The sequence below is a fragment of the Scardinius erythrophthalmus genome (assembly GCF_964197995.2).
Source record: "Scardinius erythrophthalmus genome assembly, chromosome: 3".
NCBI lineage: Eukaryota > Metazoa > Chordata > Actinopteri > Cypriniformes > Leuciscidae > Scardinius > Scardinius erythrophthalmus.
Window position 1 is genome coordinate 4,476,956 of NC_138223.1, and position 144,179 is coordinate 4,621,134.

Here is a 144,179-nt window from a genome sequence, read left to right on the forward strand (position 1 = left end):
GTTTGGTTGCATGTGTTTTAGCTGATTATGATGTATTTAGTTAAAACATATGTAAGGGATGACAGTGTTGATGATTTACCTTGGATGCGAGCGTAAAGAGTGAGCCTGCAGTGTATTCGCGCATAGCGCATTGAATCAGAGCAACACATGAATGGAAATCCACTGTCTCCTCAAGAGTGTGTCTGCAATCAGCAGAAAGCCAAACGCGACACACAGTAAACCTGTGTTGTTCACTCAGCTGCACATAATAGCACCAAATTAATAAAAAAACATAATATATTGAACCGCGTTCTGCTTTCTAGCATGCGCCGTGCACGTTTGCGATGCACCTGAGCAAGTAAGATGCACTAGAGTTCGATAGAATCAAGTTGAGTGTGAAACCAGACCAACGCTGTGGGGGGCGCCGGGAACAATCGCGCTCGGGCTCGGACCGCATCAAACGAGTCCAGTGTGAAAGCACCCTGAGGCCCTGTTTACACGAGACCGCTCGCGGGTGAAAACGTAAAAACATTTTATCAGATGTGCCTTTCGTTTAGACGGCCATGGCGTTTTTGGGGCTTAAAAATGTGGTTTCATGTGGGCGGAGTCACATCGCAGTCACACATACACAAGTGAGCAGGTTTCATTTTAGGCTCTCCAACATTTTATTTCTCCATTTAATAAACAAACTATTCAGTCAGATAGTTATTTGTTGTGAAAGAAAAATTAAGCACTTTTCAAACCTTGAAAACGCAACATCAAAATTCAAGCATTTTCAAGGATTTCAAGCACCTGTACGAACCCTGTCAAACATCTAAATATGAATTTCAGGTACTTTCAAGAAAGGTTATTGCAGTGTAGGAATATCCTTGGATCATGAAACTTTAGAGAGTGTCAGAGGGTAAGTGTGAAATTAACATACTGAATTGTTAGCCTTCTAACACACTGGGAAGGTGTTTATAAAGGTAAATACAACTGCTGTAGACATCTGCAAAATATGCATGTTTGTTTTATTTTAAGGGGGTCAGTGAGGTGTAGAGATGTTCCAGGATCGTACAACTTTAGAGAATGTCAGAAGGCTGATCTCAGGTGAACATTTCAAAATTTCTTCCTTGCTGGAAAGGCTTTTCAAAAAATAAAACTCCAAAACAAAGTATGCATCGTCATTTTTAGATCCAATGGGCTTCTTAAAAACACTTTCAAGTATGAAAGGGAAATGCATCATATCAGTGCTTGAGTGTGAAACGAACCAAAAGGAAAAGGAAAATTATGTCATTCTTTACTCACCTGTGTTGTTCCAAACCTGTTGAAATCAAATGTTGACTGAAAATATTACCCTGTGCCAAAGCTCACATCTAGACCATTTTTTTGGATCCAGAATTCAAATATGGTGTATTTAAAATGGCATAAGGGTGAGTAAATGTTGCCAGAAAAGTCTTTTTTTGGGTGAACTACTCCTTTAAAAAGAAAATAAATCTCCTTTGGATGACATAAGCTTGGTTTCCCACATCCAGAACTTATTAGTAATTTAAGGGGAATCACATCAACTTGAAAGGTCAACCTCTACTGACAGTTAATGTTTCCCCCAAAAGTTTCTATATCAGCGAGGATACATATAATGAATTAATTTTCTCCACCGAGAACTCCATATCTCTCAACATTATGCGCAAATTGATACGCACAAGCTCTTGACAAAGATCTAAAGACTACTGGCATATCAAAGAAGACTTGCAACCGATCAGCTATATCTCAATTTTATTGCTCCATCTTACTTTCCAATGCAGAAGCGAATAAGCAGAAATATGAGAATGACATCACCCAGCTACTGTATGAATAATTAGATGTAATCTAATTGTGCTTTTTTTTTCACACCCAAGAGAAATGGAGTGTCAGTGCATTTCACAATTGCGATGATAATTGCATTTCCCATGACTGCTTTTGTTTGATAGGGGCAGCCCTCACTTTAGGGGTGAAGCTGGTGATGGAAACGACTCTGTAATTATACGGGAGCTCTAACGAAGAGTATGTTGGGGAAATATAATGTCTGCTTTGCTGCTAGTGTGGTGTTGACCTATATTTGAACCTGTTATTTTAAATGCCATTATGGAACGTTAAAACGTTAAATTAAAAAATTAGATTATTCTCCAAGATATTATGAGGAGGTCATTTGACAATGCTTGATATATTTGATACTGCATAATCCAATAAATAAATAAATAAATAAATGCTGGTAGGCCGTATACATAGCCAATGAAACCATGGTCATAGTACTAATAATTAAATCTTTATCATCAAAAAGAAAGAAATCGTTATCATCAAATTCACTTTCAGTGACACAGCTCACTGTGAAAAAAATTAAAATAAAACATGCTCTATTTTTTTAAAGGTCTGTATGTAAGAATGTTTTACTGCCGATGTGTAACAGCTTGAAAAAAAAAAAACGTAAAAAAAATAGATCTTCCCCGACTCCCAAGGTTGTCGATGAAAGCCTATAGACTGATTTTTATTTGATGGACTCGGGGATGTTTTTGCCAGGAAAATCAAAAGGATGTGACGCTCCCGAGAGCGTCTCTTTCGTTCTATGACACTTGAAACTACTGCTTATACAATGTTCAGGATAATGCCAAAAGAGCTATTCTGTACTGTAATGTCATGCAAAGAAAAGGGATTAATTCAAACTATAGTCTCACATAGTCAGATCTATATAGTCTATAATCTCAAATTTACTTTATAATCAAACCATCATAACAGTGTCATTGATATTACCTCATCTGTCGACATGATGCCGGTGAACTACAGAGCTTGTGCAAACATATTCCCATCACTATGATCAGATGCTTTCTTAACTACTGTTTTCTTACTGCTGTCATTTTTGTTGAGCTTATTTTGTTATTGAGGAAAGCATGCAGCACATATTCACATATTCATCTAAATGTCGCTCTCAGCAGCATGGACGGTGTCTGGATTTCCATCAACTGTAAAGGACATCAAATGTCTTTCTTTTTTTTTTTTTTTTTTTAAACTTCAACTTCATTGAAATGATTATAATGATATCATGACCTGCATACTTGATAATCCAAATTCATCAAAATCTAGAATATGCATGGACTAAAATTTGACTGTTTAATGTTATTTAGTATTATTATTATTCATTTTCATAATAATTTCATAATGTATTTTATGAGTCAGAGTATGTTGCAAATGTGTGCTGATGAGAGCTGGGAGAGTTATATATTTTGCTTAGAGGTATGTGTGCAATGCAACGTTCACTGAGTAGAGATGTTCCAATGATGATGATACATCAAATGTGTACAATGGCATGTTCTTTACAAGGAAAGGAATGTTTCAACTGATGCAAATGTACCACTAATGTATACACAGGGCATGAGGTGTACATTTCATTTTTAAACATAAGCAACATGTTTTGCTACCTTACAAGGTAGTTGTAAGACCCAAAGTGGTGTATATAAGCTCAATCTTACTGTACCACCTCAAAGAAACATAAAGGCATGACGGGGTGAGAGGAAGGAGAAACATAGAGGCATGACGGGATGAGAAGAATGAGAAACATAGAGGCATGACGGGATGAGAAGAATGAGAAACATAGAGGCATGAGGGGGTGAGAAGAATGAGAAACATAGAGGCATGAGGGGGGTGAGAAGAATGAGAAACATAGAGGCATGAGGGGGTGAGGGAGGAGAAACACAGAGAAACCATTTACAGCTGGCATGATGGGGTGAGGGAATAGAGAAATGGGGAACAAAGAGATCTGGAATGAAGACCTCCTCATAGCCTTATTCTGCTATTATCTCTGTCTGATACATGTATACAAATAAGAAATAAGAAATCTCTTGGCAAAATATCTAGTGTAGCTTCTGTGATTCAAGAATAATGGGGAAAAGCATGATTTTCATATCTACAACGCACATGAATGATGTCAGGTGTCTTTTGTTATTTAGAAAAGAAAGAAAGGACATGTTAGACTGGAGTCTGCTGAATGCTGATTTTCATAAAAAAACACCAGTCGTTTCTCTTCCTATCTGCCTCTCTTGCCATCAGCATCATGAATGGAAATCAATGAAATGATGATAATGATAATAATGATGAAGACAGTAACATAATTTGCTATTTTATATAATAGCAGTATGCACGGCAGACTTTAATTCAGCATCACGACGCATTGTGCATTCTGCATCATCTGCAATGTCAAAACGCAGCTAATCGGAACCAGACTAAATTGTCCTTGATAGTCCAGATTTCAACACATGGTTTTAACACATTAAAGCTGCAGTCGGCAAGTCTGGCAGATTGGTTGACTTAGCCAAAATTTTGAATGTTTACAACTCTCATGCCCCTCCCCCACTACCAACGAGCACCTCCCATAGACATCGTGTTCGTCAGTGCGTGTGTACCTGATTTTCTGTGAACGCGTCCGTCTCTTCAGCATCGATTAACACCATGGACTCGGAGGTAGGCTGCCCTGGCTAATCTACCCATAGATAGCAATAACAGAGGAATTGGAAGCTTGTTAGTAGATTTTCTCTCCGCCATCACGCTTCGTACAATCTCAGGCGAACTTCAGGCGTGTCGTGTGCATGTGATATTGTAACGTGCGCGCCGCGAGCCACGATGAAGAAAGCATGTTATGTGGAGCAATTTATGGTGATTTGCATCCTTTTTGAGGCTTGACATCTTCAGCCCTTATTTACTGTGATTGTGTTGCAAAGAGTGATCAGCGTGTCCTTCAGAAGTTCTCCTTTTGTGTTCTACAAGAGAAAGAAAGTACTGCAAATGATGCCATTTTTGGCTGAACTGCTTTTAGGTGAACTACCTAGCTAACACATAAGAAACCACTAGTGTCTGTGACAGGGTGATGCATTTTTGATGTTTTAAAAGACTTGTTTGTTAGGGTTAGTTTCCGCCATCACGCTTCGTACAATCTCAGGCGAACTTCAGGCGTGTCGTGTGCATGTGATATTGTAACGTGCGCGCCGCGAGCCACGAGGGAGAGGGGATCTGTGACTGTGGCGTGTGCACGACATGTGATTGACAGTCAGATCTCACACCCCCCTGCGCTGATTGGACCTGATGATCCAGAAGCGGTGGATTTTTGCAAAACAGATAACACGCTCCAGGTGGAGTTAGAAGCTCAGGTTTTTTTCTAAAACCACTTTATTTATGTTGTTCTGTCGGATTATAGTGTCGATTTCACTGAATATGATCAAAAAAATGTTGCCGACGGCAGCTTTAAGTGCACATGCTAGCAGTTTGAGAAATGCATAATAATGATGATGATGGGTGTCTTTTGTTATCTATAAATGGAAAAAGGGAAAATAAATCTGAGATAAAATAGTTTATGAAAGTGCAGAAAAAAGTAATGGGATCATGTAAAAATAGATCCTTTATATAAATATGTAGGTCCATAAATGAGTCAATGGCTTTTGCAGTTGCTTGAAATTAGTGAATATATATAATTTAAAAATTTGACTTAAAAATATATTTAAAATTTTAAATATATATATATATATAGTTGTATACAGTATATTAAAAAGAGAACTGCTCCTAAAAGTCATTCCTGATTTTCCAGGATTTTAGGATTTTCTCCTCCTTCACTTTCGCATTCTCTTTCCCGCTGTCCCTCTGCATCTGTCTCTCTGTCATATCTATTCTTAGAGTAGCATTGTCTGTTTGGCAACGGTACAATGAGATATAGATCTCGTTAATTCCTGCCTCGCAGCATCTTTTAAAACAGCCCATCACTGGCCTCCCATTGCTCATGCCTTATTCTGTTTTATATGCACAAACACTAAATAATTAGACTCTGCCATCATCAATAAGAATAAAATGAAGCAAAATCTATTGAGAGACTCAATGTGACAAACAACAACATAGGCTATTGGATTTTTGTATGCAATACGAGTGCGATGTCAGAGTATACAGTCAACTCTCTTTCAGATATGTTGCAATAAAGTAGCTTGACAAGCTCAAATTATATAAAAAAAATATAATATTTGAGAGCATGCATATTGAAAGTATGTCTTTAAGCTAAGTCTGTGAGCAAATATTGTCCATAACAATTGTAATAGTTAATAGCAAGACATTTGCAGATATTGCACTGTGCGTTCTCTTGTCAAGTTCACAAATAAAGTGTTTGTCTTTGTCAGTCTTTTCTTCAATATTGTAAAGAGCGAAACAGCTTCTCGAACAAGGAAAATGTGGGGGGGATTTGATTTCTGTCCATTAGGAATTGACTGAATGATTAAATGGTTGTGGTTTGCTATTGATGGATCTCATGTGAGTGACATGTTGCCCCGCCCTCGCGTCGGTAAACACATCATCAGAGAAGAGAAGAGATGTCACTGCAAGAGGGAGGGGAAGTTACATTGATTCAAAGTCAAAGTCATCATATGACTTCAGAAGACTTGAGATGAAGAAAGCATGTTATGTGGAGCAATTTATGGTGATTTGCATCCTTTTTGAGGCTTGACATCTTCAGCCCTTATTTACTGTGATTGTGTTGCAAAGAGTGATCAGCGTGTCCTTCAGAAGTTCTCCTTTTGTGTTCTACAAGAGAAAGAAAGTACTGCAAATGATGCCATTTTTGGCTGAACTGCTTTTAGGTGAACTACCTAGCTAACACATAAGAAACCACTAGTGTCTGTGACAGGGTGATGCATTTTTGATGTTTTAAAAGACTTGTTTGTTAGGGTTAGTTTCAGGGGAAATAAATTATGCATTGCATATTCCACAAACTAACATTTTTATATCAACCCTTATGAATTCTTCCACTACTGATTTTTTAAACATACGTATGAGACATGAACACACGCAGGAGCAATAACATCTGCTGTCTGTAAATTAGCAAAGGCAAGTTAAGGCTAATTAACATTTATTTTTGCTGGCCTTTGGCTTATTTCCCAGTGTCGACGCTACAGCAGGAGCATGGGAGGGGGTCGTCATAAGAACTTAACTTTACATTGGAGTGCATTCTGACCAGCATATTTCTCTGGCATACTGTAGTTTTGGCACCGGGTTTGTATGCTGACAACAGGAATTACAGAGCTATACTGGCACAGCACGACTCCGCTAGTAGAGCAGCGTCTGCCAACAAGCAGTCACACTATAAAGGTATATTGATAATAGAGTTAAGGGCGACAGCTAAGGATTTTTACCCCAAATATTAGCTTTACTGAGCTCAAGAGTTTAGATGTAGCAAGCAAACAAATGTCAATCAATTTTGATATTAGGGAATCAACAAAAATGTTAATTCTAAAACATTTACTCAGGTCGTTCTAAACGTGCATGACTTTCCTTCTTTTGTGGACCACACAATAAGATATGTATGTTTTTGTCCATTCAGTGAAAGTAAATGGGGTCCAAAACACATTAGACCTCAGTGACTTTCATTTTATGCTACCATTCAAAAGTTTAGGGTTAATAAATATTCAACATCTCGAAAGCGTCGTAAGCCAACTATGGTCGTAAGATCTGTGTTATCAGCATAGTTCAATAGAGTCTGTGTTTCACGAAATGTGATTGGTCAACCGCTTTGAGATTGTTTGGGAAATACCCTGCCCCTTACAAAACTGCCAGTTTCAACACACTAGTAACTACAGTTTTTTACAATCACTTTGTTACTATTGTAGCAGAGCGGGCGCGGGTTGGCTCAAATTGATATAATTTCCGACTACGCCACCTGAGGAATTTCACCCCAAGAATTTAACACAACCTCTAAACACAGGCACACACAGGTTCTTAACACTGTTGGAATCAGAGACATAGGTAATGAACAAGATTTTTTTAATTATTAAAAGACAATGATTATAAAAGGCGTTGACCAGCAATCACTCTCATCTATTTGCTTAATTCTATCGTTGGCAGCAGAGGAACCTGGGCTTACCCGCAGAGGCAGTCTCAAGATATCACCCTTATGAAAATTACTCTATTTACAGTGCACACACACTAATACACACTCAACGACTCATGTCAGAGAAGACCACGACACACAGTGAGGACGTCACCACCTAAATGGTCACTCGTCTGCCCCCGGGTGCCCAGGCCCTGCCAACAAACAAAAGAAAAAAAAAAGACAAACAGTGATATGCAAAAAGAACAAAATGATATAACCATAAGTCACTAATACAATAATCAAACCAAAACAAACATACAAATCCAAAAAGATAATCAATTAAAGAAAGAAACAGGAAAAAGCAAACAAAATAAACTCAAAGCATATCACGTAGAACAGAATTCACAGAAAACAGTGCACTGGAACAGTTCGCTCGAGTCAGTTCACTCGAGACGGTTCCCTCGAGATGGCTCACTCGAGACGGTTCCCTCGAGACGGCTCACTCGAAACAGAACACTCAAAACAGTTCACTCGAGACAGTTCATTTGAGACAGTTCACTCGAGTCAGTTCACTCGAAACAGAACACAAAACAGAACACAAAACAGAACATCAGCCGATGAGGAGCAGAGCAAACAGCACTTTATGATGAAGCAACGGGGCAGATAATTCTCATGCAGGACGCTGCTATTGTCCTTATCGCGTGCAACAAAACGTGCTGTCCCGGGATTACTATCCCCGAACTATGCGGTGGATGGAGCCAGATGTCTCCGACAAAACTCGTTGGCAGAAAGCGCAGATAGATCTTACACTGTCTCAAATGTCCATACTGAACTCTCCAGAAAGCACACAGACTGGCAAACAGCACCGACAGTGAATAAGCAGCTTCAGCGATCTTTTACGAGCAACACCTGACACTGCACTCCAGCAAAAAGCAGCAGAGCGCCTGGGTGACGTCACGGCCCCGGATAGTGAAGCACACTAAGGAACCGGTAACCCATGCTCTTATACGCACCGGGTGCCAGGCCATTGGCCAAACCATAACAAGTAGGAGGGGTCATAACCCTTCCTGCTACACTATGTTACTAGAACCTTGATGTCATTTTTCACAACTCTAGACACAAAACTCACAACCAATGATCAAAATGCACATTTTTCAAAACTCAAACCCTTTTCTCAATTGCTTGGATACAATACACATACAACTTAGATCATTTGTTCATTCAACAAAAATCACCTGTTCAATATGACACAACTTAACATCAAAGTAGGCTACTACTATTTCAAAAGGCAATTCACACATTACATTTCAAATGAGTGTCTATTCATTTCCTTACAATGATCTAACTATCAATTGATACAACTGCTCAAAATGATAAGTAACTGTTGCCTTACTCTTAATGCATAGTTGTATGGAAACAGACAAACAATCTTCCATGTTTAAATCATGAAAGTTTCAAGATAACGAGATTCATTGTCACCAATTAGCTAATATTTTATTAATAATAATATTTTTAATATGCTATTTTTGCTTTGATTCAAATAAACCTATGTTGTGATTGTACTGTTTTTCATCAATATATTACAAACTTTGTTGAATGATTTCACTGTGTCTGTAGTATTCTCTCTACTACGGCAGTCCTTTTACAGAGATGTATTTACTGTACATGTAGTACCATAATGAAACCTGTGTCACCTATTTTGTTCTACAATATCTAATGATTGTACGAACAATGACACAGTGAAACTATCGGTTGCTTGTGTGTGGGTGATCTATAGTTCCCTTTCGTAAAGGGAACTCCCGCTGCATCGATACTCGATACTTTGGGGAATGCCTTCGGCATGAAGCGTCTGAAGTCAACTATGGAACTATTCCAATCTTGATTGGTGCAACGTCACCCGTGACGTCGCATGTGACGGTGATCCAGAAGCTACAAAAGGGTCACAGGAACCAGGAAATGTTAGCTTCTGGTCTTCAGCAAGCGCTCTATGTCATCTTGTCTGTTCTATTTGGTGTTGTTTGTCCCGTGAAAAGAGTATTATTTATGGCGAAAAAAGAGAAGCTATTCAGGCAGTGTGCGTCCCCTTGCCCACGTTATTTAAGCGAGGATGACACACACACGCTTTGTGTAGTTTGTCTGGGAGTGGAGCATGCACGGGCGGTGCTCGAGGGCGCTGTCTGTGCAAACTGTTTTCAATGAAAAAGCTCCGCTCCCGTTTGAGCCTGTTCGATCAGTTAGATCAGGCTCGCGTTTCCAGTGCGTCAGGTCCCGCGTCTGTTGAGGCAGCGCGCCGCTTGTATGCATGTGATTCGCACGTGGGGCTGGCATATGATACTGAGACGGTTGTGACCCTTTCTCAGTGTTTATTAACCAGCTCCACTGGTCTCGCGCACGGTTCGGAAGCCCGCGCTGCGGCTTCTTCCGACCGTGTTAAAGACACAGCGTTTGATTTATCTGTCTCCGAGGAGTTAGATATTATCTATTAACACTAAATCACGTGGATATGGGGATTCGCCACCCCATATTTCCGTTAGTGAGGAGTTGCTGGAGGTTGTAATCAGGGCAGTGGTTAAATTAAATGTTAAATGGCCATATAATAAGCAGGAAGCGACTAAGAAAAATAAAATGAATGAGCGCTTCCTGCAGACCCAGTCACAATCTCCGTGTCAGAGCCTTCCCTTTTTCACTGATCTCCATACTGAGGTATCAAGATCGTGGAAAAATCCATTTTCATCTCAATTATTTTCCCCATGTATATATTTACTCATCCATTAGGGAATCTAATGAAAATGGTTATTAGGTGATGGCTCGGGTTGAGGAATATTTTGCGAAATATTTTCTCCCCGACATTGCGTCACCCCTGATAGCTCAGACACTTCCCTCCAAATCTCGTACATCGAATTTGTTAATATATATATGTTAATATATTATATATGGCGGTGGTCGAGCTGGTGCATGCCCACACACGATGGGGTTATTACAGGCATACCCGGCTGACCTCCTCAAGCAGGTGGACTATAACTGGGAGGTCTCACTCTATATAACTGAATTTCGTAGAGTAGCTGACTTATCTCTCCATATTATTAAAGAGACGGCCCGTGCTATTGGCCGTGGCAGCACTAGTCGTCTCAGAGAGACATTTATGGCTTAATCGCTTGTGGATCGGGGAGAAAGACAGGGCTTTCCTTCTCGATGCTCCACTTTCACCTTCTGGCCTCTTTGGTGACGCGGCAAGAACCGTTGTCGAGAGGCTTCAGGAGACAGAGCGACAATCAGCTATCCCCAGTTGTCAGTCCAGGTCTCATGGGGTTGCTGCCAGGGGGTAGCCTCATGGGACAGCCGCCAGCTCCTCATATTTTGAGAGGGTTCCCTCTTGTGCCCCCCCGTATAAGGCTTGGGGCCAGAGGAAACATTCTCGCACGAAGCTCTCCATACCGAAGACAGGTCTGAGGACTGTCTCTCGGCCTAAGACGGCTTCAACTAAGAGGTCTTGTCGTAACACGCAGACCCTTATGGGCGTTCCCCCAGGAGAGCGAGTACAGGAGTCTAGCCCCCTTATGCAGCCCTTAGGAAATCGATGTTCGCTTCCCGCCGCCGATGGCGCTTCGGGACACATCGGCTTCCAGCGAACACAAATCGCAGTATCTGCCCGAAGACGTTGCGGCACTGTCGTGTTCGCCGCCTCTCAGGAGGTCTGTAGAGAGCATATTTCGGTTAGTTCCTGCCAGTTAGCTGCTTCAGGTCACCGAAGCCATTTGGAAATTTATAGCCGAGGCCAGTCTCGAGGGACTGGTCCCCATAATGGCATATTTAGACACCCCGAGGGGTCTTCAAAATATAGCCTAGGGGGTCCTGCTTACAGTGGAGTTAATATACAAATATTATCTACTAAGGGTGGTTCACATGTCGGCCAGCCCAGAGCAGGGTCGGTTTTTGGAACAGGAAGTCTAGTCCCTCTTAACACAGGAAACCTCAAAGTGGGCTCTTCCTTGGTTTACGGGAGCCCAGGTTCTACAGCTGGCACTTCATAGTTCCTATGAGGGGGGGAGTTAGGCCTTATTTTGGATCTCAGGGTACTGGATCAACCTCCGAGGGGGTTCAGATTCAAGTTACCGACTGTCAGTCAGACCAGCTCCGAGGACTGGTCTGTCTTGATAGATCCACAAGCTCCTTAACTCCTCTTTCCCTTCTAACCCCATCACAGGAAGTTTCCGAGATCCGCTTTTGGGGGGAAAAGCGCATCAGTTCTGGACTCTTCCAGTCGGCCTAGCCTTATCCCCTCGCACCTTCACTAAATGTATGGACACGGCCCTTGCTCCATTGAGACTTCAGGGGGTCCGTATCTTATAGATGACTGGCTCATTTTGGCTCAGTCAAAAAGAACTAGCAATTCAACATCGAGATGTTGTTTTGCGCCATCTGAGGTGCGTGGGGTTGAGACTCAATGTGAAGAAAAGTTCCTTAACTCCTCTTCAGAGGACTACGTCCCTGGGAGTAGAGTGGGACTTAGTCAATGCGGGCACAATTGTCTCCTGCTTGTATAAATACTATCTTAAACACAATGAAGAGTATTAGGTTAGGCCAGGCTATCACTGTCAAACACTTTCAAAGAGTTTTGGGTCTTATGGCTGCAGCTTCCACGGTAGTACCCTTTGGTCTGCTCCATATGAGGGCTTTGCAGTGGTGGCTCAGGAACAAGGGATTTTCTCCTCTGGGAAACCCTTTTCGTACGATCAGAGTTACGCGCAGATGCCTTCGTTCTCTTGTCGTATGGAAGAAACCATGGTTCCTGTCTCAGGGCCCGGTTTTGGGAGCACCATGTGAGAGAAAAACTCTGACCACGGATGCGTCCCTCACGGGCTGGGGTGCGGTTATGGAGGGCCGTTACACCCGAGGTACTTGGAAGGACCATCATCTTACATTGTATATTAATCGCTTGGAGATGTTGGCTGTATTTTTTTGCCCTGAGGCACTTCCTTGTAGACCTCAGAGGCCATCATGTTCTTGTTAGGACAGACAATATGTCAGTGGTCTCTTATATCAACCGCCAAGGAGGTTTGAGATCTCGCCCTCTTTGTAGACTGGCGCATCAAATTCTTCTTTGGTCCCAGGACAAATTTCTCTCTATCAGATCTATTTATATTCCTGGGGTTGAAAATATGGGAGCAGACATCCTGTCGAGGCAGGGGCCGAGGCCCGGGGAATGGCGGCTCCACCCTGAAGTGGTTGAGCTTATATGGAGAGAGTTTGGCCGGGCGGAGGTTGACCTGTTCGCTTCTCATGAGAACTCTCATTGCCCGCTCTGGTACTCTCTCTCACATCCAGCTCCTTTGGGCTTGGATGCCACGGTACAGATGTGGCTGAGGTCACATCTGTACACTTTTCCCCCGATCGCTCTGCTCCCTGGGGTTCTAGAAAGGGTCAGGAGGTACGGAGTGAGACTACTCCTTGTAGCTCCGTACTGGCCGGCCCAAATTTGGTTTTCGGACCTTATTAGTCTCTTGGAGAGTCCTCCATGGAAAATTCCTATTAGGAGAGATCTTCTGTCTCAGGCTGATGGTATATTATTTCATCCCCAACCAGAGTTATGGAGACTATGGGTCTGGCCCCTGAGGGGGTCCCACCCATAATTAGGTTGCCCTTTCCACCGAGGTGGTCAGGACATCCATACTAGAACCCCACTCTACTAGGAACTAAACAATTAAGTTAGGGAGGGCATTGAACCCAGTTTATTACTGCCCACTGGCTTCAGTACTGGTGTTCCATCCCGCTCTCTAACGGGATCTCCTGTTCATGCTTAGGGCCTCTGTGGCGGCCTCAGTGCCCTCCGCAAGCCTCTAAGGGTGTTCTCGAAAGGACGTTCCCACTGAAACTCCATGTTCCTGTAGATTGGAGGATGAATCCTTTTCATCCAGCCTATTGGCATCAGGCTGATGGGTTATCCCTGGCACCCATCATGTCCTGTGGGTGAGGTATACGAATATATATTTGAGATATATAAGTATATATAGGAGAATCTATTGAGTCTGCTTCCTGCTCGTCTTACTCCCTGGAAGAGTGGTGGTCGTGCCCCCTCTTACTTGCTAGCGTGGGAGCCACTCAACGTTATTTTTGCCCTGTACTGAGGTACTTGTAGGCAATGTTAAGATTCTTCAGGTATTCCATCCTCCATCGCATGTGTCGGATGGTCAAGGTCATAGCCTTTGAGGTTCCTACATTAGGACTCAGGCTGAGAGGAGTCAGTCCATCTAGTTATGCATCAAGGGTTAGGAGCTATTCCCTTTATTAAGAGTACAGTTGGTTATCTAAAACCACTCATATTTGAAGTACAAGGTGCGCTTCTGCCTTCACCTCTCATCTAATATTTTCTACTGTCTGGGGCTCCCAGCCATGAGGTCAGTCGAGCCTCCGGCTCCAGACCTCCCCTTCTTGCACCAAATCTTATGACAAGCTAGTTTGGATCTGCCCTCTACTCATTCTATCGTCCGTGAGTGTACCAGATGCTTTATACCAGGGCGTTTTTACTCTCAGTGTGGCGGCGTGGGTATTCGTTCCCCAAAGTATCGAGTATCGATGCAGCGGGAGTTCCCTTTACGAAAGGGAACGTCTCGGGTTACGTATGTAACCCTCGTTCCCTGAGTAGGGAACGAGACGCTGCATCCCTCGGCCACACTTTTCGCGCCCCTGAGAACGACTTGCTTTGACCAATTAGAAGCTAACATTTCCTGGTTCCTGTGACCCTTTTGTAGCTTCCGGATCACCGTCACATGCGACGTCACGGGTGACGTTGCACCAATCAAGATTGGAATAGTTCCATAGTTGACTTCAGACGCTTCATGCCGAAGGCATTCCCCAAAGTATCGAGTATCGATGCAGCGTCTCGTTCCCTACTCAGGGAACGAGGGTTACATACGTAACCCGAGACGTTATGTTTCAATGGTATTTCACAGTAAATTAGTTTTTTGAACCAATGATTGTGCAAGTGCAAGATTTCTTTAAAGATGTGAATGCACAATGCAATGTTTTGAACATTAGATAGTCTGTGTTACATGAGATAACCGTTTTGAATTGTGTGTCTAAAGTTTTGACATCAAGGATCTGAAAATAGTAGCAAAGTGATTGTAAAAAACTGTAAGTTAACCAGGCCCTGCCTCTTTATTTTGCATATCGTTGCTGTCAGGCGGATTCCTCGCATCTCCAAAACCATTATTTTAAAAAAAAAAAAAAAAAAAAAACAGCATATTTTTAGTTATTAAACATTGTATCGTTAAAGTTATACCTTATATTGCTATCATATACTGTTGCGTACCAACATTAACACACCATTTCCAAAAAAAAATCATGTTTAATTGGAGATACGAGATTTACAGTATGACTTGGGAGCAGGGAGATACGAGATTATGCTGTCATTGATAAGAATGGAACGGACACAGACGTCGCTGCTGCCAGCAGTGTTCATCAAAGTCTGCGGTCGCGTTGAGTTCAATGCACTCAAAATTCAATGCACATGTATAATAAGCCTAGTAATAATAAGCCTAGTAATAAGTAGATATTTAAAAATACATTAATAACTGATATCATAGTTTAAAACAGATACAATCATAGTTAAGGCTTGCTTTATGTGTTGCTCGATGAGGATTTTTAAGTCATTGCGACTTTCAATCTTGAGGAGACAAAATGCCTCAAGAAGAGGTGGAGTTACGAGGATTCTCAGACAGTTGAAGTGTCCAATGGAGTTAAGAGATTTGCTCTCAAGCTATTTTCAACCCTTTAGATTGGTTAATAATTAGTAAAAATAACAGACCCACGTGGGACTGACCAATAGTATCGATTTGTGAAAAAATATGAAATTGACTAAATTTGGACATAGGGGGTTTCCGCCCGACAGCGACGATATGCCTTGAATTATTTAAATGAGGAATATTGTGACATGTTTGTTCCCAAAAGAAAACTACAATGGAGGCGTTTCAGGGAATTCAGAAACAGTGCACACTGATATAGAGAATAAATAGATTCTCGTTCAAACAGCAATGCTACACACTAAAGTCGAAAATGTAGACAAGTTGAAAATATAAAAAAAAGCATAATAGGTCGCTAAAACTTTACTTGAAGACAACAGTGCGTCTTTGACGGCACAAAATAAACTTAAAATAAAATAAAGATGTCAAAATAAACAATCAAGTTGAAAACATACTGGCTCAGTCTTCACCAGCAAACTCTTTTATCCCCATTCTTGTGGCCTGTGTATTCTATTCTTTGCACAGAGATCTCTAATATCAGTCCGCCGTGACACGGCGCTCTTCTAAAACCCTGTCTCGTCACTCGAGCGTAAGGCCGTCTGTAGAGCTCCAGGATTTCATTTCCGATGCTTGGCTATGCAGCTCTGCCCTCCACACTCCTGCTAACTTGGGCGAATTCCCCACGAGGGCTCGATCAAGTCCACAATCTAAGTCTGTAATGCAGTCCTGGGCTCATGATGATAGCTGTTATTACATATGGGACTGTATTGTTTGCTCTGATGATAAGCCAGTGGAAGTGGAGACACAGTGAGTGTATCTGTCAGCGTAAAAGAGAGAAAGAGAGAGAGAGAGAAAGAGAGAGAGAGAGAGACGAAAAAAAAAAACAAGGGTTTGTTTCACCCTCTGGATTTTTTGGTGTGTATATGTGAGGGACGTGTTTGTTTTGTGTCTCTATAGCCAGACACACACAGAAAAAGTGTTTTTGCTTCTGGGAATCTTGAGTCATCCACATTTTCTATGAGTCACGTCTAAATAATCACCCAATACTAGAATGTAAATACCAGAATATTGCCAGAAGAAGTTTTGGCCGTATTCTCCATGACAACTTATCATATTTGAATATACTCCACAAGAGGCTAGATAAAAGAGCCTATGTGTAATTTATTACAGCTGACATGTTACAAATATTTGCTTGTAATATTTTCAAATACTGTGTTCAACCCTGGTTTATTTTTTAATTAAGCTCCAGATATAACTCTTCTATTCTATTCTACTCTATTCGATTCAGTCGCTTCATCAACAGATGTTCCTGGTTTCTTTGCATCATCCTCAAAAATGCTCCGATCTGACCATTTAAAATGGTGCGACTTACTGTGGTCAGGTTGATTCAGCCAATGAAATAATATTTTGACTTGCATAAAACCAGTTAATTTAGATGTTACCACATAAAGATCCTTCTTTGGGCCTCATTAGAATCAAGATTATATGAGAGCACATCTCCAGTATGTTTGCTTCAACAAGAATAGAATAGAATAGAATAGAATAGAATAGAATAGAATAGAATAGAATAGAATAGAATAGAATAGAATAGAATAGAATAGAATAGAATAGAATAGAATAGAATAGAATAGAATAGAATGTTTGCAGTTAAAATCCTGCAAACAAACAATTCCAGATGAGCAATGGTCCCCATGCAGAGAACTCCCACATAGAGTCATAGTGCATTCGCCGTCCTTAAAGGACTGAAAAACAACCATAAAAGATGCTAAATGTTACCAAGTGACAACCCACGATGGATCAGTGAAGTACCTTGACTGTGACTAACATGGGATCCATTGCATTGTACACTTCAGCAGGAATCTCCCAGGAGAAATCACTTTCTTTTTCATGATACCGCTTTTAATGACAGGCTATGTTCATGACGCCTGGTTGCTCATGTTTCGAACGAGTCTTTCATGAATATGTTGCCCACAGCGGGGGAATGTCTGTAATTACATGTTTCTGCTGTGACAGTTTAGATATATCCTTTTGAAAGACGTAGCTGACTGATGAGCGCGTGATTAAATCCTGTCCATAATTTATTTGACTGTCAGATGCATTTAATTATGATGGCTCATGGGAGAAAAAAAAGATCTAGAGGTGACTTACCACAATCCACGACACACTTCTAGTTTAACACTTGTAGACTTTCAGCTTCTCTGCAGTCTCTCTATCTCCTGACTTTCACCCTGCGAACAAGAAAGTTAATATTTTTGAGTTCTCAAAACAACTGTCTCACTTATCGTTTCCATTTGTTCAGCCAGTTTAAATTAGTTTGTTCATGAAATGCAAAATGTCTCATTCAACCAAATAACTATTTCTAAGGCAATACAGGTATCTTGTGGACAATTACTATTATAATTATTATTAAGTGCTCCAAAATGTTATATTAAATAGTTAAAATAAGAGGTTTCAACTTTCAACCAAAGCAACAAATCAAACTGGTAAACAGTACTCAACAATAATTACAGTATATAATAACATAAAAAAAATGAAAAAAAAAAATATGTATATCTTAACAAAGAAAGCATAAATTTTTTTTTTTTCATGAAATATGCAACAAGAGCAAAAGGGAAAGAACATAATAAATAATTGAATGAATTAATAAATTAATTAATAAAAGTAACTTAAATAGTTGCAAACAAATAGTTGCAACAGATAAATAGTTGCAAACTTCCAGCGTCACACATTGAGATGCATGAGAATGCTAATGGATAACTCTCTCTGGGTATCGTTGTTCAGTTTCAAATATTTGGCAGAATATTGTCATCAAGAATGTGTATGAAATGTAATTCATTTTTTGTTATCTGTTGAAAAAAAAAAAAACAGCAATAATGGATGCAATGTAATTGCTTATGACAGAGCACTATTCCATAACAGAATATTTTGTTTGATGTGAGACAAACAGAACCGGCTTTGCTGTGTTGCTCTCAGCACTATATTTTTAAGTCTAATTTCAATAATCGACAATTATCACCTAATTTCCTTCACTACAAGAGTGGCCCTTTGGATTTACAGCACGTTAAACCGCCTCATCATTGCACCTAATGTTGTACGGCAGAGTGCTAATGAATACGTTGAAAACAATTTAAATCACACAACATTCCAATTATTATCTCCTCACAATAGTTGAGCATGCACGGCATATTTCAGTGAGCTATGTTCCGCACCGCCTCTCCTCCAGACGCCTCCCACCCGACGCGCACACATCGCCGGGCCACGTTGTAACGATGTGAATCTCATTTGCTAACACAAAGTCACACATTATTTCTGAAACATCCTGCAAGATAAAATTCGTAGTGAAAACAGAGGCCGCTGTTCATTGTCTCCCCGGTTGCCGAGAGACAGCAGCGGATGCCGCCATATGGCGGGACCCTCATTTGCATGTTTGCCTCATCAGAGCTTCATCTGAGGCGCACTGAAATCAGAACGAAACTACTATGATCATTGCCTCAGAACAACAATATTCCATCATTACACTAATGGCTTCCGTTGCAGGCCACACAGCGGTTCTTCTGTCATCAAGGGGAAATCATATTGTTGTTGATATTGCATGATAATGCATTTTGCATTATAATTTTGAAATAATCAAAATAACGTAATAGTGATAACTACTAATAATTAGTTTGCCCTCAAAAGTCTCCAACTTGAAAAAAAAATGCATTTGAAGCTGTAACACAATTCTGCATTGGAGGAAGTCTGGCTAAAGTCTAAAATTTCATTGCTTAAATGGGTCATTTCATACATTTTTAATTATTATTTTTTTCTCTGAGGTCCACTTATAATGTTTTGCACCAAAAACAAACAAATTAGTTTTACACTAACATTTTTCTCTCTCTTTCATGCCACTTCAAATTTCAAAAAGGTTTTTTTTTGTTTTTTTTTTTTTTGCACGCTGTGGTACTTTTAAAACTTGAATGCAAGCAAAATTAGAAACAGTACAAAAGAGGTGATAATAATAATAATAACAAAATCCAGTTGCTGAGATACACATATGTCTCTGAGATAGCAGAAATAATCACATATCATTCACATCAATGACCAGCAATCATCCACTCACTTCTTGATGCTCAAAGTTATTTCTGACTTGTCTAACCTACTTTTGGAAACAAACTTACTTTTGACCTGATTTAGCCTTGCTCTGATTTTCATTTCAGGCATAACTTGTTAGATCCTTTGGCTTATCTATTGGGCTTGACAGATGTCTTTTGAGAAAGAAAGAAAGAAAAAGAGACACAAATGAGAGTTCATATGGATATATCTGCTTTATAATTTCTGATTTTAGTATCTAAGCAATTTGGAGCACAGTTTGAGACACTGTTGAGATTGCAACAAAAAAAAAGTTTAGACACTGAAGGCCAAAGTATGGAATAATAATTGTGACTTTTTATCTCACAATTGTGACTTTTTTTTCTCAGAATTGTGAGATATGAAGTCAGAATTGTGAGAAATAAAGTCGCAATTCTGAGAAATAAAGTCACAATTGTGAGATATAAAGTTGCAATTGCGAGATATAAAGTTGCAATTCTGAGAAATAAAGTTACAATTGGGAGATATAAAGTCAGAATTGCATGATATAAAGTCGCAATTGCGTGTTATAAAGTCAGAAATGTGAGATATAAACTATTCTGAGGTAAAAAAAAAAAAGTATTTTTTTTCCTTAGAATTGGACTTTATATCTCACAATTGTGTTTATATCTCACAATTATGTTATAAAGTGAGAATTGCATGATATACAGTTGCAATTGTGAGAAAAAAGTCTTTATAAGACGCAATCGCGACTTTATTTCACGCAATTCTGACTTTATATCTCGCAATTCTGACTTTATAACACGCAATTGCGACTTTATTTCACACAATTCTGACTTTATATCTGTATATATATGATGTAGGTAGATGTAAACTCGCAATTGTGAGATAAAAAGTCGCAATTATCTTTTAAAATGTTTTATTTTGTGGCGGAAACAAGCTTCCATACCAAAGCTAAATGATCGTCCTTCACTTTGCTGAAACAACACACTCAGTGTTTCTGAATTTAGGTGAACTGGGGAATTATTTATACAACAATTGTAGTGTGACTTTGTGCATTCTGTTCAATGCAAAGACTTGCATAATGGTGTTTTACAAACGATTTAAAAAGCATTGTTTCCTGCTCATGTTTTATGAATATCCCTAGAGGCTAAATTATCACCCTACACCTTACTTTTACTTTCTTTACATTTACACTCAATGAATCTCATTGCTGTCTAGGAAAAACAACTTACAGACTTTAAAGTTACAGATTTTTGTATTATAGACGTGTTATTCTTATTTATGTTGTTCCACTCACAGCATTTCTCCACCTTTTGCTTAAAGCTACACTGTGTGATTTTTACCCCCATCTAGCGGTGAAATTGTATATGACCACCCAGTGAATATTAGTTTCTGTTCCTCTCAATTCCGAGGGCGTTTTAACTCCTACGGTGGCCGTATTATTCCAACATTAACATGGCTTCCAGTTATCACTTCGTCCATGACAATAATAAACAATACGTCTAAAATGAATAAAACTACAGGACAGATGTCAGGAGGTAAACGTCACCCTTGGAATCGGCTATCCCAGCATAATCAGATTAGGCTAACGTTACAATGTGTACAAAGTAAAAGCAATTAAAAATAACAAAAATTGACAGTGTCCTTTTTTTATATATAGCTTAAAAAATTGCGCCCTTAAAACTATTCATCACCTGTGATCCGTCGCAGCACAGATTTATGTTACAAGGTAAACAATACTTTTTCACCATTGACGCGAGGATGAAGTTATACTAGAGGTCGTTCTGGCGTTATGCACAACCATGGTTAGACAAGCAACTATAAAACTTCGAATTTACACAAATGAATTACAACAGGCTGAATTACCTTTCGAGAAGAAAGCAGGCAACCTCGGCGTCCGTTTTAAAATCTTTTCTCCTCATGAGCTCTTTCCATCTGGGAAAAGTTACTCCAATATTGACTATGGTCTTGCTGATTTGTCTGTCGTGTTGACGTTTTATTCTCTCTTTCAAATGTGAGGACGCACACACACACACACCACACTATCTTTCAAATCTGCCGGCACTCGCGAGCTCGCGAGTAATCTCACCCTCGCATTCGTCACGGTGTCACTGAGTGAAAAACGCAAAAGGCGAAGCTTGAATTTACAGGCATGTCCCTCTTTGGCTAATGTAGTTTCAAGATGGAGGGGCAACATGGCGACCGGCATTCGAACCCTTCACCCGTATGTACTTTCAATGGCAGATTATAAACTTAAGAGAATACTTTATTACTTGAAAGAAGTAAATATACATTAATGAGCACATATATTTTTGAAAGAACTAAGTGTTTTTTTGCTAAGAATCAACTAAAAAAGTTACACAGTGTAGCTTTAAAACTCATAAAGTGATAATTAAAAGCTTACATCACACAAGCAATCACTATAAAATGTTATAAGAATAAGAAGAACCTCCAAATATATTTTGGCCCTTCCCGAATTGGATGTGCCACATCACATGAGTGAATAAAAAATGTCAACTAAATGAATATTGGGCAAGAATGAACCAGACACTTTTCCCCCCCTGCAACCAACCTCAGGCTAAAATACAGACACACACAGTCATTCCCCATGCTGTTCAATTAGCAAACAGTAGATTAGTATCGATCCCTGTGTTTTTCACACTGTGTGAGAAGTTTTGCTCAGCTCATTAAAAAGTTAGCTGTTCTTACTGAAAATTTAATAGTCAACACATTTCCACCTAATGAAAGCATTACCGACACATGCTGTATGAGAGGGCCTATGAGGGACACATTTTGGAGCTATAACATGAGTCTGTGCACACAATAATCATTGTATAAACAATTTACGGTTGCACTCTAATTCAATGTTAGACATTCTACTAACTATAAGTTACTTTGCAACATGTCCACTAAATCTCATTAGATTATTATAGTATACTGTTAGTTTGAGTTTGGGTGCTAGGGTTCGGGTTAGCAGAATAAGTTAGCATCAAAGTTACTTACAGTCAGTAGAATGTCTTTTGGGGATTTTAAGCAGACAGTCAAATGATTGAAAAATAATTAATTGGTTTGAGTATAGGGTAAACTTCAACAAATTAGTTTAATCAAATTAACTTATATGAGTATTTAGAACTTTATTTTTCTTTTGAGATCACCAATCTGACGCATCTTAAGTAATCTGAATTGTTTTGAGTTTTATGAACTTACAAACTTAAATTTAACTGAAAGTGTGCTGGAATTTCTATTTCCCCAGCAAGCTTTGCCATGACACTATAAAGGGGGAGCAAATACTATATATGGGTGTTTCTGCAACTACGGGCACTTTTAAGTCCCAGGAGTGAAATTTTAGATTTATGTTAAAATTTGTCATTTGATGTTTCATAAATATAAACGCAGTGTCAATACACACCTTGACAAAAAAATAATGAATAAATAATATGATTTAATGTAAAAATATGAAGCATTTATAGGTCCAAACACCATTTTTGCTCATGTCCCACACCCGTGGTTTCAATGTTGAGATACTTAAAATTAGCTCATTCTTTTACAATATGACATTATTTCAAATGGAATTGTTTAATATAAAGATTCATTTACAGCATCTTAAAATTCAATTTTTATGATTTTTTTAACTAAATGTACCTGTCCCACACTTTTGAGTCCTTACCGCAACAATGAAAAAAAGCTTTTATTATGAAATTTTATCGAACACAAACAAGTCTAGTTTCTATGGAAACAGAAATTATCACTTGAGCACATTGCTGACAGACTGGGCCACCACACTACCTCACTCACAAGATACCAAAAAAATAAGGTAAACATCATCTTTTCTGCTCTAGTATTTATTGTGCGTCCTTACCATTCAGCTTAATAATTGTGTATTTTTGAACTACATTTTAAAAATAAATGTATATTACTGTTGAATTCATGTATATTAAGATGCTAAGAGTCAAAACTAATGTGGTAGGCCTTGCTAGCTGTCAATTAGCTAAAATATTAGCAAAAAATGTCATTTCTGCAACATGTCTTTACCGCAGCAAATTTAGGTGTTGCGGTAAAGACCTTGTGTTGCGGTAGAGACAAATTCAAGGTTTACTGTATATTAAATGACAAATATGCAGTATATTATTAGTACTGAAGTATATATTAGTATATATATATATATATATATATATATATATATATATATATATATATATATATATATATATATATATATATATATATATATATATATATATTAGCATATATATAAACATGCCATTTTTTACATAAAAAAATATATTTTGTCCTTACCGACACAAGATGTCATTACCGCAGCACTGCTCTATTTTCATTTTTTTCACATTTTCATTTGCAAAAAAATATTTTTACACTTAAGTTGAGATGATTAACACATTGAAATTGCAACATCTGTCATAAAAAGTTAATTATGTTGTCTTTTGTGTGTATGGAAACAACTGGCATCTAAGGTTACTGTACATTTTTTACATGGCATAGAAAAACATGAAATTCCCTATTTTGTATTTTTTTTTTATATATATCAGTATTTACAAAACTGCATCAAATTTGAAAAAAGCTATTTAAATATATAATTTTTTTTATAGAAATTACTAAAGAAAAATGTATAAAATGAACGTTATTGTAACATTGCGGTAAGGACACTTTTTAAGAAGATGACCCGAAAAACATAAAAAATAAACATGTTCCAGATTAAAATCTTAACGACTACATTGTATTTTGTGTACATTTGTATATGTATTATAGACTGTGATGGTTAAAATTGAAATTCATAGAGGTTGATTTTTTTTTTTTATTGGAATAGTCAAAAGTGCCCGTAGTTGCATATATATAGAGCTCGGTTTGACAAAAGGTAAGGTAAATATTCTACATTGTCATTTAGCAGTTGCTGTGCTATACTAATGCTATCAAAGTATTGTGTTACTAATTAACATTAGCATTCACTGAATTAGCTAGTTAAAGATAGCCAAGTTTCCAGTTTCAAAAATGTTTAAGTTGACATTCCATGAAAATGTTAAGTTAAAAGTATAAATTAGCTTACTCAAATATTTCAAGTTAAGAGCAATCAAATTGTATGAGTACAAAATAAAAATCTGCCAGTTCTAAACTTTGAATATCACAACTTGAAAACTGTGATGTAATTGATTACCTGATTTTATTTTATTTTTTCATTGACCAATACTCTAATGACTGCTAGTTGACATGTAGTTGCAAAGTTAGTTATAGTCAATAGGATTTCTAAAGTGGAGGATCAAAATCAAGTGTTACCTGATTTACCAATGCACCTGAATTCAGAAACACGGTAGTGTGTTGTTCCAGTAAAGTGACTTTCCTTCTCTACTTTAGTGTCTAAACTTTTAGGATATGCAAGTAGACAGCTAAGGTTAGTATTTTGCAATTTAAATTTTGCCCTCTCACAAATGTGCCAAAGTTTCAGGTCAGATTCTGGACATCGCCAGACAACAAGGACACACCAATAAAACTGCTTGTAAATTTCTCCCCGACCCGTGGAAACAGCGTGTATTATTATTTGAATCCTTGCGTAGTATTCAGCCAGTCCTGTGATGATGATGCTCAGTTTCAAAGTACTAACCAAAGTCAAACACATCAGGCTGATGAAATCTGCGCTTACGGCACCACAACAGTAGTTCGTGACCTCACTCTCCACATTCAGATGCTTTTTGTATGATGACACTAAATGAACTTGAAAAAAAGTCTTGTTTTGTATCCAGGGATTAGAGAACCGTCCCTGCACCAGCATTTACAGATTGTCCTGTATGATTTACTAGAACCCGCGTTCTGCGATCACCCTGAGGATAGCTTGTTTGAACACAGTCAGACACAGACACTCTTTCGGGAAAGCTCATGAGAGCTCCCATCATGAGTCTTTCTATCCTTAGTCATGCGGCCCTGTGTGTTAAGAACTACTCTCAAGTTTCATGTGGCCCTGGAGGAGGGAAGATGAAATGGACTTATTTCTGGTTTCCATATTCAAATGCTCTTACCATTGCAGCAAAAGTTCACCCAAAAATGAAAGTTCTGTCATTTACTCACCCTCATGTCATTCCAGATGTGTATGACTTTCTTTCTTCTGTGGAAAACAAAAATAATAGTTTAACAAAATGTTTGCAGGCTCTTTTTAAAAGAATGAAAGTGAATAGACTGTCAAGTTCCAGAATAACAAAAAAACATCATTAATGTAGTCAATGTGAATTGTGTAATGGAACTTGAACATACATAATGTATAGGGATATCAATTTTATATGAATTTAGACTGATTTATAATGATTATTGATATTTTTTCTGTTATCACTTTACTAAGGTTTCAATTGTTAACATTAGTTAACGAGTTAACATGAACTAATAATGAACAATATTGTACAGCATTTTTTAATCTTAGTATAGTTTAATTTAATCATTTACTTATACATTTTTAAGATCAAATGTTGTATCTGTAAACATTAGGTACTGCACTGTGAACTAACATACATTTTTATTAACTAAAATTAACAAATGTTGCTCACTGTTAGTTCAAGTTAGTTAATGAACTAACGTTAACAAATGACACCTTTTTGTATGGTTATATTATATCATATGATAATATAAATGTACAAAGTAATTTATATTATTAATTGTACAAGTTATATACAGTATTTATATTAATAATTTAACTTATAATGTACAATAATTATAATGCATTTGATTAACCATGGTACTGTATATCAGCAAATAATGATATGTGCAATTAATTTGATTAATCAGTCATATACCATGACACCAAAAAAGGTGTGCTGCATTTTTCCAGGATTGAATAAAATAATTTAACAATGTAAAAGAAAAAATGACTAAAGGCCTGTTCACACTGGGACGAATTTCGCACACGATATTCGCCGACGTTTAACGCCTCGTGACTAAACAAAGGGCGCCAATGTGAGTGTGCACACCGACGCGAAAAACGCCACGCGTAAAAGCGTCATTTTTTAAAAAACGCCTCGGGTTTGTTTTTTTGGTTTGACGCGCCGCGTCAAAAACTATCCGACCAATGAGATTGGCGCTTTTGCTCACGTGTCTGGAGCTTCTGAAGTTACAGTAAAACACAACTTGGGGGCGCTCAAACACAAAACGGTCTTGCCGAGCACACATACGTAATGGCGAAGAAGATATATGCCGAGTAGCATCTAAACACTGCCGGGAAGAAATAAGACGAGGAAGATGCAAGGCAAGATGAATGTAGAGCTGCAGCTCTCGTTGGTGTCGGAACATAAAGAACTATGACAAACGCGACAGCGACTACAAAAATCTTGATAAAAGAGAACTGTTATGGAGTGGTATTAAGCGCCATCTAATGTCAGGGAAAGAATTTGCATGTTCACTCGGCTCATCGTCAGCGAAAATCGCTTGGGTGTGAACACAAAAAACGCGTTGAAAAACGCTGGCGAATAACGCGCGCCAATATTCGTCCCGGTGTGTATGGGCCTTAACCCCGGACTTGTGAGGGTTAGTGTATAAGCCAGCTTTTAATATTCAACCATATATTCAATGCTCTTGTATCCCCTCACAAATGGAATATGTTTGTCCACTAAGACTTGTTTAAGCAAGCACTCATTGTTCTAACCTCTCAGCTGGAACAATCTCCAGAAGAATAAATATTTCAGAGCTACCCCTCTGTTCTTAGAGTCCCATCAGGAGCACACTGGAATTAAAGCCTCTAATTTGCACGGAGCTTTTCATTTATTAATGCGAAAATAGAGTTCCAGTGTTGGAACATTAATTTGAGGGAGGATTCTTGTTTTCATTATGATTGTGTGCCGATCCTGCGTTACCTTTCTTTTAATTAACTTCTGCATGGACCTCCCACAACTCAGCAGCTGCACTTTAATTATCTCGCACAGCCTTATCGTTCCCACATAATCTGTGTTAACAGCAACTTTACAGAACTGTTTAAGAGGCGCTCTTGTCCTGCACACAGACGCCGTAATTTACTTCACAAAGTTGGAAGTTTCAGAACTTCCCCTTTTTATGTCTTTTATCCTCAGCAGCCTATAATAATAAATAACAAAAAAGTTACAACTTTCAAATTAAAAGTTTTTTGTTCAGTATACAATAGAAAACTATCTTCTTTTTTTTCTTTTCTTTTAGCTGTAGGCTACTGCTTTGAAATGGTTCCCGGATTCTCCATCAGTGGACTGTTTCCTTCTCTCCTGCTGTTGCAGTGACACTGGGCTCTATCCTGCTGCTGCGCATGCATCTCGGTGACGTTGATGCCCGTACGCCCTACAAAACAGAATCTTTCTTGTTCTTACACTGCTAAAAGGCCACATTTTTGAATTTTCATATCCCTATAGAGCCATCCCCATTGACGTCGGCGGCGAATATTAAAGTCACACCACTAATGTTGATATTTGGATCAGTGCGTGCACATTTTGATTAGTTTTGCATTAGCAGTGGATTTAAATGAATTAGGTCTGCAACTAACAATTATTTTGATAATCAATTCATCTGTTGAATTTTTTTTGATCAGTTGGATTTAAAAAATAATAAATATATATATATATATATATATATATATATATATATATATATATATATATATATATATATATATATATTATACGTTAAAAATGTATTCTAATCCATTATTTTAAACAAGGTTATTCCACATGCTGTCCAATGCTATTCTCCAAACAATTTGTAATATAAAGTCTATGATAGTGAATGTATCAATGTAGGCTATGTTGTACATTATAAGCAAAAAAGGGTTCAAATACAAATATAATATTCTAAACCAAAAATCAACTGATATCACAAAATAGAAAAAAAAATCACAAAATGTCTCTTGTTAATTCATTATATTAGGCCTACAACAATGGCCTACTCAAATTCTACATTTAACACAATTAATCATATGTATGCAAGCAGAAACAGTAAAGCCACTATTGTTGGAATAGCCCATTGTTTATATAAGATTTTATCAAAATGTGCTCTCTGTCTGTTTGACGCGCATGCGTTTGAGACTGAAGGTCAACAAGACTTGCTTGCTTGTTGTCATAATATGCTAAATGGAAATGTTTGTGGGACATTCTAACATTTACAGATCAGGATATAACCATAAAATGTAAGTTATGCGCTAAGGAAACGTGTCAGAGGAATTAAACATCACATGCATCTGTCAATGCAGGAGAGGGTAAAGCTTTTGTTTGAATCGCTTTTAAATACAAAGCATTCTCGTGTTTCGGACAACTTGAATCATGTATACCTTTCCCGCAGCAGCTCACTCTGTGTCCTCCTGTTTTTCATCTTTTGTCCGCATAAATTAGTTATTCACTACTGTAAAGCACCGTGGCAGGCTGAGGCTGATGGTTTCCCGGGCACAGAGTGCAGACGAGGCGATAATCAGATTCGTTGCCGATTATTTTAATTATCGATAATAATCTATTTTATGGAATAGTTGTTGCAGCCCTAAATTAAGATAGACAACAAACCAAAAATGTATATCATAACTTACCTTGGTGTCCTTAAAAATCCATAAGATGTTCTCTGTTAAACAGTGTGTTTTGTTCTTGAATCTGTTGATCGAATGATTCATTGGCTCACTCAGTTCTCATACTTGTTTCGTTTTGACTGAAGCAGTGTTTTAGAACGAATTGGTTTATTAATTATATGGTTTTAGTATAAGGTAGTGACTCATAAAGACAGTCGCATCACCTGTTTCATTCCTGAATAAATAATTGCTCTGTAAACAAACCGGTTGAGTGAGTGAACGATTCATCACTTCAAAATAGTCATTAGTGTCCTTTCTGAATGATTCTGTGTATTTAAACGAATCTGTTTAGCGAATCAATCACGTGGTTGCATCCAAATATCCATACTTCCCTATTATATGACAATGACAACATGACGAATACAGTGTGTCTGGATTACTTATTCACATCAATTTTGTTACTTAATATTTAAACAAATCAATTGATTTAATTTTTCCGTAACTCATGAATGAATCCGTGTTTTAAATCAAATCAGATATGAATAATTACTCATTAAAAAGACACATCGTAGTATTACAGTTCAGTCATACTTTATTCCCATACCATATTCATGGATGTGGCATACAACATTTATTATCCATCATAGTTATGTTTGTTCCTCACATTAAATCTATAACTTCAAAAGACTGGAAACCGATTCTCTTTGACTACTTTTATGTTGCTTTTTGGTCATTTTGGAGGTCGAAATTCAAGCCCCTTAGTTCATACGCTTTTGAAACAACATGAGGCTGAGATAGAAAGTTTTTTTTTTTTTTAATTAATCTGAGCTGTTCCTTAAAGTAGATGGCTGGATTTTGGTTGACTGGTCAAGTCTTTTATCACCTTTGTTCTTCATGGTTCCATGGTCTCCTGACAGGGGACAAGTGACATCCAGTGTACACCTGCGAGGTCATCCTGAAAAACATATGGTGAAGCACGTAAAACAGAAGCAGGAAGCAGTTGTTGTTGTTCTTAAGTGTTAATGTTGTTGGTCAGTGACAGAGGATATGTAAAATAGGGACAGGTTAGGGCAAGGGGATGTGATGTTTTTGTAGCTTGATGGGGACAGTGTTGAAAGGGACTGCTTAAGATATGAGTCATGCATATGCAATGTGTTTGTTTCTTTGAACCCATAAGCAGGGAAGTTGAGACTCCTCTCTGATGTGTCAGAAGTTCTTGTAAAACTGTTTTATCAGAAGATAACCATAAACACAAACTGCCAAGAAAATATATATAGAAATAGCATTTCTCCTCAAGATATAGCCAGACGATGCAATATGATGACAATATTTTGTCAGAGTTTATAAGGTTTATTAATGTCCCCCTCCCATTTACTTTGATTCTTAATATTCCAACAGTGTTGTTGTTGTTGTTGTTGTTGTTAATGTTGGTGTTACATCATATGCCTTTTATTTCCCCTTTCGTCTTTGCACCACATGCTTTATTTTGACAGAATTCACCGGCATATTGTTTGAAGAGAGAGACAGACTGAGAAATACAACAAGATGTTAGTAAAAGTAAATATGATATTTTGATGGCAGGTATATGATTTATAATTTTGCATAAGGGGTCACCTTCATGTGCACAAACTGCCAGAAAATATTGCATCTATCTATCTATCTATCTATCTATCTATCTATCTATCTATCTATCTATCTATCTATCTATCTATCTATCTATCTATCTATCTGTCTATCTGTCTATCTGTCTGTCTATCTGTCTGTCTGTCTGTCTGTCTGTCTATCTATCTATCTATTTGCCTGTTTGTCTATCTATCTATCTATCTATCTATCTATCTATCTATCTATCTATCTATACAAATATGATTTAAGTTGAAAAAACAAAACATTGCAGTACAGATAAATGTAATATATAACAGTATTACTATGTTTTTTTTTTTTTATCAAATTGAATTATATTTAATTGTATATGTGTATTTGTTATTAAAGTAAGTATTAGGCTAGCATTATTCAATAGCGAGTGACTCGGGCTCATAGGGAGTTTTATGTTACAGTCACGGCTCTTTCTAAAGGTTGTTTTCACACACGGTTTGAAATGCTTTCCTTGTAATAAATATTTCATGTTGTTTGTAAATTGTACACCTCTTTCGCTGAACAGACTCTGTCCCTGGCCCCACTAAACCAGGCAACCTCCATTCACAATAAAATAAATGAATAATAGATTCATAGTGATGCATTGTGGACTCCAGGGCCCAAGGCATTGAGGTGTTCAGAGGTAAGCACATTTAAATGAAAACCTGCGAGCTCATAATTAACTCGAGCTGCAACGACCAAATCAGGGTGAATATAATTTCTCTGTGAACTTTAAGATATTAACTTAGTTTGTGGAGAACTGCTTCAGCTACGTGAGGTTGATGAATCCAACTGCTTTAAAGTGCCGTCTCACAATTGAAATAGCTTAAGTTATAATTAACAACTAATGGTATGTATAGTCTTTTAGAGTGTTTATTAATGATTATGATTATATTATTGAAGTGACCACTGTGAAAGACATACCATACGTGTATTTGTTACCATATTTAGCTTGAAACTGGTTGTTTTATAAAGGGTTTGTAAAAAAGCAAAAAGCCACTTGTCGATTATTGCATGCTTAGAGTATTCTCTTTCCTCCATGTGTAACAACTGACCCAGCTAAACTGACATTTTTCATGTAGAATATGTTTAATTTCATGCTGAACATGTTCGATAACTCTTGTCATTTCAATAATTTAATAACTCTTGTCATTTTAAATGGAACAAAGGCCTTTATAACAATGCTACATCATCAAAGATCGAGTCAATCTAATATTCCGCTGATGGGTAGACATGCTTTTCAAAATCACAAATTGCATTTTTTTTTTTTTTTTTTTTTTTTTTCAGCAGTGTATTGGCGAATATCATGAAAGGCAATTGGGCAGTCCAGTGGCCTACAACACATTACAATTCTTGGATAAAACTTAAGCAAATTCGCTGCCGCCTCCGTTAAGATGTTGCAACCTTGGTGATGATTGAATTTAATAAGTCTTGACTTCATATGCCTCCAAGGACACAAGGTTGTCCACTAGTCCTAGTCTTTCAGTATTGTGTAAGTATGCAATTGTGAAAGCAAACATTTGAGCAGGTGTGCACACTAGGGTATAAATATATATATGTTTTTTTTAATGTCATTTTGACAAGAGCATGACCTCCAGACTACAGAAGAGCATAAAATTATAACCAAATGTTTACTTGAAACTTTGAAGGGATAATTAAATATTTTAAAATTGGAAATGTATTTTCTTAAGTTTTAGTTGTAATACATTTTCAGTCTGAAACAATATATTGTTTACAACATATATTGGAATTATATTGTAGCAAGGAAAAAAAAAATGTGTGTCAGCAGTATTTGTAAGCTTGTTTCCATTATGGAATTAATAAATAAATAAAATAAAAATGTAATTGTGTCTCTTTTTTATGTCACCATTCTGACCTTAATCTCTCAATTTCAAGTTTATGAGTTTATATCTTGCAATTCGGACTTTATAACTTGCAATTAGATATTTGTTCTTGCAATTCTGAGTTCCAATGTTTTTTTCTTGAGGTTTTCTTGTCCATTCTCATGGATTTTCATCCCCCCCAAAAAGCAATAAAGAGCACCTCCACTTACTGTATGCACCAGTGCCACTGCAAAACCCACCAGACATGCAGTTTATTTGCACATTACACAACAGTTTACTTGGTCAGTGGGTTGTGCGGCTAGTTCAACAACATAGTGCGGTTCGGTTGAAGTGTTTAACTTCTACACAGCACATAACTAAATAAAACGGGTAGTTTGACCTGTGTATTGACATTAAAATAAATTAACACATTTAATAGGAATCTCTCTCAAAATCTTTTTTCATGAGTTTGGCTGATTTGTAGAGAGCAAGCATGCCTACGCAAGTAAACCAATCTACTTCCTGCTTTGCTTTCATCTTGGAGGAATCCAATCTCAATTTTGTTCCTGCCTCTGGCAGAGTGCTTTCCTGTTCTGACTAATGCTGTTGGATTCAGTGTACAGCATTAACCTAATGTTTGACACAATGTGAGTATTTTGCTATCCAGCCAATGGTAGCATAGCATGAGAAATAGACTACACCATAAAGTTTTATTTCCATGTTCATGAGTGAAACTCGGATCTCCACATCAAGACTGATATGATAATACTCATCATAAGGGCATAACTCAAAACTTCCACAACAATATTTGGGTGTAATTTGGCGCATCTGAATCTCAAAGGCAAAAGTTCAAATGGCTGCAAAATTGCACATAGTATTACAACAAAGTTATAACTTTGTATCACATTGTAAATGGCCACAGTCCTTAAGTATGATGAAACCCAGATGATGTTTCTTGGTAAGCTCTAACCTCAAACATTTGCATACATTTGCAAAAAAAAAAAAAAAAGAATGCTTTGGACTAGCTTAATTTCAGCAATAATGTGAAGCTCCTTCTGTTAGCCATTGTTTACTTTGTTTACTTACTATAAATTAAGACAACTCTGAAAGTTTATTGTGAAGCCTTTTCAAAATATGCAGCATATAAAAAATTAAAAATGAATTAAACACACACACACACACACACACACAGTTTTAATAAAATTAATAAACCCACAAAAATGTACGCAGTCAGTCCCGGCTGCTTAACTCTACAATACATGACCGGATCTCCGTAAAATCAATTTGAATACATCTGAATGAAAGTTTATCATTATCCAAAATACCATGACAAGTACAAGTTTTGATATTAAACTAGTTTTGTTCCCTCAATAGTGCGCATTGTAATCTGTGAAGAGCTAAAACAAAATAAAAAACCCCTCTACATTGGAGTTAGTAAACTGTTGCTTTATATCTGCAAACACTTTATTTTGATGCTACCCAACAGACATTCTACTGACTAGAAGTCATTTTGCAACTTTTTCTACTAACCCTGACACTAACCTAACTGTCTACTAGCATTCTAATGAGAGTTAGCTGACATGTAGTTGCAAAGTTACTTATAGTTAGTAGAATGTCTAAAGCGGACCATCGAATTAAAGTTTAACCTCATCGGTAACTTCAACTCCCATGCAGCATCAAATCAACTGCTATTTGAATGTTACGGGATGTTTAATTCATATTACACATCTGACATGAATGAACATTTGGCGAGAGCAATGACCCCATGTAAACAACCGTTCCAGACACAGACTCACCTTCAACGTGCAGAGGTCAAACCCCTCAAGCTGCTGATCTCTGAACAATTCAAAGTTGATTTGTTATGATAATAGCTGGACACATGTTCTACCTACAGCTTAAAAGACATACATTTGGCCCACATTGCAGCTTATTTAGACAATCTGTCAATCCTAAACCGGTGATCATGAAGCAAAAGTGTTTCCTCTACCTCAGTTTTTATGTTTGGCCACACGGTGACCTGGTCAAATATGAGCTAGAGCACATTTGATCCTAGATCAGACAATGCGGTGCTCACCGGGCCTGGTTATAAATGAACATGTCTACATCTAGATTTCTATTTTCTCTCCAAATGGATTGATGCTCATTTAAATCACATCGGAGGCACACAGGCGGTAAACTGGAGACCTACTCCAATTAACTTCAACACCCCAATGACACCCGCTCAAGTACACATATCAGAACTGAGCTATCAAGCACACTGTCTATTTTTCTCTCTCTCTGTCAAATCTCTTCTATTAATACTGTGGCCTAATTACACCAGCTCACACTGACTGACAAAACCAATAACCCAAAAATGCTATTTGACAAAACAATATGCAGCCACGGCACGTCGTGAAGCAATGCAACTGTCAGCTGAAATAATGGTAGATTAAAAAATCAGTGAAGTTGAGTTTTTAAAGTGATTGTTTTACATGCAATATATAAAAAGAAGATTCAAAAAGCAAATCCATGTCATGTTTTTCTTGGAAAAGCTGAAAGTGTTTAGCATGGTGTATATCATTACATATAAATCATTACATATATAATTGGATAGGCACTTACAGCTTTGGATGAAGTGATATTGATTAGCTCTTCTATATGGGAAGATAAATGCATTTATTTGTTCGTTTGAAAACTGAAAGCGAATAAAAACAGCACGGTGGGGGTTCGTCAGCGACAATCATTTTAATGAATGTTTTTTGGTTGAAGTGTTTGTTTAATGAGTATTGAAATGTTAATTGCAGTACAAAAAGCATAATCATGTTTTCCATTAAAACTGCTGAAAAGATAAACAATAACAATAAGCCTAAATTGTCTGCAAAGTGTGATTAGAGATCCTAAATATTTGCCATCGCTGTTCACTGTATAGTACTTAATGTCTTTCTGCTTTATGACTTTGAACATCTTTAATAACTGCTTCTCATGCTGAATCAAAAATGATTAGTATTCATTGTGAAAATATATTTGTGAGCTCTTGTCAGGCCTATATGTTCGACTCAGTGTGCGATGTTGGCAGATTGTCAGCCTGGGGGAAAATTTATGCATTAGGAATTTGCCTCATTAGACATATTCTGAACGGCTACAGACCATTCAAAAGATAAATTTAGCGCTGCTTTCATCTTAGTCGCGCAGTGCTTGTGTTTCTCGGAAGCTTTTGCATGGAGTAATTGGCATCCTTAACACAATAAAACATTTGCATTAGAAGTTACACTGGTCTCAAATTGCAAAGACATTACAAAAAGTTTGATGATGGTGGATGATCATGTGACAGTGTGGCTGACCACCTAAAATCACCTATTTATAATAAAAGAAAGTGTCATTATTCAGATAAATTCACTTCAGTGTTGATTCAATTCAGTGAGTGTCAATGTTGCAGTTCAATTGTGAAAAAAATTCAAATACAGCAGATCTGGAAAATCCAACGTCCTTTTTTTCTTTTTCTTTTTATTAACAAACTTTAAAAAATGAATTAATACATCATCAATTCTTCTTCCAAAACGTGTTTTTGTCTTCACAATTTTTTTGTGATTCACTATGGTAAGCCTATTATAAGTGTTTAAATTTTAGACCTGACTGGATAGTTTTCAGTGTAAACTGCGTACATCACTGCATGTTTTTACATTGTGGGGGAAACGCAGAGAGATATTTAACTTTGGTTTGCGCTGTTTTTAAAGCAAAACTCATCGACGCCACATTGAACTTTTTGCCTGTATGTTGATTCGATTAGTTTCGGACTGCCGGCTTGAACTTGAGAACGTGACACGCTTCGCAACTTATAGCCTTTACGAAATTGAGTCACTGTGTGAGTTAACATTATATATTTCGCTCCATTAACAGAGAGTTAATTAGACAAGATAAAGACAAAATAAGATAGTTCCAAATTGATCCTACATTATGTTTATATCTGTGCTAGTAATACACGCAGTGGAGTCAGTGTCATTCTTGCAAGTATAGAAAGGTTTAGTTAATGTGGGGTGATATGAAGAAACCCTTTTGGACAACACTATCTGCAACACTGAAGAAATACAAAGTTATTTTATTAAACTCTTGATGGCGCAGGCTGATAGGTCCATAACTCAATCTGCTTGTAATTACACCATTCACTATAGGGCACAACTGATTGGTTCCTGCTGTATCAGTATCCAATGAGCTCGCTGCTCAACCTTCAAATGCTTGGTTAGCATTTGTAGCAGTGCAGCATTTTTAGAAACCCTCCTCCTTCCCCAGCTCCACCTGTATAGATCTGCTACAGGTAATTCATGTTAGCTATATCAATGCTATCTCACGACCAATTCGTGCGAGTGAGTAAAAGGTGGAAAATTTGTACGACCTCACTCGTACAAATTTGTACGATTTGTCTAAACCCACGTGATGGGTAGGTTTAGGGGCGGGGTCAGGGGTAGGTCCAATTCATACAAATTGGGCAACACGTAAAATATGTAGGACTTACCAAAAGTCGTACGAATTCGCATGAATTAGCCACCTCGTAAAATTTGAATTGCCGTGAGATCAGGTTGGCTATATTGTACAGCAGCAGCGTGTCTTACTTGCTCACGTGTCGTGTGTTTATTGCCAGTAAGTCCCGTTCTCGCTCTACAGCAGCAGCAGCGAAGCATATCTATTCTGCCAAGACCAAACATATCAACATAGTCCAGCCCGTTCTCATCCTAGGGCGTCATATATTGACGCTTTTGACATTTCGTCTACATCGAACGCACATGGCACCCTTTAGCATCAATATGAGACACAGATAGAAATGGCCCAGAATGCGCCTCCTTGCGGTCTAACCCTTACCCTACCCCAGACCTAAACCTACCCATAACCGAACAAAGCTCTGTGCGTCTCATATTGACGCTAAAGGGTGCTATGTGCGTGCGATGTAGACGAAATGTCAAAAGCGTCAGTATATGACGCCCAAGGATGAGAATGCGTTGACATTGTCATACCCATTACAACCCCAAACACTCATATCTAATTATTTATTCATGCTTTTTGATGCCAGGTTAGGATTACACACTCATTTTCTTCCATGGTCTATGGACCCCCTGAAGTAGCTTTGGCCACCACCTGTTCAGCCAATGAATAAACCTCAAGTTTATATAAATATAAAATAAATATATATATAAATGAGTCATGGGCCGATGTTCTGCGTCCTCCTGCGAGAAAACACATTCAGGTCGTCCTCTCAGTGTCCGGGGGAGTGTAGAGCTTTTCACCTTTTAACATGCATTTGCTCAGAGTATGATAAAAATAATACTCCTCGTCACGCTACCTGCAGAGAGCCACATTGTTTGAAGTGTAAATCCTTCTTCAGAGGAGGTGGAGGTGGGCTACAATGCTCTGTGATTCACTGGTAAACATTACAGGCAGCATGGGAAATAGCCAAAGAACAAACGTACATTGAAACATTTTCCTCTCAGATATGGAATATTAATGCGTCGACTCACATACACATTCTATTTGTAGTAAGTTCTATCAGCAGAATTATTTAGGAAGCTATCAGTGAGTTACATAAGCCGCACATACTCGGAAGCTTTTCCCTATCAAATGTTTTAGCTCTAAATATGTGCACGTTTTGTTTAAATTGAATGGGGAGGAAATACTATAATTGCATTCATACTGAATTACTTGAAAAGGGCAGTGATTTGAAAAGAATGGAGAGTCACGGAGAGAGAAAGCAAGGGCACTTTCATGCTGGAATATTACATTGTAAATCAGAGACATTTATATGTCCCTTTCGCATAATGTAGTCGGTTTTGTGGACTTTTTCAAGCTCTGCTTTGCACAAAGTTCTGGCAAGTTCAACACCTGCACTGCATTGCATTGCAAATTAATACAATTAAAAAAATCTAAATAAAGGTTGAATTTAATTAAATGTATACCCATATAAAATTATAATGTACATTTATCTGCTATTTAATGTAGTTTATGGGCTATACAGTCTTCAAGTAAAGTTCTTGGCCATAAAGTCACCTTTCTTTTCCTTCGCTGGTGGGAGAGAATCAGTAGGAGGTCTTCATTCGTAACCGGCTCGAGAGCTGACTGGAGCTGTGAACCCTGGTTCAGGAGGCAGATGGTTGTAAAGTCAGTGGGTGTAAATTAAGGAGGTGCAATTGAAGCGAAGAACACTATCTTTAGACAAGCCCCTCCCACTGCAGTCTCATGTTTATGTATATGGCATGAACAATAGCGAAATCACTGCTTTGATTGACCCAAACTCTGTCATTAAAGCAGGAATGGTCGACAAAGTTTGGAGGGTGTGACTTAAAAGAGTAAAAATTTAGTCGGAAGTCTAAAGGTTGGACAGTGAAGGTGCTTCAATGTTCAGCACAGCTGCTATTGAATGAAAGATTCCTTAGAAATGATGGGTGAGATAAAAAAATAATCCCACAGACTGAGCATCTGATGCATATTTCACACTGAAATGGCAAGAGATGTCTTGAAATGACAAGTATCTTTTGTTATTGGTTGATATTACAAAATTAGTGTTCGGTGAGTTAGTGTGTACCTTTTTTCATGTTTTTGTCATGTTTACAAGTATATATATATATATATATATATATATATATATATATATACATTATTTTGCGTTTGTTTCATTGCCTTTAATTTGAAGATTAATGCTAAATTTAATTATATAAAATTTTATAAATTGTATATAATTACTATATTATATCTAATTAGGAGTCATTTAAATTAGACACAAAAATAAAATGTCATGAATTTAAGGTCACTATTAAAAATGGTTCTTAATGATCCTAAAAATATAGGCAAATTTCAGTTTCTTTGAGCAATGCAATTATTATTATTATATATTTTTTTTGTTCCACTTTATTTTCATATAACCTTCAGAGCAAAACAGTCCATTTTAGACATTTTGTTGTCTATAAGCAGCATTGCATACATGTCAACTAACTCTAAGTTGAGTATTAGTAGACTGTCTGCTTAATATCTGTTAACACTTTATTTTGATGCTCCCCAAAAGACATTGTACTGACTATAAGTCATCAGGTAGGTTTAATGTTGACAGGTAGGTGCAAAGTTGCTTAAAGTCAACACAATTTTGCTCTGAAGGTTATATGAAAATCACACAAAAGAGCAATTATGGCTGGCCACTTCCAGATAGTTCGGGTCAGATTCTTTCTGTCTAAATTGTCTAAAATCAGTTCTAGGCTAGAAATATTGTGCAATGTGAACTGACAACATGAAACTAGGTGGATAAAAGTCAATGCACTGATATGAGATGCACTTAAATTCATGCATGTTTATATAAACAGCTTGTTTGTCAACAGCGAGCGTCACACTTAAGAATTACGCAGTTCTCTTCATCAGAAAGTCAATGAAATATCACAAACTCATGCATGATGAATCTGCTGTTCTTCCGCTTCACATTAACTGGCAGTAAAGCAGGCTGGAGGAACACAGGGAATCTGTGATGAGACATACGAACAGGTGCTTGATGAGTTGATCTTACAGCTTCTCGCTGGGTGTCAGCTGCTGGATCACACTGATCAGCCCAGGCCTCTGAACTTTCATTTAATGGGAATCTGCTCTGCGCATTTGGGTTCCCTGCAAAGATGCTGGTGGAAAACACTCACATGCTCAAAGGCCTCGCTTGAGGATGTGGAACATGCTAATAAACTTCAAATAAATTGTTTATGGTATTGCAACAGAGTTTTTGAAGAATACCCTGGCCACTCTTTAGAACAAACTTATAATTATTTTTGTGTTATGTTTTTTTTTTTTTTTTTTAAACGTCTCTTATGTTCATCAAAAATAATAATAATAAAAACAATAATATTGTAAAATATTACAATTTAAAATAACTGTTTAAATGTCATTTATCCCTGTGATCAAAGCTGAATTTTCAGCATCATTACTCAGTCTTCAGTGTAACATGATCCTTCAGAAATCATTATAATATGATGATTTGCTGCTCAAGAAATATTTCTGATTATTACCTATGTTAAAAACAGTTGTGATGCTTAATATGCATGGAAAGTTAATAATGCATGTCGAATTATAAATGTTTTTACTGTCATTTGTGATCAGTTGAATGTGTCCTTGTTGAATATAGGTATTTCAAAAACTTTTAAACGATACTAAAAATGTAGTAAAAGCATAAAAGTGTTCCATATGACTATATTTTACAAAAGAAGTAGCGATGGGCAATTTTTGAACGAACCATTGATTTGAATTGATCTATTCAGGTAGGACAGGTCTATCATCAAAAAATATTCTAAAACGACATGAGGCTGAGTAAACAAGTACATAAAATCAAGGCCTACAACAAGAACAGTGGCGCAGAAATTGATCTTAGGCCTGTATTTATGCTTCTCTTCATGCTTTTTTGAATTATAATCTTGTATTCCTCATTAGGGCATGTTTTCACCGATCGTAAACATGGGTTGGTTGATAAATGCTTTCCATTTGTTCCACTAATGGCTTACAATCCAAACTTGCCCATGCAACACTTCGCTGGTCAGTTGCTTCTGGCTAAACTACATTTTGATTATTTATTTCTAAGCTTACTTTCTTTTCTTTTCTTTTTTTGTACGTAAGAACATTATTTGTATACAAATACACCATGTGCATTTAATAGACTACATAAGATGAAATGGGTCTCTTAAAACCTACCAAGACCAATACTTAGCAATTCTCGCCAAGGCACTAGCACAACTGTATTTATGTTTATGCCTGATATAATTAACTATTGATTTAGCTTTTCAAGTCCTTCTCTTTTTCCTGATGAAATGTACCCGAGTGGAGCAAAGCCAATACGCATAACATTATTTTCTGTTTCTTTGGTGCCAGTAGAGTTATTGCTCCCTTTTTGCTGCATTTTACAAAGGTCCATAGGGCAATTGATTACTCTTGCCGTGGGGAGAAGCCGTCGGGGTCCACATGACCTTGATTGACTGGTGTTCACAATCCCACAGCTCCAGCTCAACCCTTGCCATCCTGCACATAGATAGAGGCGGCATTTTTTGGACGCAGTTACATTTATAAGCGGCAACTGGGAATGTGTGCCTCTTAATGGATTCTCCTTTGATTGGTTGAACTTGCAGAGTTATTTTAGGCTTGCAGTGGGGTTCAAATCTCCAGGAATCTGAGGCAGATTGAAAGAATGGCCCGAGTGATGTGCGGTGGCACATTTTAAGTGGGTGACGATGACATATTTTGCATAATTTTACATTCTTACGATGTGATTCATACTTAGATATTTTGAATTGTCTGGCCAGCCAGAAAGCAGAAAGCCATAAAGAGCACAGATATGTGCTATGCTGTAATCCGGTCAGTATATATTTTTTTATTTTTTTTATATAGTTTTTTTCATCAAGGATGCATTAAATGGATCAATAGTGACATTTGGGTAACAATTTACAATAAGGTTCCATTTGTTTACATTAATTAACTACTTTAACATCGAAGAGCAATTCTAAAGCATTTATTAATATTAGTTACTGTTAATTTCAACATTTACTAATACATTATTATTATAAAATCAAAAGCTGCATCTGTTAACATTATTCATTGGACCCAAGCTGACATGAACTGGCAATGAACAGTTGCATTTTTTACTACCATTAACAAAGATTATTACATATTAACAAACAGATTGTTCATTGTAAATAGTCAATGTATTAAATAACATTAACGAACAGGACCTCATTGTAAAGTGTTACCGACATTTATAATATTACAAAAGATTTCTATCTCAAATAAATACTTTTCTTGAACTTTCTATTTATCAAAGAATCATAAAAAAAAAATAATAATAATAATAAAATAAAAAAAAAGATCAGGGTTTCCACAAAAATATGAAGCAGTATATTTTCTGAAGGATCATGTGACACTGAAGACTGGAGTAATGATGCTGAAAATTCAGCTTTGATCACAGGAATAAATTACATTTTAAAATATTTTTAAATAGAAAACAGTTATTTTAAATTGTAATAATATTTCACAGTATCACTGTTTTTACTTGATTTATTTTTAATCAAATGTAGCATAAGAGACTTATGTCTCTTATGAAAAAAAAAATGTAAATAAAAAAAAAATTAAATAATTATTAATAATATTTATATATATAATAATTAAAAACAAAACATGCACAACAAGAACATGCCGGGAAATGAATTAAGAAAATATATTTTGGTTACGTTTGACATTAAATAAAGCCAGCAGAACAACCTTTTGCTTTTCCTATTCACCCGAACAATAACGATTAGAAGCATTCGCCATCACTGGATGTTTTCTAACATCTGTTCTCATTCCCTCCCATTGCATGATTAATGGAGCTCTCCTCTGTAGTCTGCATGCATGCAGTGAGCAATGCAGGGATCATATTCATTTGACAACCATATAATGCAATATTTATCATTACCTCTCGCCTATATGCTCCCATATACAGTATATATATATATATATATATATACCTTTGCTCTCAGAGTGTAGCTCCTGCATTTTATGGTGTCACTCCCATGACAGGGAGTAAGAGCTCGCTCTGAGAAGTGGAACCATTTAAAACCACCATTAGAGATGCAATCTGCAAAAAAAAATTGATTTCAAAATGCAGGGGTCTCATTTGTTATGTGACTTACAATAAAAATGGAGCCTGGCTATATGCCAGTGGAATGGCGAAAAAAAAAAAGAAACTCTATAGAAAAAGACTTTCTGGCATATACTGTATTGCAGTGCCACTTTTAAAAGGCTACACAATAAGATATAAGACAATGGATGGTTGAGGTTTTTAAATTTGATTGGATGAGCCGCACATTGACCGAATTCTATTTCAACACACCAAAAGTATAAAACTATATCACTGTTTATTTTGATGAAGTTAATAAAATTATGAATGCATTTTGTTTAAAAAAATATTTATTTGTTTGCATCTCAAAAAAAAAAAAAATGCTAACATTGTTCTTCAAAAAGGAAAACCATATATATTTTTATATTATTATAGAAATTTTTTGTATATATTTTTTTTCTTTATTACTTTACTATTATTAATAGTCATGAAAATTATAGTCTATAATTGTATCTGTCATGAAAATAATGTCACAATAAAAAAAAATGTGGTGCTAAAAATGTATTATTATTATTATTATTATTATTATTATTATTATTATTATTAATAATAATAATAATAATAATAATAATATAAATTTATTTAGCTTTTGGGAAGATATATGATATGGACAGGTTTCATGAGATTGTCTTTTATCATATTGCTGTTGCCACTGCTTTATAAAAACAATAAGCCTCTAGAGGCTGTGTTATGTGTAGTGCCTAAATGCCCTTTTTATTGTAAAATCACTGCAACACACAGCCTAATGTGGCTTTTTGTTTTCATATGCCATTTTTCTATAGGAATGGGAGTGGCATGCAGCTCTCTGAATTACATTGAATATAACAATGGAAGCCAATAAACTTAAGCTGGGTCACTTTTGCAGTTTTCAGCAGTAATATTTAGTACTTTCACCCTTTTATTTGGCTTCACTGCTATTTTTTGCCTCCTCAAATGAGTTCTTGGTTTAATGTGCCTACCCTAATGGTAGCCTGACAGAGGAGACATTTGTATAGTGAGTTTTATAACCAGTAATTGTCTGTTTAGACTGACTCAGTTAACTTGGAATGCTTGGATGAAGTAAATCTGAAGTAACAGAAAAAGTTATCCACTTTACACTGAGATACTTGTTTAAGATTCCTTGAATTTCTCTGTAAATTTATATAATAAAGTCACACATTCTTAATGAGATGAGGTGGGAGAGAATCAGAAAGATATACATTCACAGGCCACTTTTTTAGGTTCATCTTGCTAGTACTGGGTTGAACCCCTTTTGCCTTCAGAACTGCCCTAAATCTTCATGGCAGAGATTCAACAAGGTGCTGGAAACATTCCTCAGAGATTTTGCTCCATATAGACATGATAGCATCACACAATTGCAGCAGATTTATCGATTGATAATTTGAGCTTTGTGATATGGACATTATCCTGCTGGATAATGGATAATCCATGGACAAAATTCCAGTCTGGGTTTAAGCCCCGGCACAGTACCGAAGCTGCTCTTTTAAGAGTTTTTAACGCTCTTATTCTAGCTGTTGACTCGGGTAAATCTGCTGTCTCAGTGCTTTTGGATGTGCCTGCTGCCTTTGACACGGTCAACCACTCCATTCTTTTATCCCGACTTGAACAGTGTGCTGGCATAAAGGGTACAGCCCTTAAATGGTTCCAATCGTACTTGACAGATAGGAGTTTTTCTGTTCACCTTGGAGAATTTTCATCATCCACTGCTCCTTTTACTTGTGGTGTTCCCCAAGGGTCCATATTGGGACCCATACTGTTTTCGTTGTACATGCTGCCTTTTGGGTCCATTTAAAAAAAAAAAAAAAACACAATATCTCCTATCATTGTTATGCGGATGATGTTCAAATCTATTTTCCCGCCAAAACAAATTATAAAGTTTCTATTCAGTGTCTGCTTAACTGCCCGAGAGACTTAAAAATATGGTTAGAACAGAATTGTCTCTGTCTTAACGACAATAAGACTGAGGTTGTTGTGTTTGGTCGTCCTTGTGTAGATGCTATTGGCTCATTAGGATAAAATGTAATGTAAGAGCCAGTTTCTGTCGACTGAGATTGTTGGCTAAAGTCAAGTCCTACCTGCCACTCAAGGATTTTGCTTTTCCATTTTTCATATTCCATGCTTTTATTATGTCTAGGCTAGATTACTGTAATTATTTATATGTTGGACTGGATCAGTTATCTCTTCACCGTTTACAGTTAGTCCAGAATGCAGCAGCTCGGCTCCTAACTGGGACTAAAAAGCGTGAGCACATTACTCCGGTTTTAGCCTCGGTCCACTGGCTTCCTGTCCGTTTCAGGATTGATTTTAAGATTTTATTGCTTGTTTTTAAGAGTTTTAATGGGTTGGCGCCTTCTTATTTATCAGAACTTTTACACGTCCGCACTCCTGTCAAAGCACTGATGTCGTCTAATCAGATGTTCCGAGATGTTCCGAGATCCAGGTTGAAAAATAAAGGTGACCGAGCCTCCGCAGTGGCTGGTCCTAATCTCTGGAATAGTTTACCAGTTCATATAAGAGCATCAAGGACTCCTGAAATGTTTAAGTCATTGCTTAAGACCCACCTGTATTCTTTAGCTTTTATTTTGAGTTGAGTTTTGCGACTGAGACATTTTTTTTCTGTTTGTTCATTGTTAAGCACTTTGGTCAACTGGTTGTTTTTTAAATGTGCTATATAAATAGATTTCAACTTGAACTTTAAGATGGAAACACTGTGGTCATAAAAGGATTGGACATGGTCAGCAACAATACTCAGGTCGGCTGTGGCGTTTAAATGATGCTTGATTGGTACTAAGAGGACGAAAGTGTGCCAAGAAAATATCCAACACACCTTTACAGCACCAGCAGCCTGAACCGCTGATACAAGACATGATGGATCCATGCTTTAGTGTTGTTTACACCAAACTCTGACCCTACAATCTCAATGTTGCAGCAGGAATCAAGACTCATCAGACCAGGCAATGTTTTTTTTTTCCCAATCTTCTATTGTCTATCTTCTATTGTGTTGTTGTAAACTAGTACATTCATTACATGGGACAAATCGAATGCAGAGAAGGTGGCAGAGATATTGTATAGATTGAAATCTCCAAGCCTTCCATGCTGACATACACAGCTCAATAATGTTGAAGTTCATGCGTAGAATAAGTAGTAGTAAACACAGAGAAAATTACAGTTTGGAGGTCGAAAAATAGTTCACCCAAAAAGGAAAGTTTTGTCATAATTTACTCCCCCTCATGTCATTCCAAATGCTCATGGTTTTCTTTCTTCTTTAATAGTTGCAGAGTCAGGCAAATGACTCTTTGCCTCTTAATATATGACACATAAATCACTTTTCAGCATCTTACAAAATAATGGACCAATTGGATTAACTTCAGAGGGTGGCAAAAAAGATGAGTAGACTGAAAAGATTGTTTTCCTTCTCAATAAGTGAACAGTGAAAGTAGGTTCATCCATTCAATGAGTCTGGCAATTTATGACTATTTGAGCTTTGCTGACTCCACTAAATACAGTTTTAAACCCTTCATTCTAGAAATTAATATTAGACTTTATTTTAAGGTGACATAGTTACATTGTTCTTACTCAAATTAGTACTGAGTAATAATAATTAATTATACATAGACTTACTATAGAGTTACGGTAAGTGTTTGGTTAAGGGTTAGTTACTTGTAATTATGCATAGGTTACCATTATTACTGTAGTAAGTACACGTAGTTGCATGTAACTACATCACCTTAAAATAAAGTTGTTGTTTTTTTGTTTGTTTTTTTACCATAACTTGGTGAATGGATAAGCTTGATAAGAATCGATCTCATTGGTCGGCTGGATCAGTGTGTTATGATTGGTCAACCACTTTAAGTGTGTTTGGGAAGTGCCTCGCCCCTTACCATAACCATGAGTTTCAACACACTAATTTTAATGAGGAATATTGTGATGTGTTCGTTTCCAGAAGAAAACGCAAGACTAGAATATAAGCATTTCAGTTCAGAAACAGTGACACTGATATAGAGAAGAACTCCTGCTGGAGGGACTTTGTGAATTTGCAGAGCTTTTTCACGCTCAAAGAGCATCATTACACACAAAATAAATTTGAAAATGTAAAAAAAAAACACAATAGGTCATCTTAAAAAAAAATTAAAAAAAATAAGCATAATTAACTGAATAACATAGAAATAGAAAATAGCAATAAAGACAAATATAACAAAAGCTACTTTTCATACTTTTCATTTACAAACGAAGCCAAAGCAGAATCAACCACACAACTTCATGCAACACATGTTAGTGGTGCCTTGTTCCTGAATTAATGAATGTTTTTGAACAAATTAAATTAATGACAAAGACTTTATGAAAAAACTGAGAAAATACAGCACAAAACAGCCAAGCATTACACAATAATAGATAATAGTTTATGTAACAATATAACTTTTAATTATAACAACAAAATACATTGGATTTGTCCATCTAACACAATGAGAGAAAAAGAAACAGCACCCTGATGTGGCAAGAGTCTTATACTAATCTATAAAATAAGTGCAGCTTTGATGGGAGACGCATTCTAGCAGATGAAAATGAAAAGTCTGGCATGGAAAAGCATGGTAGCTGCAAGGCATCACTTGCTGTTCACACTTGACAAAACATTTTCAGACCTGGTGTCTGGAATACAGTTTAAGGGCCGGGGGGAGTTCGGGGAAACACTCTCGCGCTCTTCCAGGGCTGGAAAAGCTCACAGGGCATATCAGACAAATGCTTAGTGACACACGTGGGGCGGTGTGTGTTACGTGATCCAGACAGCTCAAAGCTCTTGGTTTGTAGAATTTAAAAGTAAGTGACTTTTTAGTGAGTGTGCCCATGCTAATGCATTGCAAATTTATGTTGCAATCAGATACTAGGATAATTAATTTAAACGCATGTCCATTAGATCATATGGAAGTGTCATTTTGCACAACCCAACAGCAGATTCTTTGTGGGTTTGGGTGAGAAGTTCCACAGGGCATGTGGCGACACAAGCGTTGAACTTTCTAGAAATGATTCAAGGGTGATATTCTTAGATCACTAACAAGAACAAATTGCCACATATGAATCATACTTTTAGACCAGAATTTCTTACAGGCAATAACCAATTAAACATGTTATAAAAAAAAAAAAAAAAAAAAGCATAGATGCAATTTTAGCACATTACTGTGATGACCCCGATGCAACTAAGCCAATATTTGAGTCAAGCATTGAAAAAAAAAAGGCATTTTCAACAGCATCAATAACCAGACTATTCTCCCAAATCCCTTAAGACCCATTTGAATTCAATTTAGAATCAATTAAAGGCTTGAATGACTAAATAAATGAACAAATAGTCCATTTAGACCTCTGACAGTTTAAGTACAGGCATTAGCTTTAACAAATATTGAGAAACAGACAAATAAATAAACTTTTCAAAGAACAGTGGTTACATGTCTGTGAGATGCTGAATCACAAAACCAGTCATAAGTTGCACGGGTATATTTAAGGCAATAACAAACAATACATTATATGGGTCAAAATTATCGATTTTTCTTTTATGCCAACAATCATTAAAATCGTAAAGATCATGTTCCATGAAGATATTTAGTAAATTGCATACAGTAAATAAATAAAACATTTATTTGTGTGAGTGATTGCAGCACAATCACGTACATAAATGCACAACTTTAAAGGCGATTTTCTCAATGTTTCGATTTTTTTGCACCCTCAGATTCTAGATTTTAGTTGTATCTCGGGTAAATATTGTCATATCCTAACAAACCATACATCAACGGAAAGCTTATTTATTCAGCTTTCAGATAATGTATAAATCTCAATTTAAAAAAATGTACTCATGTGACTGGTTTTTTGGTCCAGGGTCACATATGTGCGCACAGATGAACAGATTTTTCATTAATATGTTCAATTATTATAATTTATAATCAAAATTTCCTCATATATAAAAAATGAGCATCTGCTTGGTAATATTATATATTTTAGGGTAGACTTGCACTTTGAAGCCCGTTTTTATTTATTTTATTTATTTTATGTAAATGAATGGCCCGAAAACATACAAATAGTTTTTTTTTTTTTTTTTTTTTTTTTTTTACCGCAAAAGACCAAAAGTAAGCCAGACTGACATACTGATCAATAGGTAGGCAAATTATTATTATTATTTCAGGAACATCAAGAACTGGGACTTTGCAAGGACTTGCCATGATACAATTTTTTTTTTTTTTTTTTTTGGAATACACTGGTGAATCATGCACAATAAAGCCAGAAAAACATAAGAAAATAAATAGGATCCATTCTGATTTCATGTTGACTTTAAATCAGCACAATATACATACCATATGCACGCTGCATTGCTGATTCATTATATATATATAATATAATGAGCAATTTGCACATCATGCCATTCAATACTCTGATGTCTGTGAGCCATTTACCGGAACAACAGGATGTATTGACACAGGATGCTTTGTTAAAAACATTAAATATTAATCTGTACTTCAGTTTATAAATGTATGAACTCAATAGTGTAGGTTGAACATGGCAAACTGAGCTGAAAAGTTTAATTTTAAAGGGGTCCTATTACGCTTTTCCACTTTTTCATCTTACATCCACTTTTTAGTTAGTGTGTAATGTTGCTGTTTGAGCATAAAAAAGATCTGCAAGGTTACTAAAGCTCAAAGTCCACTCCAAAGGGAGATATTTTTTAACAGAATCCCCTTTTCAAGAACGACAACAAACGGCTCGTTTGGTCTACAACACGATTTATCCGGATCTTATGAAGTCATAATTTTACTCATTTAAATAATCCGCACCCACAGAATACGCAAAAAAGGGACGTGTCCTGCTTTAGCTGCATTAGAGAAGACAGTGTTTTTTCTCAAAACTCATTTTTTGACCTTCCTAAGGCTGACGAACTTAGAGTAGTTAAAATTTATTTTAAACACTGTTCCTGAACATTAAAACCCAAATGTTTATCTGTGTGCTGCACATTTGATGGAGAACAGCTTGTAGCTTTTGTAAGCTCTCACTTTTGTAAGAGGTTTCACTGCTCCTTAGCCATGATTTTATGATCGATTACTGTTTGTATTACCTTAGTTTTCCTACAAATATCACAATTACATGGTGGATAACATTGTATCTACAATGAATAAGAAAATTACAAAAATACCACTCTGAAACGTCCTGAGAAATCCGTGCTTGCAAAGTCTCTGCATGAAATCCGTTCAGCACAATCCTCTTGTTCGTTAACATTGTCAGGGTCTGAATCAGGCTCAAATTGGTTTGAAATTCACGGCATCCTTTTCATATTTACACTAGAGAAGAACTCGCAGTAATGGAGAGGCGGGACATTTCCCAAACACACGCTAAGCGGTGCCAATCACAACAAACTGGGCCAGCTAACCAATCACAGCACATTTTGTATTTCAGAAGGAGGGGCTTCATCGAAATTGGCGTGTTGTAGCCAGACTGGGGAGAGAGGTTAATAATGTAAAATATGTCAAACATGTTTTGAACAATCAAGCATGAAAACATATTCTAGTACACCCCAAAAACAAAATCAAGACTTCAAAAAAGGGCATAATAGGAACCCTTTAATGCAGTGATGTAAAGTTAATAGGTACATTTTTTTTTCTTTAGATTCTGAATGACAATACACACAACCCCCCCCCCCCAAAAAAAAAAACAAAACAAAACAGTAAAGCATTCATTTTCATGCACAAAAAGAGACATCAACAGCAATGCCTGAAATCATCCCATTAAGACGATGACTCATCCCATGCAAAAGCTATCTGACAAAGCTGAAATTCACGCTGTCCCAGCCAGCAGTTCCGCACTAACATATGTTTACACAGTGTTGGATATTTAGGACACCCACACACAAGTGTGTGCTGCGTCAGAGAACGCTCTGAATCTATTTTCAATGCTGTTGATGCATCACAGTGACATAGTGAACAAATACAAGTGTTACCTAAAGTGACACTGTCATTAGACCAAAAGTTGAGAATCCCTTTAAAAGACTAGGCGATGTTTTTCATAAACACTTTTTGTTATACTAGTTGAAACACTCTTCACATGATAGCAATCAATGATAGAAATGGTCTAAATATTAAAGCCACATTTTACAGTTCCTCCTGAACCAAAACAACAAGCTTATTCTGTGTTCATGCCATGTCTTAATTACCATAATTGCTAGATGGCAACCCGTGACGTTCTACTAAACTGTTTAAGTCCTCAGATTTGGATGCATTTTTATGACAACACTATCAACTGTCATTAACTGGTGACTCCCAGCTCACCCCTGCTCACACGCCCCGTTTCCTTGGTTAAAATTGCAATTTTCTCACAATTTAAAAATAGTTGGAAACATTTGGGATATTGTAAGTAATCAACTTAACAAAATATATAACACTGGGCTTGTGATTTTGGGATATTTTAATGCAAAAATCTTACATATTGTACCTTTAACACAGTCAAATAAATGTAAAGTTGAACCACTAATAATTTGCTGGCTAAATTAGTTATCTTTACAAGTTTGTTCTTATTAGTGACTGAAAGCATATGAAAAAAAAAAAAAAAAAAAAAAAAAACCGATGGCACCATAAATAAGAACTGGTTCAATTATGTTATGACACAGAAGTAGTTGAAGTGTTTTGATTTCCAGATAACTGTCAGTCTCTGTTGAAAATGCTTATAAATATCCAAAGTATGCTAAGTTAAGATCTTAGTGTAATGCCAATATCTGAAGTAATTCACCATTTCAACCTTCTCTCCTCTGATGGCAATACCAGAAGGATGGATCTGCAATGTAGGGGAGTTAAAATAAAAGCAGTTCTTTAGTTGTTGAGATTTTAAGGTGGAGAAAATTCTCACACCATGTACAAAAAAGGATACAAAGCAGTTTTAGGCGTAAAGGAGTCATGCAGCTAATGAGCAGTGCAAGAATAGCTGTTTCATCTGCATAGTTAAAATAATAGGTAGTAGGAAGTGGACTCTGACAATCATTTGTATGGAAAGTATAGAGAAATGGACTAAGTACAGGTAGGCGATACTAAATGATCAGCCCTTACCACTTACAGTCTATTAGAAAGGAAATTATAGACCCAGTGTATTAATAGAGATGGAGCTTGTGAATGCTGCAATTTCTAGATTAGCTGATTACCTGAAATGAATCTGCAGCAGTCAGGTGGTACAAGTCAGAGTTGTTTACGTTCATTATTATTGTAATGTTATGTGCTTTGAGGCATGAGGTTATTTATGTTAACGCCGTCTCTCGTGGCGCTTTGCAGACCCTGCTCTGGCTGTGTGCGTTCATTTGCTTTGGAGATGCTCTGAAGGGTGGGTGTGATCTTATGCTTTTAAAGCTAGCTTGCTATTGCTAGCTCCACTGTAATTGCCTTATTTAGCTTTAAAATAGATCTTATACAGTATTGGGAGTTTTTTAGCGCAATTTTCCACCGGACAAAATTGCGATTGTTAACTCATGATTTCTGTTCTGTCTGTGCGCACCAATCTTGCACTTCTATCTACTCCTCAACCAGACCACCTATAGACTTCGGGTTTTCGGCATTATGTTAAGGAAGGTCTAATCTCGGGAACGCACAAAAAAAAAAAAATCCAGGAAAAGATTTACTATCTCTTAGTGTTGTGATCCCATGACGTCAGAAAATTGCGCTAAAACACTCACTGAGTTTTTATTATTTGTATATGATTGTGGGTGTTTTTTTTTTTTTTTTTTTTTTTACATCAAAATAGTTGATAAAAGACAGTTGCCAACAGAACAGCATGCATCACCGAAATGTCCAAAAACTTTCCCTTGTTTTGTAGTGCAGTGTTTCTACATGTCATATTCATTAAAGCCATCTGATCTGTGTTAGATCATAATGCCAGAACACTGTCAAACCGACACTTGAGTGATGGAATCTGTTGACAGCTTGTCCCATGGCCAGCACTGCCTCCGCTGAAGAGACAAACAGACCTCAGCCTATTTGTGTCATGATCAATACTTTGTCATAGTACATTACTCAAGATGCTTTTACAAGCCACCTATATTCAAGTCAACAAGGCTCTCCATTTACTCAATCAAATAAATGAACAGAAACAGCAGTGCGTGAGTGAAATTAGGAAGCATAGCTGGCCATTTGGAGTTTTTATTAAAATCATGAGTGTTAAAGGTCTCTTACAGAGCTTCCAGTCTGAATTAAACAGCTCTCAAAAGTGTTTAAAGATTTATTAGCTCTGAAAGTTGATGTTATTTTGGTGCTCTACTTTCGTATTGGAAATATGTCGGTCATGAAATAAAACTTTTAAATAAAACAATGTTGAAATAATGGCAATGTTGCAATGATCTGTGTATCAGTATGGATCAAGTGTGCTTGATAACACTATTGACACTTGCCAAGTTTACATTTCTTTGAGTCTCTTAAAGAAACAGTACACCCACAAATCTTTAATTACTCACCATCACATAATTCACAAAACCTTTGGCTATTATTTTATATGTGGAACACGAAACGACAGGTTTTCAAGAATCTTCATACAGCCCATGATGCACAATGACAATTTCACTGTGACCCAGCTACAGGGAACTTTCTTAGAACTTTCTGGTAAGTTTCTCTCAAAGTAATGAACAGAAGTAATGTTCTTCCAGTAGTAAAAAAACGTTAGTTCATAGTTGTCTGGTCTTTAATAATGTTCTCAAAACATTAGTACAAAGACATTAATGATACATCATTAATGGAACTTTAGTTTTGTTTGTTGAACACTTTTAAATGTTTCAGAATGTCCAAAGAATGTTCAAAAGTAACGCTCACATAATGTTTGCAAAATGATACAATTAAATGTTCCCTTAACATTCAGATAACCAATAACGTAAAAACAACAACAACAAAAAAAAAAAAAAAAAAAAAAAAAATTAAACATTCACAGAGCATTCAGAAATAATGTATTTTATAACTAGAAAAATAAATTGCATTTGACATGAGTTTTGGTCAAGATAAACAGCAGGGGAGTGCTGTAAATACGACTTCTACTGTAGTTTTTGGTTGAAGGATTTTTTATTTTTTTTTTATACTATTTGAAATTGGATTCATATGCTGCACACCTGAACTAAAGCACAGCTGTTCTGCAAAGTAGAACTGGAAATTTCATTCCATGTTTGTAAAAGTTTCCTACTTGTATCTATTCGTTAAAGGGGGAGCATGAGCTTTTGACCCAGCAGTGAGCTGTCAATGAGTCAGTGGTATAAGCAGTCTTGCCAATAGCAGAAAATTGGGCTCTACCAGACTGGCAAAGACTTACCGTTCACGCAGGCTCCCAATCTCGTACATCTAGTTAAACTGAGCTCAACAGGGCATATTTTAATACCCCGAGCCACTGCGAAAAATTCAGTGTAGCTATAAACCGTGTGCTGCTGAAGCATCCACTATTCATAGGACAGAATTTTCTTTATCTCAGCTCTGCACTGGCTTGCATGACAAACACCATTCGCCTCCAGTACAGATGACACGGGCGTCTGGGTGGTGATAAGTCCCTCTGAAACCAATGATCAATTATGTGGAACTAATCAGGAACCACACAAGCACTCTCCATATGGTGTGCTTCCCTGCGTTACATTCTCAGATTCAATCTCCTCAGTCTTGAGACACAAGGATTTCGAGTTGCGGAGGATTTCCGGTCTCTGTGGACACACATACATCCGTTTCCAACAAGGTCCCTGAATATGTTGTCCTTTTGTTTGCTATGCGCTTTGATGGAGTGCCTCTTTTTTAGCAACTGCCTGAAAATATTGAATGGGAAAACAAGGTCAACATGAAATCCTGTCAATCCTCCTTAAGGACGGCATATATGTAGTCACTCACACACACGCACACACACACACACACACACACACACACACACACACACACACACACACACACACACACACACACACACACACACACACACACACACACACACACACACACACACACACACACACACACACACACACACACACACACACACACACACACACGCACACCAACCACCGTTTGCTATTGGAACAGTTCTGGAGTGCTGCCATATGAGTCCAAAACTGTGTGTGTGTGTGTGTGTGTGTGTGTGTGTGTGTGTGTGTGTGTGTGTGTGTGTGTGTGGAATATTATGTTATGCCATTCTTCAAGAAAAGCCTCCAGTTCTTTGAAGGATGAAGGAGGAGGAAATCTACTTTGCACTCTTGGCTTCAGAATTACCCATAACGCTTCAGTGATGTTCAGATGGTGACTGGGGAAGATGTGCAAGACATTTGACTTGTGACGACGCTGACATGCAATCATTGAACTTAGCTCCCCCAATTGGATGTTTCTGGTCTAATCTGACCTGCAGCCATGTTGTAGGAGTTAAGGATGTGCTGACTCGGGAATAATTTCATTGGAATATTATTGGCTCTTTCCTGCCACATTTATATCTTTGTATAAAACATTATTGTAGCCCAAACAGTAAAACGCACAGGGCTGCCAATGCAAAATGAATGGGTTTGATTTCCAGGGAATGCACGCACTGATAAACTGCACATCTTCAATCCATAAAAGCATCTGCCGAGTGCATACATGTAAAACCTACTATTTATAAAATTATCATTGTGTGACAAAACTGTTTAGTGCCACTGCATAGTGCACTTGCCATAAAACCTAAATGCAGATCACAAAAATCAACAGTTTGTTGAGCATTTTTTCTACCATTATTATTATTATTTTTAAAAGACACTTGGACACATAACGAATTAGCAACAAAATACTATCCTTTCATAAGCCTAATGATTCTGCATTATAATGGGAACATTGCTTCTCAGCAGGTGATTTCGAGTCCAGCAGCCAGTGATTGTCTAAACAAACTGTAGCAGCTTTCAATGAGTTGAATTATTTTTTTTAGAAGAACAAAAAAATAAAAACTTATTTTATAAGGATTTTCTGTGCTGAATGTTAATACACTAAAGAACATCATGCTAAATTCTTGATTTGCAAAGGAAATGCAGTGGATGCATTTGATTTATATTATTACTGTATTATGACAATGCAGTTTTTTTTTTCTCTCTGGTTATTTCCAGATATTTTTATTGCCTGTTTTATTGTTAATTCCAAACATTTTATTTTATTTTATTTTATTTTATTTTATTTTATTTTATTTTATTTTATTTTATTTTATTTTATTTTATTTTATTTTATTTTATTTTATTTTATTTTATTTTATTTTATTTTATTTTATTTTATTTTATTTTATTTTATTTTATTTTATTTTATTTTATTTTATTTTATTTTATTTTATTTTATTGGGTGCACCAGTTTTCATTGGTTTGGCCTGGGATGCATAAAAAAAAAAAAAAAAAAAAAAAAATGCCTCTGACGAAGTGTAACACAAAAATATGATGAATGATTAAGCGATTGTTCTCTACATAATAGCCGTGATTGGTATTCAAAGTACAGAAATGGGCTCTTTTATGCAGTTATTTACTTATCACAGCTCTAGCAAACCTGCTTTCTCCAAATGCAGCAGATGACAAATTAATTTCACATAAGCCGTCAATATGGATGAAGTATATCCCTTTGTTTTTATGTTTGATTGTATCACATCTTTGCATGGTAGATATTAATGTGTAATATCTGAGTATGAGTCCAGAATATGAGTCCAGAACGACTGCAGAGAAATGAATGCAAAAGAAAAGTGTGAAAAACAGTTCCACCAAAAGAGGCTATGTATTGTAGAAACATGTTGCTAGAAGTGAATACGTGAAGATGTAAATAAACACAAGGCGGCCAACGTCTCAAGACTTGGCTCCCAATTTTTAATAAGTGGGTGTCGGGAGCAACTCTTGCTTTCCAAGAGATAAAAAGAGTTTATAAGAAGAATTCAAAGTGGTAAAAACATTACTCTTCATAAGAAATACTGCAAAACATTATGATGTATATTTTATTTTTTTCCCGCTCAGTCTTAAAAGTTTCATTATGACTACTTATCCCATAAACCATATATATGCATATACTTCATTCATATTGACAGCTTATGTGAAATTAATTTGTCATCTGCTGCATTTGGATATATATATATAGTATATGGTAAGTCGTCAAAATGGAACCTGCTAATATATTAGAGACTGAGCGGGAAAAATACAAATTAAAAGCAAATAATGTAAAGGTAACATACACATATACAACACATTCTCATACCTAAGGCGTCACTTTTTGTCACTTTCAACCATGCTTCAATATCTGACGCTCAAAGCACCCTTTAGCGTCCATATGTGACGCTTCGGTTATGGGTAGGTTTAGGCATCATGTAACTGACGCTTTCGGAAGCGTCAATATCTGACGCTCAAAGCACCCTTTAGCGTCAATATGTGACGCTTCGGTTGGGTAGGTTTAGGTCTGTGGTAGGGTCATGCGTCTCATATGGACGCTAAAGGGTGCTTTGAGCGTCAGATATTGAAGCATGGTTGAAAGTGACGCCATGGGTATGAGAACGGGTTGACATATATCAAACCATTGTTTTGGCCAACAGGAATTTAATGCAACCAATTAAGGTTTCACTTTATTTTAATGGTCCCTTTAAAACATCATGTTGACTATAAGTAACGCTGCACATACATGTCTACTTACTCTCATTAGAGTGTTAGTAGAGTATTAGACTGGTAGGGTTAGTAGAATAAGTGGACATGTAGTTGCAAAGTTACTTCTAGTCAGTAGAATGTCTGTTGGAGGATCAACACAATGAAGAATTAGCATATATTGAGCAGACAGTCTACTAATACTCTAATGAGAGTTAGTTGACATGTAGTTGCAAAGTTACTTATAGTCAACATAATGTTCAAAAGGGACCATCAAAATAAATGACTATGTTTGCATAGTCATTGTACTTCTTTTTTTTTTCTTTTTTTGTATTTAGTTTTTTTTTTTTTTGTTGGTGATTTTCCTTTTATTGTTACAGGACAGTAGAGAGATGACAGGAAACGAGGTGGGAGAGAGACGGGGGATGGGATCGGGAAAGGTCCAAGCGCCGGGACTCAAACTCGGGCCACCCGAGCGCAAAGGCGCTACACGTCGGCGCACTGACCACGAGGCCATTGGTGCCGACAAAGTCATTGTACTTCTGACCAGGCAACAAATAGGGGCAACAAAATAATACCAGAGGGGAAAAAGTCTAGGAAAACACTTTGTCTTTAGTTTCTGCCAGTCGCTGTATCTGCAAAAAAAAAAAAAAAAAAGATACAAGCGTCAAAGCAATCTGCAAACCCCACCAAATGTGTCAAGTCAATCCATCATTAAAGGCTAAAAGGCTGTGTGAAAATTTGAATATGACTCACAATTGTCCCTCTGGTCCTCGTATCATGTCAGACTTCTTCCTGGTGGTTCAATGGCTGAATCAGACTTCTGCCCTTTGAACTGCTGCCGTATCACATCCTGAATCTCCAGGAGGTCGGTTCACCCCCTACAGTTCAAAGAGCACATGCACACAGTGAGTCCAGTCCTAATCTACAGTAGTGGCCAGCCTTAATGATTGATTGCATACTGGGAAGTGAAGGCACCTCTGCTGAGAAAAAGAGTGCAAGAAATGCTCATCAAGAAACCGACAGAGGAACTGAGAATAGCTTGATTTGTGGTAGACTGGTTAACTCGGAGAGCTAATTGTTTTCTAGAAATTTGTGCAACCATTAACCAAAGGATTTTTATGTGAATTTTATGAATTTTATCTGTTCATAAAAGAATCCTGAAATAATGTATCACTGTTTAAACAAAAATATAAAGCAGCTCAAATTTTTTCAACATTGATGACAATAAGAAATGTTTATTGAGCAGCAAATCCGTATATTAGAATCATGTGACACTGAAGACTGGAATAATGATGCTGAAAATTCAGCTTTGCATCACAGGAATAAATTACATTTTAAAATATTTTCAAAGCTGTTCATTTTAAATTGTATATTTGAAATATTACTATTTTACCGTATTTTTTTTTTTAAATAAATGTAGCCTTGGTGAGTATTAGAGACTTATTTTAAAAAAAAATTAAACAAACATTGTTAAGCTCAAAAGGTGACAAAATAGCACAATAAAAGCAGTGTTTATGACTCTTTCAATACATATCATGTCTTTTCAAGCCATTCAATAGGAACAGACAGTTATTCACTGAGAATATTCCCTTCATACTGATGAAGGAAATTATGCATTTTCAAGTATTCAAATGGCACACAAAGGTGCAATGCACTTGGCGTTAATGAAGTCATTTGCTACTGTTTTTTGTTCAATGTGAGCAAGAGTAATACTAGATTAGCAGAGGAAAACCTTTTTTTTTTCACACAAAGCTATCGCATTGCTTCAGAAGACGACTTATGTGTGAACATGCTGTCTATCAGCTCTTTTTGTGTTTGAACACTTTTAATGACTTGAGACTGAGTAAATTATGACAAAATTCCTGGATCTCTCAAAACTTGTTCTTTATATACTGGTGAACACAGTGTGTTTTAGATCTCTGGACTACACACACATACATGTAAACTTGCCGTGAAATGTTTGTGAGTATGGTGCAAAGTACTTCCTATTTATCATCGATGTGGTCTGTCATGTCCAGTTGAGTAGCCCGTCCTTTACGGTAGTAATTTGGCCAAAGCATTATTGGGACAATACAGCTGTCAAACCATTTAAAAGTCTCTTGAGCTTCACAATAACATCCACAAGCTACAAGCTCATTGTAACCCTCTGAATTATTCACGCTGTCATGCTGACCTTGTTTTAGGTGGTGTTAAGATAAATAATTAGCTCTATTATTGATTAGAAAGGCTGCGGTAAACTAGTCAATATCAGATCTGAATGTATAATGCACCCAGTAGGCGACTCAATACATGAACGCTTGAGAGCTCATATAGTGTATGCAGTAAGTAACAATAAGGCAGATCAATCTTCTGATGTTTTCTACAACAGAAAACGAGATATAGACCGGGGAGAAAAGACGGGAGAGGATATTAGACAGATAGAAAGATAGATATGGACAGCGAGTGAAAGAAATCCAAAAGAACAATGGCTTTGTTTAGATGTGAGTGGGCAGGAGAGGTGAGTAGTGTGCACATTTCTTTGCCACATGGGTATTTATGAATCTGACGATAATTGCATTATTATCTACATAGGTTATATCCTTAAAAAAATACTATTGAGAAGGGAAACAATAGGTCATCCGAGAATGAATCATATTGATGATATTCCATACTATGCATACTATGTTTCATTTTAGCAAGAAGCAATTAAACATACACAAACTGAATTCACCTTATATAAAAGACGACAAGGCTGCTGCGATAATGACGTTGCCTTTTAATGACGTGGCCAAATTTGGTGTGTGTCTTCTGTGTTTTGTATTGTTAACTAAAACTATGAAATTATTGTATTTACTAAATGAAGTAAAGCTGAAATAAAATAAAATAGAAATATTAGATGGAAACCAATAAAAATGGCAGTAACACTTTATTTTAATAGTCATCTTTAGATATTTGCAACTACATGTCAACTAACTCTCATTAGAGTATTAAAAGTTAGTTTAGGGTTCGGGTTAGTAGAATAAGTTGACAAGTTTAGTCTTTAATTTCTGCTGGGGGGGAGCATACAAATAAAGTGTAATCAAATATTAAGCATACAGTCTACTAATAGTCTAATGACTACTAGTTTACATGTAGTTGCAAATAGTTAGTAGAATTTTTAAAATGGACCATCAAAATAAAGTGTTGCCAAAATGACAAAGCACATAACATAATAACTAAAACTTAAACTACAATAAAAACTGAAAATAGTAGTACATGTATTGTATTATATATTTTGACTGGATAATTTGATTAACTCATTTTGCAGTATTGGCATGAATTGTGAATCAAGAGAGTATCAATTGAGCAGTGCTATTTATAGGAGTTGCTTTCTTATAGTTTTACAAATTGGTCTCTTATGCGGTTGTGATTCACTCAAGAATGCTGTCTAAGTACTGTATGTATGCATTACAGTAAGGCAGCTTATTAGGTTTTGGAACAGAGCCCTTATGTAACACGCACATAAAACGGGATTCCTTCTCCATATCATTATCTTAAAAATACCTCTAATTACAAGGTATTGTAGCCGTCAATACTTCTTTGATTTGTCTGGTTCTTTATACACTGCAATGCAATTCAACCCGCCCCCTGTCCTTTATCTGTAATAGAGCCCAACAGCTACAAATCAATATAGTGCTACAAGATAACAATGGATGAACTTGCAGTGTTGACCATCTCTTAAAAAGACCTGCACTTTCAGGCAGTGTTCATAGAAAAGCTTTAGTTGCTGCATTGTTACCTGAGTTGTTTGGTAATGCCACAAGGCTATAATTGCATCTCAATCAGTAACTTCATCATTGTTCTGAACTTTGGAAGAAATGCACAAAAATATCTAGCATCAGTGAACTTGTGAAACTACAGAGAAGCACATACTGAGCACTAAGTGGTTCATCCCTTTGAACTTTGAAATTGCGCTCTAAAAATGTCAACGGCGTGCCGAAAATGCATTGCGCACACTGACGTAGAATATAGTCTTGAGAGTATTGTGTTAAGAGCTCTAACCTTTTCCACAACCGCATCAACCCTCTGACTTCATCTCTCTCTAACTCTCCCCTCCGGAAAGTCTTGTAATGCATGCCGGATAAGTATACTATAAGTTTCAAACAATTTTGTCGACGTTTACTTTATGACACTATCCAAAAATAGTCTAGATTTACGCTATCATACACAATCAAGAAGGTGACAACAGGTAATATACATTCATTTATGGCTTGGCCTGATAGCGCTCTGCCAAAGCTGGAGATGTGCACTTGGGAGTAACTGCCTTTTCTGCATGGGTGAGCATCCATAATCCCACTTGACAAGCATATATCGCTGTCTTCACATCAGGCCAGGCGAAGCAATCGGGTTAGAGCAGGTTTGTTCCTGTGACCTTGGCTGTCAGAGCATGCATGCTGAAGTCGGCCCCACTGGGGTGAACATTGTGTCGAGGTGGACTTGACCGCTTTGGGTCATACATTATGTAGACATAAGATGTGCTTTAATTATCATTTAGAGCGGTCTACCTCAGACAATGCTAAAGGCTTTTATGCCTATGATACACAAGTTAAGTTGCCAGCCGCACATGTTTTTGGCCAATGTCTAATGTCCTGTATGCCAAACGATGAGTAAATGACACAATTATGCTACATGCAATGATTATGGTCGCCAATCGTCCTGTAGTACCAGGGGCATCTTGTTTTTTAATCAGCGAAAATGCCCATATGCCAAACTCAATAAACGGTACTACACGAAAAACAATCATGCTTTTATTTCTTACAATTAGGGTGGACAAACATCCTGCATTAGCCAGGATGTCATGTTTATGGTCAATAAAAATGCCTCATATGCCAAACTTATCTAAATTGAATTGTATGTGAACTTCCCTTAAGAACAACATAATTATTTCACTATATATATATATATATATATATATATATATATATATATATATATATATATATATATATATATATATATATATATGAATAAATATTTGCAGTAACTTTGCAACCATATAACTTTTAAAAACTGAACAAGATATGTAGATATACAGTATACTGTATACTAATGTGCCACAAACAGGACTTTAATATCACCAACCATTCCAATGTTATTACGGTGTATCCATATAAATGGCCCACCCTGTATATAGAGACATATAGATATAGATATATATTTATTAATACTGTGATTGTCAACCAATTTTAAAGGTGTAATAGTGTGCATGACATGCTGTTTTCGTCATTGCGATTATTGTGCAAACATACGTTGTGGTGCAATAAAAAGTGTTTAGATGTATCTTTATAACTATACTATAATGAGATGTAAAGCATTAATTCCATAAACAGTAATGATGTCACATGACTAGCTACTTTAATTAAGAGTAAGGCAGTACATTAGAATTATGAAATCGTATGTAAAAATGCATACTTCATCTTATACATCTTATGCATATCCAATTTGCAAACATCTTTGTAATTTCCGATACGTTTCATATACAAATGCATTAGCCAGGTGTCACAGTGTCTGGTTTATGTTCCTTGGGTCACCACTAGATGTCCTCCTTCCCCACGGTGTCCATCACACTCTTGAACTACATCCCCCATGATCCTTGTCTTTTCATTGCACTCAGCTGCCCCTTATCACTGATCATTGCACTCAGCCTGTTCCCCATTAGCATTGTTATTTCCCTGTGTATATATACCCTGTCTGTTTTAGTATGTGTCACGGAGTCCTTGTTTGTATCACACCACTTCCAAGTTCTGTTCTTGCTGTTGTCTTGTACCTGTTTTTGTTGGATTGCTCTATTGGATATTGACCTCTGCCTGGACTGGATACGATTTTGGATTTGCCCAATAAAATATACTACTGCATATTGGATCTCTCTGTTTCCCTGTGTGGATCGTGACAGAAGGACTCCGTCACATCTTGATCCAGCGGTATGTATTCAAACCTCTCTTCCCCAGCCACTGAACAGGAGAGGAGAAGATTATTTGAGGGAACCCGACTGGTGATTTTTCGTGGGACCCGGGGAGGTCGCAGAGGAGTGGATGGGCGAGAGGGTGTTCAACACCACTCTCCACCATGGCCCCCCTTCGACTCTGGGTTGATGAGGTCCAGCCCAGAGCCCCATCCGCCACTGATTCCGCCCAGCTCAGAACCGGCACATTGCCATCAGAAACAGAGGAGGAGAAGGAAGACCTCCTCCATGATTGTTCCGGTGGTCCCAGTTCCGGTGGTCCCAGTTCCGGTGGTCCCAGTTCCGGTGGTCCCAGTCTCGGAGGTCCCCGTGCAGTCTGAGATAGACAGAGCAGCTGAAACTCTGTTGGATTACTTCGAAAGACTACATCAGATCCTGGAGAGTGCCAAGACTGTCCATGGCACGTCTGCCGAGCCTGTGTCTTCGGACAAGATGGCCACCGCCGAGCCTGTTCACGTCACGCCTGCCGAGCCTGTGTCTTCGGACAAGATGGCCGCCGCCGAGCCTGTTCACGTCACGCCTGCCGAGCCTGTGTCTTCGGACAAGATGGCCGCCACAGAGACTGTTCACGTCACGTCTGCCGAGCCTGTGTCTTCAGACAAGATTGCCGACGTCGAGCCTGTGTCTGAACTTGAGCCGGTAGTGTCTGTTCCTGAGCCGGAGCCAGTGTCTGTTCCTGAGCCGGAGCCAGTGTCTGTTCCTGAGCCGGAGCCAGTGTCTGTTCCTGAGCCGGAGCCAGTGTCTGTTCCTGAGCCGGAGCCAGTGTCTGTTCCTGAGCCGGAGCCAGTGTCTGTTCCTGAGCCGGAGCCAGTGTCTGTTCCTGAGCCGGAGCCAGTGTCTGTTCCTGAGCCGGAGCCAGTGTCTGTTCCTGAGCCGGAGCCAGTGTCTGTTCCTGAGCCGGAGCCAGTGTCTGTTCCTGAGCCGGAGCCAGTGTCTGTTCCTGAGCCGGAGCCAGTGTCTGTTCCTGAGCCGGAGCCAGTGTCTGTTCCTGAGCCGGAGCCAGTGTCTGTTCCTGAGCCGGAGCCAGTGTCTGTTCCTGAGCCGGAGCCAGTGTCTGTTCCTGAGCCGGAGCCAGTGTCTGTTCCTGAGCCGGAGCCGGTGGTGTCTGTTCCTGAGCCGGAGCCGGTGGTGTCTGTTCCTGAGCCGGAGCCGGTGGTGTCTGTTCCTGAGCCGGAGCCGGTGGTGTCTGTTCCTGAGCCGGAGCCGGTGGTGTCTGTTCCTGAGCCGGAGCCGGTGGTGTCTGTTCCTGAGCCGGAGCCGGTGGTGTCTGTTCCTGAGCCGGAGCCGGTGGTGTCTGTTCCTGAGCCGGAGCCGGTGGTGTCTGTTCCTGAGCCGGAGCCGGTGGTGTCTGTTCCTGAGCCGGAGCCGGTGGTGTCTGTTCCTGAGCCGGAGCCGGTGGTGTCTGTTCCTGAGCCGGAGCCGGTGGTGTCTGTTCCTGAGCCGGAGCCGGTGGTGTCTGTTCCTGAGCCGGAGCCGGTGGTGTCTGTTCCTGAGCCGGAGCCGGTGGTGTCTGTTCCTGAGCCGGAGCCGGTGGTGCCAGTTCCAGTGCCTGAGCCGGTGGTGCCAGTTCCAGTGCCTGAGCCGGTGGTGCCAGTTCCAGTGCCTGAGCCGGTGGTGCCAGTTCCAGTGCCTGAGTCGGTGGTGCCTGTTCCTGAGTTGGTGGTGCCAGTTCCTGTTCCTGAGCCGGAGCCAGTGTCTGTTCCTGAGCCGGAGCCAGTGTCTGTTCCTGAGCCGGAGCCAGTGTCTGTTCCTGAGCCGGAGCCAGTGTCTGTTCCTGAGCCGGAGCCAGTGTCTGTTCCTGAGCCGGAGCCAGTGTCTGTTCCTGAGCCGGAGCCAGTGTCTGTTCCTGAGCCGGAGCCAGTGTCTGTTCCTGAGCCGGAGCCAGTGTCTGTTCCTGAGCCGGAGCCAGTGTCTGTTCCTGAGCCGGAGCCAGTGTCTGTTCCTGAGCCGGAGCCAGTGTCTGTTCCTGAGCCGGAGCCAGTGTCTGTTCCTGAGCCGGAGCCAGTGTCTGTTCCTGAGCCGGAGCCGGTGGTGTCTGTTCCTGAGCCGGAGCCGGTGGTGTCTGTTCCTGAGCCGGAGCCGGTGGTGTCTGTTCCTGAGCCGGAGCCGGTGGTGTCTGTTCCTGAGCCGGAGCCGGTGGTGTCTGTTCCTGAGCCGGAGCCGGTGGTGTCTGTTCCTGAGCCGGAGCCGGTGGTGTCTGTTCCTGAGCCGGAGCCGGTGGTGTCTGTTCCTGAGCCGGAGCCGGTGGTGTCTGTTCCTGAGCCGGAGCCGGTGGTGCCAGTTCCAGTGCCTGAGCCGGTGGTGCCAGTTCCAGTGCCTGAGCCGGTGGTGCCAGTTCCAGTGCCTGAGCCGGTGGTGCCAGTTCCAGTGCCTGAGTCGGTGGTGCCTGTTCCTGAGTTGGTGGTGCCAGTTCCTGTTCCTGAGTTGGTGGTGCCAGTTCCAGTTCCAGTGCCTGAGCCGTTGGTGCCAGTTCCAGTGCCTGAGCCGTTGGTGCCAGTTCCAGTTCCTGAGCCGGTGGTGTCTGTTCCAGTTCCTGAGCCATGGCCGCCCGAGGGGTCGTCTCCGCCGTGGCCGCCCGATGGACTGTCTTCTGCTCCGCCGTGGCCGCCCGATGGACTGTCTTCTGCTCCGCCGTGGCCGCCCGATGGACTGTCTTCTGCTCCGACGTGGCCGCCTGAGGGGTCGTCTCTGCCCTGGCCGCCCGAGGGAGAGTCTCCGCCCTGGCCGCCCGAGGGAGAGTCTCCGCCCTGGCCGCCCGAGGGAGAGTCTCCGCCCTGGCCGCCCGAGGGAAAGTCTCCGCCCTGGCCGCCCGAGGGAAAGTCTCCGCCCTGGCCGCCCGAGGGAAAGTCTCCGCCCTGGCCGCCCGAGGGAAAGTCTCCGCCCTGGCCGCCCGAGGGAAAGTCTCCGCCCTGGCCGCCCGAGGGAAAGTCTCCGCCCTGGCCGCCCGAGGGAAAGTCTCCGCCCTGGCCGCCCGAGGGAAAGTCTCCGCCCTGGCCGCCCGAGGGAAAGTCTCCGCCCTGGCCGCCCGAGGGAAAGTCTCCGCCCTGGCTGCCCGAGGGAAAGTCTCCTCCCTGGCCGCCCGAGGGAAAGTCTCCTCCCTGGCCGCCCGAGGGAAAGTCTCCTCCCTGGCCGCCCGAGGGAAAGTCTCCTCCCTGGCCGCCCGAGGGAAAGTCTCCGCCCTGGCCGCCCGAGGGAAAGTCTCCTCTGTCCTGGCCGCCCGAGGGACTGTCTGCTCTGCCCTGGCCGCCCGATGGACTGATGTTTCTGCCCTGGCCGTCTGCACAGCCTGCTCCGCCCAGGCCACCCGATGGACTGTCGTCTGCTTCACCCTGGCCGGCCGATGAACTGTCTGCTTCGCCCTGGCCGCCGGCTAAGCCATCACCCCCTGTTCCTGTTCCCCTCCATGGACCTGGCCCCCCATCCCACCCCCTGATCCTCCACCGTTCCACCTCCCTCCTTGACTCTGGTTTTGTTTGTGTTTCTGGGTCTTGGAGCGTCTGGTAGCCGCTCCGTAGAGGGGGGGTTATGTCACAGTGTCTGGTTTATGTTCCTTGGGTCACCACTAGATGTCCTCCTTCCCCACGGTGTCCATCACACTCTTGAACTACATCCCCCATGATCCTTGTCTTTTCATTGCACTCAGCTGCCCCTTATCACTGATCATTGCACTCAGCCTGTTCCCCATTAGCATTGTTATTTCCCTGTGTATATATACCCTGTCTGTTTTAGTATGTGTCACGGAGTCCTTGTTTGTATCACACCACTTCCAAGTTCTGTTCTTGCTGTTGTCTTGTACCTGTTTTTGTTGGATTGCTCTATTGGATATTGACCTCTGCCTGGACTGGATACGATTTTGGATTTGCCCAATAAAATATACTACTGCATATTGGATCTCTCTGTTTCCCTGTGTGGATCGTGACAGAAGGACTCCGTCACATCTTGATCCAGCGGTATGTATTCAAACCTCTCTTCCCCAGCCACTGAACAGGAGAGGAGAAGATTATTTGAGGGAACCCGACTGGTGATTTTTCGTGGGACCCGGGGAGGTCGCAGAGGAGTGGATGGGCGAGAGGGTGTTCAACACCACTCTCCACCATGGCCCCCCTTCGACTCTGGGTTGATGAGGTCCAGCCCAGAGCCCCATCCGCCACTGATTCCGCCCAGCTCAGAACCGGCACATTGCCATCAGAAACAGAGGAGGAGAAGGAAGACCTCCTCCATGATTGTTCCGGTGGTCCCAGTTCCGGTGGTCCCAGTTCCGGTGGTCCCAGTTCCGGTGGTCCCAGTCTCGGAGGTCCCCGTGCAGTCTGAGATAGACAGAGCAGCTGAAACTCTGTTGGATTACTTCGAAAGACTACATCAGATCCTGGAGAGTGCCAAGACTGTCCATGGCACGTCTGCCGAGCCTGTGTCTTCGGACAAGATGGCCACCGCCGAGCCTGTTCACGTCACGCCTGCCGAGCCTGTGTCTTCGGACAAGATGGCCGCCGCCGAGCCTGTTCACGTCACGCCTGCCGAGCCTGTGTCTTCGGACAAGATGGCCGCCACAGAGACTGTTCACGTCACGTCTGCCGAGCCTGTGTCTTCAGACAAGATTGCCGACGTCGAGCCTGTGTCTGAACTTGAGCCGGTAGTGTCTGTTCCTGAGCCGGAGCCAGTGTCTGTTCCTGAGCCGGAGCCAGTGTCTGTTCCTGAGCCGGAGCCAGTGTCTGTTCCTGAGCCGGAGCCAGTGTCTGTTCCTGAGCCGGAGCCAGTGTCTGTTCCTGAGCCGGAGCCAGTGTCTGTTCCTGAGCCGGAGCCAGTGTCTGTTCCTGAGCCGGAGCCAGTGTCTGTTCCTGAGCCGGAGCCAGTGTCTGTTCCTGAGCCGGAGCCAGTGTCTGTTCCTGAGCCGGAGCCAGTGTCTGTTCCTGAGCCGGAGCCAGTGTCTGTTCCTGAGCCGGAGCCAGTGTCTGTTCCTGAGCCGGAGCCAGTGTCTGTTCCTGAGCCGGAGCCAGTGTCTGTTCCTGAGCCGGAGCCAGTGTCTGTTCCTGAGCCGGAGCCAGTGTCTGTTCCTGAGCCGGAGCCAGTGTCTGTTCCTGAGCCGGAGCCGGTGGTGTCTGTTCCTGAGCCGGAGCCGGTGGTGTCTGTTCCTGAGCCGGAGCCGGTGGTGTCTGTTCCTGAGCCGGAGCCGGTGGTGTCTGTTCCTGAGCCGGAGCCGGTGGTGTCTGTTCCTGAGCCGGAGCCGGTGGTGTCTGTTCCTGAGCCGGAGCCGGTGGTGTCTGTTCCTGAGCCGGAGCCGGTGGTGTCTGTTCCTGAGCCGGAGCCGGTGGTGTCTGTTCCTGAGCCGGAGCCGGTGGTGCCAGTTCCAGTGCCTGAGCCGGTGGTGCCAGTTCCAGTGCCTGAGCCGGTGGTGCCAGTTCCAGTGCCTGAGCCGGTGGTGCCAGTTCCAGTGCCTGAGTCGGTGGTGCCTGTTCCTGAGTTGGTGGTGCCAGTGTCTGTTCCTGAGCCGGAGCCAGTGTCTGTTCCTGAGCCGGAGCCAGTGTCTGTTCCTGAGCCGGAGCCAGTGTCTGTTCCTGAGCCGGAGCCAGTGTCTGTTCCTGAGCCGGAGCCAGTGTCTGTTCCTGAGCCGGAGCCAGTGTCTGTTCCTGAGCCGGAGCCAGTGTCTGTTCCTGAGCCGGAGCCAGTGTCTGTTCCTGAGCCGGAGCCAGTGTCTGTTCCTGAGCCGGAGCCAGTGTCTGTTCCTGAGCCGGAGCCAGTGTCTGTTCCTGAGCCGGAGCCAGTGTCTGTTCCTGAGCCGGAGCCAGTGTCTGTTCCTGAGCCGGAGCCGGTGGTGTCTGTTCCTGAGCCGGAGCCGGTGGTGTCTGTTCCTGAGCCGGAGCCGGTGGTGTCTGTTCCTGAGCCGGAGCCGGTGGTGTCTGTTCCTGAGCCGGAGCCGGTGGTGTCTGTTCCTGAGCCGGAGCCGGTGGTGTCTGTTCCTGAGCCGGAGCCGGTGGTGCCAGTTCCAGTGCCTGAGCCGGTGGTGCCAGTTCCAGTGCCTGAGCCGGTGGTGCCAGTTCCAGTGCCTGAGCCGGTGGTGCCAGTTCCAGTGCCTGAGTCGGTGGTGCCTGTTCCTGAGTTGGTGGTGCCAGTTCCTGTTCCTGAGTTGGTGGTGCCAGTTCCAGTTCCAGTGCCTGAGCCGTTGGTGCCAGTTCCAGTGCCTGAGCCGTTGGTGCCAGTTCCAGTTCCTGAGCCGGTGGTGTCTGTTCCAGTTCCTGAGCCATGGCCGCCCGAGGGGTCGTCTCCGCCGTGGCCGCCCGATGGACTGTCTTCTGCTCCGCCGTGGCCGCCCGATGGACTGTCTTCTGCTCCGCCGTGGCCGCCCGATGGACTGTCTTCTGCTCCGACGTGGCCGCCTGAGGGGTCGTCTCTGCCCTGGCCGCCCGAGGGAGAGTCTCCGCCCTGGCCGCCCGAGGGAGAGTCTCCGCCCTGGCCGCCCGAGGGAGAGTCTCCGCCCTGGCCGCCCGAGGGAAAGTCTCCGCCCTGGCCGCCCGAGGGAAAGTCTCCGCCCTGGCCGCCCGAGGGAAAGTCTCCGCCCTGGCCGCCCGAGGGAAAGTCTCCGCCCTGGCCGCCCGAGGGAAAGTCTCCGCCCTGGCCGCCCGAGGGAAAGTCTCCGCCCTGGCCGCCCGAGGGAAAGTCTCCGCCCTGGCCGCCCGAGGGAAAGTCTCCGCCCTGGCCGCCCGAGGGAAAGTCTCCGCCCTGGCCGCCCGAGGGAAAGTCTCCGCCCTGGCCGCCCGAGGGAAAGTCTCCGCCCTGGCTGCCCGAGGGAAAGTCTCCTCCCTGGCCGCCCGAGGGAAAGTCTCCTCCCTGGCCGCCCGAGGGAAAGTCTCCTCCCTGGCCGCCCGAGGGAAAGTCTCCTCCCTGGCCGCCCGAGGGAAAGTCTCCTCTGTCCTGGCCGCCCGAGGGACTGTCTGCTCTGCCCTGGCCGCCCGATGGACTGATGTTTCTGCCCTGGCCGTCTGCACAGCCTGCTCCGCCCAGGCCACCCGATGGACTGTCGTCTGCTTCACCCTGGCCGGCCGATGAACTGTCTGCTTCGCCCTGGCCGCCGGCTAAGCCATCACCCCCTGTTCCTGTTCCCCTCCATGGACCTGGCCCCCCATCCCACCCCCTGATCCTCCACCGTTCCACCTCCCTCCTTGACTCTGGTTTTGTTTGTGTTTCTGGGTCTTGGAGCGTCTGGTAGCCGCTCCGTAGAGGGGGGGTTATGTCACAGTGTCTGGTTTATGTTCCTTGGGTCACCACTAGATGTCCTCCTTCCCCACGGTGTCCATCACACTCTTGAACTACATCCCCCATGATCCTTGTCTTTTCATTGCACTCAGCTGCCCCTTATCACTGATCATTGCACTCAGCCTGTTCCCCATTAGCATTGTTATTTCCCTGTGTATATATACCCTGTCTGTTTTAGTATGTGTCACGGAGTCCTTGTTTGTATCACACCACTTCCAAGTTCTGTTCTTGCTGTTGTCTTGTACCTGTTTTTGTTGGATTGCTCTATTGGATATTGACCTCTGCCTGGACTGGATACGATTTTGGATTTGCCCAATAAAATATACTACTGCATATTGGATCTCTCTGTTTCCCTGTGTGGATCGTGACAGAAGGACTCCGTCACATCTTGATCCAGCGGTATGTATTCAAACCTCTCTTCCCCAGCCACTGAACAGGAGAGGAGAAGATTATTTGAGGGAACCCGACTGGTGATTTTTCGTGGGACCCGGGGAGGTCGCAGAGGAGTGGATGGGCGAGAGGGTGTTCAACACCACTCTCCACCATGGCCCCCCTTCGACTCTGGGTTGATGAGGTCCAGCCCAGAGCCCCATCCGCCACTGATTCCGCCCAGCTCAGAACCGGCACATTGCCATCAGAAACAGAGGAGGAGAAGGAAGACCTCCTCCATGATTGTTCCGGTGGTCCCAGTTCCGGTGGTCCCAGTTCCGGTGGTCCCAGTTCCGGTGGTCCCAGTCTCGGAGGTCCCCGTGCAGTCTGAGATAGACAGAGCAGCTGAAACTCTGTTGGATTACTTCGAAAGACTACATCAGATCCTGGAGAGTGCCAAGACTGTCCATGGCACGTCTGCCGAGCCTGTGTCTTCGGACAAGATGGCCACCGCCGAGCCTGTTCACGTCACGCCTGCCGAGCCTGTGTCTTCGGACAAGATGGCCGCCGCCGAGCCTGTTCACGTCACGCCTGCCGAGCCTGTGTCTTCGGACAAGATGGCCGCCACAGAGACTGTTCACGTCACGTCTGCCGAGCCTGTGTCTTCAGACAAGATTGCCGACGTCGAGCCTGTGTCTGAACTTGAGCCGGTAGTGTCTGTTCCTGAGCCGGAGCCAGTGTCTGTTCCTGAGCCGGAGCCAGTGTCTGTTCCTGAGCCGGAGCCAGTGTCTGTTCCTGAGCCGGAGCCAGTGTCTGTTCCTGAGCCGGAGCCAGTGTCTGTTCCTGAGCCGGAGCCAGTGTCTGTTCCTGAGCCGGAGCCAGTGTCTGTTCCTGAGCCGGAGCCAGTGTCTGTTCCTGAGCCGGAGCCAGTGTCTGTTCCTGAGCCGGAGCCAGTGTCTGTTCCTGAGCCGGAGCCAGTGTCTGTTCCTGAGCCGGAGCCAGTGTCTGTTCCTGAGCCGGAGCCAGTGTCTGTTCCTGAGCCGGAGCCAGTGTCTGTTCCTGAGCCGGAGCCAGTGTCTGTTCCTGAGCCGGAGCCAGTGTCTGTTCCTGAGCCGGAGCCAGTGTCTGTTCCTGAGCCGGAGCCAGTGTCTGTTCCTGAGCCGGAGCCAGTGTCTGTTCCTGAGCCGGAGCCGGTGGTGTCTGTTCCTGAGCCGGAGCCGGTGGTGTCTGTTCCTGAGCCGGAGCCGGTGGTGTCTGTTCCTGAGCCGGAGCCGGTGGTGTCTGTTCCTGAGCCGGAGCCGGTGGTGTCTGTTCCTGAGCCGGAGCCGGTGGTGTCTGTTCCTGAGCCGGAGCCGGTGGTGTCTGTTCCTGAGCCGGAGCCGGTGGTGTCTGTTCCTGAGCCGGAGCCGGTGGTGCCAGTTCCAGTGCCTGAGCCGGTGGTGCCAGTTCCAGTGCCTGAGCCGGTGGTGCCAGTTCCAGTGCCTGAGCCGGTGGTGCCAGTTCCAGTGCCTGAGCCGGTGGTGCCAGTTCCAGTGCCTGAGTCGGTGGTGCCTGTTCCTGAGTTGGTGGTGCCAGTTCCTGTTCCTGAGTTGGTGGTGCCAGTTCCAGTTCCAGTGCCTGAGCCGTTGGTGCCAGTTCCAGTGCCTGAGCCGTTGGTGCCAGTTCCAGTTCCTGAGCCGGTGGTGTCTGTTCCAGTTCCTGAGCCATGGCCGCCCGAGGGGTCGTCTCCGCCGTGGCCGCCCGATGGACTGTCTTCTGCTCCGCCGTGGCCGCCCGATGGACTGTCTTCTGCTCCGCCGTGGCCGCCCGATGGACTGTCTTCTGCTCCGACGTGGCCGCCTGAGGGGTCGTCTCTGCCCTGGCCGCCCGAGGGAGAGTCTCCGCCCTGGCCGCCCGAGGGAGAGTCTCCGCCCTGGCCGCCCGAGGGAGAGTCTCCGCCCTGGCCGCCCGAGGGAAAGTCTCCGCCCTGGCCGCCCGAGGGAAAGTCTCCGCCCTGGCCGCCCGAGGGAAAGTCTCCGCCCTGGCCGCCCGAGGGAAAGTCTCCGCCCTGGCCGCCCGAGGGAAAGTCTCCGCCCTGGCCGCCCGAGGGAAAGTCTCCGCCCTGGCCGCCCGAGGGAAAGTCTCCGCCCTGGCCGCCCGAGGGAAAGTCTCCGCCCTGGCCGCCCGAGGGAAAGTCTCCGCCCTGGCCGCCCGAGGGAAAGTCTCCGCCCTGGCCGCCCGAGGGAAAGTCTCCTCCCTGGCCGCCCGAGGGAAAGTCTCCTCCCTGGCCGCCCGAGGGAAAGTCTCCTCCCTGGCCGCCCGAGGGAAAGTCTCCTCCCTGGCCGCCCGAGGGAAAGTCTCCGCCCTGGCCGCCCGAGGGAAAGTCTCCTCTGTCCTGGCCGCCCGAGGGACTGTCTGCTCTGCCCTGGCCGCCCGATGGACTGATGTTTCTGCCCTGGCCGTCTGCACAGCCTGCTCCGCCCAGGCCACCCGATGGACTGTCGTCTGCTTCACCCTGGCCGGCCGATGAACTGTCTGCTTCGCCCTGGCCGCCGGCTAAGCCATCACCCCCTGTTCCTGTTCCCCTCCATGGACCTGGCCCCCCATCCCACCCCCTGATCCTCCACCGTTCCACCTCCCTCCTTGACTCTGGTTTTGTTTGTGTTTCTGGGTCTTGGAGCGTCTGGTAGCCGCTCCGTAGAGGGGGGGTTATGTCACAGTGTCTGGTTTATGTTCCTTGGGTCACCACTAGATGTCCTCCTTCCCCACGGTGTCCATCACACTCTTGAACTACATCCCCCATGATCCTTGTCTTTTCATTGCACTCAGCTGCCCCTTATCACTGATCATTGCACTCAGCCTGTTCCCCATTAGCATTGTTATTTCCCTGTGTATATATACCCTGTCTGTTTTAGTATGTGTCACGGAGTCCTTGTTTGTATCACACCACTTCCAAGTTCTGTTCTTGCTGTTGTCTTGTACCTGTTTTTGTTGGATTGCTCTATTGGATATTGACCTCTGCCTGGACTGGATACGATTTTGGATTTGCCCAATAAAATATACTACTGCATATTGGATCTCTCTGTTTCCCTGTGTGGATCGTGACACCAGGACGTCAATGTAAATGTCGCTAAACTTACACACTCTGTGCTGCAATAAAAGGTGGTTAGACGCATCTTTACATAAGTAAATCATTAATTTCCATAAATAGTAATGTAACATGACTAAAAATAAGGCAGTATATTCTCATTATGATCATGCGAATATACATATGAAATCAAGGAAAAGTCTAATAGTGCAAACTATAGCATATTATGCCTATGCAATTGTGTTTGTGTAATTTATCGGATGTTTCATAAAATAAGCAACTGCACATTTCTGCTACAACATCTTTATAACCCACTGTCCTGTATTTGGGTGTCGAGACATCAGACACACTTGATACAAGCCAAATATATTATTGCAAGCTTACAGGGTCCAGAGGTGCTTGTAAGGACACAGTGATATTACTAATAAAAGCAGCTGATGAATATAGATGGTACAACAAACAGATAAGTGAGACTGCTCAGAATTTTGTTTGAAATCTGCCAGCTTTGTTCGGAGCCTCACACAGTTGATACGGGTCAATCAGGTGTCCCACAAATATTGCAAGATTGGTCAAGGCCAAGAATTCAATTCTTGGCAAAGACGCAACTCTACAAAGGAAATGATGCAACGTTAGCACTGTGTTGCTCCACAGAAAGAACCTTGACATTGTACTTTCACACCATGTGAAATTCATTACAAAGCTTGTAAAGTTTGCCTCGGCAAGCTGAATGTAGATGCTGCTGAAATCCGCTGATAGTGATTGTGTGAGAAAACAAGCCATATGTGATAAAAACCAGTATTATCACTTTGCAAAAGCTTAGCCTGAGAGTGGAGGTGTTTCTTCTCACACTGGCTGATATGATTCGGTGAACCCAACATTAAATGAAAAACACTAAACATCAGAATTGATAAAATATTAATTTAGCATAATTGCAATAAAGCTATGATGATTATGCCGGATATATATATAACTGCAGTAACTTTGCAACCATATAACTTTTAAAAACTGAACAAGCTTGTGTTTTTAAACATTGCAAATAGAAAGTCAGAATGTAAGATAGCCTATACGTAATGTCGCTATTTTGATACGGGTGCAATTTTGAGAAATGAAGTTGCAATTACGAGATAAAGTCTCAAACCCAGTAAATAATGTAATTTTTCTCCCTCTAAGACCTAAACAGTCTTCCACTTTTCCATAAAAGGGTTTAGCAAACTTTCAGAAATGTATGCTAGTCAAGATTGGGAATTAAGTGTTAATTATAACAAATTTTGTTTCACATTGGGATGAAGATACAGAATTACCAAATACAGAGCTTGTATTCACTCAAACTTTACATGACTATATACAACGTCAACGTACAACATTGTAGAATGTCACCGCTAGGATTAATCGACAACAGGCAGGGCCTATTCACTATGTATTTTTTTAATTATTGTTTATGCTGTTTAAACACATTGTGCTGTTACATATCCTTACAATATTTCAGCTGAATATTAATTATAAATACGTGTTCACTACCTGTCTAGCGATGTGTTTATGCATACATATAATACAAAAAATGTGGTTTGTCTTTTCAAATCTTCTATCGTGGCATTATGTTTATTGAGTTGACTCGTGGGTTTTATGTTTCACACTTCAGAAATGTGACATAGTTTTCGGTAAGGGAGAATAGTGAGCATCTATGCTGTTTTTTGCGTTTTATTGTAGGATTTTTTTTATGGAGCTAACTTTCCAGTGCACTGGAAATTGAGACAGCCCTTGAGGGCTGATTGAGACAGCCCTTAAAATGGCCAACTCCCTGATCAGTGCCCTGACTTCTGAACTAGGGAGCTGATTGAGACGCACCGATACAAACACCATTACTAACACTCACTCATGTTTGTTCTGTTGGTTCCCTTGCTGAAGTCACTTCCTGAATGATGATGTCATTCAGGGAGTGGCTTTTCTTTTGTTAAAATGATTTCAGAAGAAAGGAAAGTGAATTGGGCCAGGAAAAGCCATCAAAAAACACCAACAAAACTTTAGCTTGGAACATTTTGATTAGAGAAAGCAAAAAGGAAATTATAATAAATTGAGTTTTCAGTGCACCGGAGAACATGACAAAAATGACAACATCAACTTCAAACAAAGCAAGTAAGGTAATTTAATATTCTCCCTGTATTCACTTAATTGTGATATTTTAATTAAAATAATACAAATGTAACATTTTATCTATATTAAGATTAGAGGATGAGAAAATGCACTGCATACAAATCAGTTTTCCTTGTTGAACAACATGTCGTGCAATCTTCCTCTGTCGCTACCTTCACACATCCCCATGAGTCTGGAAGGGCGTCTTTCTGATGAAACCGGTGACAGGCAAGACTAAGAAGTATAGCGGCATGGATTCGGCAGTCTAAAGGTCCATGCATATGTATGCCTCATCGCCATATGGACGCAAAGACAAGGGCATCATCAAGGTAGACAAAACCTGGCCACACCATTCTCTCTTCTCTCTTAATATATTCTGTCACCAACTTCCGTGAACATGCGTGTCACTTTGGAACAATAATTAGACATCTGATGCACCGTAAGGGGTCTGGGGAACATGAACTCCGCAAAGTCCCCGGAGGAAAAAGAATGTTCATCATTATGCATTAGATTGTTTCCAAAGGCCTCTTCCAGCGGGAACAATCTCCATTCCGCTCGTAAAAATGATCAGCGCAAGTTCATCCAGCCTGCCGCCTGCCAGTAATGAGAAATGGACACACATAATGGGGCCTGAATGGGTTTAAGTGAGGGCTAGTGAGTCATATTATCAGAGAGCGTCCCGTCGACTGCCAATAACTTGAAGGATTCCTGTGCAGGTATCGATTTGTCTGTTGGCGCGTTCAACTTTTAGCGCACTAAAGTTTTATGTGTTGTACACTCTGCTGATAAATTCTAGGGGGTTTGAAATGACTAAAAATCAAATATGTGCTGAAGAAGCACAGAAGTGTTTTTCGAGACTGTTGTAATGTTAACAAATGTGGCATGAATGTTCACCATCACCACAAAGTGTAAAATCTTCTATATTATTTAATGTTAGAAGATGTGCATTTCCTGTGACTGTAAATAACAAAGCAAGACTGTCTGTTAATTAATGAAAAGGTGAAGTCAAAGGTTTATTGAAGAAAACTATGGAAAGTGACAAATAAACCTAATAAATATTGATCTTATTTAGTCAAACATGAACTGACAAACAGGGAATCATAAACTTTTTCAGGGTTTTAGCCAAAAGCACCATTCTAAATATAATATTATAATGTAAGTAAGGAATAATTAACGACGGGCCGTTTAATTAACAAAACAATGCACACCCAAAGTAGTAATGCAAAGTTTTGTGGCAGCTACAACTCAGGTGTGCATTATTTTCTAATACTATTTTCTAATAATTCAACAGCCCGTCGTCAATTTAGCCGTGCGTTTAACTGAAAATAATTGCACACCTTTGAACGTTCATCAACCAATCAGATTCAAGCATCCTACAGCCCCGTAGTTTACAATACAATACAATTAATATGAATTCCTCTTGAACACATATGCTTCTTCTAAATTATAGCTACCTTGAATGCAGTGTAAGTCACATTTGATGAAAACATCTTCCAAAATGAGTCATTGCGATTCAAAAGAAAACTGCTCCACAATTTCCTACCGTTTTACGCACGCCGATCATTGTCAGTGGTTCTTTTGGGAGACACATTCATCAAAACTGTTGCTCAGAGGTTGAACCAGAGCAGTTGTGGGGAAACTAATTAGAACACCTTGCTATTAATGTGAGGCACTTGGAGCTCAGCTTCTGATTATTCATTATTTGCTTGTGTACATCACCGCACAGCTGCTCGATCAGTGTGTTGTTGTCAGAGTCGCCCATCTGTTTGGGATGTTTAAGACAGAGAGGGCTGTGGAATTGGGGAAGGGCAGGGGTTGCCAACCTGCTTCATATCTCCAAATATGATGGATTGATAGTCTTTCATAATTATTAAGGGAGGAGCACAGGCAAAACCACTGTTTTGAGTCAGTTTTTTTAGATTTTAGGCTATTTTGCTTCTTTCAGACTAGTTGAAACAAAGCATCCAAACTACACATTCAAGTGTTTATTTAATCACACTTTCAGTTGCAATACATATCTTTAAATGATGCATATTTAACAAAGTTCGGGAGGAACATGTTCAGGTAATCCAACCAATCAGCGTGAGAAAAATCCTTTATATAGCTGTCTCTCACCTCTGTCCCTTGATAGTTTTACCGCGTCCCTCTGCCACCCATATGTCATTCACCTGATTTAAAGGGGTGGTTGATTATGATTTCACTTTTTTAACTTTATTTATTGTGTAATGTTGCTGTTTGGGCATAAACAGCAAAGTTACAATGCTCGAAGTTCAAAGCAAGGGGAGATATTTGCTTTTAAGGAAATTGCTTTTTAAGGACAAGACAGAATATGCTAATCAATGACTAGAAGATAACTACACATCAGCTACAACTAATTCATCAACTAACCGTACAGAAATGTCCTGTTGCTTCTACATGTTGTCTCTTCTTCTTGAGTCTCTCCATCATTGACTGAACCCGGTTTGAACATAAAAGGCTAAAAGTTTTTGAAATTTTCAGTGCATGTCTGTGTGAGGTAAAAGGACATGAGCGCTTGAAGCTCCGCCCTCTGTGCCGGTAGCAGCAGCTCATTTACCTTTAAAGGAACAGACACAGAACGGTGCGTTTTTGCTTACCCTCAAAAAGTGACAATTTTAACATGCTATATAAAAATATATGTTGGGTATTTTGAGCTAAAACTTCACATACCCACTCTGGGGACATCAGAGACTTATTTTACATCTTGTGAAAAGGGCATTATACCACCCCTTTAAATAACATTTTATTCCTTTAAAAAGTCTTAAAAAGTCTTTAAAAAGTCTTAAAAAAATGTAAAAATACATTGACATGCATTAAAAAGTAGCTGTCTTATTTTGACATAATTATATAGTAGATGATTTGGCAGTGCATTCTTTTTCAGAGGGCTCTTAATATTGTGAAATGGACTTTGGCTGACAGATTTGACTCTCTGTGGGCACACACACTTTTAAGATGTTAAGTTTTATGCATGAAAACTCAGACATTAACAACTAAGTTACCACCCCCACTGAGGATATTTATAGAAACTTTCAAAATATGACACACAATGGCTGCTTGGTGACACTTAATATTCAATGCTTAGTCTAATGGCCTGACACTGAATTGTCAGAATGACCTCTAGATGAACTTTATTTTTTATGATGCATACTTATGTTATGTTTGCATCATTGATCTAAATTACAAAGACAGTAGCAGACTGATCTAGATCCTCTGTTAGTTTTGCACTAAGGTCATATTCATAGTTTTCACGTGACATCACATGCTATACCCACCTGGAGGGCAAAATAGGGCTTTCCTCCATGGCCCGCCAGTCATTTTTACCAAGTACTAACATAATAAGACAGTGATATTAAAAGACCAAATTCCATATATACACCTTATTGATAATTTACAGGCGAGCAGATGAACCCAGAAAATAAACGTAACGCAGTTTCTCGTCAAGCGTTTTTCCATAGAAAACCATTATATACAAAAGCATAAATAAAAACTCTTTAACCATTTAGCGAGTTGCATTCATATCCTGAGCTCGCCTGTATATGCATCATCAATAAGGTGTGTCAATTTGATGTTTAATAACACTGTTTTAGTACATTAAGTGTTTTTCACATTAAAAGATGTTGAATGTCCTGCTGTTTTTAGTGATTGAAATACTGCAGCAGGTGCTGTATGGATCACGTGTTCAAACTTTCATTTTGGGTTTCACTTTATTTTGATGGTCCCTTTAACACATTCTGTTGACTATAAGTAAAGTTGCACCTACATGTCTACTAACTCTCATTAGAGTGTTAGTTAAGTATTAATAGACTGGAAGGGTTAGGGCTAGATTAAATTGACATGTAGTTGCAAAATAACTTAATAGTCAGTAGAGTGTCTGTTGGAGGACCATCACAATAAAGTGTTTGCAGATATTAAGCAGACAGTCTACTTATACTCCATTGAAAGTTAGTTGACATATAGTTACAAAGTTACTTATAGTCAACAGCACATTCAAAAGGGACCATCAAAATAAAGTGTTACCGCATTTTGTTCACATGTTTTTATTTTTCATCTTTTGAAATGGAAAATTGGCCTTTGCTGCAGTTCTATGGAGGTTTTGTCCTCCAGGTCTCCACACCAGTCATCATGTGACTGAAAACTATGAATTGATCTAAGGAAGCTTTTCATTTGCGCCCTTGAGAACTTCTCAGAAACTAATGTCTATACAGATTATGGTCTCTCATATTTGAAAACTACTCAAGGATTTATGAACCAGGCCACAAATCGTTAATGCTAACCTGTAAAGGGGTTTATTAAATAAAGTCTGGCTACATTCTGACAGTGTCAAAGTGGGCCAATTAGCTTGGATTTACAATATAAAACTATTGACCGGACCTGTGGCCTCAATGGCTAGTGTACTTCGACATTGTATAACATAATTTCCTCTTCACTGTCAAGTCCCATCATATTATAAGTGTAAAAAAGAAAAGATTAAAGAAATTATAATAATTTTTGATAGTAATTTAATCATGAAGAATAATTAGTATAATAATTAGGAATCATTTGTGTTCTTTTTTGTAACTATAATATTAGATAAAATAATTATAATTGAAATAATTTAATATAAAAGTAATTGGAAAAACGTGTTAAAAATGTGTTTTGTTTTTGTAACTATTATATGAATTTTAAATAATTATAGTTGGATTATAATTATTATAATACTAACTGACAAAGCACATTTAGAAATGAATGTATGCACTTTTTGTAACTATAATCTGAGATTTGAAGCCTTATTTGAAACGTACATAAATCCAAATTACATAATTAAACAATTGATTGAATCATGTGACCTTCATATATGCTATGCTCATATGGATTTGTTTGCACTGAAAGATTAATATTGTGGCATTGTCATCAATAAGTATTTAAGCCAATTAGAAAACATAAAAACGATCTTATTTATGATTGGGGGGTTTTATCGTCAGTGATTAAATCTAGCGATTTATGTGACAAATAAAAATATATTAACGTGTCAGTAGGTGCATTTATACCTTTACCTTCGTTCTCTGGAGCAAATCATGGCATATGTGAAGTCACTGGAACAATAAGCAACGGCAAACACTGTCTAATCCATCATTCCACAAGAACACATATGATCTTTTGCCCTGATCGTCTTTGCCACTAATTACCGTTGTTGGCCCTAGCACTTAGCAAACAAACGCAGCGATTTATCTAACCAATCCTGTGAGAACTTTCAGATCTTCTTTCAGTGACAGTAAACATAATATATTTCAGGTCTAGGACCAGCATGTAAAAGTCAAATGGTATCAAATATCAATAAAGAGCCGCAATCAAAAGCTCATGACTAATTAACTGGCAAAAAGGATAGCTGTTTTATTAAGATCATATATCTGCTTGCTCTCATGCTGTGAAACTCGAGGCCTTTACCGTAAAAGAAAAACATAAAATGCATTCATGCAGGGAATCTTGTTAAATTGCATTTTGTGATTAATCTTTATAAGCCAAAACATAAACCTCACTGACCCATATTTATGATATGCACTTTGGACTGTGCAGGATAGTCTGTAAAAAAAATGGCTAACAATACTGTATATATTTGTGAATTAAATGTCTACTAAGGAAAATGTTCAGAAATAGTTTGTACTCATGCCTTCGATATCTGTATTTGCGTAGACGTGCTCGGCTTGTGCTCATTGCTTCCGTAGAGTGTGTGATTGTCAGCGGAGTTTAAACTGACATTTGAAGACAAGCCATGCGAGACGTGATTCATCACAACAGATTGAGGCCTTACATAAGAATGTCCTTCAAAAATGTGTGATGCAAGTTTACCTTATCTTCCCCTGTTTGACAACATGACGTTTAAAGTCAAAAAGAAGAGGCGTACACAACCTGTTTTAGTTTTACAATTTTTTAAGCATACAGTAACTGTAAAAGATTTCCAGTTGGATAAACGAAAGAACGCCCGCTGCCTTTGAAAATGTGAGTAAACTCAACTAAATATGAGTAAAGTCAACTTAAAGATAACCGTTGTTTCTTAATTTTTGAAGGGTTTAAAATCCAAAACTGACAATTGGAGTTAAAGAGAAGAAATAAGTTAAAATAAAAATCACTTTTTTCATATTGTGGACCAGTGTTATTTTAGTATAATTGAGATAATATTACAGTTTTTTTTTTTTTTTTTTGTAAAAGTTTTAGTAATTTTATTGTTTCTATTTTGCCATTTTCACAAGTTTAATATGTCCATTTTTTTTAACCCAAACTCTTTTTATTTTCTTAATTCAAAATATGCATTACAACTATAACAGTATCTCATACTAAAATAACACTGGTACAAAATATGGAAAACAGTAATTCACAACAATTCAGTAACTTTTTATGAAAAAAAAAAGTCATTTTATGTTTAGTTAAATTTGAGTAATTTCTGTTGTTTTTCTTTGCATTTCTTTAAGTTATTTTAGTACATCAAGTTAAACTAAACAAAAAATATAAAATGTTGCCTTTGCAACTAGTTGAAATAACATTTTAAAATCTATATATGATTTATTTTAGTTGATGTTTAGCAAGTAGTAGCAATAAATATACAGCAATAAATATATATATATATATATATATATATATATATATATATATATATATATATTTTTTTTTTTTTTTTTTTTTTTAGTTTGTTTTAGTTAAATATACTGATCCTGTTGTGGACAGTGAGTGGTTAAATATGCATATATAATGTATTGTGAGATTCCTGTAAGTGGCAAACTGTGTACTGTGCTGTAGCTGGGTATGTTGTGGGCCACAGTGGGAGTTGACTGATGTGTTTTGGGAAAAACTGTCATTGAAACTTCTAAGTTGACCCAAGGACTCCACAGGGTTGTATTTGCTGAAGGGGGAAGACAAGGGTGACAGCATGCCGCTGAGTGAGCGATGTATTTATATATGTATACCTGACATAGCAAGTGTATTTTAGAATCTGACATGCACCATAAAAAGCTGACATGCATCAACTTGAGCATCTATTCTATGAATGTGTATACATGCACTGGAGACTCTGGTGCAAACGTTTTTCAGTGCACCTGGCTAGTAGAGATCTCGAGTATTTGACAGATCGTGATGATACGCAGCACATGTATGCCCTCGGAGACAATGATGTGTACACTTGCATATTTGAGCACGCATACTCAGGTGGCAGCAAATCAATTTTGAAGGCCTTTTGAGGTAAAAAAAACAACACCTAAATCTAATTGTTGTTTATATAAGTCACAATCACAGAGGGGAGGTGATTCATTGTCGACAGGAAGCACACACTGTGCTGAATTAAAGGTAGACGGTGTGACTTGATTAATGATTAATTAAGCAAGTGCTTGCATTAATAACATGCCAGCCAAAACACATTTGACAAGGTGTAATCTGCACTCATTATTGTCATCCTTCGTGTGACCCCCCTTTCTCATGCAAACATATTTTATTGTTAAAAAAATCCCAACCCGCATGAAAAACACACACAGAACCTATATATTGTCACAATCATATGTCTATTTGGCTTCATGTTTCATCTCTAAAAGCATTTCTCTCAGATGTTGCAGAACTCAGAATAAGAAAGTGTACAGGATGTCATCATCTGGAAGGGCAGGAGTTATGATCATGTAATATGAATCAGAGAGCCCTCATTCGCTCTAGATCTGTCAATCATAAAACACACGCACCCAGAATAAAACTGTTTTAAGCTCTTCAGATTGCATTATCCAGTGGAGAATGAATATAAATGATACTCTGTATAAAGAAATACGAGGCAAACATGTGAGAATAAATCTGTTCTCAAACACCAATGATAACAAGAACGCAACATCCATTCTCTTCTCTCTTCCGGAATACTTTTATTCGGTATATACACCAATCTCGACAGCAGCGGCTCCGGCCATGTGATCTAAAGCTCAAATGTAATTGGACAGCCCAGTTCATAGGGCAACTGAAAAAAAAAATCTTGCTTTGTCGTGCCGCGATTGAATGTGCCCGGTGTGAATAGCTTCATCCATTGTTTCAATTCAAGTGTTTCATTTCACACAGTTCATTCTTGACAGTCAAGCATTATTATTCAAATATTTTAGCAGTTCTCAAGGACTGGGCTAAACTCTGCCCTGCAGTGCATCCATCTGTTTATTCCACACAACCACAAAATCAAAGAAACAAAGAGGAATACCTTGAAAGCTAGTTATTTATGGTCAATTAGAATTAAATGTTTCCATACTCTGAGAAACAGGCAACAATGATCCAGCGTGTGTAAGGCTTATCCCTGTTACTCTATCCGAATGTATTCAAGTAGAGGATTCAAGCACGGACAGTTTGAGAACCTGAATTACAGCATTTCTGCAAAAGCCGTAAGCTGTTTCTAAGCCCAACCTTTCCAATTCCCCAGCTCACATGTATCAAGACACACAAACCCATCAATGACTATAGTGATCCTTTCAGAGCAGGAAATGGCTTTGCATGCTCCAGACCCGAAAGCACAAGCCATTCTGGTGCAGGAAAATGAAATATTTAAAACTTCCCAATAGCTTTTTCGTAACTGGATTGATGTGGCCAAGCAGTTTCTTCTTATCATCACAAGCCACACTTTATTGCCTGGCCTACCTCAACGAAAATTAAAAGCACCTAGAGCCCTTTGATATTTTCATGGTTGTTTTATGATATATATAGTGCTTAGTAACCGTCTTACGGTTACAAAAAAAAAAAATAAACCACAAAATGCAACATCCCCCCAAAATTTATTTCATGGCAATTGCAAATTTCAAGGCTTAATTCATGGAATTGCGTGGCTTCATATGCCAAATGAATATTCATATTACATGTGATGTATATATTACATGATTAGTTGTATGGAAATAACTGACTATCAATACACTAAATACATTTGATTGATTGATTGATTGATTGAAGTTTATTTTGAGCAATAACACAATATGAAAAACATAGCACAGTTTATCTCCAATATACATACATATGCATGCACACACACACACATATATATATATATATATATATATATATATATATATATATATATATATATATATATATATATATATATATATATATAGTCCCCTCCAAAAGTATTGGAACAGTGAGGCCAATTCCTTTCTTTTTCATGTAGACTGAAAATATATGGGTTTGACATCAAAAGATGAATATGACACAAGAGATCAACATTTCAGCTCTTATTTCCAGGTATTTACATCTGGATCTGATACACAACTTAGAAGATATAACTTTTTGTTTGAACCCACCCATTGCTCATGTGACCAAAAGTATTGGAACAGGTTAACTTAAAATAGATTAAAGTGAATAAGACTTAATATTTAGTTGCAAATCCTTTGCTTGCAATAACTGCATCAAGCCTGTGACCCATTGACATCACCAAACTTCTGCATTCTTCTTTTGTAATGCTTTTCCAGGCTTTCACCGCAGCCTCTTTCAGTTGTTGTTTGTTTTGGGGGGCTACTCCCTTCAGTCTCTTTTTAAGCAGGTAAAATGCATGCTCTATAGAGTTTAAGTCTGGAGATTGACTTGGCCAGTCTAAAACCTTCCACTTCTTGCCCCTGATGAACTCCTTTGTTGTTTTGGGTCGTTGTCTTGCTGCATGATGAAGGATCTCCCAATCAGTTTGGTTTCATCTTTCTGTAAATTGGCAGACAAAATGTTTCTGTACTCTTCTGAGTTCATTTTGCTACTGCCATCATGTGTTACATCATCAATGAAGATAAATGAGCCCGTCCCAGAAGAAGCCATGCAAGCCCAAGCCATGACATTACCTCCACCGTGTTTCACAGATGAGCTGGTGTGTTTAGGGTCATGAGCAGATCCTTTTTTTCTCCAAACTTTAGCCTTTGCATCACTTTGGTAAAGGTTAATCTTTGTCTCATCAGTCCATAAAACTTTGCCCCAGAATGTTTGAGGCTTGTCTCTGTACTGTTTGGGAAAAAATTCCAGCCTGGCCTTCTTATTCTTCTTGCTAATGAGAGGTTTGCATCTTCTGGTGTAGCCTCTGCACTTTTGTTCATGAAGTCTTCTGCGAACAGTAGATTGTGATACCTTCACTCCTGCCCTCTGAAGGTTGTTGCTGATGTCACTAACAGTTTTTTTAGGGTCTTTCTTTACAGCTCTCACAATGTTTCTGTCGTCAACTGCTGATGTTTTCCTTGGTCTACCCATTCAAGGTCTGTTACTTAGTACACCAGTGGTTTCTTTCTTCCTCAAGACATTCCAAATGGTTGTACTGGCTATGGCCAATGTTTGTGCGATGATTGATTTTCCATCTTCTCTCAGCTTCACAATTGCTTGTTTTTCACCCATAGACAGCTCTCTGGTTTTCATGTTGGTTACACGTGTAATTATAAATGCAGTCTGCACAGGCAAAACCAAAATCTGAAACTGAGCGCAGACATTCAGTGCTATTTATTGTTTGAATAATCAATGCAATAGGACACACCAGGGCAACAAAACACACCTGCCAGTCACGTGTTCCAATACTTTTGGTCACATGAGCAATGGGTGGGTTCAAATAAAAGGTTATATCTTCTAAGTTGTGTATCAGATCCAGATGTAAATACCTGGAAATAAAAGCTGAAATGTTGATCTCTTGTCTCATATTCATATTTTGATGTCAAACCCAAATATTTTCAGTCTACAGAAAAAATAAAGGAATTGGCCTCACTGTTCTAATACTTTTGGAGGGGACTGTATACACACACACACACACACACACACACACACACACACACACACACACACACACACACACACACACCTACATACAAACATATACATTACAAATAATAACTATACAAGTATACACACTGTCACAAAGCGACCCCCCCGAAGGTCTGCTTTGGGAAACGTGAGGGTCCGTTTCTGAGAAAATAAATGATGGCTCTACCCACATCAGCACTATTGTGCAAGGTGTAATTTATTGTCAGCACCGACAGATAAATACAAAAAAAAAACTCCAAGAGTGCTGGGGTGAAGATATTTACAGTCTGGCTTCAAACCCCCAAAATACAAAGTAACAAAGAAACAACAAACTGGAAAATAAAGATGAACAAATAAATATATAGATAAAATGTTCAAAAAGGGTATCCTCAATATACTCGCTTCACTGAATCACTCACGGCACCACAGTTGCACGCTTACGTTTGACTTGGTTAACAAGTGCCAAATGTGAGTCTGGCCTCCTCTTTTATAGGCCAGACTCCGCCCCCTCTACGGACATACCATTGTTTTGGTAATTAAACCATCAGTCTTTTAATTAGACTTTAACTATATACATAATATATAGTTTTAAATAAATCCTCATATAAACATAATAAACATATCAAACAAAAATAACAAAACAACAACACATATGTCTGACTCTCTTTCTTATTTGTCAGTCCCCCTACAAACAACAAAATGGTTTAACCGGTCTCAAAGTGGTGTGGGCCGACGCGACGCCAACAGTGACGTCATAAGTGTGCGCCGCTCATTCGATCGGTTTCGCCGGCGCCACCAGTCCGTCCAGCTACAACAAACCCTCGCGACACACGACAAACAAATCACACAATACATGACACATAAACAAGATAAAAGAGTGTGGTGTACTCTGTATGACCGGAAATATTATAACAGCAGGGGATTGTAGTATGTGAAACTGTCCATGGGCTATCGGGCTGCGTGTGCACCCGCACCGCCGACAACAGAGAAACAGAGAGGAGGGGAAAAGCAGTGTGGTGAGTAAAGGCGGGCATACACTGTGCGATTTTCGTCCGATTTTGAGCCGAATTCTGACTCGTGCGACTCTTTTTCGGGTCGGGCCGATTTTCAGCTTTGTCGTGCGTCGTTTGTCGTGCAGTGTTCGTGCAGTGTACAGGGGGAAAAGAGAGGCGATTAACCTTTCACGACCGGCAATCGGATGGTCGGATGAATTTCAGGCATGTTAGAAATTTTGGTCGCTCCTCGTGACTATATCGCACAGTTGAAGCAGAGCTACGAACCGATTGCCCTAAACTCAGTGTTTTTTCCCTCACTGCGCCTGCGCGAAAACAATTTCATCTGCAGCAAAAAAAAAAAAAAAAAAACCTAACCCTAACCCTAACGAAAAAAGGGAGATCTTTAAGTTCTGTAGTTCAAAGCTATTACTGTTGCTTACCTCCAGTTCGTGTTGCAAAATGGATTAACCATTACCCACTTCTTCCAAGCCACCTGCGATGTAGCCTACACTTTGCCTCTTTTATTATTAAAAAAAATGTTTGGAAATAAAGCTGTTTTTAATTTTCATTGATGAATTATTGCAGTGTTCGGACATATTATAGACTGTTAATAATTAATTATATGTATAATTCATTGTAATCGACCTAAATGTTTTAGACAATTTTTAATGAGGAGAAGTAAAGCTTCTATGTAGGCTAATATTTTATTATCCTCACAGCGCGTTAGTTATGCGGTGATGCGCTATGAAATTGTTGCGTGGCTATGTAATTATAATAGCCTATCAGTTTAATAATAAAAGTAGCCTTCCCTAATAATAATAATAATAATACAAGCCTACTAATAATTTAATATATAAATTGGAAATGCTAAATCTTCTTGATATTGATAGCTGATGCTTGTTTTGACAATATCTCTGGATAGGCTACATGATATCGTCCATAGGCGCAACCCGGCACGAGGATTTATCGCGCTGATTCGCGCATATTTCACACGTATAGTGTGAGCAGTCAAGTCGCAGCTCGACGTTCGGACCGTACAGTGTGAGCACATAAATCCTGAGCTTTGGCTTTACATCGCATGCGATCTACTCGTTCAGTGTGAGTAGGTTCCTTGCTGAAATCGCACATACATCGCACAGTGTATGCTCGCCTTAAGTGTGTGCGGTGCGGTAAGGGAGCATGTGTGTACCCAGCGGGACCTCTACTTCATCACACACACACACACACACACACACACACACACACACACACACACACACACACACACACACACACACACACACACACACACATTACAATTTTGATACACATATCCACATACATTATTTATGCATTTACTTGCATACTAAATACTATACATTTTGAGTGATGTGACATAAATGACTCTCCAAAATATGGACCTTGCAAAGTAAATTACAGTAACTTTTCAACTGTGAAATAAACTTTTATGGTTTTCCAACCTAAGGGCATGGGCAGTTGATCGTCACCTTAATTAGCCTTTTCCCAAGAGACTTAGACACATAGAACAAGACTATAAAGTACTTCAGTAAGTGTTTTGAAGTTACAATCAACTAATGACATCATTAATTTTCAGATTTACAACCTTCCTAAAACATTTTCGCTGACAGATTTTACTTTCCTCAGTTTATTGTCTGATGTAGTAAGTGGTGTGGATTCTTTTTGACAGATGTTGAGTTTTGTGAGCCAAAGCAAATGTGTTTCATTTCCAGGTTTCACCCCTCGCTTATGCCATGCCTACCTGCTGCCAGACATAATACATTCAACCTGTCTAGTACATCTGCACACACACACACACACACACACACACACACACACACACACACACACACACACACACACACACACACACACACACACACACACACACACACACACACACACACACACACACACAACACATACAAACACATACAAAGCAGCACATATAAACACATACAAAGCAGCACATATAAACAGAAATTCTAATGATATGATTTATAATAAATCCCAAAACAATCTCTCTCTTGCATGCTTTCTATTTTGTCAAGATCATTATGATGAAATTTGGAGAAACATCAAGCAATTTTCTTGTTTGAGAAGCCGTTTCACTCAGATATATGTCACAATAAGGAAGAAAATGCTATTGCAACTTTTGTTTCATGCCGACTATAATGTATGTACATGTAATGCTATCCTGTCAGACAATGAACATCAACATAACAAGTACAGCATTTGCCTTACAGAAAATATACTCAAATATGTGTACATGTAATGCAAAATAATAATAACAACAGTAATATACATAAATGTGTCTCAGATATTATGACACCATTTGAAACATCATTTAAAGGTAGGGTATGGGATTTGCAAAACGGCCGGGAGATTTTGAAAATACACAACTCAAATGTTCCTACCTTCTTTCCTCCAACGCTGGCCCTGACTCCACCCATTCATGTGGAGGGAGTGGGATGGGGGGAGGGGGGTATGGTACGACCGTTTGATTGACGAACTTACAGTCCAATGATTCTAGGTGGTCTTGGAAATGATTGGCTGGAGTTTTTCGAGTCCTGCCCGTTCCACAGATGATTAAATTGCTTAATTTTCATTTCAGTGCTTCTAACTCAGTGGCTGTAAGTGGGTTAGGAATAGGATTTCAAGTGATTTGAACAAATGGACAAAAAAGAGAATCACATACCCCACCTTTAAGAGATTATGGGGTCAAAAATACATATATATGTCATTATTTTTACCAATGTGTTTCTCAGCCATATTTAACAAAGAAAAGTAATTACAGTCACAAAGTTCACCTACAATTGCAGTAAGCCTTTGATTACAATATGTTTTCCAGAGAGAAATTTAATATATTCTGTGCTGTAGGGACAAGGGGGTTCGAAAATTAGGATTTCATGGTTGATGACTTTGATTCAGATAAGCCTTAATCCCTATTTAAATCCTGCATAATGACTTCACTATTGCATTTTATTGTATTTATAGCTCACCCACCACAAGACTAAGAGTATTTTTATCCTGAAGTTTACAAAAGTTGTATAACATGCAGCAGCACCAGGGGCTTTTGGATCAGTGAACCAAAGCACAGGGACTGACACCGAGACTGTAATGAAGCTCATGGAACTGGTGCATGAATACAGCAGCATCTGATTAATCCCAAATAGAGTTACATGCAGAGTGCAAAGCTTGTTTGTCCGTAAGCATGCGTCTTTTTTGTGTGTGTTTGTCTTCGGGTTCTGGTTCCTGTTGGTCATGGAACAACTTTCATTTCAACCAATCTTTAGGATTAGTTTAGGTTAGAGTTTTCAATTTTTTTTTTTTTTTTTGTCAACACCATTTACTTTTAAAGAGCAATTAATGGTGTGGCCATGGCTTTGCGGTTTGTGTGCATGCTCCAACATTGGTGCTCATGTGGGCCATGCTGATTCGAATCCAGCTTGAATTGTTTTCCAGTTCCAAAAAAAAGTTGGAACTCATTCAACCCCAACACATTATTCATTTTAAAAAGAAACTGTATAGAACACATTGACTCTTGTTTCTTTTGATTGATCTTACAAATGTTCTGATAGTTTCAAAATTTTAAACAAATGATGAAAATGTTTACCAATGTTTATACATTATTTGTTTTTACAAAATGGCGATTCCATGTAAATTGGTACGAAAATGTATGATTTTTAGAAAATGGTAAACAAAGGTACACCCCTAAACCTAAGCATCAGTGGAGCGTAATTCTACTAATTATAAGTAACTTTGTCAACTAACTTCATCTTTGTTTTAAGGCGGACCATTAAAGAACACGACACACATGTCTCCCAGACATCCTGTAGAATTCAACCAATCAGTTGAATCACTTCCAAAATCCTGAAGTGTTTTCAGTTTAAGTGTGCCATATGCCTCAGACGTTCAGCCAGCAGTCCAAGGGCATGACGTGTGAGGCTGAGACTTGGGTTAGTAGAATACGTTGACGTGTACTGTGCTTGCAAAGTTCATTTATAGTCAGTAGAATGTCTGTTGGGGAGCATCAAAATAAAGTGTTAGCTTATATTAAGCAGACGGTCCAACCTGATCTCACAGCAATTTGTACGAATTTCACAAGGTGGCTAATTGGTACCAATTCATACGACCTCACTCGTACAAATTCGTAAGATTTTTGCTAAATCATACATATTTTACGAGTTGCCCTGTTCGTATGAATTCATATGAATGACCTACCTGGCCCCGCCCCTAAACCTCCCCTCACGTGGGTTTAGACAAATCGTACGAATTTTTACGAGTGAGTAAAAGGTGGATAATTCATACGACCTCACTCGTACGAATTGGTCGTGAAATAGCGTCGGACAGTATACTAATACTCTAATGACCGCTAGATGACATGTACTTGCAAATTTACTTAGAGTTGAAATGTTTAAAGTGGACTATCGAAATAAAGTGTTACCAATGTATGAGACTGTATATGAATTAACCACCAATTCTGCAAAATGTAAAAGATTTATGAACTACCATTCAATTGTGCTGCAAAGGTTCAGTGCTAAAGTTCTTGCTGTGAAATCATGCTTGTTTGTTACTCATTTCTTTCAGAGAACAATACGAGGAAAGTGTAATGCTGTGGTCCTAGTTTGTCACAGAGAAACTTGCTGAAAAGGTCCATAAGGTGTTGCAGTCTCTATATATTTTCTGCTGAAGATGGCTATTGGTGTCATCCCGCCTGCAAAATTGAAAGACGAAAACAGATTGCTCATGCCACTCCCACGTATTTGATCATGAGCAATCTCTTCAAAAAAAAAACAAAAAAACAAAAAAAAAAAACGAAAAGAAGCTGCTTTGACAGTTTTGAGGATAACTTTCCCAGACTGTTGTATCTCATCTTTGCAAAGGCTCAACAATGCCTTTCAGGGTTGCTTTACCTCAACAGCTGGGGTTGTGAATTATTCTTCAGACTTACATCATGTACTGGCTTCTCTCCACTTTCTGTGCCCCCTTTTCTCTCTGTGTCTTTCTTTTCTTCCAACAAAACCCTACTCAGCAGCCTGGCAGAGATCACAGGTGGAGGGGTAATGAGATACATTTGCTTTCCTGTGCTCAGCTACCTGGCGAGGAGAGAGATGTAATTCATTATTGAGTCGACCCAGGAGACTGTTGTTGAGGGGGAACCGTGTGAGTGATCGACGGGACAAGAGAGAAAGCGGCATCATAGGTTTGGCAGAGAAGATTGCTAGATAGACAGTCTGACTAGTCAATTTGTGTATTCATTGTCCTTAGTTTTTAAACACAGTACATGTCAGTGATGTCACAGCATTGTATATTCATCTGAGAAAGCTAAACATAGACAATAAGGTGAACACCCACATCCTAGCAAACAGGGAACATTTTCAGAACATTCTGGCAAGGTTCTCTCAAATATATGAACAACCATTACTTTTGGGGTCCTTGAGATGTTCTGACATGCCCTGACATTTGTGCTTTTTTCAGTTGCTTATAAACATATTAATGGCAAAGGTGTAAATTCACTCTATGAAGCACAAACAGGTCTACCATAATATGTGAGCCACGTGTGTGTACATGTTTTCATTTTTGAGAGAATAATGTTTATGCATGGTTATTGAAAAAACTAAAAACTAAAATTTCTGAAATAAGGCCACAAAACACATAGTAAATATGTATCAATAAGACTTTTGACTAATGGATGTCCTCGCCTAGAGTTTTTTCTTCAAAATTATGTGAAAATAGTCTTGCTTTATCGTTCACATAAAACCATACATTGATTTAAATTGATGTAAAACAGGTTTTGCTTGGAAAGCCAATATGCGAGGGGGCGTGAACGAGGAGTGGTTTACACCTTAGAATACAATGTCCCACCAACTCTGCATAATGACTCTGCATAATTAGCCATTGATTCAGGTGTGAAACTGACTGAGCCACAATGCAAGGACAAAAGATATATTTAGAAGAAGACTTATATTGACCATTTAAGATTTTGCTTACATCTATCTTGTAAATATGTTTTGCTATTTTATTAAAAAGGTTACAATTACAACAATAATTACAATTTCAACAATATTTGAAGTGTACTCTTTCTTTGTAAAAAAAAAAAGATTATAGGCCTACATTTTATCTATGTATTCATTACTTTCATATTTCGCCTGACTGTAACGTTGTTTTCATGAAATATTAGGGCATATTGTTAATTTGTAGTTTAATATGTTGCTTATACAAATAGCCTACATTTTATTTCAGCATATTTCAGTCGATTTTTACTCATCTCAGTATAGCAATACAGTTTGCTAAAACATCATAATTCATTCACACACGCGATTTAAATTTAAACTGTCTTTGCCAGCTGTGGTAAACGAAGGGTTACGCAGGTAACCTAGGTTCTGTGAATGAAGTCAACACGCCACAGTATGGGTCAGCCTCGCTAAGGATGAGCTGTCAGGAGACGATATATCAAATTAACCACGCCCCGCTTGCAATCACCTCCTATAAATACAGGTGTTAATCAGCCGGCCCTTTCTCTTTTTCCGACTGGCACGAAGCAGTCCCTGAGTGACCACGCTTCGTGGCGCGTTGACTTCATTCACAGAACCTAGGTTACCTGCGTAACCCTTCGTTCTATTTCATCTCAGTCAACACGCCACAGTATGGGTCATCTGTGTACCAGATAAGGTCATGAGGGGAAATCTAGCGGGGCAATAACCAGGACATGATTAATGCAATCAGAACCTTTATTAGTTCTTCATATAACTTACAACAAAACCACCAGGTAATAATACCTTGACATAACTTAACATAAAGCAGTTTATAACTGTTCCGCTGTTTGCAGAATAGTAGATGAAACTGTCCTTGCAAGATCCAGACGATAGAATTTGGCAAATGTCAAAGAGGACGACCAACCTGCTGCCACACACACTTCTTCCAGAGAGGCCCCCTTAAATAATGCCCAAGAGGCCCCCATTCCTCTTGTAGAGTGGGCCACCACCCCCTTGGGAGGAGGCCTTCCTATGCTGTGGTAGGCTAGTTCTATTAGCCTGACCACCCACCTTGCGAGCCCCTGCTTGGACACCGCCTGGCCTCGCACTGAGTCCCCGAAACAGACAAACAGCTGATCAGTCTGTCTGATCTGTTGAGTGCAAGCAATGTATCTCTTCAGTGCTCTGACTGGGCAGATTAGATGTAATCTGGCTGCTTCTGCTGAATCATGAGGAGGGGGATGAAAGGGTTCTAGTACCAAAGGTCTGGAGACATAAGAACGAGGCAAAACTTTTGGCAGAAATGATGGGTTCGGAAGGAGAGAAATGGATGAATCTTCTCCCCCCAGTCTCAAGCATGCAGGGTGTACTGACAAGGCATGCAATTCGCTTACCCTCCTAATTGAAGCAATAGACAAGAGAAAGGCTGTCTTCAACGTAAGAAGTTCTAATCCCAATTTGTCTAATGGCTCAAAGGGATGTTCTGTCAGAGCTTTCAGGACAATGCCCAAGTCCCATGAGGGAACCAACCGAGCTTGAGATGGCCCTAATCTACGAGCTCCTTTCAGAAAACATTTCACAAGAGGATGGACACCAACTGTGCTACCTCCGTAGTCCATATGGCGATCTGATATAGCCGCTACATATCCCCTCAAGGTTGACTCCGTCAGACCCGTCTCCAACAGGGACTGGAGGAATGACAAAACCAACTCCACCCCGCATGAAACTGGGTCCATTCCCTTGGAATGACACCATCGAGAGAACCTTTCCCATCGAGCAGCATACAGTCTCCTTGTAGATGGGGCTTTTACTGCATGCAATGTTGTTAGAACCGCCTCTCCCAGAGCTCTGGAAGACTCCCATCTAGTGGCCAGACGTGCAGATTGTACCTCCCTGGATTCGGGTGCCAGTGTTTCCCCTGGGCCTGAGACAGCATATTCTTCCTGACTGGGAGACGCCATGGCGGTCCCCTCTGTAATGCTACCAAATCTGGCATCCATGCTTGCTGGGGCCAATCTGGTGCCACCAGCAGGACTTTGGCCTTTAAGATCCTTACTTTGGCTAGGACCACTGGCAGAACAGGGAATGGAGGGAATGCATACAGGAGCATTGGAGGCCATTTGTTCGCCAGAGCATCCACCCCTAGTGACCCCTTGGGGCCCACTATTGAATACCACAGGGGACAATGTGTGGTTTCCAGTGAGGCAAAGAGATCTACCTGAGCCACCCCGAACCGAGACCAGATCTCCTGCACCACTGCCGGATGTAGTCGCCATTCCCCTGGCCTGGGGCCTCCACTGGACAAAAGGTCGGCTGCTACATTGTCCTCTCCCGGGAGGTGTAAGGCCCTCAGGGACACCCCCTGAGCATGTGCCCATAACAGAAGGTCCCGAGTTCTCCTGTAAAGGGACGTTGAACGTAACCCGCCTTGATGGTTTATATATGACACTACTGTGGTACTGTCTGAGCGAACATTGACATGCTTCTCCCGAAGCCGAGGCCGAAAATGGATCAGGGCCCGAAATACTGCCTCCAGTTCCAGCAGATTTATGTGTGCTCCTCTCCACGAGGCATCCCATTGTCCTTGTGCTGGATTGCCTCGCCAGACAGCACCCCAGCCCTCCAGTGACGCATCTGTTGTTATCATCTCCCTTGAACATAAAGGGCCCAGTGTGACTCCTTCCTTTAGGCCTGGAGTCGAGAGCCACCACTGGACTGTTGGAAGACAATCCCTGTCCCTTGGGATCAGTCGCTGTCCATTCTCGTATGGACTCACTTTGTATTTTGCTAACCATAGCTGCAGAGGGCGCATGTGAAGCAATCCTAATGGTACCACCTGACTGGCTGCTGCCAACAGGCCAAGCAGCCTCCGACCAAACTTCACTGTAACCTGCTCCTTCCAGAGGAGCCGGGATAGACATTCTTCCAACACCAATTGCCTCTGAGAGGTCAGAGATGCTCTCATCGTTGTTGAATCCAAGGTCAATCCTAGGTATGTCACTGCCTTGGTGGGGATGAGGCAACTCTTCTTGCTGTTCAGCTTCAGCCCCAAGTTCTGTAAATGGGTTAGGACCACCTTTGTGTTGTTCCTGGCCTGCTGTTCTGTAGGGGAACAAATTAGCCAATCGTCCAGGTAGTTTGCTATACGTATACCCTGACGACGAAGGGGGATGAGCGCTGCATCCATACATTTTGTAAAGGTGCGGGGGGCCAATGACAGACCGAAAGGGAGAACATTGTACTCGTATGCGTTGCCCTGAAAGAAGAACCTTAGGTACTTCCTGTGGTTCCTGTGAATTGGGATATGAAAGTAAGCATCCTGGAGGTCCACTGTTGTGAACCAATCCCCTTGCCTGATGAAGGTTAAAAGGGTTGATATGTTGAGCATATGGAAAGGCAGTCGTTTCAAATGACGGTTGAATCCCTTGAGATTGAGGATGGGACGAAGACCCCCATCCTTTTTTGGAATCAGGAAATAGGTGGAATAAAACCCCTGCCCCATTGTTCCCAAGGGCAGGTGTGTTTTTGCTCCTTTTCCTAAAAGGACCGATACCTCTGCTGTGAGAGACTTGCACTGGTTCTCGTCTCCCAGAACAGTAGGGACAATCCCTTGAAACTTTGGCGGTTTTGATCTGAACTGGAGCCTGTATCCGAACTCCAAGGTGCTTAGCACCCATGGACATTGGGTGCATTGGTGCCAGTGGAGGAGCTGTTGACTGGAAAAGTGTGTGGCCGGAGACTGATTGTCAGCGACGATTTCTTCCGCCTGACATCCGTGTGATGGAAGACTCTGCTTGTCTGCCCCTACGAAAGGACTGTCGAACTCCTTGGCCTGGTCCCCCTAGAGCCCCTTGGCCAGCAGTTCTTCGCTGCCCTGGGTAGGCCTGGGTTAACGATTCCGGGCGAGTCCAGCTACTGCTCCCCGCTGATGTCCGAGGCCCACGAATAACTGGTGCCCGACGCACAGAGTGTGTCAACTCCCTTGTCTTGCGGGACTGCTCCAGTGCTGCCTCTGAAGGGGGCCCAAAGACCTTGCCAGGGATCAATGGAGCTGCTATGACTGCCATGCAGTCTTGGTCCAAAAGATTGGCCTGGGACAGCCATACTTGACGACGCGCTTGAACCACACTGGCCATCGATTGTCCCAGAGCTTGGGCATGTGCACTTGTTCCTCGGATCAGCATGCCAATCACCCGTAATGCTTCTGGAATGTCTTCACTCGTCAAGGTAGAGGACAAATCCTGCAGTATACCCTCTAAATAAACCAACATGAGGGAATTGGTGCATGCCAGTCTTGTAGACAAGGCAGAGGCATGATATGTTCTTTTTAGCTGACTGTCAACTAACCTACAATGCTTGTTAGGGTGTATAGCATCTTTGCCAGCCCGGGTGGTGGCTCCTGCCAACATAGCAAATGTGGGCCCAATCTGAGGAGCTGAAGCAAGCCCGTAAGCTGCCGCCCCTGCCAGGTTGCCCAGCTGTGTCTTAGGGAGGGCAGTGGAACCTGGAACCTTCCATAAAGAATGCAACTCTGTCACAAAGTCTGGAAGTATAGGCAAACCTTCCGTTTTTCGGCGCTGAGAGCCTCTATCAAACACCGAAGTTGATGTTGAGGCAGGTTGTGAAGCCAGGTTCGCCCGTTCTGCTGCTCTAGCAATCACTGCCTTATCTGATGGATCCAAAGGAACAGGATCCGAGGCCTGAGAAGAGTAATCCATTTCTGAATCAGAGATGTCCTCTTGATCTGATGGCATAGAATTGCCTTCCCTTCCAAACACTCCAGATGCTATCACAGATATCTCATCTGGGTGGCGGCATGGCTGTTTTTGCACCAGTTCCCCAGGGCCTGGAGGCCCCACCGGCCACTGTTGTGCCTGTAACAAATTATTCAGAGTCTCTTGCATTCCTTGCATTTGCCTCTGAAGATGATCCACTTCTACATGTTTGCGCTTGCGAGAGTGCTTACGCCTGACACCTTCTTCTTGAAGATCCTGCTCAGGCCGACGTACTTGTCCTGCAGGGATCTCTGCTGGGAAACCAATGTTGTCTTCCTCTTGCATCTTAATAGGGAAGTGAAAAACAGCTCAGCTAGCTTTTGTCTTCACAGACAAAGAGGTTTCTTTGGCTGAAATGACAAACGAAAATCTCTCCCTGATGTGTTTTTAAACAGCTTACTTCAAACTTGGTAGCTTTCACCTTCACAGGTGAAGAGGCCCCCTTGCCAAACAATCTGTGTTAAATACTCACCTTTACAAACAGAAATAACACGGTAGCTTTAATCCTCTCGGTTAAGAGGCTCCTTCACAAACAGCACGCGGCAATGCGGTAACTTTCACCCTCACAGGCAAAGAGGTTCCCGTCAGCCAGTTGCTTTAAGTAATAAAGGAAGCAAATCTTACCGTCTTTACCAACTCAATCGTTAGCCAGGAGGCAAAAAAGAGAAAGGGGCAGCTGATTTACACCTGTATTTATAGGAGGTGATTGCAAGCGGGGCGTGGTTAATTTGATATATCGTCTCCTCACAGCTCATCCTTATCGAGGCTGACCCATACTGTGGCATGTTGACTGAGATGAAATAGAACAGCGTGCATCTCTGCCGTTTATTCATTCATAAACAGAAACCCAATTCTCGTGAGAAGGAAAAAAACTTACTAGTATTCCTCAGCTCGCTCCTCGATATACCCGCACTTCTGACATTTTCCACTATTATTATTCCTCACAGCGCTGACGGTGTAAACAAGTAATGACCTGAAAAAATTTTTGTGTTTTCTCGAGCTGATATGAGGGCGTTCACAGGATTGCGCGGATTGCCTCAGCCATTTGCGTTTGAATAGCGTGCGCTCTCCGTGGGCGGAGTCACATTACATCTGAATCAGCTGTAATTAGCTCGACTGGAATCGCTCTCTTTTAATACAGATTTCACAAGATGAGAATATTTGTTTTTTATATAAATTACTTAATTTAACAGAAGAGAATTCAAGCTTCATGCCTGTGGGTCTTTATGCCTGATTGACTGAGTATTCGCTGAGTTATGGTTCATTTTCGGACGCGTTTCAGAATGGACTACACTGACAGAGAGAAGGCAGAACTCGCCTCGTGTTTATTTTTCTTTATTAGGCAAAAAGCAAAACACTTTGTTTTTATTGTGAGTATACACAAAAATAATACACATTTAACAGAATCGATTGATGTATGAAACTTGTTTTGTAAAATCAAAGTCAAAAGAGTATTTCGGGTCTCAATTCAACTCATAAGGAAAAAAGCGAGCAGATCACGCCGGCGTGATTGCCGACCTCTGAGGGTTAATATTCAGTGTGCAATATAGTTTGCTGCAGTTCTGCTTCTATTTATTTACTAGTTCTGTAAATATTGTAAATCTGGTAGGCTGCATATCCATAGTCCTTTATAATTCTTCTTCATATTTTATAGCCTATATTTATACTTTTTACATGTATTAAAACAGAATATTGCACAGAATGTGAAGTATTGTACGGTGACCGGGAGGGGACATGTTCGGTTCACTTATTTTTGTCGTGGCCACAACATATAAACTCGTGGGAACGTCATATTAAGTCGTGGGAACGTGATTATAAGTCGTGGCCACGAGATCATTTTGTTGAGGTAACGACATCATTATGTCGTGGCCACGCGATGCAAAGTCGTAGCCTCGAGATCATAATGTTGAGGGAACGATATATTTTTCTCTTGGCCACGACTTCATATTTTGAGAGAACGATATCTATTTGTCGTGGCCACGAGTTATGTTGAGGGAGTCAAAGCGGCCAATACTGTAACCGTACCATAGACTGGGCTACATCAGAGATGGAGATGACAGAAGAAATAACATTTTACTTTAAATTAGGAATGTCATATAAAGATATAGTGCGGTCTTTGGCATTATTAAATTGGATGGGCTTTTTGTCGCACTTTTGCACTGGCATGAAGTTGGTTTGACGTTGGACATTCGATATTCGCATATTTAGGGACCGTCTCAAAATTACATGCGACATTGGCATAAACGTTTCTAACTTTAATAGCATTTGAAGACAATGACTTACACTGTCATAAAATCAACTGTACATTGTTCACCCAGGTCTCATGTATGATGCACACCTTTAATATTTTTTTATATTTATGACAATAAACTTCTAAATCATATTCAAATATTGCTATGTATTTCACTACTGTATGGGATCATATACAGAATATGACAATATTTAAAGCTCAATAGCATTTGAAGACAATGACTTACAGTCATAAAACCAACTGTACATTGTTCATATACTGTAGGTCTCATGTATGATGCACACCTTTAATATTTTTTATATTTATGACAATAAACTGCTAAATCATATGTAAATATTGCTATGTATTTCACTACTGTATGGGATCATACACAAAATATGACAATATTTAAAGCTCAATAGCATTTGAAGACAATGACTTACAGTCATAAAACCAACTGTACATTGTTCATATACTGTAGGTCTCATGTATGATGCACACCTTTAATATTTTTGATATTTATGACAATAAACTGCAAAATCATATGCAAATATTGCTATGTATTTCACTACTGTATGGGATCATATACAGAGTATGACAATATTTAAAGCTCAATAGCATTTGAAGACAATGATTTACAGTCATAAAACCAACTGTACATTGTTCATCTAGGTGTCAGGAATGATGCACACCTTTTAGATTTTTGATATTTAAACTGTTAAATCATATGCAAATATTGCTATGTATTTCACTACTGTATGGGATCATATACAGAATATGACAATATTTAAAGCTCAATAGCATTTGAAGACAATTTTGACTTACAGTCATAAAACCAACTGTACATTGTTCATCTAGGTGTCAGGTATGTGACAGTAGTGAAATACATAGCAATATTTGAATATGATTTAACAGTTTATTGTCATAAATAAATAAAAATATTAAAGATGTGCATCATACATGAGACCTGGGTGAACAATGTAGCCTACAGTTGGTTTTATGACTGTAAGTCATTGTCTTCAAATGCTATTAAAGTTAGAAACGTTTATGCCAATGTCGCATGTCATTTTGAGACGGTCCCTAAATATGCGAATATCGAACGTCCAAAGTCAAACCAACTTCATGCCAGTGCAAAAGTGCAACAAAAAAGCCCATCCAATTTAACAATGCGCTTCAGGTGTCTTTCACTTATAAAGTGCCCATGTCTTAAAACCAAAGACCGCACTATATCTTTATATGACATTCCTAAAAGTAAAATGTTATTTCTTCTGTCATCTCCAGACTAGTGTTGTCACGATACTAGAATTTCTAACTTCGATACGATACCTTAAAAAATATCGATATTCGATACCATTTTCGATACCACAGAGAAAAAAACTGCCACAATATTAAGGGTGTGGTGTTAGTCAACGCACATTTGGAGAGAAGTTAAAGTGACAGCTCGGCTAGTATGGAAGTATCGATACTTCGGGACATTAGTATTGGTACCGTTCAGATATTTCAGTATCGATATTTATCGAAATATCGATATTTTTGGCCAACACTACTCCAGACTCCATCACTGCTGTAGCCCAGTCACTTTGGCTCCCTCAACATAACTCGTGGCCACGACAAATAGATGTCGTTCTCTCAAAATATGAAGTCGTGGCCACGAGAAAAATATATCGTTCCCTCAACATATGATCTCGAGGCTACGACTTTGCATCGCGTGGCCACGACATAATGATGTCGTTAACTCAACAAAATGATCTCGTGGCCACGACTTATAATCACGTTCCCACGACTCAATATGACGTTCCCACAAGATATTGTGACGTTCCCACGAGTTTATATGTTGTGGCCACGACAAAAATAAGTGAACCGAACATGTCCCCTCCCGGTCACCGTAGTATTGCACTACAGGGTCCAGTTTAATAACAAAGGGTCCATGTGTCAGACACTTTACTATCTTGAGGCCACGAGTTACTATCTTGAGGCCACAAGTTACTATCTTGAGGCCACGAGATAGTATCTTGAGGCCACGAGTTACTATCTTGAGGCCACGAGATAGTATCTTGAGGCCACGAGTTACTATCTTGAGGCCACGAGTTACTATCTTGAGGCCACGAGTTACTATCTTGAGGCCATGAGTTACTATCTTGAGGCCACGATTTACTATCTTGAGGCCATGAGTTACTATCTTGAGGCCACGAGTTAGTATCTTGAGGCCACGAGTTAGTATCTTGAGGCCACGAGTTAATATCTTGAGGCCACGAGTTACTATCTTGAGGCCACGAGTTATTATCTTGAGGCCACGAGATACTATCTTGAGGCCACCAGTTACTATCTTGAGGCCACGAGTTAGTATCTTGAGGCCACGAGTTAGTATCTTGAGGCCACGAGTTACTATCTTGAGGCCACGAGTTACTATCTTGAGGCTACGAGTTAGTATCTTGAGGCCACGAGTTATTATCTTGAGGCCACGAGATACTATCTTGAGGCCACCAGTTACTATCTTGAGGCCACAAGTTAGTATCTTGAGGCCACAAGTTAATATCTTGAGGCCACGAGTTACTATCTTGAGGCCACGAGTTAGTATCTTGAGGCCACGAGATAGTATCTTGAGGCCACGAGTTAGTATCTTGAGGCCACGAGTTAGTATCTTGAGGCCACGAGTTACTATCTTGAGGCCACGAGTTAGTATCTTGAGGCCACGAGTTAGTATCTTGAGGCCACGAGTTAGTATCTTGAGGCCACGAGTTACTATCTTGAGGCCACGAGTTAGTATCTTGAGGCCACGAGATAATATCTTGAGGCCACGAGTTAGTATCTTGAGGCCACGAGTTAGTATCTTGAGGCCACGAGATAGTATCTTGAGGCCACCAGTTACTATCTTGAGGCCACAAGATAGTATCTTGAGGCCACGAGTTAGTATCTTGAGGCCACGAGTTACTATCTTGAGGCCACGAGTTACTATCTTGAGGCCACGAGATAGTATCTTGAGGCCATGAGATAGTTATAATTAATTGTTTTGACAAAGTGGGACTAGGGGGGCTCCGTAAAACGGAGAATATTGCACAGACTGTGAAGTGTTGCACTACAGGGTCCAGTTTAATAACAAAGGGTCCATGAGTCAGACACTTTACTATCTTAAGGCCACGAGTTACTATCTTGAGGCCACCAGTTACTATCTTGAGGCCACGAGTTACTATCTTGAGGCCACGAGTTAGTATATTGAGGCCACGAGTTAGTATCTTGAGGCCACGATTTACTATCTTGAGGCCACGAGTTACTATCTTGAGGCCACGAGTTAGTATCTTGAGGCCACGAGTTATTATCTTGAGGCCACGAGATACTATCTTGAGGCCACCAGTTACTATCTTGAGGCCACGAGTTAGTATCTTGAGGCCACCAGTTACTATCTTGAGGCCACGAGTTACTATCTTGAGGCCACGAGTTAGTATCTTGAGGCCACGAGTTAGTATCTTGAGGCCACAAGTTACTATCTTGAGGCCACGAGTTAGTATCTTGAGGCCACGAGATAGTATCTTGAGGCCACGAGTTACTATCTTGAGGCCACGAGATAGTATCTTGAGGCCACGAGTTACTATCTTGAGGCCACGAGATAGTTATAATTATTTATTTTTTTTGCCAAAGTGGGACTAGGGGGGCACCGTAGGTTATCTATCACAATAACATTATTTATATTTTGTCAGATTTTCTGAAACATTTGACCTTTTTTAAACAGACTCTCTTTCACTAGTCCACTTTAGACATTCTACTAATTATAAGTAACTTTGTCAACTAACCCTCATTAATTTGCAACTACATGTCAGCTAAATGTCCTTAGAGTGTTAGTAGACTGTATGGGTTCGGGTTAGTAGAATAAGTTGACATGTAGTTGCAAAGTTACTTCTAGTCAGTAGAATGTCTGTTGGGGACCATCAACATAAAGTGTTAGCAGATATGAAGCAGACAGTCCACTAATACTCGAATGACTGCTGGTTGTAAAGTTACTCATAGTCTAGTTAGTAGAATGTCTAAAGAGGACTAAATACAATGTTAGCATATTTCTATTTTCAGAACTTTAAATGGCCATTTAAAATTAACTTTCCTATTTTGTTACCAACATTATAAAAATGGAGCATTCCCTCAATGCTTTCGCCAATGTTCACATAAAAAGCGAGTTAAAAAAAACTGGAGGCTTTGAACAATTTCATAACAGAATTAATGTTTTCATAATGGGAACACTAGCAAAACGTTCTCAGAACATATGTTTGTTAGCTGGGGTCAGCTTTCCAACAAAAAAGCAGGTATTTTCATTTGTGTATTTGTGAATGGTGCTCCCCTGGCGGGCCTGAATGACTCTGAGGGACAGAGACGTGTGTATGTGTGTGTTTGCTAGTGAGACAGCGAGTGTTTATCAGCCGAAGAGAAGGTGAGTCGTTAAGTGGTTATGTATTCCAGACGGCCTCTGTCCCCTGGCCGCGCTGTATTCATGAGATAGCATGAGTACTTATAAATGGATCAAAGGACAAAATCAAAGGCATTGCTCATGAAACCCTACGGAGAAGCTTCTGTTTACAGCCTGAGTCCACATTTACCTTGACCTGAATAAAGCACGGAACTGATTAAGGTGCTTGTCATGGTCTGGTACTGGTAGTGCTATTCAAATGCTCCTTAAGAAAGAAAAATCTCAAATGACATCAATTTAGATTTTCCCTAGACGGAAATGAGATGATATAGAGGGCAAAATGAGACTTTTGCTCTTGTGACTTTTAAGAAGATATCTCAAAGTGTGCTCACATTTGCCAAGACACCAGAAAGTGTCTGCAAGAGTTTTCAACATCAACTCAAATATTTCCTGTAAAGCCTGACATATGGGGGAAAAAAATGAATAGTTTATTGAACGCTCATAATTTATAAAAGTTTGCATATGCTTTTTTTTTTTTTTTTGAATATCATATTTTATACATCAGGGTTTTATGGCTCATACAGTATGACATAGAGAGAATATGGAGCTCATACTTGATGAGAAAAAAAAAATACCCCAACAGCCCAAACTGAGCAAATACTGTATGCAATTTGGTGAATTTGCTGTATATACAGTATATGGACAACAAGTAAGATGAAATTATTCTAGCTTATAATGTAAATCAATGAAATCTTATATCTCTCAATAATATATCTTAGTAACATTTTTAAAATGCTTAGCTTTATGATCAAAGCTTTGTATTGTGGGTGCAAAACATACAGTATCATGCAATGGAATACAATGATGATTGAGATATTTACAAAGAAATATTCCTCAAAAGCCTGTTGAATCTTATTTAATATGCTGACTCACATTAACTATGGATAATCAAGTAAACCTAATTTGCTTCAGTCCAGTAATTGTATCTTGAAATATTACTTATACAAGTTATATGTTTACTTTAAGACACATGTGTACCTGGAAAAGAGATGTTTAAGAATTATACCAAAAGGCCTTTTACTTTAAACTATTAATAAATCAAACAGAATGGCTTGTAATAGATTGTACAACAGGCCCAATAAATGTGTGTATCAAATATAATACAGTAGGTAGGGTTAAACAAAACATGTTGTGTGTGAATTGCTCCTAACCTAACAACTGAGAGCTCATTTATGTCCCTGACCTATGAAAGAGCAATAGAAATTCCCTCTGGGGAGATGCAGAGGAAATTTACATGTGAAGAATTTGATCAATTCTGTCCAATATGACTAAATCATGGCTTCAAATGACAATACTTCAACAGCTGAATCACAGATACTTTGGATGGATGACTTGTGGCTGTGTGGGCTTGTCTCTGACAGTATGAATGACTTATAGGACTAGAGGAACAGATGGGTTGTGGGAGAAATTCTCAAGAAGCCAGAGCGAGAAATAATGAGAAATGCAGAGAGAAAAGACTAAATGAGTGGGACACTAGCAAGACAAACCTCCCTTAAAGATACAGGAAACAAGCAGCATCTTGCCCACGATAAATCTTGTTCTCATTGTCACCGTGGGTATCTCGATTCTAGCATCTCAGATCCATCGGACTGCACCAAAATATGACGTCTTTCTCTGGCAGGACAGAATAATAGTCAGGGAAATAAAATGCACGTAGGGGAAGACATGTCAAGATGATAACTCTGAGAGAAGCATTGTGAGGAACACAGGAGAAGATCCGGGACGCTGACAGTCAAAGGGTGAGAACAAAAATTTGAGCAGAAGTAGTAGCAGCGAAACGGTAGCAAAGCATCATGGGGATTGGCTGACAGGATGTGGGGGAGAGATCATTAGAGATGACAGAGAAATAGAACAGGGGCGCTGAGAAGAAAGACACAGGGTGGGATGGAGACCAGGGTTGGACTCAAAGAGAATAGATGATTGTGGAAGAGCAGATCAGTAGTGTTTGGATCAAGCTCTGATCACATTTCAAGGGTTTTTAGCTTATGTGTCCCATTTTCATGCATGTTTATGTTTGTCTGGATGTAGGTGTGTGTAGGGTGTGTTTGTGTCCAGTTACTGTCGCAGAGGTTTCTGGACCTTGTCTAGGTAAACAAGATTCTTGAGAGAATCAATTGGAATTGGACTCCTTGGCTCACATCAAAGAACTACCCTGGAGCAGGATTGCAGCCCAATACAGCACTGAAAGATACAGGGAATTCTTCATTCCTCAAGGTTGCTTACTTGTCCTTGATAAAGAGAGGATCCATTGAAATCCATTGTTTGTTGTAATGTAACGAAATTCCAATTATTTTATCTTTATTAGGACACAAATGGTTTCATTTCTTTTGATAATAATGACCTCTATGCACCTCTATATCATCATATTCCCATGTTGCTTGTTCAATAAAATGGCTGTTTAAATAATAATACCCAAACATGGATTTACAAAGTTGAGGTCTATTTAGCAGTCTACTGGGAGGGCTGCTCCATATAGCAATAATGATGTAAATTGATATTTGAATATTCCCAGCGATCAATTTTGTGTTTAAAAGACGTCTAATAGCCGTCCAAAAACAGCCCTGACATCTAGGCTAAAACAAGGCAAAATTTGGGCTGTCGGTGAAAATGTAATAGACGTCTAACCACAGCCCAAAAATAGATGCTCACGCTACGCATAGATCATGTTAAAGAAATGAAACTAAACACCTTGTAATCACTGTGGACTTTGCTTACATGATGGGATATCACACACATCGCAAGATATTTTGGCAAAAAAACGACATGTAACCAAACTCAAGGTTATTTTGGCTAGAAGTGGGTTACTCATATATAGCTGGGCTATATCGGGTCTATAGGTAAGCTGAGATGGGGAGATGACCGCTATTGCTTGCTGGATTCTAAAATGGCATTTTTGTCCAATCAATGGAACCATAAGCAGAATTTAGACAGACAGTTTTGCCAACTACTTATTTAAAGTTATTATTCTTATTATTTACTTTTAGTTCCTATTACTTTTAGTTCCCATTAAAATGTACTTGGTTATGTTTAAAGCATGGGTTTGTATGTTTGGTGCCTTGGAAGACTGTTTGAAAGTTTCCTGAAAGTGATAGTGATAGACACCCTAAAATGAAAACGTAGTCACCCTGGTGTTGTTCTAATGTCGTATGGCCTTCTTTTTTTTATGGACCACAAAAGGAGAACTTTTTTTATTTGTCCCGCTCACGCTTGTCCATATATTAACAGTGAATAGTAACCATCATCAAGCGTTTCAAAAAAGACACAAAAGTACCCTAGATTGATCCTATGCGACATGTGCCATATATTCCATGTGTTCTGGGGGTATACGATATGAAATTTAATGTTTTATTTAACAAAAATCCTGACAGTGAAGCAAACACAGTCTAAATGTGCATAGAGAAATATAAATGGTTGCATGATGTATTTAATGCCTGTATCGTTTTCTTTTTATGCTATAAAAACGATTCAGAGGCTGAACATGGAGAACCGTTAAAAAAATAAACTTGATATGAATTTAAGAGGAAACAAATAAATATTTAATTCACCTGAGAGCATGTCTGGGTTTATCTTTGATCATCCTTCATCTTATTCACCTGTGTGTTTTCCAACTCTGCTATTCCAGTGTGAAAAAGAGGAAATAGGGCTAAAATATAGCAAATATAGCTTTAAGACATGCCTATTTAAAAATGTGTTCTTATCATTAAAGTTATGCAAAAAAAGTTTTGCTTTCTGCAGATGCAATGCACAAAGATTGGTCTTTCATAGTGTTACGACCCTCCTATGACTCGTGCCCGTCTAGGGCTTTTTAAGAGGGGAACACATGTAACCAGCCCAGACACACATCAACAGACAACACTGGGTGAGATGAGACAACAAGAGACCACTGAATAAAGTGAATAAGTTTAATAAATTTATAATGAATATACCATAACAGAAACTCAACCACAAAGGAAAAAGGGGAAAAACGGATTGTGCCAAACAAAAGAAAATAATATAAGCAAAAAGATTATCTAACACATGAACTTCTAACACTAACTAAAAAGAAAAGAACAAAGAAAAAGTCTTCAACGTCTAGGACGTCTTAACTAAGCTACACTAACTAATAAACATAAATACAATGGGTGGCACAAATCCCTAACTAGTGTTTTTATACAGACAAGGTTAACTACGTGTGTACAATGTATGTCACGTGACAATCTTACCTATCCCCTTCCCCTTTGTCGGCGGCAACACTCATGAATGAGAAAGTTTTTGGACACAGCCAAAACAAGGAACGAATGAGCATACATATGAACAACGTAACGAAAATAAAACACACTTAACAATTTCTACAACCAAAACGTCTCTCTCACAAAGGTTCTCTTTACAAAGGTTCTCTCAATACAAATTGCTCTCAATACAAAGTGCTCTCCAGACTGGAAGCAGCATGGTCTTTAAATATCCGCTTCACCAGGTGTCACTCATCATGCGGATGAAGATCCCGCCTCCCAAGGCGCGGCCACTCATCTCGTTAGTCTTGACTGACAAGCAATATAGCCAACCAGCAACAACCTAAGAGATCGAAAGTAAGAGAAACAGACAGGACGAAAAAAAAACATACACCACACACACACAAAACTATAAACGTCCTTACAGACGTAACAATAGCTCATGAGACTTAATGGAGCTTTCAGTTGTTTCACTGAAGTATCACCGTTGTCTCAGGCGTTTCTTCTAAAATGAAACCGCAGCTCAAATATTCTGGTTTTGGATTAATGTTTGAGTTCATATTGAGATTGAAATCTATTTTGAAAATGGTTTTGTATGAATGGAAAACACATTTCAAGTCTTCATTTTTCTCTTTTAAATCTCATTGCAGTCTTGAAGAAACAATTATATATTGAAGAGATTTTGTCCACAGGCCATCTCAGTGCATGAAATAATATATGATTTTCTCATGTATTGTATATAATGTTGTGGTAAGTGGAGTATTTTTGGAAGGAGAAAGAAAAAAAGAGGTGCGTCATCTAAAATGTTGATGGCAACCCACAAGGCCTGCACGACACCTCCCTGAAAACTTTTGATTGCTTTCCAATTCCGGTTTGCATTCGGACTAATCATCTACATTTTTTTAGGAGTACAGTCTGTTATGCTGTGAGGATCTGTGAGGGAAGTATTCTCTCTCTCTCTCTCTCTCTCTCTCTCTCTCTCTCTCTCTCTCTCTCTCTCTCTCTCTCTCTCTCTCTCTCTCTCTCTCTCTCTCTCTCTCTCTCTCTCTCTCTCTCTCTCTCTCTCTCTCTCTCTCCACTTCCGGTGTGAGTGTTGGGTGTGAGGTGTGAGCGGCGGGGCTGAGTGGTGCTGAATGCTGTGAGTGAAATTTTCCCCTTTTTTTCTCTCTACGCTGCCTTTTTCTGTTTTGGTTTCTGTTACTTAGGGTTGTGGTAGGGCCGTGTGCTGTCCGGTTTTCTAGGAAGCATGTCGGCCCAGCGGGTGCAGGGTTTGTGCTCACTTACGAGACGTCACGCAGTAAAGGTGACGTCCGCGGTGAGCATAGAGGACTGTTGCTTGGCTGTTGGAGAGGTGGTTGGACACGCAGGTGTTTTGTCCGCTTCTAGGATGAATAATGCTTTAGTGTTTTTTTTGGACAGCGTAGAAAAAGCTAATGAGTTGGTAGAGCGGGGAATTGTAGTTAGTGGAGAATTTGTGTCAGTTCTACCCCTTTCGTTGCCTGCCAAAAGAGTAACACTTTCAAACATACCTCCTTTTGTGAGTGATGAGATCTTAACTCAAGCATTGTCTCGCTATGGTAAGCTAGTGTCTCCAATTAAAAAGATACCGATCAGCAGTGAATCACCGTTATTGAAACATATAGTTTCTTTCCGGCGTTTTGTTTACATGGTCATTCCAGATGACGCAGATCTGGATTTATCATTAAACTTTCGTATTGAGGATTTTAGTTATACCATTTTTGTCACTACTGGTAAGAAAAAGTGTTTCGGATGTGGAAAAATGGGACATTTAATCCGAAATTGTCCGAATAAAAATAAGGAAGGGGAGAAAGAAAATGAGAACAGAATGGTTCAGCAGGGTGAGGAAAGTAACGGTGAAATGGAGACAGCTGTGCCGAGTGGAAGCTCGGTTGTGACAGAAAGTTTAGAAAATCCTCCGGGGGAGTCTGAGGCTGAGTTAGCCACAGCTCCGAATGATCAAACTGAGTCGTGTCCTAATATTGCATCCGTAGTTACGGTTTCTAGTGAGTCGTCGAGTCTGGTTTCTCTGTCTGATAACCAAAAAGACAGCCGAAATGACGAACAGAATCAAACGGCTATAAGTGAAACTAGTGAAGCAAAGTTGACGGAGCAAGATAATCTTTTTAAGATGCCTAAAAAAAGAAGATTAAAAATCAATTTTTTAGAGGCAAAAATTAGCAAAATTGATGACGTAAACGAGACACAAGACACCGAGAGTGACAGTGATTCCTCAGAATGTAGCGTGAATTTTTCTCAAAGTGAAGTTGTGGATCGTAGCTACGAACTTGAGGATATAAAATTGTTTTTAAGATCGACGAAAAACAAGAGAGGAGTAAGGGTAGAAGATTATTTCCCTGACCTAAAACAGTTTGCTGATAAAGCAAAGAGTTTTATGGACGGAGATTGCTTTACCAACAAGGAAGTTTATAGACTTAAAAAAATTGTGAGGAACACTAACAATGCCCTTAATAAAGATGCCAAGTGAAATAAAGAATAGAGATAGCTCCCTTTTTTGGCATCATGGAGTGTATCTTTTCTATCTAACTTTTCTTTTGATGAGTGAAGTACATCTCGCTTCTTTAAATGTAAATGGTGCAAGGAATTTTAAGAAAAGAGCAAATATTTTTGATGAAATTCAACAGAAAAATATAGATATAGCTTTTTTACAAGAGACACATAGTAGCTCAGATAATGTTATTGATTGGATGAAAGAGTTCAATGGAACACCTGTTTTAAGCCACAACTCTATTTTAAGTGGCGGAGTTGCTATTTTATTTAGTAAGAATTTCAAACCAATTTCATATGATGTTGATGAAATTATAAAAGGTCGATTGTTAAAAGTTCGAGCTACTTTTCAAAGTTTTGTTCTTGTTTTGATTTGCATCTATGTTCCAACTGTACCTGTGGAAATACTTTTATTTTTAGACACCCTTTGCTCAACCTTACAAAATTGTCATACAGAAGACTTACTATTTGTAGGTGGTGACTTTAATTGTACTGAATGTGATCGAGACAGAAATCATGTTGAACCCCACATGGCCTCACGTAAACGTCTTGTTCATTTAATTGAAAAATATGATTTGTGTGATGTTTGGAGAGCTCTGAATGGAAATGAAAGACAGTATACATGGGCTCATACATATGATAATAATTTATCTTTAGCTAGATTAGACAGACTGTATGGTTTTAAGCATCAATTGAACATGTTTAATAAATGCTATATCACGCCAGTATCGTTTTCTGATCACCATTTAGTGAGTTGTAAATTCTTTTTGAATACATTTAGATTCAAAAGCGCATACTGGCACTTTAATACAAGTCTTCTAAATGATACATTTTTTATAGAATCTTTTGAGTTTTTTTGGAAAGAGTTTAAAAAAACAAAGTCATCTTTTAATTCCCTACAACAATGGTGGGACTATGGCAAAGTACAAATAAAACAGTTTACACAGCAATACACTAAAAATGTCACAAAAGATTTAACTCATTCATTGGAGTCGCTAAAAAAACAAATAATGGATTTACAGGATTTGACTCAAACCTCAAGTGATAGTATTTATTTGGAAACTTTTTTAAAGAAAAAAGCTGAGCTCAAAGAATTAATAGACTATAAAGCACAAGGGGCTTTAGTCCGTGCTAAATTTTTTAATGTCGATCAGATGGATGCACCTTCCAAATATTTTTTTGTCCATGAAAGAAAAAATGGGCAAAAGCGTATAATTCATGCCTTACGTTCCGAGGATGGTAACTTATTATCAAATCCTAGAGAGGTCCGTGAGAAGGCAGTGAGTTTTTATCAGTCCCTGTATAGGAGTGAGGGTAGGCTAGAAAGTGGAGAACGGTTTTTGGGTGAAAGCTTACCCAAGATCTCAGAAGAATCAAAAAATGACCTGGAGAGTTCCCTAACTTTAGGAGAACTCCATGAAGCACTCCAGAGTATGGAGTCCGGAAAAACTCCTGGAATAGATGGGATACCGGTCGATTTTCTAAAAACGTTTTGGTCACAGATTGGAGCTGATCTGCTGGAGGTGCTCAACGACGGTTTGCTGGAGGGCGGGCTGCCGTTGAGCTGCCGAAGAGCAGTGGTTACCCTTCTGCCAAAAAAAGGAGATCTTACCGAGATTAAAAACTGGAGGCCAGTCTCACTCTTATGCAGTGACTATAAGTTAGTCTCAAAAACATTGGCAAATAGATTGGCCAGGGTAATGGGGCAGGTGATCCATGCTGATCAGTCTCATTGTGTGCCTACAAGGTCAATTTTTGACAATGTTTCTTTTATTAGAGATATTATACAGGTTTCTGAAATATTTAATATCAATTGCGGTTTGCTGTCCCTTGATCAAGAAAAAGCATTTGATCGAGTTGAACACTCTTATTTATGGAATACTCTAGAAGTTTTTGGTTTCAAAGAAATTTTTTTAGGTATGGTGAAAAATCTATATTGTGACATTGAAAGTGTAATCAAAATTAATGGTGTTTTATGTGCTCCATTCAAGGTTAATAGAGGAATCCGACAAGGATGTGCATTGTCAGGAATGTTATACTCTCTTGCAATTGAACCACTACTCCAACAAATTAGGAAGAGTTTGGATGGTTTGAGAATACCAAATTGTAGTTTTAATTTTTGTTTATCAGCGTATGCTGATGATATTATAATTTTAATCAATAGACAAAATGACATACAGGTTTTATCTAAATTATTAGAAGACTTTGAAAAATGCTCCTCAGCAAAAATAAATTGGAAAAAAAAGTGAGGCCTATTTATTAGGAGCATGGAAGGAAGGGGAACCCACTCTTCCTGAAGGTTTATGTTGGAGTAGATGTGGTATAAAATATCTTGGGGTGTTTTTGGGAGATGAAAATGTTGTGCAAAAAAATTGGGATGGAATGTTACAGAAAGTAAAAGGTCGTCTCGATAAATGGAAATGGCTTTTACCTAACATGTCTTATAGAGGTAGAACACTTATTGTCAATAATTTGGTTGTTTCACTGCTTTGGCATAGACTGGCATGTATTGATCCCCCTGCAAAGTTAATGGCAGAAATTCAAGCGATCTTTGTTGACTTTTTTTGGGATAAACTTCATTGGATCCCACAGAGCATCTTGTATCTACCTAAAGAAGAAGGTGGTCAGGGATTAATTCATCTACAAAGCAGAATTGCAACTTTTCGGTTACTTTTTCTTCAAAGACTTCTCGATGGGCCAGTGAATGTAAGCTGGAGGGCCATTAGTTGTGCTTTACTACGTACTGTTGGAGGCTTTGCTCTGGATAAAGCCCTTTTTTTGATGGACCCCAAAAGTATGGACCTCTCGCATCTGTCTTCTTTTTATCAGAACCTTTTTAAAGTTTGGAGTCTTTTTCACATCCAAAAGACTGAGAACTTCCATTCCATTTATTGGCTATTGAATGAACCTTTGATCTTCAAAGCTAGATTGGACATTTCCTCTTCCACATTTCTGCAGGGTTTTAGTAAGGTGCTACAGAACTCAGGAGTGGTGGTGTTGAGACATTTAGTGTCCTTAACTGGGCCTCATTTTAAGGACATAGAGGCTGTTACAAAAAAACTTGGACTAAGATCTATGCGCTTGATGACACGTTTTGTAAACAAGTTAAAAGAAACCTTTACAAGTGAAGAAAATTTGATATTGGAAGTTTTTTTTTCAGGGGCTAGTATCCCTGATAGTGATGACCTGTTTCCATGTGTGTTAATCCAGCCGAATTTCGAAGAGTGTTCAGGTTTTTTTTTAAACCTAGAAGGTTTCCTTTCAGTTGATTTTTTTTTCTTGTAAAGGCAAAGATTTGTATAAAATGTGTGTTCTTATTCTGAACAAAAAAATGCTTGACAAAAGAATTGATACCCCTTGGCGGTCAGTTTTTAAAGTATGCAATGATGTAAAACCTGAATGGAGAGTGCTATACAAAACACCATTACTAAAAAAGACGGGTGATTTGCAGTGGAGAATTCTGCACGGGGCTATTGCAGTCAACTCTTTTATTTCTGTTTTGGATGCGAGTAAAAACCCTGGTTGTCCGTTTTGTCTTCAAAAGGAGACTGTTTTTCATGCTTTTGTGTACTGTTCTAGGCTTACGCCTTTATTTGTGTTGGTTCAAGAAATGTGTGAAAAGTTCAATGAGATTTTTTATCCAGAAACCTTTATATTTGGTTTTAAGCATGTGCAGAAAAAACGTATAGAGTTTCAATTGTTGAATTTTATTTTTGGTCAAGCCAAATTGGCAATTTATATGAGTAGAAAAAGTAAAATGGAGAAAGGGTGTAATGATGATGTGACTCTGGTTTTTAGATCTTTAGTCAAAGCAAGAATGCTGATTGATTTCAGATTTTACAATGACATGAATGATCTTTCCACTTTTAAAATGAGATGGTGCAGTCATGATGTGTTGTGTACAGTAATTGAGGATGATTTAAAGGGGTGGTTGATTGCTATTTCACTTTTTTCATTTTAAATACTGTGTAATGTTGCTGTTGGTGCATGAACAGTATCTGCAAAGTTGCTGCGCTTAAAGTTCAACATAAGCGGAGATATTGTCTTTTAAAAATCAGGAAGTTTAATGCCTACAAAAACGTCTCGAATGGGACTACAACGAGATACTTCCCGGGTTTTATACGTAACTAACCCATACATTTACATCCACCCTCCCTCCGGAACATGTTCTGCTGTCGAAGAGGAGGAGTTATAGTGGAGAGCTGTAGCTGTCAGGTCTTCTGTGTTCAGGCTTCCTACAGACGCTGTAGTTCGTCAACAATGGTTAAAATTTAAGTTTGGTTATGTTCCTGACAATTACAATCGTAGTTTAGCTCTCTGTGCTGCACATTTTACGGAAGACAGCTTCCAGAATCTACACGAGTTCAATGCCGGATTCAACAAGAAACTATTACTCCAACATGAAGCAGTTACAGCTTTAAAACCAGAGGCCACAACCTGCAAGTAAGGTTTAATCATTTTAAATGTATTTGCCTGTATAATTTAAGACGTAATGTTTTAGTTTTATCAAGGATGTAAAAAAATGCCAGCGCTGGCTTTAGTATATGACAAACGCGTACAAACATTTTGGACCCGAATTTGTAATATGTACAAATTTTGTAAACGTATTTTCCATGTATACTTAATGACGTAATTTTTTGATTTGATCAAGAACGCAAACCAATGCCAAAGCTGTTTGTTTATAGTAGCTAGTTAGTTCGATGCTATTTTGTGTGTATAAGACAAACGTGTACAAACTTCAAAAAATTATCGCAACAGCAAACTTCAGCTGCTGTTATCACATGTACACCTAAAGAAAACGACAAACTGAGTAAACTAAGCTTTGTGAATAGTTAAACGGTTGTTCATTCTATCAATAAAACAATATCTTTAAAAAACGGTATTACTCAGTCATGTATTCAGTTATATTAAATGTTTAATCAGGGGGAAAGCGTATCTCAAAAGCTAACAAACAGCAGTAGCATTTTCAAGTAACAGCGTATGGAAATTCTTTGAGAGAATAATAATAAAATAAAATAAATTACCATTCAGAAACGTTTAGTAAGAGCCGTGTTTGCGGAGGTTCTGCTTGACTCTCTTCATCACCGCTCTCTGGGTCTGATTCTGGCTCAAACTGATGAGGCAATATTGACACCATTACATTTGACCGGAGCACATGCAACTGTCGCCCGTAAAGGTAATGGGCGTGAAGATTCCGGACGCAGTTTAGCCAATTACAACACACCGGCCGAACTAACCAATCTGAGCTCATTGCCTCTTTCTGAGGGAGTGGTTTCATAGACTCAGGAAGTCAACCGGTCGTTCAAATGACAGAGGAGGAAGCGGCTTACAATAAAGGTGAAATTTATGAAAAATAAGGCGTTTTTTAACAAACGAAACACGAAGACATGCTATATTGCAGCCCATAAACACAATCAAGCAAAGAAAAAAGGCAGTAAACCACCCCTTTAATCTTTTGCTTCTAAAAAAAAAAAAAAAAAAAAAAGTATTAAGTAGCCTAATTTATATACACACTATTGTTTGTTAAAAAGGTGATTGTAATTTTTTGGCTACTTGTGAATTAAAGTTTTTAGACATACGTCCGAATTACAAAGCTTCGCATTTATAACTACTGAAAGGATTCAAATACAGGTGAACCTCTCATCACAATAATAATAAATCATAAAAAAAAAATAATAATAAAATTATATTTTGCACGAATGGTGCCTATTTTAAGAGCAGAAAAAAGCTTTTTAAAATGAAAATCAGCATAAATTTGCAAAAAAATAAAAATAAAAAATTTACAACAAATACCTAAAGTAAATTTGTTTTGTTGCTGTTGTTGCACAAATAATGAGAATATTGCATAGCCCCTAAAACGGACATGGTGATGAAAATAATACGAGAAAAGGTCTATTCAAAAATATTTTCCAAATCATTTGTGCTCTCTTGCAAAAATGTTGCATTCCCTTAGAAACTTTGTGTTCGCTTTCAAAACATTTGCACTCTCTCAAGTGATTGCAAAGTTTCTTGGGGGAACACAAAACATTTGCGAGAGAGCGAAAAAACATTTTTCCTCCCATTTTTTTTTTCTTCACTCTTTAGCAGCTCCATAAAATATTTTATTGCCATTAAAGGCATAATAGCAACAATGTGCATTGTCACAAAAATGAAGTCACAATGCAAAACAAACCCTTAATTTGATTTTACTAGAATTGTTTGCCTAATTTTTTTTGGTTAAATATGACCCAGACATTCTTCAACATTTACTGAGATTCATTCAGGTCAGATTCTATGAAATTATTCCAGTTCACCTTCAGCACTGGACATATTCTTGAAGTCAACATTAGTGAGTTTCTCCCATCTTGCCCTAGATACACACAGAGCCATTTCCGTGTCTAATCTGCAGACCAGTTTACAGTGTCTGGTGTATAGTACTCTACAGGGACAAGGGCTCAAACGCGTGTAAATGAAATATGTGACATTTCCCAAGGGGCAGAGGAAGTTGTCTTAAAAGAGCAATCAATTTTTTCCTCAATCCAGAGAGGGCAAACACAATGAAAGTACTCACTCATTGTCTTTCACCTTAATTAAGCAATCCATCATGTGACTGTCTGGCTAAAAAAAAAAGAGAAAAAAAAGAGAGTTTCTAAGAGGAAGTTATTTGAACGGAATGTACTGTGTAATGATGCGTCAATAGTTTGAAAAGAAAGCAATGGCTGGATGATTAAGGGCTTCTCTATGATGTTGCTACTAAGGAAACGTCACTCTTATACTGTATTTAAATGACATTAAAAGGTCATATCGTCCATATGACTTTGTGCTATTTTCTAAGGCATGCAGTACATATTGCTCACAGGTATCTCATGAATTTTTATGATACAAAATATAATAATAGTACAATCATTTTAAAGTGACAATAGTGATAAGTTGTAAGCTCAATTAAACTGTATTATTTCAAATCTCTGGAACATAATTAATTGTCTAAATAGAGGTCCATAATTATTAAAGGGGTGGTTGATTATGATTTAACTTTTCTAACTTTAGTTAGTGTGTAATGTTGCTGTCTGAGCATAAACAACATCTGCAAAGTTACAACGCTCAAATTTCAAAGCAAAGGGAGATATTTGCTTTTACAGTTTTTCTCCACTGGTTTGGCTCATTTCTTGAAACAGAAATTACATTCTCAAAACTCTAAGATCATTTGGCAAAACAGTCTTACAGTTCAGCACAACACTATAGCTCACTTGCAAAAGCTCATATCTCTCTCAAAACTGTTCACTCATGCTTCAAAACTAAATTTGTTTCCCATATAAAGAGTCAGTGCCACGAAAATGGCAAAGATCCTTCTCAATTGCTTTGGCTCATTTCTTGAAACAGACCGGACGTTCTCAACACTCTTGGTGCTTTTGCCAAAATAACGGATATGGTTCGGCACAACACCATGGTTCACCTGCAAAAGCTCATACCTCTCCCAAAACAGTTCACTCATGTGTCAAAACTAAATTTCCTTCTCATTTAAACAGTCAGTGCCCCCAAAGTGCTTCGTCCCTTTGGCATTGTGTAAGCACTGCAAGTCAAAATGTTTAGATGTTTAGTCACTATGGCAGAGGACCATTGAAATATCCCTCATGTCCACCTTTCAGTCTTAGCCCAGTCCTTCATTGACAGTGGTTACTGTATTGTTTTTTGTCTAGCTAACAGAATACAATTGTGTATAAAACTGAAAAAAAGAAATAGGATTTTAGGGTAAGAGTAGCCTCCAAGGTTTGACATCACACATTGCACTCATACTGCCAAGGAAATTGTAACCATTATAATTCACACACATAAAGTAACTTCCATACATCAGAGTAAAAAGAAAATGTATACAGCATAATATACTGTAATATAAACACACAAACAAAAAACAATGAAAATTATATGCAGGCTACAGTGCTGTAAATAAAGCTGGAGTTTCACAACTAACAGTTCTTCACCGGTCGCTGTCCTCACCCTCCCTCTCCTGGCCACCGTCCTCACCCTCCTGGCCATCCACACGCTGCTGTCTGTCTGGCCACAGATTCTCGTCCACATCACAGCGTATATTCTCCCTTGCGATGCAACGAGGGAAGAAACGGCGTGCATGTTGCAACATCCCCTACACTGATCTCCTGTAATATCCTCACACGCAGCGTCCATTGCATGGAGCAGGGACCTCTGATCTTGAGCCCGATGCTCATACACTCTCCACCTCCAAGCTGACAAATACTCCTCAATAGGATTGAGGAAAGGAGTGTAAGGTGGTAGGAACACCATGACCATCCTTGGATGAGTAGTGAACCAGGCCCTGATGAGCAGGCCACGGTGGAAATTCACATTGTCCCATACAATGACATATTGTGGTAGGTGAGGCCCTACGAGACCTCTCTCATTTTCAGGGATCAAATCAAAATGAAGGCGGTCCAAGATGATAAGGAGCTTCTGTGTATTGTATGGGCCAAGACTGGGGATGTGAGTGGCCACACCATTCTCAGACATGGCAGCACACATAGTACACACATGGTATTCATGGTATTATGTTCTTGACTAATTTTGACAATTGAACAGACTATTGTGCATGTGATGACTTATACAATGAAATGACGCTGACACGTTTTGGAGCGAACAACCATTAGACTGAGAATCAACAATCAGTTTAGATCAATAAGATCTATTCACTTGGAAATTGTGCTAAATGTAGGCTACTTGTACTTAATCATTTGCAAAGATGTACTGAGACATTGAGAAATGTACTTAGCCATTTGCAATTTGATGAAATGAATGAGAAATTCAATTCTGTTGTGAACAATTGCCAAGTTGTTTGGAGGTTTGTCCATGTTGTTTTGAGAATGTCATTTCTGTTTCAACAAATGAGCCAAACCAATGGAGAAAAACTGTAAAGAAATCACTTTTTAAGGACTACAACAAACGGCTGGTAGGGACTACACAACATTCCTCTGGGGTTAGTGACATCACAAACCCTAGAATTTACATAAACCCCGCCCCCTGAACACGATTTATAGATTATCAAGACAGAATATGCTAATCAATGACTAGAAGATAACTACACATCAGCTACATAAATTCATCAACTAATCATTCAGAAATGTCCTGTTGTATTCTACATGTTGTCACTTCTTCTTGAGTCTCTCCATCACTGACACTGTTGACATCAACTGACTCCGATTTGAACATAAAAGTTTTTGAAATTTTCAGTGCATGTCTGTGTGAGGTAAAAGGATACAAACTGTTGAAGCTCCGCCCCCTGTGCCGGGAGCAGCAGCTCATTTGCATTTAAAGGAACAGACACAAATGGTGTGTTTTTGCTCACCCTCAAAAATTGACAATTTTAACATGCTATATAAAAATATCTGTGGGGTATTTTGAGCTAAAATTTCACATACACACTCTGGGGACATCAGAGACTTATTTTACATCTTGTGAAAAGGGCATTATACCAACCCTTTAAGTGGATCTTTATTTTTCTTGAAATAACATGTATATATCAGTTCAGTCATTGTGAAAAACGTGTGAACGGCATTAAAATAAAAAAAAAAATAAAAAAGAGAGAGAGAGAATTGCAGTACAGTACTGCGCAAGTACATAGCATAAATGGAAGTCAAAATAATAATAATAATAATATTTAGTTATTTATATTTGACTGGATTATGTCAGATTGGTAGTAAATTATTTAGGTCATAGGAGACAAAAAAAAAAAAAAACATTTCTATTGGATTCAGATCAAGGTCAGATCATATATTTGACTGGGTCATTGTAGGTCACCTTTTTTATTGATTCATTGCAGTGTTAATTTGACCTTGTGTTTGCGGTCATTGGAAGCGGCCCGAGCTTCTCTTTTTCAGTGGACTGAGGCTGCTTTTCTTGCAGTTTTTCCGGACATTTTGCACCATCCTTTCTTTCTCCTAGAGAAGCACTAGGAAATACAGGCTCCCAGCAAAATGGTACTACCATCATATAGCCTACTTTCAAGAAATGTTCCAAATAGAACCCTAGGGTTCTTGACAGTTTTAAAGAACTCTTTATACCAAAAGGGTTCCATGTATATGGAGAAATGTCTTAAGTCAGTCTTGAGTATGTCTTGACAGCATAATACTTACAGATCTGGCCTTCAAAAACGCGCGTTTTCTCCCGCGGCATTCGGCAATTCGTCTCGTAGAGTCTCGCAGAATTCTGCAAGTGCTTTCGGGGGGCCTACTTAAAAAATCCCTCAATGTGTTTCGCTTCACAGAATATCCACCAGGTGGCGCATAAAAAACAACTTTACATTAGATTTTTTCTTTTACTTCACATTACGTCATGATTGTGAGAAAACATCCACAATAAAATATAAATTATAAATAGTAATAGACACAAATATTTACAGTAGGCTACTGTATTATACAGACATTTGAAAATATTTGTAAATGCAAAAGGTTCATTAAGACAAGAAGGGGTATTGGACAACGTTTACGAATTTTTATATGCTTTGTCATTGCTGTGGTTTCCAGGAGATGAGTGCATGCAGAATATGTAACATTGCTTTTATTAAAACAGCAAAGTGACGTTCTTGCCAGCGCATAACTTTTTTGTACAACTATTAAGATGATTGTGCATGCAATGCGCATTTATATAAGTGCAACAGAGAACTTAGTGTGAGCATAATACACGTGACTCTGCCTGTAAAAACCCAGCAGTATTTTATATATAGATATATATATATATATACACAAAATCATCCTAACATAATGCAATTAAATAATGCGACTTACCCAGATTCTTAATTCGTGCAGATATTTCTTGTGTGATTGTTCTTGTGCAGATATTTCTTGTGAGGTAATGTTGCAGCACAACGCGTAGCATTTATATTTTGGGCGCATCTGATGTGCCATTACATTATTAATAAATATTTTAATTGAACTGTCTTAATGCATTAAGCATAAAGATTTTTCCACGTTAGTCTCAGAATGTCCGGGGTTGGTTTGAGGTCTTGCCGACAGTTTATAAATCTTCTAAATATTCATATTCACAAATTCCATACAAAGGGTGATCAACAGTTATGACTTCTAAAATAAAATAAAAATGACCAGATAAGAGGTGTCTGATTGACAGTTTGACAGATGTTGTTTTAAAAAAATAATTACAACATTATGGGGAAGTGGTATTAAATATTCGGTAACACATAGCCTAATACAATTATTTTAAGTATGCATTTTGTTTAGTTTTGCTTTTACAAAATGTTCCCTGTTTTTTATATAATTAATTTAACCTGAGATGTGCGTTATATCGCTTTTTGATCATTATTTGTGTTGTCGAATTTTGACACAGTTTCATACTTGTTCATAATAATTTGATTCATAATTATGTTGTTTTTTTCTAAAAGTAAAAGTAAAAAAACTAAAAGTTTTTCTAAAAGCAATATTCTAAAGAGATACAAAGACAGTGTATGTGTAACCACCAGATTTCGTCATGAGTCATTTTTTACCCACCACTTTTAACTTCCGTTGACCGTTTTCAGTGGTTATGAGGAGCAATATGAGAGAATTTTTGTAATCATTGTCTGACACAACAAAAAAAAATATAATATTCATTTTATTTTAATTTTCGTGTTCGCATTTATGAGGGAAAAAACAACGTGTCAGTTTACGGTTATGGACGTGAGCGCTCTAAAAGCGGCAATAAAAGTCTGCTTTAAAACTTTCACAGAGACCTCAAACAGAACAGCTGCCTTTCTTTAAATCGAATTTCGTTTTGTATTAATTATGTCTTAATTTTAATCAATGTTTCGTGAACCAATTGCCTGGATTTAAGAAGTAAACATAGCAGACAATCACGACATTGGAGGCGCCGGCGATATCTCATAAATGAACCGAAACTCAGCGTGTAATGCACATTCACATTTACAGTGTATTTAGACACATTTATACGCATTCATAATCATTACTTTTACCGGTTCTTTGTGGCAAGCTTTATGCGTGCGGTCGTGCGCTTGAGTGCGGCTATATTATCGTAAATGCTCATTATTTAAAACAAAGCATAAGCCTCTTCCTGGCATGCAATGGAATCTACAATGTCAGTTGGTTATATCAACATATGTCAAATTAAGTTACGCGATATCAACAAATTAAGCTATAAACATTAATTTGAAATAACTTAAAGCGTATGTATAGTATATTTGCTTAAATAGTATTTAAACAAAGGAACTGCAAGGGATTAAAACCCTGCCCACACGCTGGTGAAAACTGGAAAAACCGGTTTTCTTTTGATTCCCTGAGAGGAGATCGATTAGCATTGGGGGTTGAATCGGCAGACCTGGGGGGTGGGTGGTTGTAATTTCTTGACTGTGCAATTGGTAGCAGCTAAAACAAGCAGCTAAAACAAAGACTGTGCAATTAATTAGCCAACATTTTGGAAATAACTTTCTTCATGTCGTTTTATTTATACACTGTAAAACATTATTATTATTATTATTATTTTGAATTTGTAAATATTAAATAGGCTATGTTTTACAAACAATTGGTTTACAAACTCTTGGAGGTTTGTGGTTACCATCATTCAGAAGAGTGGTGCTTGTGTTTAGACTTGTGTTTTACGTGATTAAATCAGGAAGATTACATTGGTTTCTGTCCACACGGAGACGCATTTAAGACGATTTAATCAGGAAATGGAGGCACCGGCGCGATATAACTTGCATTGCTCGTGAACTGAGCTCGTCTCATAAATGAACCGAAACTCAGAAATGTATCTAGAAAGCTTGAAATGTCCACTTTTAAACAAAACAATTCAAAACGAAAAGAAACAGATAACTCTCTTATGTAAGTGTGCATTTCTCTCTAGGCACGTTCACAATATCTGCGAAGATGACAAGTCAGCATTTTCAACATCTTTGACTGACACTGACACATAAAACACTAGTTGATTAGTAAACAATTAAAATGTCTCCTTGCTATATTTGACACATGATTACTTTTGCCAGTTCTTTGTGGCAAGCTTTATGCATCCGTTAACTATCGAATATCGTGACTCATATTTTGTACCAGACCATTTATGGTTGTTCATATTGTTCAACAAAGTTCTTGATAAAAAAAGAAAAGAAAAAAAGAAGCTACTGTGCCTAATATTATTGTTGTATAGCGCGCAAGGTTTATGCGCATGCTTTAAGTCTTCTCCGTTTTTAGTGTATGTCTGTGGCAGAATTACAGTGCCTGGTCTGGTATGTATACTAGGCTACATCGTTTTGAGTCGGTTTCAGTGGTTTAGTGTGTACGCAGATATTTCTTGAGACGACGCCATGTTTTTATGTTTTACTCTTTTAGTTTTGTTGCAATTTCACCAAAAGCTTATAATTAGGAAATACACACGACACGCTAAACTATATTATATTCTCTATATGTTAAAAATGTTGTAAAAAAGACGTATTATTCTTATATATTAAGATTAACAATATGATACATTTATATTGCACTCGAAATGATTTAGATATGGAAAGAGGAATTCTTCTCAACTACCACCAATAAAGTTTTAAAATTCTTCTTTAGAAAATATTATATTTTGATGATTCTGCAAGTTCAGCAGACAGTGAGGTTCGGGTTTGTTCCGATCAGAGCTCGTGAGTGGAGAGCGCATTTCTGAATATTCCGCTCCGCTCGTTCATTCCGCTCAGGGTCCTCGGCCTCGCTCAACACAGATGTCCTGTTGCCTGGTTCGAAAATATGTGGAATACGGGCTGCTTTCGACTAAAAGTTTTTTTTTTTCTAGTCGACTAGTATACTAGGCTAGTTGTTCATTTAAGTAATTCGTGGACAAATCGCCCCTTTATATTAATTTAATTAGCCTACTTATATCATGATCATGAGCGTTTACGTAATATAGCCGCACTCAAGCGCACGACCGCACGCATAAAGCTTGCCACAAAGAACCGGTAAAAGTAATGATTATGAATGCGTCTAAATGTGTCTAAATACACTGTAAATGTGAATGTGCATTAGACGCTGAGTTTCGGTTCATTTATGAGATATCGCCGGCGCCTCCAATGTCGTGATTGTCTGCTATATTTACTTCTTAAATCCAGGCAATTCATTGGTTCACGAAACATTGATTAAAATTAAGATATAATTAATACAAAACGAAATTCGATTTAAAGAAAGGCAGCTGTTCTGTTTGAGGTCTCTGTTAAAGTTTTAAAGCAGACTTTTATTGCCGCTTTTAGAGCGCTCACGTCCATAACCGTAAACTGACACGTTGTTTTTTCCCTCATAAATGCGAACACGAAAATTAAAATAAAATGAATATTATATTTTTTTTTTGTTGTGTCAGACAATGATTACAAAATTTTTCTCTCATATTGCTCCTCATAACCACTGAAAACGGTCAACGGAAGTTAAAAGTGGTGGGTACAAAATGACTCATGACGAAATCTGGTGGTTACTCGTACAATGTCTTTGTATCTCTTTAGAATATTGCTTTTAGAAAAAACAGTTTTTTTTTTACTTTTAGAAAAAAATGACATAATTATGAATCAAATTATTATGAACAAATAATGAAACTGTGTCAAAATTCGACAACACAAAGAATGATCAAAAAGCGATATAACGCACATCTCAGGTTAAATTAATTAAGCTCCTCATAACCACTGAAAACGGTAAAAAAAAAAAATCGAACCAAAAGTCAAATTAATATGGACTGAAATTAAAAGTGGTGGGTACAAAATGACTCATGACGAAATCTGGTGGGTGCGTACCCACCGTCCCCACCGAAATCGACGCCTATAAGGGAAACATGATAGTATAAAAAGTACTGTGTGTAATGCAGAAAAGCGCATTACAACCATGTTAAAACTATTTAAAACGTTAAGATGCAAAAATGAACTAAATGTAAAATTAGATAATGATATTGCGCAAATGATCTCGGTCTCTTTAAAGGTCTTCGCAAATTATTGTGTTATAAGACTCAGTTATCATAGCCTACATCACGTCTCCTACTGTAAACACAGAAAAAAAAATAAGACAAATGATGCGCGTTTGAGTCGGATTTTTATGAAGAATATGTGACTGTTTATGTAACTGGCAAAAGAAAACATTGTATTCGTCATACTTCGTCAACTCAATATGGCCACATGAAACACGACTGCCATCTACAGGTTTTAGTATTTCCTGCGTCCAACACCTAATCCCCCTTCTGCACGATCCCGCAGAATGTCGGAAGTGCTCGTGGCATTCTTTTCTCTGAGACGCGCATTTTTAAAGGCCACATCTGTACATGTTTAATCGTTATTTCAGTTTTGTCTCATGATAAAGTAATTAATTAAAACCAAATAAAAGTATCCCATGATAGGAGCCCCTAAAGGGTTCAATATTTGAAGCACCTGACAGAACCCTTCTTCAAATTATGATAGGTATTTTGTGTCAAATGTATGCCGTATTTTTACATTTTGAAATTTACACACTGTAATTATTTGAAAAAAAAAAATACATCTAGTACATTGCTACTATTCCTGAGGTATACTGTATTTGCACTTTGCAAACTTTTTGACCTTCTACATTTGTCAAAATGTACAAAAGAACACATGCAATACTGTGTCTCACAATGCAAAATGCTCAATGTGACCTTCCATCTCCAGTTTGATGGATGAACCAGGGATAATAACAGTAATATCTTTTTTTTTTTTTTTTTTTCATCTGACTAACATGTGTAGCTGAACATTTTTGTTTTGTTTTGTTTGAAATGGTTGCATGGTGTGTGCTATTTCGCATATCATTATTAACATTCAGTGTACACTACCAGGTTTGGAATAATTGAATGTAATTATTGTTTCTATGCTCACTAATTAAGGCTGCATTTATTTGTTCAAAAACATAGTGAAATGGTAACATTGTCAAATATTACTGCAATTTAAAAAAATCAGCATTACTCCAGTCTTCAGTGTCACAAGATCCTTCAGAAATCATTCTAATATGCTGATTTGCTACTCAATTATTTTCAATTGTTATTAGTGCTCAGTTATTCATAATGGTTCATATTTATTATCACTGTTGGAAACAGTGATATGCTTTGAAATCAAATAAATTAATTACATTTTGAACTACTACTATTTATACCTGATCAAATAAATGCAGCCATAAGAGACTTCTTTCAAAAAGATTAAAAAAAACTCTTGATCACTCCAAACTTTTGATTGGTGGTTTGTCCTGGACAGTATGTAGTTAGCAGTGTGCACTTATTCCATTTTCAACATACAGTACAGTAGCTCCACTCTCATCTGACAGCCGTCTCCTTCTTTGTAACTGGGTCACCATTATAGTTTTTTGGCAACTCCAGATGGTTTTTTTGTGATTAATGGTTTCTTTTGTGCCACTCTCCAATACAAGCTGTTATATGTTGCAGGGCTCTTTATGTGCATGACTGGAGCACTTTTACTCTATTCTCACTCGCTGAACTCTGTAGCTTCTTCAAAGTGATGCCTGGACTCACCGTGGCTTCTCTCACACGTCGTCTCCTCGTTCACGCTGAGGGTTTGGAGACATTACCTTTCCTAAGCAGTGTCTGGGTGGTTTGATATAGCATGCTCTTCGTGATAACACAGCCGACATTGACCACTGGGACACCCAAAGACTTGGATGCCTTTTCTTAGGTAATTTATTGATATTTATTCATTTGGCAGACACATGTATGAAGGTATACCTGTTTTATCAGTATGTGTGACCTTGGACGCTCTACCAGTTGAGCTAAAGGAACAACGACAGGAACACAATATATATATATTCATTTCACTGCATCCCTAACATTTCTGGACTGCTCTTTAGTCGTCATTTTCACAGCTGTCCTTCAGTTTCACAGCATGAAAAATGGTACCTTAACTGTAACGTTTTCACACAGAAAATGGGGGAGTTATTTTAATGGTTCATATAAGGCAACTGTGCACACACACACACAAACACATGGATCATGTAACACTGAAGACTGGGGTAATGATGCTGAAAATTCAGCTTTATATCACAGGAATAAAATACTTTTTTTTAATATTAGAGATATATTTCACAGTATTACTGTAATATTATATATATATATGCACATAGTATCTGTAATATTGCAAATTATGTGTGCTACCATTATTGTGATGTATAATCCAAAAGTGTGTATAGTGCTGGCAATGTTTTATTAATAAAGCTGTTTACATTCTGTTGCCGTCTACTGTCTGAACCCATGCTGAGGCTTCATAGTGTGACATTAATAAAGCTAAAATGAGTGCTGTTAGATGTTATATGTATAACAAATAAGGTGTATTATACATAAATTTATACACGTATAAACCTTGCAACATACAGTATATGCAATTTTGACATTAAATATACCATTTATACCCCATTTCCCCCACTAAATCATGGTATTTACCATTGGAAGTTATGTTTCCGTTGGTATTATAATATACACTGATATTCTGGGAGATTATTTTAGGCTGTTGCATTTTATGTTGACGTTTGCCCAGCAAACAGACTTTGCTGCCTGTTTTGACTTGCCATCCGGAGATTCAATATGGCAAGATTTTACAAGCAATGTGATACAACAATTTGAACAAACTGGCGTCATCTTGTCACGCTGATGAGCTCCCTGGAGACCAGCGTCACTCTTTGATCCCTGTTTCCGAGTCCAAAAGGATGCTGAGAGTAGATGCCGGTGTCCTGAAATAGTCTGAGCTCAAAGTTTCCCGTTTCATCCAGCCTTTCAAACTCTAGCTGCTTTTATGCAAAAGGGGAGCTGGAGGGGGGTGACTTTTGATCTTTCATTTATTTTGAGGTACTATGTGTAACCCAATAGGAACATTTCCAAAACACATGGGATCTCTTTTATTAACCCCGCATATAATAAGTGCATGCGCATAAAAGCTGTGTGTGAACACTTTCATGCAAAAATCATGATTCATCAGTAAGTTTGCACTTTCCGGTGGAAATTTTGCATTATTTTCCAGCCCAGGCTCATTTGAAAAATTTACCTGTGGCAACATTTTTGCCAAACACAAAAATACATTGTGTCGTGGACAGGGCAGGACTTAGGGTGGTGGGGGCCCCTGGGCTTGAGTCACTTTCGGGCCCTACCTTCTATACATTACATTAAATAGAACAAAATGATACATACACTGTATATTAGAGCTACACAATTCTGGATAAACTGAGAATAAAAATAAAGATCACGATTCGGAACAAACAACTAAACAAAATAACATAATTTATGTTAATTGCTGAAGTCTATTAAAATGTTTAATTAATCTATTATAAAAAAAAAAAAAATAAAAAAAAAAACTTGGGTTTGAATGAATGATTCAATTCCTCAATCAAATGCACTTGTTTCATAGATGAATCAGTATTTTTGAACGAATCTCCTGAATGAACGATTCAATGACAAATGTTTTTTAAAAGTAATTTGTCGCCATATGGTGGCGTAACAATATAATCGATCCAATCGTTATTTGAAGTGCAAAGCTACTCAAAAGGTGACTGGTACCATAGACAGTGTTAAGTGTTAAAAAAAACGTAATAATTTATTTATATGACCACTGATTGAAGCTTGAAAAAAGTTTTTTTCCAATAAATAAATAATGATTAAAAAAGTTCAAAGTGATCATAAGTTTATTGCAATGCACAAATGTCTTGGTCAGAATGAGAATAAAACACGTATTAACCTGGAAAACATATGTTTTGATTGAGGCATTTCTTTGAGATTTAGAATCCAGTATTCCTATAGGTTAATTATTATTTCTTTTATGAATTTAATAAAGAACTCTGTCTCGTATTCTGTCCAAACGATCCATGTAGGCTACTTTTGTGTCCATTCGTTTTTCCTTTTTTAACCCGTAATTGAAAAACGAAAAATGAACAGTTGTTGTCTTTTTAAAACGCAAAGTTGAACATGCACCAACATTTTAATTTGAACTGGCTACACCAACTGCTGCGCAAAAAAAGTAAATATCGAAGAATTTTCAGATTTCTGTTTATGACTTTTTGCCCCTTTATTAAACATTTAAAATATTCACAAATTAATATGGAAAACATGTCGATTTTTCTGGTTTTCAAAGGCCAAATTAGAACCTGGAATTGATGTTTTTCCCGCAGTGCTGAATGAGAAGAGCCATTAATATTATTAATAAACTATTGCTTTGGCTAAAATCACATCTCCATCTCCGCTGTTAAGCAGATGCGCCTTTAGAGAGAAATGCACATTATACGGATTAATCAGAAGGTATTAGCTTTCGATTCGAATTTGTTCGTTTTAAAGTGGACATTTCAAGCTTAAGCCTGAATAGGCTATATTTTGTTTCAGTTCTCGCGCTCCAGTTTACGAAGATCATGCAAGTGCGTCTGATTGTTTTCATTTATTTTACAAAAGCACAACGTTTTCTTGTTATTGTGAGTTTACACAAATAAAAGTAGTTGGGAATAATATATTATTTTCTGTATGAGCAGAAATGGTCAAAGTATTTTAAGTTGTTTCCACTATTGATAGGAAAATGCAAGTGTTCGCGGCCGCGCCTCCGTGCCATGCAGTGCGCGCTCCACATTCAGCTTTGTTCCTTTTTTGCATAAAAGCGTCTTCTAAATATAGCCTATTAAATGTTATAATTAAATAATATAAAATTATTATTATTTGCGTAGCTATACATGGACCTCAAACACACCGCGTCTTCTAACTCAGGTGACTGTAAATGCGCAAAAACTGTTTCCATTGCAGTTTTGCGAAATATTCCTTTTTTCGAATTGCCTGAAAAACCACCTCATGTGAGCGTAAAAAATTGACGTGTTTCCATTGTGCTTATTTTCATTTCGCAATTTCAATTTGCGCAATTTGAAGGGTAGCCTAATGGAAATGCGGCTACTGTCTATGCAGACAGGTTTTTTCAACGGTTCGGCAGTAAACGAGGCACTAACTGCCAATAACCAATCAGCAAACCTCAAGATGACTGACATTTAATTTAGCTAATTAAATTACATTTTTCATTGCAGGGCAGGGCCAATAACAATGCTAGACCAATCAACAAACTTTAAATGAAAAATTAAATGACTGACATATTATTGAAAAAATTAAACGTAAACGGACGGGGCCCCCTATTGGGCGGGGCCCATGGGCTTGAGCCCAGTCAAGCCCAATGGTAAGTCCGGCCTTGGTCGTGGACGTTTCGAGACAGTTTCAAAGTGAAAGTTCCAGTGAGTGGCGCTAAAAGCGTGTTTAGTTTTTTTCCAGAACAGAAGAACGTGAATATGGCGACGTTTTATTACGTTGAAGTTTATACGTCTCACCAAAGTTTTGAGTTGAAATGTCCGGTGAGTGGCAGATTAAAAAAAAATGTACACCTACACTAACTACTAAACCTACCTGACAGTGTTAACAAAAGCACATGTGACATAAAAACGCAATCGTAACCATGGCATTCGGGATTCGTAGCTAAGCTCTCTGCATCACAAGTACAAATCACCAGCTGAGCTATTGAGCAAGCTTAGTACATCTGTAAAACTTAACATGTGGAGCTGTTAAATGACGCACACTCCAAATGTATTTGTTTACAAACCATGCTATAGTACTACTATAGTAAATAGTGTTTTGAGGTCATAACATAATTGTGCAAGGTGCCATGTGAAAACTAGTCTATATTTATTCATAATCTGCTGATGTAATCATAATTATGTTAGCCTGACAAGCCAGACCCACATCAAGATGTTGGGTCTGGGAACACACCATGAATGACTTCAGTGCCGTTCTTTGTTAAAAGCTTAACTCCAAGTCTTCCAGAGTCGAAAGGCCGCTGTTCGCCAGCAGCAGCAGCTCTTCTTTGTTTTCAAGTAGCAGGGAATTCACGCGGAACTGTCGCAACTCTGCCGTCATTATGTTAAGTCTGCCCACCGACTCTATACACGATGTGATTGGCCTGACTAGAGTTTGTTTGTTCCAGTTCGCAAGCCAACGGAGAGTTGCTAGACGACCCTGGCTGCAAATCACCTTTGCTGCCGCAAGGGTGCGTCTAGATTTCTAGGCTATAATTATGTATGAAAATGATTAAAAGTGCTTGCTGTTTTACTGCCTGTTCATTTCTGTTGGAAACTCCAGTGATATGTACGTATTGGTACGTATTTTGTGTTTTGCAAAAATGTTGCCATAAATTTTCCACATACGTACATCCAATTATTCAAAGATAAGACCCACAATAGAGTTTATGGTCTATTTCCACTCATATGTTTTCATTAAAAAACTTGTCAATAGAAGTGCAGCAGCTTTTGTGTATACCTGAAAAATGCAATTTTCAAACTTTTTGGTAACACTGTTTTGATCGTCCACTTTAGACATTCAACTAACTATAAGTAACTCTGAGTAACTACATGTCAACAGTCATTCGAGTATTAGTAGACTGTCTGCTAACACTTTATTTTGATGCTCCCCAACAGACATTCTACTGACTATAAGTAACTTTGCAACTACATGTCAACTTAATCTACCAACCTTAACCCTAACCTAACAGTCAACTAATACTCTAATGAGAGTTAGTTGACATGTAGTTGCAACGTTACATATCGTTAGTAGAATGTCTAATAAAGTGTAAACTTAAGTTTAACACTATCCACAAAATGTTTTTTTTTTCCACTAGAGAAATAACAGATCAACTGTAATGGTGCTTTGGCCTTTTCACATATACCAACTCGACCTTGTGCTTATTTCTGTATAGTTTTACATGTTTCTATATAACATTTACACGTACACAGAGAGATAAATAATTCATGCCAATGCCACGGGACTGTACTTCATGGGAAGTTAAAATTGCAGGATGAATCTTTACCTTATTGCTGATTCAGATTTTGTAGATTAGCTTTGAAAGATTGAATGCAAGATGTTTTTTTTTTTTTTTTTTTTTTTTTTGTATTCACCCTTGGGGGCCGAAATCAATTAGGTGCAACAATAAGCCTTCTTCAGCTTCGCACAAAGAGTTGTATGATTGCAAATTTGATTTCCGCACTTATTCCTGTCCATTTATTGTAGTGTGCATAGCACATCAGTATGGAGCCACCCACTTCTATATAAAAGCACTAGAGCGATCACTCCCTTCGAAAAGCAGTCGTCCTCATTCATCCAAAAGCCTCCCCTCAGCAGAAAAGAGCATGGTTACAGAACCTCAGGGGTACAGTAATAACCATATAACCACTCAGCTGTGCCTAATATAGACAGAAGAAGGGCAGATAAACAAAAGGTCAGTAAGCATCCTTCTTTCCAATTTACTTTACCCAGAGGCCCGATAGGTGGGTTACCAATTTAAAGATGCTTTATGCAATCTAAGGGTTTTCTGAAAAGCTCAGGGGAGAATTTCAGGGGTTCTTAGTGTATTTTAGATGTATTAGGCTTTTATCGACTATACATAAATTATTAATAACAAGTTTGATAGGTAAGCTTTCCTAAGTCTCTTCTGATCACCAAGGCTGCATAAATGTGGTCAAAAATACACTAAAAACAGTAATGTTGGGAAATAGTATAGTAACTGTTTTCTATTTTAATATACTTCAAAATGTAATTTATTCCAGTGATTAAAGCTGAATTTTCAGCATCATTACTCCAGTCTTCAGTGTCACATGATCCTTCAGAAATCATTCTAATATGCTGATTTGCTGCTCAATAAACATTTCTTATCATTATCATTGTTGAAAACAGTTGTGCTGCTTACTATTTTTGTGGAAACTGTGACACGTTTTTCTTTTAAGATTATTTGTTGAATAAAAAGATCATTCATTGAAAAAAAAAAAAAAAAAAAGTAGATTTTCTGTAACATTATAAATGTCTTTACTGCCACTTCTGATACATTTTATGTTCCTTGCTAAAATAACTTTCTTTAAAAAAAAAAAAGTCTTACTGACCCCAAACCATTTGAACAGTATATAACATAATGACCCCAAACCATTTGGACAGTATATAACATAATGACCCCAAACCATTTGGACAGTATATAATATAATATAATATAATATAATATAATATAATATAATATAATATAATATAATATAATATAATATAATATAATATAATACTTTTATATATAGATAATATTGTTTTAAAGTTTGATTATTCAAAGTCAATAATAATGTACCTTAAATGATTAATCAATTAAATTAAAGCCTAATAAGATGCTATATTTATATATACATTAGCACATCAGCTCTTGTGCATAACTTTTGCATTATAATCAAAATGCATTAATCCTTGCTGATTTACCAAAACACTTGAAGCAGGAGATTTAAGTATCAATTTTTGTTATCCATTTGAACTCAGAACTGAGAAACAATACTGATAGAGGAATCGTATTACTGATTTGTATTTCCTCTGGGTGGACATCATGTCACCACAATAATAAATATACCCACATGAGAAGTCTTGTTTATTTATTGAAACACCTGGTTCTCTGCTGAATATACCACTGATGTGTTTTTTGAACTTTCCCTTGTGAGTCAGGAAGGTCTCAGCTCTGCAAGCAACTAAGCTAGTGTGGCACAAAGACACGAAAAGATCCTGGCCATTGATATGGAAGTGTAGAGAAGTCGATTGACTGGTAGGCGGTTGCTCTACACCCTGTGGTTTTCATCTATCTACACACAGCTGTCTGTGGCTGAGCGGACCACAGCCTGGTCACTTCTCCAACACCCCAAACAAGCACTGCAAAAACACAACAATTCCTAAAACCAAACCACGCATCATAACCAAGCGTGACATGAAACATTTCTCAGAACAAGGGTTCCTACACGATTTGAATAATTTGGAGTGGGAACAAATTCATTTAATTCCTGACCTTGAAATAGCCTGGGATTTTTTTTTATGCAAATTGTTCTGCTTTAGTCAACAAACATGCTCCTCTCAAAAGGTACAGGGTGAAGGGTCGGAATAACGCATGGTTTTCTCATCCTTTATCAAATATGCTTCATGAGCGCAACCTGGCACGGGCAAAAGCTAGAGTAGGAAAACCTGATTTAGACTGGCTTGATTTCAGGCGATTGCGCAATGCATGCAGTCAGAAAAGCTAAAGCTGAACATTTTCTTATACAAATATCTCATAATCTAAACAATTCATCAACATTTTGGAAAAGTGTTAAATCATTAATTGAAAATAATAAAGGTATATAACTTCCATGTATTAATAAGGGCTCTCATACAATCATTAATAAATTAAAAATGCTTATGAATGCAATGAACACTTCATAGCTTCTGTTTTTATTTTGTTGGATTCAATTAATGGTGCTCATGTGAACCCTTCAATTGTTCAGAAGTTTTTAAAAGCTTTTAAAGCTAGCAGCTGGACTTTTTTAAGCTAGCAGCTGATTTTATTGCCCCACCTCTGACTCATATTTTTAACCTTTCTCTTGTCTTAAATGAAATTCCACTTTTATGGAAATCAGCTTTTGTTCTTCTTTAAAGGCGGAGATCCCACACACCCACATAATTACCAGCCCAGTTCCAAGCTGTCAGTCTTGGCCCCAGTCCTTGAAACATTTGTCAACAATCAATTAAAGGACTTTCTGTCTGTTAATAATACTCTGTATGATTTTCAATCTGGTTTTAGAAAACAACATAGCACAACTACGGCAGCCTTAAAAGTACTGAATGATTTGATTGAATCTGTTGACAAGAAACACTGTGAAGCCTTATTCATCGATCTATCAAAAGCATTTGATACTGTTGATCATACTTTACTGATACAACAACATGTCAGTATTAGATTATCTAAACATACTATTGGTTGGTTTAATAAAAATAACTCAATGTGTACAGGCAGAAGGTTTTATCTCTGGTTCACTCAATGTAACTAAAGGTGTGCCACCACAGGGGTAAGTCCTAGGACCACTCCTATTTACTTGTTCATAATGTAAATTTTCATTATTACGCTGATGATACAGTCATATACTGTATAGTTCAGCATCCACAACCAATCTGGCTCTCTCTCAGTTACAGCTCGCATTTAATATTGTTCAGCGTAACTTATTTGAATTAAAACTAGTTTTAAATGCATCATTTTTTATTTTCAAATAGCAAATCATACAGCATTACTATATTCTTAATGTTCTTTAGGCTCATCCTAGACCTAACCAGAAGTGCTACTCTTCAGTACAATGGTAACCCCCAAATTTTGTGTAATTGAATACAAATGTTTAAGTTAATAGTTTGATAATGTATAGGATTATGATGTTCTGACGTACAAAGTGCGCTGTCAAAGAGTTTTAACAGCTTTGCATTTCATTCTATTTTAATACTACTAAAAATCAAATCAAATATTGACTTATCAATATCTTAGTCCTGTGCTGACCTCTGAAAGAGAGACTTTATTCCATTATTGTAGGGAAACATCTGAATGCCCGTTTCTATATTATGTATCGATAGGGGTTAGAAAATTGGAGGACGTGGACTAAGTGTCCTCGACTGCTCACCTGAAGGTCAAGCAGTGAAAGCCTGTTGTAATCTGAAATGGCCGCATGAAATTATCATATCGTTCACTGTGTGTTTCAGTGGAGGCGTTAAAAGTTAAACAATTGCAATGAGAGGTTTGCAGAGAGCTTGTCCTTGCAGGCATTCGCCAATAAGTACGCTTCACTGAGCCTTGAGTGGTTTACTGTGAATTGTGGGATTACCCAATGTACGGAAAGGCAACAAATAAATGATTCAGGACAAAAACATTAAAGATAAATCTGACTTTGACAGCTCATCTGGAATAAGATGTTGATAAGAATTGTCTGTCAATAGGCCAAACTTAGGAAACCTATTCATTTAAATCAATATTAAGATACTTGCAATGGAAGTCATATAATTTGGAGTTAATAATAATAACAACAGCAAACAAACAAACAAACAAACAAACAAATACATAAATAAATAAATACATAAATACATAAATAAATAAATAAAAAATAAATAAATAAATAAATAAATAAATATGAATTTAAATAATTTTTAAACACTTGCAATGAAAATGATATTAAATGGAAGCAATAATTTTGACTTTCTAATAAATAATAACACCACAACTACAACAGCAGCAATAATAATAATAATAATAATAATAATAATTATAATAATAATAATAACAACAATACTAATAATAATGATCATTATTTTTTTTAATGATGATACTACTACTACTACTACTACTACTACTACTAATAATAATAATAATAATAATAATAATATTAAGACACTTGCAATGGAAGTAGTATTAATGGAAGTAATAATTTGGACTAATTAATAACAACAACAACTACTACAACAGTAATAATAATAATAATAATAATAATAATAATAATAATAATAATTAAATATAATTAAATAATATTAAGACACTTGTAAGTAATAATTTGGACTTTCTAATAAATAGCAACTATAGTTGTAATAATAATAATAATAATAATAATAATAATTATTATTATTATTATTAGTAGTAGTAGTCATAATCATAGTAGTAGTCATAATCATAGTTGTTGTACTAGTAGTATTGGAAGTGAACATTTCGACTACAAAATTTTAGAAAAAAGTTGAATATTGATTAATGATAAACTGTGTATGTTTAATGTCTGGACCTGTTTACTTTCATTGTGTGCCTTTCTATAACAACAAGAAATAAACCATTTTTTGGAAAGAGTCAAAATCATACACAACATGATGAGTCTACCTTTTTTTGTTTCTGTAACATATTTTAATCGCCCATACTAGAGTTATCTGGCTTCATTTACATAACCCATCACCCAGGCTCAGTAAGGCTATCAGATAAAATGATGAGTAAGTAGAAACAAACTGGAGACAATTACCTTTACTAACGTCTGCAATTGCTCGCCCTGGGCGTATTTTTCTATGCATGCACAAAGATGACATATTTATGGCGCCTCCATGGAACACGTTTACATCATGGGTCCTTGGGGCCAAAAAACCTCCCACCATCTCTCCTCTCAACTCTCCTGCAAACCCAAAGCACAAAACCACACTGCAGCAATGAGAAGATGCATTATAAATGACCATGTCTATACTTTCATGTAGCCTACTAATCGCTTATTTATTGCCAATGTATAACAGCTAGTAATGGAACTTAAAAAAAAAAAAAAAAACGAGATCTTCCCCAACTTCCTAGGTTTTCGTTTCTATGAAAGCCTGTAGACTGATTTTTATTTGATGGACTTGGGAAAATCAAAAGGATTTGCGCACACTCCTGAGAGCCTCTCTTATAGAAAAATATGCCCAGGGCGAGCAATTGCAGATGTTAGTAAAGGTAATTGTCTCCAGTTTGTTTCTACTTACTCATCATTTTATCAGATAGCCTTACTGAGCCTGGGTGATGGGTTATGTAAATGAAGCCAGATAACTCTAGTATGGGCGATTAAAGTATGTTACAGAAACAAAAAAAGGTAGACTCAGCATTTGTGCAATCATGTTGTGCATGATTTTGACTCTTTCCAATTTTTTAATTTTTATTTCTTGTTGTTATAGAAAGGCACACAATGAAAGTAACCAGGTCCAGACATTAAACATACACAATGTTATGCCATCATGAAACTAGTGTGAAAGAATATTCATTAATCAATATTCAACTTTTTTTCAAAACTATGTCGTCGAAATGATCACTTCCAATACTACTAGTACAACAACTACGACTATGACTACCACTACTACTACTACTACTACTAATAATAATAATAATAATTATTATTATTATTATTATTATTATTACAACTATTGTAGTTGCTATTTATTAGAAAGTCCAAATTATTATTTACATTACAAGTGTCTTAATATTATTTAAATTATTATTATTAATAATAATAATAATGATGATGATGATGATGATTATTATTATTATTATTATTATTATTATTACTGTTGTAGTTGTTGTTGTTAATTAGTCCAAATTATTACTTCCATTAATACTACTTCCATTGTAAGTGTTTTATTATTATTATTAGTAGTAGTAGTAGTAGTAGTAGTAGTAGCAGTAGTAGTAGTATCATCATTAAAAAAAAAAAAAAAAAAAAAAAAAAAAAAATCATGTGGCATTATGCATTCTGATATATAAGGCTCTTTCTCGTAATCTCATAAAACTCAGGAGGGCCCTGTGGCCAGTTAGATAAATGTAATTGAGAATAACTATTTAATACAACATTTTCTTTCTGAAAAGAGGTCTTTGTAACCCTTACCCACTTCAAATGCATCTTTCGCTTCTGACACCTAATATTAAAGACGATGAATGAATTACCATTGAAAGCTTTGTCATCACTTGCCTGCTCAGAAAATTATCTATTCTGCCTTTCTTGGAAAAAAACAAAAAAACTAAAAAAACATCAATGCTTTTTTTCAGCAGAACAGGGCAAGCAGGCCTTGAATTCACTGCTGTAATGTCTTCAGAATATACTTGTTTGCAAACTATCCTGCAAAAAATATTAGGTTGATCTGTTAGTCTACAAGTTTTTTTTTTATTTTTTTTTGTTTTTTTTTTATGGATTTCTGCTCCTTATCATTCACTTCATCATATCATTCACGCATTAGAAGGTCTCACAGAGTATGATCTCCATTTGTGTCTATCTGAAGAATAAAGTCATATACATTGGGGATGGGATGAGGGTGAGTAAATCATGAGAGCAGTTTCATTTTTGGATGAACTGTCCATTTAAAGGCTGATTTATACTCCGGTGTCGGACCTACGCCGGAGCCTCTATGTTGTAGGCAACGCGTTGGTTTACATGTATACTTCTGCGTCGTTGTCCGCATTGACGCGCAATTACACATGCAGAGGAAGCATGTGAAACCCGAGGGAGCGGTTCTAGCAGACCAATCACAGCGCTTGCGGTCCGCGTGGAATTGACGCCTTGTTACATTTTTGGAGAGGTGCACGTCAGGGTACGCACAGCCTACGACGTAGCTACGGCGTGAGTGCGACACAGACGTATACATTGGGCTTAATGTCATCATCCTCCAGGAAGTGACATCATATTTTTGGAAGGGAAACCAACAGCAAAATGATCAGAACATTCCATCCAGTTTAATACAATCACATTAAACACTATACACATATCGACCTATCATTTTGCTTCATTTTTTAAAAGGTTCATAAGGCAATGCAGAACAGAAATTACCAAATTGGCTTGCAATTTGATTCTGTAATATTGCTGGATTTCCTGGCGAGCTCTGTTGAATAGGTAGGAGCCTCTAAGGGAGTTCTTTTGTCCGTGGTGACATTAAGCTCAAAACATGAGTGGTACATGCTCTTCCCACTGAGCTCATCCTTTAAAACTGCCAGAATGTTGTGTTTCGCTTGTCATCCTCCCTGACAGCATAAACAAGATATGTTTATTTTTGTAAAAGAGCATTATTTTGCTTTACATGTAAGTACAATATGAATTCATATATGAACAGTCTTCTCTCGAACATGGGAAGAAGTTATATGCGTACCTGTAGCATATAAACAAAGCGAGATAGATGAATGAATATGGCATACGGCATGACTCATGCATTTCAAACAATTGGCAAACAATCTGAGTAACTCATTCCGCTATAATCCATTCAGTCCCGTTGCACTGTAATGGAAAATGTTATTTCTGAATCATGATTGGAGTTCATATCTACTAAAGAAAGGTTTGTAGGTGTCACATTAATTGGGACAAGACGCATAACATGCAAATATGGTTGCTTGAATTGCTAAATCAATATAAATAACACAAATAAGCAACTGCAAGACAAATGTCGTTGTTCGCACATGGTTAAATGTATACATTAATCAAATCTGCTAAAAATCCATTGGTTACACTTTAGTTTAGGGTCAAATTCTAGTTGCTTATTAGCATTTTACAAGGATATTTGGCTGTTTACTAGTGTTTATAATACACACATTAAAGGAGAACTCCGGTCAATTTTAACATTGACTTAACATTTTTTTGTACATTTGGAGTGCTGTCAGTACAGAGAACAACGACACAAATCAGTGTTGCCTACACCGTGTTATCCTCTTTTTAAAATTTGCACCCTGTTGACTTCAATGGGGCAAGTTTTAAACCTGCTTTTAGCCTCTTAACATCCTGTCGAGTTCACGCGCGTGATCATAAGTACTAAACCTATGCGCGTGAACTCGACAATCGACTACTGTGGACTTCGACTGAAAACAGGATGTAAATACAGGTATGTGCGCTGGCTGAATAAACATCATTTTTATTAATATCTTTCACATCTACTGCAGTCAGATTCACCCGCGTTCACTCCGAAGGAATCACTCACATGACCTGTGTACTTGTAATGACACATCAAGGATGTTAAGAGGCTAAAAGCAGGTTTAAAACTTGCCCCATTGAAGTCAACAGGGTGCAAATTTTAAAAAGAGGATAACACGGTGTAGGCAACACCGATTTTTGTCGTTGTTCTCTGTACTGACAGCACTCAAATGTACAAAAAAATGAGCTCAATGTTAAAATTGACCAGAGTTCTCCTTTAAAGTCTTACTCTGCATCCCATAATCCTACCCAATAAATAAACAACAACCTTACTAAATATTAATAATTAAGAGTTTTTTTTTTTTTTTTTTTTTTTTTAGGAAAAGTATTAGTTAAAGGGTTAGTTCACACTAAAATAAAAATTCTGTCAGTAATTACTCACCCTCATGTTGTCCCAACCCCATAAGACTTTCGTTCATCTTCAGAACACAATTTAAGATATTTTTGATGAAATCTGAGAGCTGGATCACTCCTTCATAGGCTTTTAGTCAATTTCATTCTGCCGGTCCAGAAAAGTTAGTAAAAACATTGTTAAAATAGTCCAAGTGTACAAGTTTATCAAGCGACGAGAATACTTTTTTTTGTGCAAAAAACAAACAAAAAGAATTATTTTATTTAACTATTAATTTTCTTCCGTGTGGGCCTCTGAGAGTTCTCGAGAGCAACATGACACATGTGCGAGAACTGAGAACAAAAAGTATTCTCGTCGCTTGATAAACTTAAGGTTGAGCCACTGTAGTCACTTGGACTCTTTTAACGACAGTGAGTAATTACTGACAGAATGTTCATTTTTTGGGAGAACTAACCCTTTAATAGTTAATAGTAAAAATTGGACCCTAAACTTAAAAGTGTCACCAATCCATTCTTATGCAGTTTCAGTAAATCACATTTGGTCAAATGTTCTGTACAACTGTGGCATAGTTTGTTCATTCTATTTGAGAAGATGCATTTTACCCAATTTGTGATAAAGGGTTTGGTTTGTTTACCCCAAGTGTGCAGTTAAATCAACCAATACATCAAATCAGTTGTATTTATATATCAAACATGATGCCAAATTCCAATTCCAAGTTGTTTTTTGGAAAATTATCATAAGGGTAATCACATGGTGGCGAATGCTCTGGACGTCTTCATTTATCATGCTCATTTAGTAAAGCATCTCGACTCATTTTTATGATTCTACTGCTGTCAACATCAGTCACCGGAAAGGATACAATCAATCATTCCTTTGAGAGCGAGTGATGGCCGTTTGACAGGGAAGGATCATTAGTCAGTCACTTTTTTGTTTACGCCACACAACACCGCCTGCCAAGCCCTGGCCTCCGTGAGCGCCATTTGCTTTAGTTGGAATAGCTGGATGTGGAATTTCAATCCATTAGCAGGCTGGCTAGCCGTCCCAACGGCTTTACCG